General features: G+C 38.2%; 18 protein-coding genes, 3 long non-coding RNA genes, 1 other non-coding gene and 2 pseudogenes across 48 annotated transcripts in view; 13 read left to right on the forward strand and 11 right to left on the reverse strand.

The window, feature by feature from the left end:
• Positions 1 to 4,143: 4,143 nt before the first annotated feature.
• On the forward strand, positions 4,144 to 10,100 carry LOC112181883 (common plant regulatory factor 1). 7 transcript variants are annotated; one of them, XM_040517067.1, is made up of 15 exons: positions 4,147 to 4,498; positions 5,133 to 5,219; positions 5,791 to 5,940; positions 6,135 to 6,197; positions 6,294 to 6,389; positions 6,507 to 6,587; positions 7,023 to 7,058; positions 7,147 to 7,307; positions 7,528 to 7,570; positions 7,698 to 7,767; positions 8,734 to 8,978; positions 9,074 to 9,151; positions 9,228 to 9,353; positions 9,447 to 9,688; positions 9,777 to 10,100. In XM_040517067.1, the coding sequence occupies exons 2-14, from the start codon at positions 5,145 to 5,147 to the stop codon at positions 9,675 to 9,677; spliced, it is 1,455 nt and encodes a 484-aa protein (XP_040373001.1). In that variant the 5' UTR covers positions 4,147 to 4,498; positions 5,133 to 5,144; the 3' UTR covers positions 9,678 to 9,688; positions 9,777 to 10,100. The 7 variants fall into 7 exon arrangements, with proteins under 7 accessions (XP_024176053.1, XP_040373001.1, XP_024176052.1 ...); XM_024320283.2 differs by having other exon boundaries at positions 4,155 to 4,498; positions 7,698 to 7,746; positions 9,447 to 10,100; XM_024320282.2 differs by having other exon boundaries at positions 4,174 to 4,498; positions 7,698 to 7,746; positions 8,722 to 8,978; positions 9,447 to 10,100.
• A 310-nt stretch (positions 10,101 to 10,410) lies between these two features.
• Positions 10,411 to 13,969, forward strand: LOC112181886. Of its 7 annotated transcripts, none has more exons than XR_005808738.1 (8): positions 10,413 to 11,237; positions 11,864 to 11,988; positions 12,075 to 12,156; positions 12,259 to 12,373; positions 12,610 to 12,732; positions 13,000 to 13,129; positions 13,404 to 13,515; positions 13,688 to 13,969. It is a non-coding gene; the product is annotated as an uncharacterized LOC112181886 (long non-coding RNA). The 7 variants fall into 7 exon arrangements; XR_002929173.2 differs by having other exon boundaries at positions 10,421 to 11,237; positions 12,996 to 13,129; XR_005808735.1 differs by having other exon boundaries at positions 10,411 to 11,237; positions 12,996 to 13,515.
• Positions 13,970 to 14,088: 119 nt separating this feature from the next.
• On the reverse strand, positions 14,089 to 15,504 carry LOC112181885 (coumaroyl-CoA:anthocyanidin 3-O-glucoside-6''-O-coumaroyltransferase 1). Its single transcript, XM_024320288.2, has one exon. It carries the CDS (start codon positions 15,502 to 15,504, stop codon positions 14,089 to 14,091), a length of 1,416 nt encoding a protein of 471 aa, XP_024176056.1.
• Positions 15,505 to 16,236: 732 nt separating this feature from the next.
• LOC112181882 (protein DETOXIFICATION 35) lies at positions 16,237 to 19,239 on the reverse strand. Its single transcript, XM_024320279.2, has 7 exons — positions 18,581 to 19,239; positions 17,406 to 18,031; positions 17,256 to 17,312; positions 16,949 to 17,187; positions 16,714 to 16,832; positions 16,496 to 16,582; positions 16,237 to 16,409 (listed from the first exon to the last, which is right to left on the reverse strand). The coding sequence occupies exons 1-7, from the start codon at positions 19,040 to 19,042 to the stop codon at positions 16,344 to 16,346; spliced, it is 1,656 nt and encodes a 551-aa protein (XP_024176047.1). The 5' UTR covers positions 19,043 to 19,239; the 3' UTR covers positions 16,237 to 16,343.
• A 543-nt stretch (positions 19,240 to 19,782) lies between these two features.
• TRNAM-CAU lies at positions 19,783 to 19,854 on the forward strand. The gene has a single exon. It is a non-coding gene; the product is annotated as a tRNA-Met (tRNA).
• A 196-nt stretch (positions 19,855 to 20,050) lies between these two features.
• Positions 20,051 to 24,459, reverse strand: LOC112182858 (putative glucose-6-phosphate 1-epimerase). 4 transcript variants are annotated; one of them, XM_024321442.2, is made up of 10 exons: positions 23,985 to 24,459; positions 23,780 to 23,881; positions 23,336 to 23,506; positions 23,087 to 23,161; positions 22,362 to 22,418; positions 22,110 to 22,273; positions 21,433 to 21,567; positions 21,229 to 21,331; positions 20,790 to 20,889; positions 20,051 to 20,499 (listed from the first exon to the last, which is right to left on the reverse strand). In XM_024321442.2, exons 3-10 carry the CDS (start codon positions 23,444 to 23,446, stop codon positions 20,291 to 20,293), a joined length of 954 nt encoding a protein of 317 aa, XP_024177210.1. In that variant the 5' UTR covers positions 23,447 to 23,506; positions 23,780 to 23,881; positions 23,985 to 24,459; the 3' UTR covers positions 20,051 to 20,290. The 4 variants fall into 4 exon arrangements, with proteins under 4 accessions (XP_024177210.1, XP_024177194.1, XP_024177202.1 ...); XM_024321426.2 differs by having other exon boundaries at positions 23,780 to 24,459; XM_024321434.2 differs by lacking the exon at positions 23,780 to 23,881 and having other exon boundaries at positions 23,985 to 24,458.
• A 6,542-nt stretch (positions 24,460 to 31,001) lies between these two features.
• Positions 31,002 to 33,731, forward strand: LOC112181887 (NDR1/HIN1-like protein 2). The gene is made up of 2 exons (XM_024320289.2): positions 31,002 to 32,117; positions 32,900 to 33,731. The coding sequence occupies exons 1-2, from the start codon at positions 31,372 to 31,374 to the stop codon at positions 32,913 to 32,915; spliced, it is 762 nt and encodes a 253-aa protein (XP_024176057.1). The 5' UTR covers positions 31,002 to 31,371; the 3' UTR covers positions 32,916 to 33,731.
• Positions 33,732 to 40,813: 7,082 nt separating this feature from the next.
• Positions 40,814 to 44,410, forward strand: LOC112181888 (ubiquitin-conjugating enzyme E2-17 kDa). Its single transcript, XM_024320291.2, has 4 exons — positions 40,814 to 40,997; positions 41,853 to 41,980; positions 43,508 to 43,612; positions 43,967 to 44,410. The coding sequence occupies exons 1-4, from the start codon at positions 40,928 to 40,930 to the stop codon at positions 44,108 to 44,110; spliced, it is 447 nt and encodes a 148-aa protein (XP_024176059.1). The 5' UTR covers positions 40,814 to 40,927; the 3' UTR covers positions 44,111 to 44,410.
• Positions 44,411 to 46,987: 2,577 nt separating this feature from the next.
• Positions 46,988 to 48,367, forward strand: LOC112182070 (ethylene-responsive transcription factor CRF5). The gene has a single exon (XM_024320500.2). It carries the CDS (start codon positions 47,232 to 47,234, stop codon positions 48,135 to 48,137), a length of 906 nt encoding a protein of 301 aa, XP_024176268.1. The 5' UTR covers positions 46,988 to 47,231; the 3' UTR covers positions 48,138 to 48,367.
• Positions 48,368 to 51,724: 3,357 nt separating this feature from the next.
• Positions 51,725 to 53,172, forward strand: LOC112182059. The gene is made up of 2 exons (XM_024320490.2): positions 51,725 to 52,175; positions 52,577 to 53,172. The coding sequence occupies exons 1-2, from the start codon at positions 51,978 to 51,980 to the stop codon at positions 53,039 to 53,041; spliced, it is 663 nt and encodes a 220-aa protein (XP_024176258.1). The 5' UTR covers positions 51,725 to 51,977; the 3' UTR covers positions 53,042 to 53,172.
• A 4,755-nt stretch (positions 53,173 to 57,927) lies between these two features.
• On the forward strand, positions 57,928 to 61,878 carry LOC112182179 (mitochondrial carrier protein MTM1). 2 transcript variants are annotated; one of them, XM_024320628.2, is made up of 10 exons: positions 57,928 to 58,404; positions 58,746 to 58,820; positions 58,996 to 59,121; positions 59,744 to 59,803; positions 59,950 to 60,120; positions 60,473 to 60,572; positions 60,771 to 60,862; positions 60,960 to 61,109; positions 61,228 to 61,350; positions 61,485 to 61,626. In XM_024320628.2, exons 1-9 carry the CDS (start codon positions 58,174 to 58,176, stop codon positions 61,339 to 61,341), a joined length of 1,119 nt encoding a protein of 372 aa, XP_024176396.1. In that variant the 5' UTR covers positions 57,928 to 58,173; the 3' UTR covers positions 61,342 to 61,350; positions 61,485 to 61,626. The 2 variants fall into 2 exon arrangements, with proteins under 2 accessions (XP_024176396.1, XP_024176394.1); XM_024320626.2 differs by having other exon boundaries at positions 57,931 to 58,404; positions 61,292 to 61,350; positions 61,485 to 61,878.
• A 6,735-nt stretch (positions 61,879 to 68,613) lies between these two features.
• LOC112181891 (thaumatin-like protein 1b) lies at positions 68,614 to 69,976 on the forward strand. Its single transcript, XM_024320294.1, has 2 exons — positions 68,614 to 68,742; positions 69,125 to 69,976. The coding sequence occupies exons 1-2, from the start codon at positions 68,688 to 68,690 to the stop codon at positions 69,802 to 69,804; spliced, it is 735 nt and encodes a 244-aa protein (XP_024176062.1). The 5' UTR covers positions 68,614 to 68,687; the 3' UTR covers positions 69,805 to 69,976.
• Positions 69,977 to 71,715: 1,739 nt separating this feature from the next.
• Positions 71,716 to 72,972, forward strand: LOC112169171. The gene has a single exon (XM_024306159.1). The coding sequence runs from the start codon at positions 71,716 to 71,718 to the stop codon at positions 72,970 to 72,972; it is 1,257 nt and encodes a 418-aa protein (XP_024161927.1).
• Positions 72,973 to 78,191: 5,219 nt separating this feature from the next.
• Positions 78,192 to 79,723, reverse strand: LOC112181893. The gene is made up of 4 exons (XM_024320298.2): positions 79,610 to 79,723; positions 79,459 to 79,522; positions 78,807 to 79,009; positions 78,192 to 78,529 (listed from the first exon to the last, which is right to left on the reverse strand). The coding sequence occupies exons 1-3, from the start codon at positions 79,699 to 79,701 to the stop codon at positions 78,836 to 78,838; spliced, it is 330 nt and encodes a 109-aa protein (XP_024176066.1). The 5' UTR covers positions 79,702 to 79,723; the 3' UTR covers positions 78,192 to 78,529; positions 78,807 to 78,835.
• A 2,861-nt stretch (positions 79,724 to 82,584) lies between these two features.
• LOC121049586 lies at positions 82,585 to 83,261 on the forward strand (annotated as a pseudogene).
• A 650-nt stretch (positions 83,262 to 83,911) lies between these two features.
• LOC112181892 (putative transcription elongation factor SPT5 homolog 1) lies at positions 83,912 to 86,673 on the reverse strand. 2 transcript variants are annotated; one of them, XM_024320296.2, is made up of 2 exons: positions 86,375 to 86,673; positions 83,912 to 86,243 (listed from the first exon to the last, which is right to left on the reverse strand). In XM_024320296.2, exon 2 carries the CDS (start codon positions 86,239 to 86,241, stop codon positions 84,133 to 84,135), a length of 2,109 nt encoding a protein of 702 aa, XP_024176064.1. In that variant the 5' UTR covers positions 86,242 to 86,243; positions 86,375 to 86,673; the 3' UTR covers positions 83,912 to 84,132. The 2 variants fall into 2 exon arrangements, with proteins under 2 accessions (XP_024176064.1, XP_024176063.1); XM_024320295.2 differs by having other exon boundaries at positions 83,912 to 86,246.
• A 5,105-nt stretch (positions 86,674 to 91,778) lies between these two features.
• Positions 91,779 to 92,512, reverse strand: LOC112179615 (arabinogalactan protein 20). Its single transcript, XM_024318076.2, has 2 exons — positions 92,218 to 92,512; positions 91,779 to 92,111 (listed from the first exon to the last, which is right to left on the reverse strand). Exons 1-2 carry the CDS (start codon positions 92,363 to 92,365, stop codon positions 92,008 to 92,010), a joined length of 252 nt encoding a protein of 83 aa, XP_024173844.1. The 5' UTR covers positions 92,366 to 92,512; the 3' UTR covers positions 91,779 to 92,007.
• Positions 92,513 to 93,606: 1,094 nt separating this feature from the next.
• On the reverse strand, positions 93,607 to 98,381 carry LOC112165152 (tubulin gamma-1 chain). The gene is made up of 12 exons (XM_024301614.2): positions 98,164 to 98,381; positions 97,300 to 97,500; positions 97,040 to 97,151; positions 96,289 to 96,689; positions 96,027 to 96,080; positions 95,849 to 95,953; positions 95,434 to 95,508; positions 95,289 to 95,333; positions 94,907 to 95,035; positions 94,358 to 94,462; positions 94,168 to 94,245; positions 93,607 to 93,996 (listed from the first exon to the last, which is right to left on the reverse strand). Exons 1-11 carry the CDS (start codon positions 98,290 to 98,292, stop codon positions 94,177 to 94,179), a joined length of 1,425 nt encoding a protein of 474 aa, XP_024157382.1. The 5' UTR covers positions 98,293 to 98,381; the 3' UTR covers positions 93,607 to 93,996; positions 94,168 to 94,176.
• A 2,495-nt stretch (positions 98,382 to 100,876) lies between these two features.
• On the forward strand, positions 100,877 to 103,693 carry LOC112178482. Of its 2 annotated transcripts, none has more exons than XR_002927450.2 (6): positions 100,877 to 101,111; positions 101,343 to 101,399; positions 101,505 to 101,613; positions 101,714 to 101,835; positions 101,960 to 102,107; positions 103,203 to 103,693. It is a non-coding gene; the product is annotated as an uncharacterized LOC112178482 (long non-coding RNA). The 2 variants fall into 2 exon arrangements; XR_002927449.2 differs by having other exon boundaries at positions 100,880 to 101,111; positions 101,949 to 102,107; positions 103,203 to 103,691.
• A 638-nt stretch (positions 103,694 to 104,331) lies between these two features.
• On the reverse strand, positions 104,332 to 105,067 carry LOC112169181 (annotated as a pseudogene).
• A 22,328-nt stretch (positions 105,068 to 127,395) lies between these two features.
• LOC121051736 lies at positions 127,396 to 129,648 on the reverse strand. Of its 9 annotated transcripts, none has more exons than XR_005806748.1 (3): positions 129,385 to 129,648; positions 128,918 to 129,293; positions 127,396 to 128,268 (listed from the first exon to the last, which is right to left on the reverse strand). It is a non-coding gene; the product is annotated as an uncharacterized LOC121051736 (long non-coding RNA). The 9 variants fall into 9 exon arrangements; XR_005806757.1 differs by having other exon boundaries at positions 127,396 to 128,050; positions 128,174 to 128,260; positions 128,918 to 129,648; XR_005806754.1 differs by having other exon boundaries at positions 127,396 to 128,072; positions 128,174 to 128,260; positions 128,918 to 129,648.
• Positions 129,649 to 130,399: 751 nt separating this feature from the next.
• On the forward strand, positions 130,400 to 133,469 carry LOC112169191 (mitogen-activated protein kinase kinase kinase 7). The gene is made up of 2 exons (XM_040517094.1): positions 130,400 to 133,064; positions 133,234 to 133,469. The coding sequence occupies exons 1-2, from the start codon at positions 131,174 to 131,176 to the stop codon at positions 133,428 to 133,430; spliced, it is 2,088 nt and encodes a 695-aa protein (XP_040373028.1). The 5' UTR covers positions 130,400 to 131,173; the 3' UTR covers positions 133,431 to 133,469.
• A 63-nt stretch (positions 133,470 to 133,532) lies between these two features.
• Positions 133,533 to 134,447, reverse strand: LOC112181902. The gene is made up of 3 exons (XM_024320305.2): positions 134,317 to 134,447; positions 133,890 to 133,957; positions 133,533 to 133,796 (listed from the first exon to the last, which is right to left on the reverse strand). The coding sequence occupies exons 1-3, from the start codon at positions 134,341 to 134,343 to the stop codon at positions 133,568 to 133,570; spliced, it is 324 nt and encodes a 107-aa protein (XP_024176073.1). The 5' UTR covers positions 134,344 to 134,447; the 3' UTR covers positions 133,533 to 133,567.
• Positions 134,448 to 134,453: 6 nt separating this feature from the next.
• LOC112181900 (protein SUPPRESSOR OF PHYA-105 1) overlaps positions 134,454 to 137,936 on the reverse strand; it is a 6,157-nt gene continuing 2,674 nt past the window's right edge. The window contains exons 3-8 of the mRNA XM_024320304.2: positions 137,700 to 137,857; positions 136,574 to 137,417; positions 136,239 to 136,385; positions 135,742 to 136,059; positions 135,585 to 135,644; positions 134,454 to 135,171 (exon numbers count right to left, since the gene is read on the reverse strand). Coding sequence (XP_024176072.1) covers positions 134,983 to 135,171; positions 135,585 to 135,644; positions 135,742 to 136,059; positions 136,239 to 136,385; positions 136,574 to 137,417; positions 137,700 to 137,857 — 1,716 coding nt within the window. The 3' untranslated portion in view covers positions 134,454 to 134,982. The remainder of the gene's footprint in view (positions 135,172 to 135,584; positions 135,645 to 135,741; positions 136,060 to 136,238; positions 136,386 to 136,573; positions 137,418 to 137,699; positions 137,858 to 137,936) is intronic.

Raw genomic sequence — 137,936 nt, forward strand, 5'->3', positions numbered from 1 at the left:
GGCCGTCAGATCAGACCAATCAGAGCCGCAAGTCTGTCTCTTCTTTACGTGGGACCCGGGGGAGATTCGAGTAAGATATGGTGTATTTTTAAGGTGGCGAGTGGTGAGGCGTGGGGGGTACACGTGTGCGATGATGAGCTTTTCAGGTGAGGTGTGCGGCATAAAGTGTTACGAGACGTCGATTGCTGATTGGACGAGATTAGAGTCAAAGCTATGTTGTCATGTAGACAATGAGTGCCTTCCGCGTCGGATTGACTAAACAGAGTATTTCAACTTTCACCGCCATCTCAAATTGCAATATCGGAACTAAATTACATAAATAGCCCTATAAAGATTGATAGATTATGTTGAGACACATATGTGGCTAATGGCAAATCGGGTAGTTTGCTCTTTTGTGCTTTCGTTGAACCCAAAAAAAACAGCAATCCATATTTGTGGCGGATGCTTTAGCGAATCTAGAAGACTAGAACGTGTATCTGATATTGATTTTCAGTGGACCAATTGCATTCCTACCGTTGCTTCGGGAGTTCTTATCTTTGATGCCGTAAACAATGATGGCCCTAGAGCAAAAATTAACCACACTCCCATTTGTTCTTTTGTCCATTAAATTTTTCAAATTACCCCTACTATCTTCATATATTTTCCTTGCCACTTATTGCGCTTGTGAAACAACTAGATCAAAGCTCCTCTATTTTTAATCATTTTCTCTTTCTTTCCGGGAAAACCGACCGGTCGAAACCGACTGGTAAATATAGTTTGATTAAGGTTTTTTAGCATTAAAATATGAAAATCGGTTCAATACCAAACCAAACCGTTTATGAATTGGCTTGGTTTGGTTTTTCTTTTACTTAAACCACGAAATCCGAACTGACAAGTATGTATTAAATATAATAGGAAAAAAATTTAAATTTATATACATAATATATATATATATATATATCTGTGGGTAGTCTTTTATAAGTAAGTTATAAATCTCTAATTATAATTTGATTCTCAAAATGATATACTACTATATTGAATCCTAGACCCAAAAGGTTTAAAACCCAAATAAGTGAATCATTTTGAAACTATTTTGGATTTTGTTCTTTAAATATTAGTTTTGGATTTTGATTATTAAATTTTTATTATTGAGATTGAGTTTTAGTATTTTTATTATGAATTTTTCGTAAACAAAACGTCAATGCTGTATAAGTTAAAACCGCCTTACCGACCGAACTAAACCATCTTTAAATGGAATGGATTGGATCAAATTAAGCTTATTTTTTTCGATGACCGGTTGTCTAAAATGTCTAAACCGCTTACTTTGGCATAGAGACGGTTTGGAGTCAAAACTGATCCAATCCAATCTGCGTGCAGCCCTATCTTCAATCCTTTATAATTACCAAACTCTTAACAGATCTAAATCCATGAAGTAATCGCTTATAATTACCAAACTCTCAACAGATTCAAATCCATGAAGCAAACCAATTAACTAAATACCAGCTTGATTTCTTATTTAAAATCTTTATGGGTTTAACACTATGTCAAATGAGTGAGTACATAATTTAAGCAAATTGTTTCTCAATATGGAGACTTGATATAGAATCTTCTAATATCAAGGCTTCGTCGGGAGGCCTGGGCGCAATGAAATTGGGGACCGAATCGTTTGGGTTTGAGCAATAGATCGAGATTGTGAGGGAGATGAAGCTGTGATTGATGTGGCGGTTGTGATCGAGGGAAGTGAGAAAGAGTTGGAGGTGATAGCGTTGTTTGGGCCCAGAATCAGCTTAAACAAAAAGGAACAAAAGAAAGAGTACTCGAGTACATTGATGAGCTATGGAGAGCTGCTCAGTCAATCCAATGGAGAGTCGATTATTAATTGCAATAGCATTTTTCAAGCATGTCGAACATTACCTTCATCATCGGAGATAAGCCTTTTGTTCTTACTCTACACCAGTGTGTTCTGAAAACTGGCCAAGGCTCTCTGCATCAGTGGGTTTACAGCTTTGGATATACCCCCTCCAACATGTCCTCTCTACTCTCTAGATTAAATGAGGGGCATATTTGGAATATCAAATAAAGGGTGTGTGGTTTACAAAAAGGAGAGTGTAAATTTCACTCCCCTTAATCCATAGTATTTTTTTTTTTTAAAACATATAAAAAAGTAATCCACATGGAAGACTGAAGAAAGAAAAATTACCCCGACCTGTTAAATCGATGAAGACTTCACCAAGGCCCAAAGAATGCTACAGACAACAAAAAGATTATAAAAAAAAATTATTTCACAAAAACAACTTCGGCAAAAATAATTTATTGTCTTTAAGTTAAACGGACATACTTAATAGCCAACTGATCGTTTATAAGTTAAACTTAAATTACCTAACAAACAACCAATCATTTTTAGTAAGTCTGCATTAGGTGACGTCAACTCCTTCCTTGTATCATCGATTTTGGAAGAGGGTCCAAAAACCAGCTTTACTCTTTGAAATTTAGGGTTTCGAAGGGTTTGAGTTTCAACGATGGCGGCGCCATTTCCGATTTGCTCCCGTCGAGCCGAATGGAGCTTGACGTTGGGCTTCCTCTCGTCTTGTTTTGAGGTGAGTTTTTCTTGCTAATCAGTGGAATCTTTTTGGTTTCGGGTTGGGAGGCAATCGCCGTTCAGAGGAGAGTTTTTCCGGTCGAGGTAATGAGGCAGGTGAGAGGCCCGATTCGTTTGTCCAGTTGAATGCCAGGATTTGCGTGGATTGTGGTCAAAGAGACATCAAGGTGAACAAGCAGATCAGAGGAACCAGATCCGTCTGGTGCTGGTGTTTTGCTGATTGACAAATAGATGGTGTGGTGGAAAGGTCGACCGTCGGAGCTGACGCCACTGGCGGTGATGGCCAGACAAAGGATTTGGGCTTCTAGTTCTATAACTTGGGTTTGGGCTTGGGCCTGGGCTCAATTCGAGTCAGCAGATTTCAAAGAAAAGCATGAAGACCAACCTGTTGCCGAGGTTATTAGCTGTTCGATTTTAAGTTCGGCTACTAGACAATTGGATGCAAGTCTTATTTAGGTAGGGTGTAAACTCTATAAGCTTTTTCTAAGATGTTTCTAGTTGTCATTTGTACCACAATTGCGTCCCAGCAAATTAGACTAGATGAATGATTTTTCCTTAGGGGATTTAGGGTGGGTTTGGAGGCTTAGTCCCCAGTGGGAATGGGGATGGGAAATCCCTAATATATTTTTATTAGGGACTGGTGCAGGGATGGGGGTGGAGAATGACTCCGGGGATGGGGATAGTATTGTGATCCCCATCCCTATTTAAGACCACCTCACTTGATGATTCTAGGCAAAAATGTTAAATTAAATTATAAAAAGCTCTTCTTTTTTGGGGTCCAATGTAAGAGACTATCTTGTCACCTAATTAACCGCCACCCAATCAAATAGGTCCTTAAATCTTCATGATTGATCTTCGCAACACTAAAAATACTTTATATATTTAACGAAAAGTGAAATTCACACATAGCACATAGAATTTCATTCTCCTATTTAAAAACATATTCACTTTACCCTATAAATTATTATTAAACGATTCAACTATTCTAATTTTCCTCTCACACTTGACACGTAACATAAATCTTCACGTTATAGTATTTTTTGTAGAGGGGACTATGAATGGATTGAAATCTACGCTATATATTTCCTTTTATAATATCTTAACATTACATGTTTGCAATTTACATTACAAAACGATACTCTAAAATTTAAGATACTAAAACAGAAAATTGAGCAAGCGAAAATATAATTATAATCAGATTATTAGACTTTATGTTTTTTTTTTTTTCTAGATAAGGACTTTACGTCTTTATGATTTAAATAATAATATACTATAAATATCCCAACATGTTCATGCGTGGCTCAATGCCCCCATCTGGGCCATCAATTAATGGCCCGTCGTGGATTCCTAAGGTCCCTATGTCAAACAAAAATTAATTAAATCCAGACAGAAAGGACCACGTCAGCCACATGACGGGTGAGATAGGTTGGAACCCGAACCTGGGGGACGCGTAGATCATGTAAACTTCCAACACGTGTACGGCCAATGTGACAGCGGAATAAATAAAATAGGCCAGCGTGATTTTCGACGGGCCAGCTCAACAACCACCACAGCACCCTCTCGTCTTTTCTCTCCCCTCACGTATTTTATACGGTGTGCCGTGTACAACCTCCTCATTCTACGACACGTGTTTGGTGACGTGGACGTTTGCCTTGGCGCTCTTCTTCTTCCTCCTTCTCCTTCCTCTTCTCCTCCTCCTCCACCATCCTCACCTCTCTCTCTCTCTCTCTCTCTCTCTCTCCTCTTCTTCTTCTCTGGTTTCTTTTTCACCGACGGATAATGTACAAGTGTGAAGCTCCGGTTTGCGGCCATTGAAGACGTGTTTGTTCGCAGCTAATTCGAATCGGATTTGGTCAGTTAGTTTTGATTTTGGTTTCGGAATTTGGAACGTGAGGGAGATTTGGATTGTTCGAGTTCAAGGTACGTTGAATTTGAAGCTCCTACTCGTTTTTCTTTTCGAATTATACCTCCTTAGGCTCTGTTTGGCTTCTGAGAAAAATGTAAGGGGAAGGGGGGGGGGAAAGGAAATTGAATTCAGGAGCTGTTGAAGCAAACTCTACAGTGTTCAAAGTTTGTAATTTATTGGTTTCTCTCGGCAACCAAACAGATTAGAGTGGAAGATTTATTAGTGTTGAAGGAACTTGATCTTGATGATTTTTTATTTGTTTATAATTAAATGTAAGATTTGATTGATTGAATTGCTTGTGTCAATTTAATTGGTCTAGTTCTGCAACTCAATTAAAGAAAGAAGATTTTTTTTTTTTTTTAAATTTTTTTCAAAGAAAGTAATTATTGTAAGATTAGAGGTAATCAAAACCAATTAGAGGAGAATTTATAGCTATTTAGTTGGAAAAATATGGGTTGAGGTTGGTTTAGGGGTACTTGTGTGATTTAGAGATCTGTAGAATTATGAGTTGGAAACTTGGAATAGATTTGGTGAATCCATCCAATCATCCCATCATTATCTTCTGATCACGTGTGTTTGTGGAAATACGTTCTTACCCTTTTAATTTCAGACTTTTTAGTTTAACTAGATCCCCTTTGATTTTTGAAGGTTTGGTTGGTGATGAAAGAGATCTGTGAACATATGTATCATTCATACCCGAAGAATATCAAGAGAAAGAAAGCTATTGATGTAGTTGTAGGTTAAACTGTTCTTTTCCTTAATTATGATTTATTTTCAAGAAGAAATTGATTAACATTCAACTGTGAAATTGTAGAGCGCACCTCAATTAATCTCATAGTTCTACCAAAAGAAAAATAAATCTGGGTAGGATTTTACCATTTCAATTGTTCCCGGTACTTGTGTTGTTTCAAATCTCGGTAAAGTTTTAATCTTTTTGGAAAGAGGATCTTAGTTCCTGCTCCTGTATTAAGTGTCCCCAATGCTTTTACATGAGAATTAAAAAGTTAAAACAGATGCATATGCTAATTATTTACTAATATATTTTGTCAAAGCAGCAGATGCTCAACTCTTTTTATAGACTGGTTCTCTATCAACTGATTTACATCATTCTTTGTTTCGAACATCTACCACAGTTATTGGTAACCTGTTACTGTTGGCTCTACGTTATCTGTTGGGAACGACTTTGTGATGTATAATATCAGTGGTTGGACGGATAATCTCTTCCTCTTTTTTTGTTCTGTTCTTTATCAGCCTCGCAACGTTTCTTGTTGTCATTTACCGCCTGACAAGACTACTGTTGATGCAGACTGGAGTTTGGATAGCCAATGTTACAGAACAAAGGACTGATTCTGTAATCAAGGAAGCTCAAAACATTAGTGTGTACTGTTTACTCATGGGTAACAATGATGAAGTGAAATCTGTGAAGACTGAAAAATCATCTCCACCTCTGACTGCGGTAAGCTCAATTTATTGTTTTTTTTTTTTTTTGGATGTCTGATGTTACATGAACAACTATATTTTTCATATTAATTTCTTGATACTTTGAGAAGTACCGCTGCCAAAAGTCTGTAGATATGTCGGTTTTGTCATTCTTGGTGATTCACTATAGGAGTTTGTGTCTAAATGTTCCATGATCTTTTGCATTGGCAGGATCCCAAAAACCATACCAATCAGACGAATATTCATGTTTATCCTGATTGGGCAGCCATGCAGGTTACCAATATGTTTTTCTGGTTTTTCTCAAATTTTAGTGGATTTACATTGTTGCTTTTCACATAATCTGATTCATGTTAATATCTGTACTTTCAGGCATATTATGGTCCCAGACTTCCTATGCCCCCATATTACAACGCACCAGCTGCTTCTGGCCATGCTCCCCATCCATATATGTGGGGCCCACCACAGGTATTGCCTCGTGCTTGATACAGTTAAAAGCATCCAAATTATTTGCAATTTACTCATGCATTCTGGAATAGTTTTAGTATACTGTCTGATAACTTGTTGAACTATTAATTCTTTCAGACTATGATGTCACCCTATGGGGCACCTTATGCAGCAATATACTCTCATGGAAGTGTCTATGCACATCCAGCAGTTCCTCTTGTAAGTTCAAATTCTTATAATATTCTGTGAAGATCCTATCATTTAAATCAGCAATACTGATTTCTTTGCCATGGAGGTTAATAATTTGATATTCCGGAGTGCGAGTGTCGTCAGTTTGAGTTGATAGGCTAATAAACTTTGAAACTAGAGTCAAGTGTATATTTGCATCACCCTCTTTTAGTGGTGTTAATGTAAATGTAATTTTACATGTACTGGCTGACCGTCTGTGATCATTACCCTATGCTTAGCAAGTGGAACAAATCAGCTTTCTTATTTCTTATGCCCAACTATAGTCTTAATCAATTATTCATATCCGTCCTTATTTTTCACTCTGTATCTTCCTACCCCCTCCACTGCAATTTTTTGTCCCCTGTGATGAACTCAGACAGTTACAAAACTCAAATTTTTCTGACATACTGGTTTTGGCTGTTATAGAGTTCAAATGGTCAAGGGGTTCCACTATCACCTGCTGTAAGTTCCAGCTCATGGTTTCAACATTATTCTAGTTGTATGCTCATCCCATCATATAATGTGAGTTTATTATGATGCAATAATGCAGGCTGCAAATCCTTCAAGTATGGAAACACCTACAAAGTCATCTGGTAATAATGATCGAGGGTTAGTGAAAAAGCCAAAAGGATTTGATGCACTTGAAATGTCAATAGGCAATGGTAATGCTGAGAATGCTGAAGGTGGAGCTGATCAGTCTCTCTCCAAGAGGTTTGTAAATGAAGTTTTCCTCTTTCTTTCTCCTTTTCCCTGACTTCTTTTAGATGGGCTATACCTCCTAAACTCCTAGTCAATCAATCTGGTAGTCTCTGTTTGACTATAATTCGCCTTTTGCTTGTATATCTCCCCATAATCGCCCACTATAGTGGGTTCTGTCTAGTAGTATTCTGTCTGTCGGCTAATTTTTGGAATTCCATGACCACTTCAACAGTTCCGCAACTGAAGGTTCTAGTAGTGATGGGAATACTTCTGGGGTGAGTACTTCATCACGATTATTTTTTGGCCATGATGATTTGAATAATAGTGAATCTTTGTACATATATATAAGGATGATTAATAATATTGAAGCTAAATTGCAATATCTTCAAATTTTATGTGCAGGCAAATCAAACCAGAAGAAAAAGAACTCGTGAGGGAACACCCACCACTGGTATGACTATTTTCACCAAGTGTTAGATTTTGCTGAACTGTATATCTGGGCTGCAATCACTCTTCTACTTTGTGTTGGCCGCTGTCACTTTTGATTTTAACAGCTATTTCTCATTCCACTGTATACTTGGCTTTGGCCAATGTATAGATGGTTCCCACACACACCACTTGTTGGTCAAATTCAATAAATCTTGCTAGAATTAGAGACCTAAATGTTTTACCTCTTACATATATTGCTAGTTTCTCAACGTCTAAAAACACAACCGTTGAGCTTCTCAGAACATGTAAATTGGAAATGACAAACTGTTCAAAGTCTGCCACATTTGGACAAAAAACAATTATAGTTGTCATTGTTGAATTTTCTATCTACAAGTAACGTTTATATATGTATGTTGCATATTTGAGGCTATTTTCTGTCAACCCTCCTACATTCTGCAAGGTAGACAATGGTTAAGAGACAAACCTTTGAGTTGCTCAAAACAGGTTGATTTGGGAATAACAAACTGTTTTAAGTTCAAACTTTCTACTATGAAAAGATCTAAGGCATCCTCTTGTAGTTTATTATTTGTCTTCAGGCTTAAATGGTCAGAAAACTGACAAATATATATGTTCAGTGGTCAGAAAACTTACAAATATGTTCAGTCCTGTTGGTTGGTTGATACCTTCACCTATCACTGCTAATGTTATTCTCTTAACAATTTCCCTAGAAAATTGTATTCCATGTGTTTGAATGAAATTGGTAATTTTGTTGTTTTACCATCATTTACAAGACCTTAAACTCGTATGACATGAGCCAACTATTGTTCTATAATCGAACATCCCAATGCACATTCTTCACCATTAAAGAGTCCAGCAAGTGAAATTAAAGCTGTAGGGACTTGTGTTGAGGATCTTCTGGTTTGAAGCCTTTAAGTACTTTCCATAAACTTGAGTTGTTTGACTAAACTCTCGTTTCTATGTGTATGTTGCTCAATAGTTGAGGCAATAGCTGGAGATCAGAAACCGGAAATGCAGGCCAGTCTGGCTTCTGCAAAGGATGTAAACCCGGCTTCTTATAAGGCATTGGGTACAACTATTGCTACTGTTGGTGTCCCAGGAAAATTGGTCAGACCAGCAGTTTCTCCTGGCGTGACCAATGTGTTGGAGCTCAAGAATTCATCCAACTTGAACTTGACTAGCGCTACTAGTGTTGAACAACCCAGTGCAGTTTTGCCTCCAGAGACCTGGTTACAGGTATGGTCAAACATATGTATGTGGTTTTTAGTTGGGCCTTTGTTTCTTAATTATTTTGTCAGCAATTTGCTTCATGGAATGTAATCATGTAACAGAATGAAAGGGAGCTCAAACGGGAGAGGAGGAAACAATCTAATCGGGAATCTGCTAGAAGATCCAGGTTGAGGAAGCAGGTATGAAAGTTGTGGGCGTTGTAGAAATGTTCACTAGTTTAGATATGAAGCTAATGCTTTAAATTCTTCTGTCCAGGCTGAGACTGATGAACTTGCACGAAAAGTAGAGGCCTTAAATGCTGATAATGTGTCTCTTAAGTCTGAAATAAATCGATTGACAGAAAGTTCTGATAGACTGAGGGTTGAAAATGCTTCACTAATGGTAATTCACAAGTTATACTGGACTAGCTTTTTCCTTGGCATATTGTTGAAATTTTCATGTCTTGTGCTAATCTAATTGCTGTTGCTACATCAGGAGAAACTGAAAAAAGCACGAGTAGGACGGATGGAAGAGATTATCATGAAAATTGATGATAACAGGGTCGAAGCTATTAGTACAGAAAACCTGCTGTCAAGAGTCAATAACTCCGGTGCATTAGCTAGAGATGTTGAGGAAGAGGGTAGCATGTATGAGAAAAACGCTGGGGCGAAGCTGCATCAGCTCCTTGATGCGAGTCCAAGGACCGATGCCATTGTTGCTAGCTAGTTAATGGACCGGTAGTTGTGCAGTCCTCTTGATCTTCTATGTAGTTTTGGCATATTAAAAGCCCAAAATTACTGCTAACAGTGTGTGTCAGCTGAACAGGATTGGTATCAGGGTGCAAGCCGGAAGCCAAGGCTCTAATTGTTACTTTGTTGTTAGTAATCTCATGAGTCATGACTGATGCCTAATGGCGTGTATTTCTAAACAGGACAATATACAATTCAGAGGTGCCGGGATGGCCGCTGAATGTGATGTACATTGAAGAGTGCTAAAGACTTGTTAAGAGTAGAAAAACCCTTATTGTATGAGTGTCTGGGTGTTTGTGTAAACTCTAGACCCTTCTATACTGATGTGGTGACTCTGGAATCTGTTGTATTTGGTTAGTTACTTTGGCTCTTGTGTTGCTAACATATAGTTTTCGGGAATTAAACTATAGCATGGGTCGTTCTGTAGCTAAGTAACACAAGTAGAAATCTTTCTAGTTTTACCACCATCTGGTGAAAAACAAAGTCACTGCAGGGAACATATGAGGAATTATCTATAATCTAAAGGGCGTGGACTGTTCATTCACGTGGCTACTGTTCATTCGAGCCCGAAGTAAATGACTATTTTGCCCTTATTTTTTTAACAGAATTACAATTAAACCGTGTTTCCAGATTCTATCTGGGTCTTTGTCTTCTTTATCAAGTTCTAGATCGATCTGAACTCTACCTCAATTTTCAGTTCTGCCATTTTCCCTTTCTGGAAGCATCTCTCTGCACCGACATATCTACACCGACATCAACTCTTGCAGACTATAAATTGAAATCAGCAGAGGCGAAATATATACTAATTTCGTTCACTTGATTACCACATCATTCAGCTTACTTGATTTCAGTTTAAGTTAACTATCATCATTCTGTTTATTAGGCTATTGAGCTTTTATTGAATTCAAATCAGTAAACATGTTTTCTTATTTTTCTGTTTTCTTAATCGAATAAATTCAATTCAATTGCTTCCTGGTTGAATTCTATACTGTATGATAATCTTTATTTTTCTTTTCCAACAGCTCCGAAACTCGGTTTTGGGAGAAATGTCAGAAAAGAAGGTTGTACTCGAGCGAAATGGAGCAGCTTTGATATTTAACAAAATTGTCTTTTTGATATTGTTGTTTCAATTTTTTTTTTACTGTCATTCTCATTTGATTAGCTGTTGTTTTCAGTTTTGAAATCATATTTGTTTTTATGTTGTTGAGACTCTGTTTTTTCTTCGCGAGACCTTTGTTGGGTACTTGAATCACTATGGTTAATTGGTTTTCTGGTCTGAAGTCATGTTGCCATAAATATGAAATTTGTGTTGAATTACAGAATTTGGACAAGTGCGTACAATACATGTTGATAATGGCTTGGGTCCTGCAATGGCAGACGTGTCAAAGTGATGACGTTGATGGAGTCGGGTCATTCTTATTCAAAGCATGCACAATAGATGGTTGGTATATTTGCGTGCAGCCTATGATTGGTTCAAAGTGAATGGCACAAAGATGATCGAGGGCGTTCAGATTTGAGGTTGAATAATATGACAAAGGTAATTTTGTTGAACAGACTACTGTGATTGTCTTTGTCGTGGAAATGTTCCAAGTGCATCCTAGCTATGGTAATTGAGTTAAATGCTTCAAGTTGATGAAGCCTGAAAAAAAAAAAAAAAAAAAAGTTGGAAAGTTGCGATGTTGAATCATAATTCATGAATATGATCATTCATTCGAATATGTCTGTTAATTTGAAATTGCTTTGGAATTTAATTCAGCTGCATTTCAAATAAGATATGGAACTTGATTACTATGTATGATTAATTATAGTGATATTCAGTTCGTATTGCTACTGCATTAGTTTTGAGTGGATTTGAATTTGGCATATGTTAGTTTCCAGTACACTTGGATTATTATTAATTATGGTCCTGAATACAAATCATAAGTATATGTGTCTATTTATTCTATAAATAAGTATTTGTATAAATCTGATTCAGTATAAGACTTTTGTGCCGTAGTATAGAAACACCAAACTTCAATACCACTTTATATATACAAGTATAACATAAACTTTGAACTACATCCCTGGATAATGAGTGAAGAGAAAGAGGGGTTAATATAGCAACACCAACCTGGGTTATTTCTCTCAGCTTTGTGACTTGATGTGTTTTCGATGCATTTGCAGGAAGGAAGATGTAAGGATCGCTCTTTAGGAAGACGCTGCACGCATCTTTGAAGCCCAACACATTAGCCATCTGCCACCTCCATTTTGAGTTGTATTCACAAGTTTAACAGTCAAAGAATTCCAACGTAAACTATATCTTCCATCTAAATACCTCTATATGTCCACTACCCTTGCAGTTCAAATCTAATCTCTTCACTCATTTTTTGAACAGGCAAACCAGTCTTAAATAGAACCATGAGTACATGCATCTTCATCAATCCAAACATTCCCGACAGAGCGGAGTACAAACAAAGGTACACAGTCTCAACTTTAAGAATAGGAACCCATCTGATTACACGAGTATATAACTGAAACTTAATCTTACAATACTTCATGCCTGTTTTATATCATTGCAGTTTTTCTGAACTATTTCTTGCTCCAACAAAACAAATAATAGGAGCTGATGGACTGGAGGATGTAGAAAAAAAGACAGTCAAAGAACTCAACCTACTAGATCCAGAAACAGACAAGGTAATGTATCAATCAGCAAACTGATTGGGTAGATTTCTGCAAATCAAAGTGCACTGTGTGGTTTGTTTTTCCAATTGGTCTCAATTTCTGAACAATTTGAACTAATTCCTCACCCATTTTAGCTTGGTCTTTCCCTTCCTATGTCATTGTTTGGTTTAGTTGTGCAATTGATTTGATATGTATATTGGGAGAAAATGATGAATTAATTTCATTATTTTCATCGTTTACATTTGCAGGAATCCATTCACGTGCAATTGTCATGACTGAAACAGAAAGAAGAAGACTTTAAGCAATTCAAAAATGAGGCGTACCTATGCATATTGCAGATTAAAGTTTGAGTCCCGCAATTGAAAAATCAGGTGCGTCTTATCTAGCATAAGGTCAATAAGAAACTCAGCATTAACTTCCAACAACTACTACAGCAATCTATGCATCTTTTCATATTTTTCATTATAACTGCATCATGGGTGTGTATTGAATTTGTACAAAAAACGTTTGAACTGAAGTCCATAGTAGTGTGTCTTCCATTTCCCTATTGAAAAACTTAGTATAGATTCAATGTGTAGATGCACTAATCCAATCTAACACAATTGTTCCTCAAAATTTTTTATCTTTAATTAAGGTAGATATATGGCACCTGTCAGAGCGATAAACAGAATTATACACCTCAGGATGTTTGCCAAGATTTTGCACCATTGGCAAGGAATGATGGAAACAACAGCTTTCAAATTAAGACATTTGTAAATCCCATAGCAGGTAATAGCCTTTGTCTACTGCTTAACAAATAGCAAAAAATACATTGCTGCAAATGCCTTTACTCTTCAAGGTTCAAAAGAATCGAAGTTTTTTTCACCACAATTCTTGCTAGATTGTTCGTGTTCTTTTGTTTCATGTACTTTCTGAAAAATAGAAAGAAAGTTTTTATTTACATGTGATTAGGAAATTGATTATATTATTTACAGATGATCCACTTGCATATATAACATGTACATTGCATTCATAGCTTTTCAATTTTACTTCCAACTCTTAGGAGGTCAAGGTGCTCAAATGATTCTATTGCAATTCTGTGGCATTATACCAATATACCCCCCAATTTGGGACAATGATCGGAAGAATCAAACTTTTTTTTTTTAAGGAATCAGGTATTTCATTGTTCAATTAAGCTAGATGTTCTGCAAATATTGGAACATTTCATAGCCAAAAAAAATGGGTCCCTTTTTTTTTTAATTTACAATGATGAACTTTCAGCTTTTAAATTTGATTAATCTGATTCTAAAAGTTGTGATTTTTTGTTGATCTTGGTTTTATTTGCAGCACCTGTCTACCTAATTGCAGCAAAAATTGCTCATGTATGTATCTGGTTAACATACCAGATTTTGAAATCTATAAAAAAAAAAACTCTGATTATTGATATAATGTTTCAAACATTTGTTTTTGTTGTAATTAAACATATAACAAACCAGCAGCATCACGCGAGGTTGATCTCTATCGTTGTTTACGCAAGCAATTACTCTCCTAAACAACAGTAATGTTATGAAATCAGGAATACCATATAATGTTATGTAATAATTTATTTCTTCCATTGCATACTTCTAATTCATTGGCAACAGAAACTCCCGCAGCAAAGCGCGGGCATAGTTTCTAGTATATAACTAAAAGAGTTGAATAGATGGTAAAAAGTTCAATCCAATTCCTACAACGGTCGTGTAATTGCTTTATAAATGCGATTCCGGGAGCTTCAAAGCTTGTTCAAAGATGGAAGTGAAGGACTTCATTTTTGCCTTTTCTAATGCCAGGACAATCTCAAACCCACCTTCCTCTTCTCTACTATTACTGAGGTAAATAAACTTCGGAAAATCAAAATCAACGTTTATAACCTCACTCTTTTTGGGTCTCCCCCACCCAAAATCAATGTCATTATAAAAATCAAGTCTTGGTGAGCCAGCAAGCAAGGTTAAATGCATTGGAGGACTATTAGTACCCTCGTCCCAATCTGAAGTCCACTCCTTAGCTCCTCTCAAAACCCCACTCTCCAAATCTTTCACATTTTTTCCAATAGCATCCACTGCCATAATGAGACCATTTTCCTTAACTAGCACACTCTTCTTCACTTGAGTAGAACGTATTGATAAACAGTTCCCAAAATATGAACTAGGTAATGGATACTCAAGCCGGTTTCGGCTGTCAGCCGAGTAATTGAAGTAGCATTGCATTTCATCATCATTGATCTCCTCTGCTTTGACTAAACAAACCCATGTCAAAGCGCATATAACTACAAATGATGACATATGGGGTGGCTTAGAACCATGAACAGCACTGAATAAGCTAGACACCCACTGTTTAAGTCTGTCGATTTTTGGTCTACTCAACACGAATGTGGTTCGGACGTTTTCAGTTAGGGAGGGATGGAATGGGTTCATGTGAAGCTCCCATGGGATAGGCGTCCAACTTCTCCATGCAGCTAAGAACTTGTTCTCAAGGCCGCATGGGTCTTTAATCAAACCTCTATTATGGGATGGGGGAGTACTAGTCAAAGCCTTGACTCCTTGTGATAAACAAACAGATGCCCATGACTTCATGAAATGATGCAAAGAACTCCCATCAGTCAATGCATGAAGAAAATTAATGCCAATGCAGATCCCGGAGTTGGGGAACACAGTGAGTTGCAATGCTACAGGAGTGACCACACGCGTGCCATCCTCCAACACGCGTGCTGGTGGCAATGGTGGAACAAGGAAGTGGGATTGTGCAACATTGTTTACACGGTGGGATGTGAGGCGGTTGAAGTTGCTTGAGGACTCGGCAATGGTCAATAGGAGTGAGGTTCGGTCAGTCTCGGAGTAATGTAGAAAGGGTTTGGAGGGTGGTGGAGGGCAGATGAGATTTGAGGCCAAGGGAAAGAAGTGCTGGAGAGTTAGGGAAAGAGAGTGTCTGAGCTTGGGGAGGATGGTTTGGGTGATGTGGTGAAGAGGGTGAGGGAACTCATAAAAGTATACAAATTCAACCGGACCGCAGAAGAGGAAAACAATGTCGAAGAAAGTGAGAGGGAGAGAGGTGGTAGGAACTGAGCCTGGTGGTGGAGAAACCTTGCATTGCCCAACAACCCTAGCCGGGTTGCAAGAACCCTCCATCTCTCTTACTATCAAACTTGATCTATTTTTCTTTCTATAAACACAAGAGTACTAATGCAACACCTGTTACTAACATATTAATGGATTGTAAGTTTTGTAACTGTTTCTCTGCTGTTTTTTTCAGCTTTAAAGCTGAAAAAAAAAACACCTTCATATTAATGTTATCCAACTTTAAAGCTGAGGTGAAATTTAGTTGACAGTTTCAAATCACCCTGCATATCTTGAAAACCGATGCAATGCCATCTTCAAGGGTACCCCTAAATGAACAGTTTTTCTACAGTACAAAATATTTTCCCAAATCCAGTTGGGTCCTTTCAGCCCTTCTTCTCCATATATATGTCAAGAACCAACGTTGCCTCATCCATGCATTTCCAGCACCGTAACCCTCCATTGACAGTGATTGTCACGAGCCGGTGACTAGTTAACTGCCTTCAGAACATCTTTGATTGTGGCTACTGGAGGAACTTTCCATGTTCATTTGTTTTTTTCTCTACTCATTCCTCGTTTCGACAAGCTAATCTGACTTGGATCCTCAACAAGCTAAGCAATGGGTTGATTGCCACCGGTTTGTGGTTATTAGTTATAACTATAACGTACTTCAATAGCTTTTTATTACTGCCCTACTGCGCTGAGGAGTTATACCAATTTGCTCTCTTTGTATGTTCCTCTGCTTGGCAAAGAATTTGACAATTTTTCAAGACAGGCTTCATGCAATTAACATCCTACCATCAATGTTAAAGAATGTAATGTTTCATTCTGTAAAATGCAAATAGAATAATTGTTCTTCTTATTGGTACAAGAAAGAGTGCAACATCATTTGATTCTCAACCAGATACTTTCTACTGATGCATTACTACTAGTTCTTCTCCAGTCCATTTTTCCATTCTTATTGAGGCTTGCTCTACCTGCAATTTCAATTTCAATCATTTGCTACAATTGACCACAAACAAGGATTCTGGAATCTTAAGAACTGTAGAATCGATGTATTTACCTCCTTGTTCCAGTTGGTTTTATAAACAATGCAGGAGAGGATCAGTGTCTGCAAGAATGTCCCAAATATCATACCAAGCCAAATTCCCTACAACCAAACGTTGAGGCGTCATATAAGTATTAGTCGATCATATTAGCTAATTCCTTGTTCATGTTTGCAAGGTTGCTTCAGTAGTTAGTGAAGACTAGAGTAATGAGAATTGAGAAATGATAGTTTACCTCCACTCTCAAACCTGTTCGATAACCAAGAAGAAACCCAAGAGGTAGCCCCACAACATAATAACAAAACAAGTTTATGTAAGCCACCAAAGCTTGCCACCCTCCTCCAACAGCAACACCTGCAAAAAAGAAGAAGAAAAGGATGTGTTGTTATTCCTGGATCTTCTAGGAGTGATCTGTACATGTTATGTTACCGCCTTAGCAGAGAGTAATCACATTAGCTTAAAAAATTTACCTGATATAACCGGCTGGACACTATTAAGCACCATTGTCACACTAAGAAGGATTGCTAAACGAGATACCGCGTGTTGCAGCTCTTTGCTGCTGGTAAAGATGATGGAAAAATGGTCCTTAGCAGCCAGGATAATCCCCCCGAAAATAATCCCAATGATGAGAGACTCAACTATGGTGACAATGACAGAGTATTTTGCAGCTCTTGGACGTGCTGATCCAAGCTCATTGGAGACTCGAACGCTGCAAATGAAGTAAGTTGTAGAGTTGATGATATATACAAAATAGGTTTGGTAGCAACATTTCCTTACCTTATAGCTGCATTGACCCCAATGAAAAATACACCTTCCCATCCATTCACATTCATGCTGGAAGCCAAAAACACAATAACAGCCTCATTAGGTAGGCAATTAAGCCTGAATAGGCTAAGGATCCCAGAAAGTGCTTAGATATGACCTTACCATATTGAAAGGGAGCCAACAGCAATAACAGGATTCTCAAGGTGTCCAGTGAGAACAATTATGGTCATGAAATACCAAATCTCTAGGCAAAGCATTACAGCTGAAGCAATAGAGAGTTTCAAAAAGGCCCATAACTCCTTGAAAGCTAACAATGACAATCCCTTCCACCCATCTCTGCACCAACCAACTACATATACCACCTGAGCCAGTGTCATACCCCAGGCTGAGACATTATAGGCTGCAGCTGCACCGGTAGTTCCCCACCCCAAAACCTTGATGAAGACACTTAGGAGTCCTATGTGTACTAGGAGTGTTGCAATGCCAATGCATGCTAGTACTCGTACCTTGCTCTGAGCCTGCAAGAACTTCTGTGTTGGGAAATTAATGGCAAGTGAAAACAGCTGAGGGATAGTTTGGATTGAGAACTTCCCGGCAAGGTCTGCAACGTCGTCTTCTTGCCCTAGGAGTTTCAAGGCCGGCCCTGAGTATATGTACAGTGGTAGTAAACAGAAGCAAGTGACAATCAGAATTATCCATGAGCGTTGCAAGTAAACTCCTAGCATGCCTACTTGCCCGGCACCAAATGCCTGACCACATAGTGTTTCAAGTGCACTTGCCATACCAAGCTGCAATTTTCATATAGCATTAATTTTTTCATCAGTATAACTGTATAAGGCTTGGTACTTAATATGATGCAATTATTTATAAAATTGTTCACTCTACAACAATATTTATGGAATTATAGAACAACAGGCAACTGTGCTCGTATGAAACCAAATAGATACTCCTACTAATAGAAGAATTAACTTGGATTCTCAATATTTCGTGGAATCGCAACTCACTGTTTCTTTATTGGTCATAATACACTAATACAGTTATAAATCCTTAAGCCAGAGGTAGATATATAGTCCTGGAAGTGCACGCAAAAATATGTTGCAAAAGTTGTCTGTGACCATATTGACCATATGCTAGTGTCACTAAATAGTATTTTTTTTTCTAATAAGTCAAAAAACTATCTAGTTTATTCATTAAGAGTCACAGACTTGTTGAGACAAGTTTAACAAACTAAAAATACTAAATCTTGTCATAAATTATACTAAGATTTTCTTATAATCTGAAATTTCAATAGCATAGAGAAACATATGAGTGGATTACTTGTAGAAGCTATTACTTACCAGGAAGCCAAAAGAGAAATTTCCAATGACAGACAGAGATATTGCAATAGCAGAGAGCTCAACATTGCCAATATGCCCAGCAAAGATGTTTGTGAATGAGTTAATACCATAGTTGCACAACATGTTAAAGATAATTGGCCCTGCAATCATCCAAAGCTTTTTGCTCTCCACAAAGCATATGTTCTTGGCATCTTCAAAGCTTCTTATTGGCTCATAATCTCCTCCGGAGCTGGTTATTGCAGTAGGGGCATGGACATCAGCTGGTGCAGTTTCCATGGCTGAAAATGCATCATTAGTCATTTGGTTTTTTATTTCTTGGTCTGGTAAACGTCCAGGAGAGGATGGGCTACTGATCTTAATGTCTGAAACTCCATCATTGTTCATTGGGTTTTGGCTTTGTTGGTTAGGTGAAAGTTCAGAAGGGGATGAGTTACTCATTTTCAGGGCTGAATTATTATTCATTGGAATTTGGCTTTGTTGGTTAGGTGACGATCCAGAAGAGCATAAGGATTATATAGGAGCAAGAATAATCTTCATTGATTTACTACTTATAAAAAGAGCTGTAATAAATGCAAATATGAGGTACTAATATTCTTCATGGCTGAAACTCTGTGTACGTGATAGTTAGTACTTCTGATTCTGAGGAGTATTTGCTGGCATATTGCAGCATCAAGTTCAGAACCTACTTAGTCGAGTCTTGCTTCGAAGGAGAGCAACAAAATTAAGACTACGTTTAGTTGTAGACTTGTAGTTGTTAGTAGCAATCTCTAGATTGTTTTGGTGACAAGTAACCATCTCAAAGCAAGCCAGCAAGGTGAGCTATTTCTTCATTTATCTTTCCCTTCATTACAGTTCCTTCAAATTTTCTTATTGTTAATGAATGAAGATGATGCCATGTTCCTTTCCTATATTAATTGTGATTGATGTTGCTAATTCTCCCTCATGCAATCTAGGAGTGACATTAGCTCTCTATTTGGAACATCTGCCTCATTTGAGGGTAGCCTATTACTATTTTAAACATTACTGCAGCTTTGGTTCATAGAATTTGATCCATTTGCCTAAAACGAAATCATACATATAGAATTTGCAACATCTGCTTAGCGTTTTCACTTTCTTTAAGACGAATATGAAAGTGTTGACCAAATTGGTTATATATCTATTCTGTCGTTTAAATATGTATAAGATTCATCATACTCACAACAATCAGAGTGGCGCAGCGGAAGCGTGGTGGGCCCATAACCCACAGGTCCCAGGATCGAAACCTGGCTCTGATAAAGAGTGGCTTCCGAATTCTTTTTTTTTTCTTTCTCATTTACTCAATTAATAATTTTTTGATAACTTCTGTTATATTTATTTTTACGTATTGAGTCAATATTTTTAGTAAAACTCCAATAAATTTAGCTAACTTTTATTTCCTGCTCTAAAAATTCATGATCTGAACAGCACTACTCAACATAATAAACAGTTTAATTTCAGCTCTGATCAACACAAACACCATGGATGATATTATTACAGTAACATGGTAATTGTTTATCGACCTCCCATTCTTTCACAAAGAACTAAAAAGATAGAAGCAGTGTTTCATTACAAGGTTTCCTATCCTAATTAAATCTAAAGAACTAGCAAGCTACAACAGGACATTTCTAAAATTTCACCTAGTAGCTAACATTAACAAAAGCACTTTTTACCCTAGAAGCTCTGTACCATTCTTCAAAAACCCCCCTTCTCAAGATCCAGGTTCTCACTACAGAAACTCGAAGGCACAACCGAGAGCTGCAACCTCCCTGTCCATTCCTCTCCTGGCTTCAGGGTGATGGGTTTCTCAATTGCCGCAGCATCCACACAAAGCATCTGCTTATATTCCTCGTCACCAAAATCAACCATGGATTTTGATTTCTTCTCCCACGGATTCCAAACAACTGAAAATGGGGTAATCAAATTGCTTAATAAAGCAAAATATACTATCAAACATCATATATCTTGGAGTGCATTTAAGCAGACTTATGCATCTAGTAATCATTATGATATATATATAACTCCTTTTAGCCCAAGGTTATCCCTTTTGCACAATAGTAATAAACAAAATGTAAGTAAAGCTCAATAGCCAATGTATTTAACTGTTACTAGTTGGCAAAACAACCATCAAAACTTCACTTTCATAAATTTAACCCACTCAAAACAAAATCAGAAGGTTAATATGCCAGCTTACCAACATCTGGTAGTCCTTCCTTTCTGATTACATATGTCTGTTTTTTTTCATGATCAAGAACTGCAATTACTTTGCGTGAACTCAGATAAAGTCGATCAACCTGCCAGGAGAACAAATGTATATAAACAATCACATATAATCTAATCCTTTTCTTTTCTTTCTTCAAATATAATGCGGTTCTGGAGGGAGTGGAATACTAATTGATCTTCACTACCACTTTTAATTAGTGCCAGACAGTGTTAAGAAATGACTGTACTTTGTGTAAGACAATGAATGGAGTATAAATAAGTGATAAGTTATTCAGTAACTCAAAAATTTTAGAATTCAACATCTGTATATTCAGCACACGTTTTCATTCTCTATACTGTAACCCAAATCTTGGGTTTACTTCCTATATAACTAAAAACCATTTCATATAAGTAAACAAAACAAAACTCACCTCTGATTCAAAAGTTAAGGCATCTCCTTGTTCTGTGAAACGTTCTCTGTGACAAAGGTTGTCTAAGTAGTCACATGTCTCCAGCCCTTCGATCCTCACCTCACTACGGAAGTCATATTCATTAAATTAAATTTCTATAATTGGATGGACTTGCACAATTAAAAAGGTATAACAATCGCTAATTCAACCAAGAGTGCTCCATACCTTATGTCAGAAACCAAAAAGTAAGTGTGGTAGGCAAAAGAGAAACTAAACATCTTGCCATTCACATTCCTGACTCGTGATATCAGGGTCAGATCTCCATTCATTGCAAGAGACACCCTTAGGCGAAACTCAAAACTGAAAATAAAGGAAAATTAAAAATATTATGAAGGTTTATAGCAGAATACCACTTGAAACATACATACGTATATGAGGAAATTCTATAGTGCAGTAATGCATTGATACTTCGATTGGCTCCATGCAATGGTAGACCAGTCTACTACTACATAAATTTGGTCTACAGTTATGCAGAGTTGCTCTACATTAATGTATTGATGCACTGATGCACCATAGGGACCCATATATATGTAGATGACAACATAAGAATAAAGCAGCCCAGCAGACCATCCATCCAGCCGTCCTCAGCATATCTTACTAAGGGAGCAGAGACACTAGGATCTCTTCAGAATACAAATGATCCGATGATTAACAATGTATTATAATTTCAGGATTGGGTGAATACAATAATAGAAACAATGACAATTTACCTCTAATATCGCTAAATTGTCATTGACAGTTACTATAAGAATACAATAATAGAAACAATGAGTTAAGTGCCCATTCTCTAATGAGGGAGCATACATGCAGTTTTATTAAGGAATCAGCATCCAAGCTCATACCTATGGGGCCAGAACTTCAGGTCCTCTTCAGATGGTTTAAGAAGTAGATCAACAAATGATTTTCCTTGGGAATCATTTGGGCGAAGCACTGGAGGATTATCATCAATTGCCCAGAGCTTGTTTCTTGCAAAACCATGTAGTTCTAAAGATCCACAATTCCCAAACTTCAAAAGCATAAAGTAAATATTATCAGAAAATTGGATGTTTTGAGTAAAAAAAAAAAAAAAAAGATTTGAGAATAACTAACCATACCTGTGGGAAACAAATGGGAATTCCTCCTCGCATTGCTTTTGGAGGCTTGAAGATTGCCTAAGATTAATCAAACACATTAAAATGAATTATTATCTATTTCTGTAAGAGGTAATATATGTTTTCAACTATCATTGTAACTATGATCACATTCTGCCAAAGATAACCCTCTAAAGCTACTGTCTCAGTGGCCAGAAAATAAAATTCTCTTGTCAGGGTATGGTTTAGCATAAGACAGTAGATGCAATTGAAAATCTGGACCAGCAAAAACTAGCCCATATTGGAAACTTCCACAACAGATTTTAAATCAAGTCAACCAGGTTTTAAGGCTTGATCAGACAACCACATAACCTATATGTTCTTGACCAGTCAACCAAGTCATATGAAGTCACACATAGTGCACCCCAACTGGAAAACTGAAAATCCAAGTTTGCCTGGAAAAGTCTATAGCACCTGAAAGCTGCTACTAGACATTTTTAGAGAAGCAAAAGTTTTGTCCGACAATGTCCATAACAATAAAACTCTTAAACATAGAGGTAGAGTCATGTCAAATACTCAAATTCTTTTATTAAAGGAATATTGATACAAGCTCAAAGAAGATATTTTCCTTTTTTTGATTTATGACAGCCACAAAACAAAAAAACAAAAATATGACGGCCACAAAACTTAAAACAAAACAAAAAAAACAAAAACAAAAACAAAAAATGAATAAAATCTATAGTTTATACCTTACTACTAGTGAATAGGAGTTCTTCTCCATGCTCATTCCTCCATGATGTGACCTGTCCTCCATGCAAGCTAACCTATATTATCCCGAAGAAATATTATTAAATCCAGGCAATTAAATACTCCTATTATACAGAAGTACAGAACCAATCAACCCACTAGGATTTTAACAATTTAAGGATATTCTGTAATCTGTCTTCAATGGTTCAAAAAGAACCAATATTCAAAAGGGAAAAGAAAGAGATTCTCGCCTGCGCTGAAGCCCCTTGTGGGTTTCGAAGAACAACTTGTCCGACCCCATTCAAGTCCTTTGTTTTCTCAATTGCTGCCTTACAGTCCCAGACTGCTGATGAATGCCCCATTTTGGAAACTCACACACAACTACCTTCTTCAAGACTCTAACTTTACTACCTCAAACCTCCCTAAAACAAAATCAGTAATGGGTTCAAAAGGAGTAGAAGTCACACTGAGACAGTGAGATCTGAGATTAACCAAATAAGTGATCAAGCCGCAGTCTTTTGAATCAAAAGAGAAAAAAAAACCCAGAAGCAATATAAGCTTCCTAATCTCTCAGATCTGGAAATCCCCAATTCCTAGATGAACCCAAAATGCTGATGCATTTTGAAAATGCCTTGAAAACCAGAAAACCCAAAAGCTGAAATTTGGCAGCTGAACAGGAAAAACCCAACACCAACCTTAAATTCAAAATAAGTCCTCAGCTGTTATTGTCATGCACTTCTCGACTCCTAATGGAACTTTAGTCCAAGTTATCAAAAAGAATAGAACCAAGTTCTCAACTGTAACATTTTCAAAAACCCATCAAAGGACATTCTCAAAAAAGAAAAACCCATCAAAGGAAAGAAGAAAGAAATAGTTCAATTTTACCACCAAGAACTGTACCTGTAATTTCTCTAATTACCGTAGAAGTCTTTAAGTACTAATAAAACCCACCACGAAGATGACCATTAAAGCTAGAAACTTCGGGGCATAGCATCTCTAAGTACATCTCAAATGAACCAAAGGACTCGAACTCACAAGCTAAACAATGCCCCATTGAAGACCTTGGAAGAGCACCAAAACAGAGTATGTGGTCAAGTTTTCAAGAAACGGAAGCATTCAGTGTTATTAAGCTTGTTAATGCTTGAAGGAACCCAAAAGGAGAGAGAGACTGGGAGAGAGGAAATATAAAAGGAAAGGTGAAAGGTCTAGAGGGGGCAAAGACCGTGGAAGCATGAGAAGAGATGCATAAATTTAGGAAATGTACATGTGTGATGATGATAAGGAGGAAAGGACTGACGGTCTTTGTACTTGTGTTATATGATGGGGCTTGCAGAGATCTAGGACGTCGAGATACCGACGAGTAGTAGTACATGGAGGAATTTCGAGAGTTGAGACCGTTCTTTTTTTCAATTGCACATTGATGACTCTCAGAGCCATTTCACGTGGACACCAACCATTAATATTTTTGTTTTAAATAGAGAGAAAAACGAACGGCTTGAACTAAACCGAAAAATAATTAAAAAATTAAATTGAACTAAAACTCAAACTTAGTTAGTTGAAATACTTTGTTTTTTTGTTTTTTTTGAAAGGGTATTGATTGCATTAGATTCAATAGCAGTTAGCAAAGAGCTAGAGTGTACCATGTACTTGATAGGAAACCGACAAATCCCGAACTCTATCAAGTAAGTGTCAACTCATTACAAAGTCTGCTTTAAGCTCGCTATAGCAGCGAGCTTATAGTACAAAAAACTACTCTGTGTCTCTTAGGGCAAAATCATAAACTAGTCTCCCATTAACCAAGAACGCAATTGTGGTACTAACAGAATAGCTACTTCCCAGCAAACAAATATGAACAACTCCTTACCCATAAGCCGCTTGATAGCCAATCTTATTCTAAATAATTACCAAACTCCACTAGAAGTCATGATCTGAAAACGATTGGTTTTGGACCATAATCGACCTCGAGCCCAAGAAAGTCCACCTCTTAGGCCAGGCTCACCCTCACCACTAAGTGATAAACCTACTAGCCCATAGTATAGAGCCCATTAGCCCAGGGTTGAGTCCAGGTCTGAAGACCCAAGCCCAAACCCGAGTAAAAGGAGCAGCAGCCTCAACGCTCAGCCGCCAATCTGCCTCCACCTCAGATCAGTCCTCCGGTGGCATCCTTTCCAACACCCCATCATGCTCCAATCACCGCCTAGAGCAAATGAAACCGGCCTCTGAGCAACCTCAAACAGTAGCTAAAACCGCCTCCAAACCACCTTACACAACTTGAAAATATTTAAATCAAACTAAATTAAAAATTTTGGTTATGGTTCCACTTATTATCAATATCATGCTTAATCGTGTATGGTCCTACGAGAATATAAAAGGTTATAGTTCATGCCTTTTTTGTTTTCTTTATTTAAACCGAAGGACTCATGGTACTAATATTGCTCTAACAGTCTAACCAAAAGTTAGAATATTAGAAAATCAATTTTTAAACAATTTGAGCTCAGAGCAATCTATACCTAAGCAAATACACTTCGCCTTCAAAGGCATTCCATATTACTTACTAGCCCATGTGAGCACGCAATTGTGATACGAAAATAGGAAAAAGTTCTACAAAGACTCTTAAAAGAGTTCTCTCTAGCATAGACTAAAAAATGGGTAAAAATTAAGCAAACGCCAAAGCTGACATAGACCCCAGTAAAGGACCCAAAAACCCAAAGTTGAGACGAGACAATCAATTCGAGGGGCAATCACCACCACCCAAGTCAGCAACATCACAGTAGTTAAACGTGAAAACCAAAACAACAGAAGTTATCGTCATTAGTTTTGAGGGACGACCACTCTATCTCCCCATGTTTCATGACCAAACAACAAGGTCAACCAAACTCAATTACCACATAGATGGCTTGCTTGGTGATGATCAAGCCTCACTGATCTCTAAGTAAGAACCATCATCGCCTTTGCAGCACCTGCCTTCCATGTCGTAGGCAACACTCACTAGCAACCTGAAGATTATTGCTAGATAGTTCGGAGCCCCTTACCCTCGATCGATAGATATTTGTCTTTGAAATCATAGCAAAAATCACCTAAATCACCTAATTTTTTGCTTTGCATGTTGTCAAAAACCAACACCTAGAAGACGAGATCATGACTAAGCCCGCTGCAACCTGCTATAGTCGGCATGTCAACTAGGCAAGAACAAGGCCCTCAGAACTTGACGGATCGGAGAAAATAGTCGCTGCCGCTAGGAACTAGAAGAAACCTTCAGTAGATTATGAGCTACTGAAAGAAATAGTTCATTTTTGTAAAAGATAAATTCACTGAGTTAGTTAACGATTACAATCGTTTCGAATGTCATCTCTTATAATCTCGGGAGCTGTTACAAACCATGTGTGGCTATCACTATTTTCTAAAGCATGAGAGGCAAATAAGTGAGCTACTTGATTTGCTTCTCTCTGAACATGTGTAGCACAAAAACCAGGCTACTCTTTTGACAAGTTCTTAATCTCCTCAAGCATCAAATTTAAAGTAGAAATATTAGGAGTATTCTGTTGTAGAGCTTGAACCAAAATAGAACAATCACTTTCAAAGCAAACATAATTATAGCGCAAGGTCCTTGCCAATAGGATCCCCTCCTTGAGTGCAATCAAGTCAGCATGGAAAGGTGAAGTAAGCAAGGCATAGGGCCAAGCTAAACCTGCTAGGAATTCAACATCACCATTGCAGGCAATACATTCAACACCACCATGTCTACTAACAGCCAAAAAAACCCCATCACAGTTCATTTTCACCGCATTTGCTTCAAGCTTTCTCCACCGCTCCTATTGTCGCTTTGGGCGTTGTTGAGGAACATTTTGCTTCCTGAAATCCCCGTATCATCCAAGTGTCATTAGAATGATTCCAGAGGCATGTTTACATTTGTCAATTCAATTACAAAGTCAGTAGTTAATTGTTATTGTTGATCACAAAACCATCAAAATCGGCCTTGGCATAATGCTGTTTTTCCACTCGATAGAGCTTGAAATTGTTAACTGGCTGGTTTAAATAATATTTGTGACATCCTTGCTACTCTGGGGCTCGGCTATGGCTGAAATGAGGGAGGACAATGAATCCTTTAGTCTGATCCATGTCAAGGGAAAGCTTCTACACCCATTTATGATACATCGCCCTAAAGGGTCGAGGTGACCTGTTCGGCTGCACCAATAAAGTGCCTACGAGGTCAAGTGCCAGCACTGACACGAAGGGCCAGCAGACGAGAGAAATGGTTAGGTTTAGGTCTTTTACTCTCTCCAGATCTATGACTACTTTTGCGATTAGGTAATATTAACCATATCTGGTTAACCTCAACCTCAGGCCCTCAACTTATGTTAAAAGTTGGAAAATTGTCAGTTTAGTACCCTGAGGTTTGGGGGTAACATCATGTCAGTCTTTGCTGTTTCAATTTGATCAGTAACACCCCTGTGCTTTCAATTTCAATCATCCGTATCCAAATTTTACTGTTCCGTCCAATTTGAAAGTTAACTTTGACGAAGGGGCCCACTTAAAGGGCTAAATTTGTCATTTCACACAAATTTTCTTCTTTTCTCCTCCTCCTCTCTCATCTTCGATGGTTTTTCTTTCTTTCTCTTTTTCTCTCCTCCCTCTCTCTCTGGGCTACACGACCCTCTCTCTCTCTCTCTCACCCACGCACTGCCACTGTCGGAAATCATGGCGTCCAACCACTGATTCTTAACACTGCCACCACTACTCGAACCACAGCACAAATCCGACCCAAACCCAAAGAGAATCGATGATTGGCACTATCCCAGCCACCAGTCCTTGCCATCTTGCTTCCTCCAATTCCGGCAACTCCTCCATCTCCACCCACCTCCTCTCCAGTTACCCTCATATCAACCCAATACTCAATCCCAACCCATCTCCTATTCGGTCATCAAAAGAAACTCATCTCCGATTCCACTCTCTCCAACCTCCAAACCCTCTTCTTCTCCAAACTTAGCAAGCTCATCAAATCTGGCGAGTCCCGATGTCAAAACGAACCGAGGACCAAGCTAGGAGCCTCGACATCCCTCTCTCGATCCTCGACGACCACCCGAAAATCGATTTGGCCATCGACGATGCCGATGAGGTCAACCCCAATCTAGATTTGGTCAAGGGCCGAGGCGGCGGGTTGTTAAAGGAGAAGATGGTGGAGGCCGCGACGGAGAAGTTTGTGGTGGTCACCGACGAGACAAAACTGGTGACGGGGCAGGGAGGAAGCGGGCTGGCAATGGGTTGTTCTTGAATATGGCGACCACAGTGATCATTGCAGGGAAGGATGGAGTGAATGTGCAAACCAAGTGATTGGCTTTTTTTGGGATTTTGGTGGTGGTGGTGGTGTGGAGGTGAGCGCTGGAACCTCTAATTTGTACTTGTTATGTGTTGTGCAAAATGTTTATTGGTGTATTGTCAGAATGGTGAAATTGATAATTGATAGAGGTTTGGAGGTCGAAGAGAGTGGAATCGGAGATGGGAGGTGGGTGGAGATGGAGGAATAAGGTCCTCCGATTAGAATTTTTTTTTTTTTAAGGAAAATTGTGTGAAATGACAAATTTAGCCCTTTAAGTGAGCCCCTTCGTCAAAGTTAATGTTCAAATTGGACGGAACAGTAAAATTTGGACACGGCTGATTGAAATTGAAAGCACAGGGGTGTTGCTGATCAAATTGAAACAGCAGGGTGACATGATGTTACCCCCAAACCTCAGGGTACTAAACTGAAATTTTTCCTTAAAAGTTAGAAGATGCATTTAAAGGACCGTAATCGTGACTAGGTTAATATTCAAATTTTAGTGGACATATGCAACTACTAACATTAAGTGTAATATATATATATATATATATATATATATATATATATATATTATTAATACTTGGAGCCATAAACCCTATATCCCAATTATTTCCTAGTTATGACCAATTTTGTTTTTTTTTTTTTTGAATCAAACCTAAATCAGGTGTCAATTGTATTCATCACATGCCAGAATGACCAGTACATACCCTTATGTTGCCTTCAACTAGACAGATCAAGAAGGTGTGGTAGTATCCACAGTGGTACATACTACATAGAAATATGACCACTCATTTTACATCAAATCCATAGAGACTAGCGTAAATCCTCCTTCAGTACTTCTCCAGAGGTACTAGAGACATAAAAAGTGCATAGATCCCTAAAAACTTAGGGAATTATTGAAAGTAAAAAATTACTAACATAGAATCCCTAAAACAAAGAGAAATTATATGAGCCCAGGGCAAAACCCTACCAACCCAAAATGTCAAGTCCAAGGCAGCACAAGGGAGAGGTCCACACAAGGTTCAGCAAGCCCAGAATGGCTTGGGCCCAGTTTCCATTTGCCTCCCACCGCTGCACAATAGCTTTGGGCTAGCGCGGCCTCAACCTGCGCCGCCACGCACCGCTCCGAACTACCACCACGAAACCTGCACAGCATCGACCCGCATCCGTACTACCCGTGCCGCTGTTGCAACAGAATCAAGAAACCCACGATGCCATGCCACCGGTCCGGGACGCCATCGACTAAGCACAGCTCAACGACCGCGTTTAGAGACTTCCACGGGACTAGACGCCGAAACCAAACCTGCAAAAGCCTTAATTTGAACATCCAAAGAGCTTCCTTGAGCAATAGCATCAATACTCGTCCGGTAGAAAACCATAACGTCGGTGAGGCCGTAGGCCAACCCAGTAGCCAAGCCGCCACCAAACGAGAGAGATCTCTTAGTTAGAAGGCCCGCCACTACTGGCTTTAGGGTTTCTCTCCAAACCCAAAGAGAGAAAAATCGTTTTAATGTCTCTTATCATAGATTGATATTGTGAGACCGCTTAGTCACTTTAATAACTACTCATGTAGAGACTATGAGTTCAAGCTTCTCCATATATAGTGAAGAAAGAAGTTTAGTGTTTTTTTTTTTTTTATCTTTTCCGTTTTCATGAAAGAAGAATAACAAATCCAGGTCACTCTCCTAATTTGATTTTCATTTTAATTTTTTTCACAATGCAACGTTTAGATGTCAACAACAATGCACGGTTTTATTGTGCGAGTAACTGAAGCTTTGATTGATGATATCTTTGGAATTTCAAAGCAGCGTAGAGTAGTTACTAGCCTCTCTTGCTAGTTTTCTTATAGTTTTCTGTTGGGCTTTTGCCTCCATTGTACTAAAAAATACAACAACAATGCACCGTTTAGATGAGATGAATAGTGTGTCTTGTCGTGATTTCGGTTTCAATATTAACTAATTAAAAACAACTAAAGAAATGATGGGGTTCTAATGCGGACTATTATAATGAGAATTTTCTAATTAACGATTGTCAGACTCATTTTTCTATCACATTTCGACAAATAATCAATCGTTAATTGTTTAGATATTCATAAGTAGATCATTTCAACAAAATTGAAAATGGTTAAGTAATTCATAACCGTGATATATCATTTATGAATATGAAATATTGAAGTTTGTTAGATTTGGTTTGTCAATTGATTTGGTGTAGTTTGGTACCTTAACAATTTTCAGTTTGGTCGAAAATTTATAGAATTAAATTACTCATGATTGAATATCTAAACATCTAACGATTGATTCACCAAAATGTAATGAAAAATTGAGTCTCACAATTTTTAATTATAAAGTCTTTTAATAAGTCTCTCCCACCAAGAAAATTCACAATAGTATCTTTATGCCTAGGCTTTTGATGTATTCTTTATGCCTAACACTATATAATTTCATTTTGCTCAAGGATTAAAATTCTTGAACCTCTTCAACCAAACTCCTAATGAGAATTGTTAGAGAAGTTTGCCAAAACGACGCGCGTGAATCTCGCGCTTAAATTGCTGCTACCCATGGCCCCAAGCCAAAGCCAAAGCCAAAACCAGCTTACTGTTTACCCCTAACCTCTCTCTCATTATAATCTCTTTCATAAATAGAACCACCTTCTCCTCCCTGATCCGATTTCCAATTTTCCGTTCCTTTCTTCTCCAATCCCATTCCTTTCCCACAGTAATCTGTTTCCTTTCAAACCCTGAATCCACATTTTCTTTTCCCTTTCCTCTCCTATCAGATTTCATCTCAAACATTCAATATCGTTCTGCCCAAATGTGCTAGCACTATTGTTTATATCCCCCGAATCAATCCATATTGTATCCAAAATGGTCGAAACACGAGCCATCATTCCACCAGATTGGTGATCAATTGGCCTAATTCTGTCTCTGTTTTGTGCAAACCTAGACAAGGAAGGTTCGGTCTGAGGGCCTAAATGGCCCAGCCACCACCAGTAAAACCGGTGCTGCAGAAGCCGCCGGGGTACAGAGACCCGAACCAACCTCCTAGACCGGTTCCAGGGCAGGTTCCCAGACAACCTGTCCCTCTCCCTCCCTCATTTCATCCACAGCCGAAGTCCAGGCGCAGCAGCTGCTGCCGTGTCTTTTGCTGGGTGTGTTGCATTTTGATCCTTGTGATTATTGTCGTCGTCGCGCTGGCAGCCGGAATATTCTTCCTCTTATACGATCCGAGGCTCCCGTTGGTTTACTTGCGGTCGTTTCAGATACCGCTCTTCAACACCACGGTGAAACCCGGCGGGACTTACCTCGACGCATGGACAGTTCCGGGGATGGAGGTGAAAAACCCCAACGGTAAGTTGGACATATTCTACTCAGGGGTGCAGGCCTACGTCAGCGTCGGGGACCCGAACGACGTAGGGTTGGTGTTGGGGATGAAAGACCTGACAGGGTTTACGCAGAAGTCGAGTAACACGACGAGTGTTAAGTTCGATTATGTGGTGAAGAACCGGCAGCTGAACGACGAGGTGGCGAAGAAGCTGAAGAGTCAGTATGCGAGCAAAGTGATGAGGGTTGGGGTGGAGGTGGAGGCCAAGTTGGGTTATGTTGTGAAGGGGTGGAGGCTAGGGACGATGAATATTGATGTGTTGTGTGGGGGTGTCACGATGAAGGAGATTCATGCTGGTAATACCATGCCCAAGTGTACAATCTCTGCCTACAAATGGTAAGTGTTCTATTTGCATCTACAGTTAAGTTGTTGCTTCTTCTTGATCAAGAATCAAGATACTACTAGCTAGAGCATAAGAATCAAATTTATTCACCAAACGATATTATTTAATTCAATAATTTAATTAAGGTTAACCTCATTAAATTAGTAAACTAGGATCGGAAATACTTAACAAATTTAGCAACTCTAGTATTGTTTTTACTTTCATTGCTAGTAGTTCTTGTGTTCATTAGTTTTTGCATAGACGCGTGAACTTTTAATCAGTGAATGGTCTTTGGTTTGTAACGAGCGAGGGAGAAACTATATATAGTAAATGTAGATATTCATTCGAGGTATGTTTAACGTTATTTTAAAATTTATTTGCACCTTGCAATTTGTATTTTTTTGAAAGGCCTTGCAATTTGTATTAGCGGTGTGAGAAGTTCTATTACTTCTATATATGAGAATGCGGACAGCATACATTGAATAACTGAGGTTGATAGGTAACAGGTTCAAGTTTTTACTTTTTGCAAGTAATACCACTTTGATTGGAGAAGAGAAGCAACAGAAAGGCACAAAGTTAAATTCATTACATTATGGATGGAGTTTATTTTTTTTTATAGATGGAGTTGTTATTTGTTACTTGTTAGATTGAATCACCAAATGAGAGATATGTCCATTATTCATTCTGAGAAAACAACTATGTGCCCTTTTCTATTCTTATCTTGAGATTTTTATGCGTCAAATTGAGTATTGAATATCAATGAGCTTAATTTCTGAGCTTATTTATGTTATTGCAGGATCCAAATCCACTGATATGGTCACTCAAATGTGAATGACCAGAGAGTATGGTCAGTTGGATGCTGCCATTCTGAAGCAGACATTTGTACCCAAAAGAGTAAAAACTGGATTTCCTGCTAATCTATACTCAAAGTATTTATAATGAACCTTTACAGTATACATATATTTTCTGCTTACAGAAAAGAATTGAAAGGGAGTTATGACATGTCTCTAAGCATTGGATGCTCCTGATGCATCATGGGACTATCAGTTTTAAATGGGGGTTGAAGGTTTGCTTTTTATTTATTTATGGTGATCGATTGGACTTGGATAAATTACTTTTCATTTTCATTTCTTCTTTCATAATAAATCAATATTGTTTAATGGTTAATGATGATGATGATGATGATGATGATGGACGATGATGGGTTGGGGTTACGTGGTGTCTTTGTATTCCTGGAAACTTGCTGTTCGTACATGTTGTAAAGAAGTCAACTATATAGGTGACTTATAAGGTGTAGCATTATTTTTCTTTATGCCTTTTGTAAAAATAAGGTGGGCGTGCTATCTTCTTAATCATCTTGTAAAAGTGGAGACAACTGATAGGTGATTACAAAAGGCGGGCTGCCTGGTAAAGGAAAACAAGCAAAGTAGACAGTGATATCATAGCTGCATCGTGTATCAGTGATGCTTTGCGGTGTAAATATCTCCTTGTACTAGCTAGCTGCTGTTCTCTCTGAAGTTCTAAAGTGTCGGCCGAGCATAGTTAAATTCATTTTATCTTTTTAAAATCATCTGTGTCCTCAATTTTGTAATCTAATCACATATACCCTTATACGATTCAATATGATCAATCATAACCATTAGTAAACTAATTCATTAATTTTTTGATAAATTGGTGATGATGCGAGTTCACTCGAGGTCAATTTTTAGTCTTGGCAATGTAAATGGTGTATTTCTTACATAATTGAAGGCCAAAAAAGAGTTTGAGTGGGCAACATTAAATGAAGAAATTAATGAATTAGTTAAGGATTGACTATAATCGATCAAATTGGAGAATACAAGGGCATATGTGATTAAATTAGAAGCGGACCTAGTTCGAAGAACTTAGAGGCCTAGTGCGAAACATGTTCATTGCATAATGACTTAAAAAAAACACGAATTGATAGAATAAAACAAATTTTACGACAAAATCATTCAACAATCTAAAAGTTATATTTGAATAACTTACCAAGATAACTAAAAAGTTTCAAATAATGTTGAACACAAGACTATAACTCCTAATACATTCATAACGATAAGTCAATAATGAACTCCACAGTCTTTATTCAATAGAGAAATTAATTTCAAGAATCACGTGCCCATAAATAAAAAAATCATAAGTTTATTCGAATGAGGGACAAGGAAGAAAAGGCCTGAAAGCCTTTACCAAGCAAACTACATAAACACCTTTGCTTATGTGCTTGTGCAAAAAACATATATTAACTACGTGTGTCTATATATATATAAAAGATGATGATTATGGCATATGAGAGCTTCTATAAAAAATGGTGTTGTATGAATTTAACGTGCAATGTCGACATGGCACGAGTGTTCTCATGGCACCTCCACCGTGCCAAATCATGTCAATATATGCCTTTATTTCTTGAAAATTTCTCTTGGCATAATCTCATTATTAATAAAACACGACTTTAGGAGAGGTTCCAAGTAAATAATTAAATTAAAAAATACTAAATGTTATTTTTTTTGTTCCGAGACTTGAAATAGCTCATAAAAATCATGTTTTACTAATGATGAAATTATGGAATGAGATAATTTCAACAAAAAATAGAGTGAACAAGGTTTACACCTTTGCTGACAAAAGATTTGGCCATAAACAGTCTTCTATAAGAACATAAAATAAAATATAACGCATCTTTGTCGACGAATTAACCATTGACAAAAGCATCCCATAAAGGGACGCCCATTTGCTCCTCCCATAAGAGCATTTCCACCGGTCTTGTTTTGACCGGCCTCTAGCAGGGATAAATGATGTGGTGACTGGCCACAAGGAAAAATATCCCTCCACCGGCCTAATCTTGCCCAGCCAACTTTGGCTTTTCATGACCGAGTCCAAAAAAAAAGCCAAGGCCATGACTAAAATCTTGACCCAAACTAACCAGCTGCCAGTTTGCCCCAGTCCTCGAGAGGATGCCGTAAAACTTGAATTTCGGTCGAGTCATGTCGCACGGCTGTGGGAAGCCTTCGATCTCCTTCTGGGTTGCGTGGTGAGGTGAGGCACCACCGTGGGGAGGATGAGCGAGCCGAGGCAAGCCCGTATAGCCCGGGTCTGCAGCCGGAGGACGCACGATGGAGTAGGAAAACTCTGGTCGGGTCGGTCGGGACCCGGCGGGTCTGAGGAGACGCAGAGGAGAGAGAAGAGAGAAGAGAGAGTTTCAGGGGTGAAAGTGAAGAAAAGAGGAAAAAGTATGTCCTTATGAAAAAAGACCAAAAATTTGTGCAATTTATAGAAAATTTTCAAATTTTCAAAAATTCATAACTAATTCATATGAACTCCGATTTTTGCGTTCCATACATGTACGAACTCGTATCGACGATCTCTACAACTTTCATTAAGGAAGTTTTCCCAAATTATGTATGTATAAAAAGTCAATTTTCGAAAAAAAAGGTCAATTTTCGTGACCCCCCTAAATAATGTTCGTTTCGAAAATAAAATCGATTCGAAACCAGATTTCTCTTAAAACGACTTACGAAACAGTCTCAATATTCATAATTCAAATATCCGAATAATTATTGAATTACAAAATCGAATAAATGAAAATTCGGGTCTTCACATTATCCATAAATCTCCATTATTACCATTGACAGGACCCGCCCCGGATTTCACCCTGAAATCCGAAGTGGCCCTGCGGGGCCCACCTTAGAAGAAATTCTACCAAAAATTTGGCGGAACTTCCCCTAAAATGGGCTACCCAAAACCTATAGAAAGTATGTACACTTCTAAATCAAATCATCCTTATACTTATGGAGCCACACTGCTCCCCAACTCAACATCAATCTCCAATTCACAAAACACAAACCTCAACTTGAAAAACATAAATCCCATAGGTAATCAGAGCAATTCTAATAGAAAGGTAAATAAGGACAACCTAACTCAAAGGCAAACGCGGAAGCCATGCTGTTGACTATGCCTCAACTCCGTGTACGCCCGACCTCACTAATTCGCCTGCAAACTGGGCATTTGAAACCGAAGGGCCCAGGGGAAAATATTGAAAACACGTTAGTGTGAGTGGACAAAAATAAACAATTTTAAACAAAAGAGATTTTATACTTTCCCACATTTAATTTATTAAAAAATCTCCCGATGCATGCACTGATTTAGGAAAACGAAACAAAAGGAGTTCCGCTCAAGAAAACCGACTAGCCCCGCTAGTCCCAAACAATTGAAAGGAAGGATGGAAACTCCGATACTCAACAGAATAAGACCAGCCCCGCTGGTTAAACGGAAATCAGACTAGGCCCCGCTAGTCAAGTAATGATAGGATATGGGGAAGAAATATCACCATACGGGTAATGGAGCCTCCCAGGCTCTACCTACCCTCGACTGCCACTCACACATAGATTGTGTGAGGAGGAGAATATGACCTCGACTGCCACCCACGTGAGGAGGAGAATAAATCACCTCGACTGCCACTCACATACACAAAGTAAGTGAGGAGGAGAATAAGCTACCTCAACTGCCACTCACAAACACAAAGTCTGTGAGGAGGAGACCAAATCACATGACCCGCTTATGGTGAGGAAAAATCATCGAAAACCAGTAAATCCATGTAGCCTCCCCACATTTCTCACGAGATAGAAACCATGTATTCAACGACGTGACCCCGCACGCCAAGATTACTCTCAATCTCAAAATAAATAAGTGAGAAATAGAAATAAATCGACGGCGTGTCCCACACGCCCAAAATATTCTCAAATCCTTAAAGGAAACCGGAAATTAGTATAAGCAAATCCCATTTCCAAAAATCTCTCAAAATCTCCAAGAAACCAACCAAATCCAAAATCCTTAATTAAGCATTCCCGATGCCAAAACCGAAAGTCAATAAATAAATGAGAAAATCCAACTCCATCGAAACTCATCTCGAGAATCTTCCAGGAACTTAAATCGGCAATTAGAAATATACTTAATTCCGGAAAATTACCTCGGAAATAAGCAATTTATCAAATAATATTATAAATCATAATCAACCTTTGAAACTCATTATCGAGAGCCAATCCACGAGATAAACCGAGATCGAATTTCCGAAAATCAAATCATTTGCTCAATAAGTAATATGATTAAAACTAGAGCATTATTTAAGAAAATAAATGCATGCATCAATATTTAAAAATAAAAGTCCACTCACAGTACTATTCCGACGATCACGCATTCGTGTTCCGTCATCAAGCAATAGCTCGGTACGTCGTCCTGTACACAATTATATTCTGTGAATAATTCTTCAATAATTTAATACGATTCCTAAAATCAATTCCTCATAATTACATCTCCCATTCTCCTCGGATTTAGCCCAAATTATACCACTAATACCAATTCGTTAATTTAAAGGTTTCAAGGCAGAACCGAGAGATATCCGACGGTCGGATTCTCGTAATTCGATAATCGAAACCCTAAACTTCAAAATTCATACTTAATTCCAAGTTTCTCCAAAAATTACCAAACTTCACAAACACAGAATCATCTCAACATTCTAAGCATTTTTCATAACTGTGACCAGGTGAGAAAATACCTTGAAGTGCTCCAATTTTGCAGATGAACACAAACCCGGAAATCTCCAAACCCACCAATTTGGAAATCCTTCAAATTCACCTTCCAAACGTGGAAATTTCAGCTAGAAGTCTTGAGGGGAGATGATCAGTGACTCAAGGCGCTCATAATAGAGCCAATTTCACCGCCGAAGATAGCCGGGAACTGGAGAATTTCGCCGGAGAAGTCAACTGCTACAATAACAATGCTTGCATAAATTCGGGGTTTTCCGGCCAAATCGCCGATACCCACTGGTACCATCGTGTAGAGGAGGAAGAGACGGTCAAAGGACAACTGAAATCATGTCAATCGGACGTTGGACGGTGAAGAAATCGGAAAAAGAAGAAGGGAGGGCGACGCGGGGAAGAGGGAAGCAGAGAGAAATCTCGAGGGGGGGGGGGGGTAGGATTCCCGAAATGGAAACTTACCCTGGTAACTTTCTATATATACCATGAACAGTAACTTTAGTATGTAGGCTATAACTTTCACATACAAACTCCGATTTTTACGCACCATATATACACGCGCTCGGTTTAACGTTCTCTACAACTTTCATGAAGAACATTTTTTTCAAATTTTGACCCAAACAAAAAGTCAACTTTTAGGGCCACTAAAAGTATCGAAACAAAGTAAAAAGTGAAAGTAATTATCGTTTACCGTCCAAATGACTAGTAAACTGGTAAATTGAGGTACAGGACGTTACAACCATCTATTTACATCAAATCTATTTCAATTTTCTAGTGTCTTTCCCTTTCCGAAAAGCCATAACAATCACAATTATGACATTAATTATCCATAAATCTACATTATTACCATCTTTTTACATCAATTCTATTTCAATTTTCCAATAATAAAATAAAAATAAAAATCAATGAACAGTAAAACTGACGGGTCAAGAAACAGAACGGGTGGAAACCCATGTCCAGTGGCAGTGAACAGTTTCTTGACTGGTCGACGCCTTGACTTTTCGATCTTGATATTTCTTGACAACGGGTGGACTTTCTCTAAGAGCAAGTGCAGCAGTAGTTGTCTTGACCGGTCACTAGCTCTGATTGCTGAGGTGTTGACCATGGAAAGCAAAAATCTCCTTCCACCGGCCCGTTTTTGACCAGCCAAAATATGGCTTTTCTTGATCCAGTCGAAGTAATAGGGCAAGGCCTTGACTGACCCAGGTGAAGAAGGCTGCCAGCTTGGCCCATCCACGATCGTGGCTGACGTAAGCAGAAAGGGTGGAGAGCCTGACGTGATGAAGGATGCGTGTGATGCTCATTTTTTTGTTGGGTAGTGCCAAATAGTGTAAAACGAGTGCTGCATCGCTATTTTGTCGCGTAGCGACAGTGAATGGGATAGAGGAGGTGACGTGGTAGAGAGCTGTTGGCTAGTTTGAATTTTTGAAACCAACGGTTAATTAATATGGGCCGTTGGTTGTAGTTGATTATGCAGATTTGACCGTAAATAATTAATATGTATGATTATATAGGTAATGGTAACAAAAAAAATTTGAAAAAAAATCTAAAAATTTCTCTATAAATACCTACCATTTATTTTACATTTCACACCTAAAAAATTATATTTCATAGTTACACAAAGTTGTTCTTCCTCCTCTTCCTATAGCTCTCATCTTCCAAATTTTTTTATATCCAATATGGCCGAACAAAGGGGAAACACACGTCCAGTGGCCGGACAAGGGGGAGATCAAAGTGAAGATGAAAATGCCGAATTCGGGAGGAGATGGATGAATGAGGAAGATGTTCAATTGTGTAAGTCTTGGAAATATGTAAGCCAAAATCCGGCTTTGAGTAAAGATCGAAAAAAAACCGAGCTATGGAGGGGCGTGAAGCAACACTTTGCCTCAAATTGGAGTGGAACGGGCCGATCTTCTTCCTCTTTGACCGGAAGGTGGAAAATTTTGAAGATAGAACTCTTTGAGTGGCATTGTGCATTAAGGCAAGCTCATAATTGGTACAAGTGTGGTTTGAATGCGGTTGATGAGGTATGCATTTGTTGATAAATCATTTAATTTGTTGATACATTATAGTTAAATATTACTTGATAAATAATATAGTAATTATAATATCAAACATGATCAGATGATAAGGACACGTGTCCACTCTTACTTGTATGTAATATGATCCAAAATCTTAGATAAGATTACATCGACAATAATCTTTAGATTGAATAGTATGCAAATGATCTGGTTTGTTCAAAGTTGTCGGTGGTTGCTTCACTTATTTCAAGAAAAATTGTCAATAACTATAGGTGGCTCATAATTTGTCCATCGAAAATATCATAAAAATAGTAAATTGTAGTTTTGAGGCCCAAAACGATCCTGAAAGCCTGAAAAACCCCACACGTCGTGGCAAAGCGACGAGTTCTCTTTCTAGCGTTGTTCCCTTTCCGAAAAGCTATAGCAATCACAATTTTGATACTGAATGAATTTGCAGCAAACCAAATGCCAAATATTCCTATTCTTCAATCTTTGTTGTCATCCGTTCTACATTAATTATCTATAAATCTCCATTATTACCATCTATTTACATCAAATATATTTCAATTTTACAATAAATTAATTAAATTTTTTTCCATGAACAGTAACTGACCGGTCAAAAAACAAAACGGGTGGAAATACATGTCTAGTGGCAGTGAACAGTTTTTTGGCCGGTCGATCCAGTGACCCAATGATCTTGACATTTTCCCTTAATAGGTGAACTTGCTCTAAGTAAAATAAAAGGAGACCCTCTCACAATTTCATTTTCACGATTTAGGCCTATCATAAATAAAATAGACGGATTGAAAAGCCTTGTTTCAACTCTAGTGGCCCTAGCTAGCTGAAGATGCTCACCACTCGACCCGATCACCCGATCCATCTCCATCCCACTGGGTCAAGTACTCAAGTGCTCAAAATACTCTCTGTATTGCAAACCCCCACTTGGGTCCTACACAATAACCAATTGTTTCATTGTTGCATCCAGAACCCAATCCCACCCGTCCAAACTCCACCACCAAACCCAAGTCATCCAAACCAACGGCTAGAAACCAAAGAATCAGATTCACATAAAGCCACAGAACCTCTTGGAATCTCTCTCTCTCTATCACATAGTGACAAATACGTATTATTATGCTTTCTCTTCCTTGGTCTCTTTCCTCATTTTCTCATCCTCTCAAATTATTGAGCACTTGGTCAAGTGCCACTTCTCTCTGAAACCTCTTCCTCCTTCTCTCAGATCCGCGACGATCTACGTCGATGGCGTCCAAGCGGATCTTGAAGGAGCTCAAGGATCTGCAGAAGGATCCTCCGACCTCATGCAGCGCCGGTATAGTCTTGTTTCTTTGTTCAGATTTGCATGCTCTTATTGATCTTAGCTTGTGCTTTCTCTTTTCATGGTTCTCAGTCTGTTTCGAAGCTTGATCTGTCGATTTCTGTTCGTCTGAGTAAATTTGTCTTGATTTTGTCATAGATTTACGGTTTTGTGGAATTTCTGTTATTGAGACGATGTGTGTTTATCAAGGAGTGAAGTTTAGTTGCGAAGATTAGGAGAGCTGTGAATGTGAAATGTAGGATTGTTGAGTTTACTGGTTTTGGAGGCATTTTGTATTTGTGTCTAATACTGCAACTTGTTTGAAAAAGAGACTTGGAACCTTGTGTGTTCATTGAAAGAAAGAAAAAAATTGAGAACTTGTGTAAATTCTTGGTGTATGTGCTGACTGAGATTGAACTAAGGGATGTGGATAGTTATAATTAGAGTCGGTTTGATTATATGAAGGAGAATTGTGTGTATAGGAAATTGCAGTCGACACTCTAATTTATCATGGCTGATCATATTTTACGGCAATAGCATTCTACATTATATACTTGGAGGGAGTTTAGTGAAGCTATGGGTGTATCTGATTTTCTAGCTGTTATGTTGTGCGGGAGCGCCTAAGCAAACTAAAACCAAAGAAAACAACTTTTGGAATTTTTTTTTTTAAATTTTCTAAAATAAACTAAACTGAGAAAGTACTTCCAAAGAAAACCATTTTCCTTATAGTCCTTTAAGATCAAAACGTTAGAGCTGTTTTGAAAGCATACATTTACTTGTAGTTCTTATAGTTGGTCTTAGATTATAGTCAGAAGCAATAATTGTATAATGTGAAACTATTTTGAGGTTTATTACTTTCCTTGATGACAGGTCCGGTTGCTGAAGACATGTTTCATTGGCAAGCGACGATAATGGGCCCTCCTGACAGTCCTTATGCAGGGGGTGTCTTTCTAGTTACCATTCATTTCCCTCCTGATTATCCGTTTAAACCACCTAAGGTACAGCATCAAGTTTAACCCTTTTTTTTTTTGTAGAAGTTGTTAATTTAGCTTCATACCAACTGCATTTGGCTCTCTTGTTTTTTTTTTGGGCCCGGGGGGGCGGGGCGGGGGGCGTGTTTCATTTTTAGACCCAATCAATGTTGTGAATTAAAAATTGATGGTTTCAGAGAAATATTGGTGATTTTTCCAGGAAAGAGGATAACTTGCGTCTTTTTGTGAACTTTTCAGAAAAAAACTGGCATTTGTTTTTTTCAAAGTCATAATTAAATTGGTTGACCTTTACTGTTCTTTTGGAAATGGTATTATCTTATGTTTAGACCCAATCAATGTTGTGACTTGAAAATTGATGGTTTCAGAGATATTGCTGATATTTTTATTTTTCTAGGAAAGAGGATAACTTGTGTCTTTCTGTGAACTTTTCAGAAAAAAACTAGCATTTTTTTTTTCAAAGTCGTAATTAAATTGGTTGACCTTTACTGTTCTTCTGGAAATAGTATTATCTGTGTTTAGACCCAATCAATGTTGTGACTTAATAATTGATGGTTTCAGAGAAATATTGCTGATATATATATATATTTTTTTTCCAGGAAAGAGGATAACTTGTGTCTTTCTTTGAACTTTTCAGAAAAAACTAGCATTTTTTTTTTCAAAGTCATAATTAAATTGGTTGACCTTTACTGTTCTTATGGAAATAGTAGTATCTTATGTTTATAAAAATTGTGTCCAATCTTGGAGTGAATCCCGAATCACAAGTTCACAACTTACCTCTTTGAAACTTTACATAGGAAGGAATATATCAACTAAGTAGTATTAACAACAATAATATGTAAGGCTGAATACCTATTGAGACCATAGCTGCTGGATAGGAGAGGTTTAGATAGATTATGGCAGAGGTCAATACATAGGTACACCGACCATTGGTACAAGTACAACCAATGGATCAGGTGGTGATCGGGACTGTAGGAGTCTTTGCTTGCACATGGTTTCTAATATAATCAAAGAGGCAAAGGACTTCGTTATATTTGATCTAGAGGATCTCATTTTTGTACAAAAGAGGTCAGTAAAAGAGTAAAATGTTACTCATTGTTTTGTGTCATACCACTAAATTTAATGATGTATGATCTTTTGACTGAAAAACATTTTTTCTCTGGCTGCACGGGCAAGTTTATGCTTTATAAATATACGAGGCCAAGACATAGGCAGAGCCTCAAGTGAGGCATATTGGCTCTAGTCTTGGACTAAGTCAGAAACTTTTGGTATAGACCTACCCACCACCTAATGTAGTGTTAATTTGAACTCTGTACAACTTTAGGCTTGGCTGACATTAAGTTTGATTTTGGTTGGCCTTTAAGGTCTTGGACCAATTTCTCAGTCCTTTAAAAATCTTAAGAGAATTCTAAATCAAATTGCCTTTTTCTATTGAAATTACAATGGTATATCATGTGTCAATTAAAAATGCTTTGGCTTAATAGTCTAGAAGCTACTAAAATGACATTCATTAATCGTCACCAAATTATATTGCAGGTTGCGTTTAGGACCAAGGTCTTTCATCCAAATATCAACAGCAATGGAAGTATCTGCCTTGACATTTTGAAAGAGCAGTGGAGCCCTGCTCTGACCATATCCAAGGTTCTGATCTCTTAGTGATTGTTATGATTTAATATGGACTAGGTTTCCAATTTCCTTAGTCCAAGATAAACATGGACAGGAGATTGTGATTACTATGAAGTTCCCACAACTGCATATTTTCCATGCTGAAGTCCAGATGTTAGTGTCTGATTCACAAACTTGTGAAGCATCATTTGGAAATTAGATTTGCGTTATTGAGAAAATTTTATAATTTGATCTTCATCTGGATTTCCAAGGATGTATGCCACTGGGGATGGCTGTCAATTGTTAATGCATAGTTGCTTTACACCCTTTCACTCATCTGTATCTGCCGGTTTTTAAGTGGGTGGGAAAGGTTCTTGTTTTCTATTTCAGGTGTTACTATCCATTTGTTCCCTGTTGACGGACCCCAACCCGGATGATCCCCTGGTGCCAGAAATTGCTCACATGTACAAGACAGACCGGTCAAAGTACGAGACAACTGCTAGGAGCTGGACCCAGAAGTATGCTATGGGTTAGTATGTTGTGCGCCAACGACATGTAAGACACCAACATCGTATTCCCTGTTTTGTATAAAAGAAGCCTGGTGTGTACTATTGTAATAGACATTGAGGAATAGATTTGCCTTTGCCCCGCTTAAATCATGACAATGTGCTAAGGGGAGCAACTATGAAGGATCAGAAGTTTTTAATGTTTGATGTATTGTCTATATGTGAAACTAGAAGTTTATTCACTCTTATGTGTTATAATGTACCCTACACTAGTGTACTTCGAGCATTTGCATTATAGAGGGTTTTGCACCTTGTTGAAGTTTAATCAGTCTTGGATTTTGCCTATTCTGATCCAGTAGTACCAAAAGATCTTCTTGTGATTTGTCCGCCACAAAGGAATTATTGTGATTTAAGAATTATGAGCCTTATCTTTCCTTTCCCAGTGTGATGAGAGCTTCATTTGCTTGGTGAAAAAGATTCCTTACTGTAAAATTCATCTTCTTCTATCTGTATCCACATATTTCCCGACTTTCTGCATCATCACCACTTAATTTGCTGGTGTAGTGATAGAGTACAACTCTGCTTGGGAATCCTTTGTGTCACTAACTGGCAGTAACAACTAAAAACAAGAGCTGTGCATGCTTGCTCTCCAAGTTTCACACGGTCCCTTCTGAACCATAAAGTATATTAAATTCTTATCTCCAAGGAGATTTGTTTTATTTTTTCGAAATGTTTTTATTTTATTTATTTATTTTGAAACTTGAAGCGGATGGGTTAGAGGCTACTTTTCCAATTCTTCATTCAGAAGACTTTCACATTTGGAGATGAGCCAAAGATTGGTTTGCCTGCAAGAAACAATCCCCTTTTTGGCCATTTCCTTGTCCATTTTCTGCCTTTCGTATAAGAGGAAAAAAAGAACCCACTATTTCATGGGCAGGTCTGGTTCCTTTAAATCTTACCAAGGAAAAACACCATTTTCAAATAAAGAAATTGATAGAGCAATAGTGACAGCCTCAAAAGGAAGTTAGTGACAGCAACTAATGAGAGAAAGAAGAGAAAGCCTACGCAGTTTCTTTGACACCAATTATGTTTTTTGTTTTTTTAGCCAATACTGAAAATTGACCCAATATCTTCATTCTTTAAACTTACTGATTTATTTTGTCAGCATTAAAGTTGGTCTCAGTGAAAATTAGGTTAGGATTACGCTTGATAATGGTGTTTCCCTCCAATGTACCAAAAAATTAAAAAACAAAGAGCTGGTCTTGGTTCCTACCATTAATATTTCTGAGAGTGGCTGAAAACAATTGAAATTTCATTTTTAATTACAGGTTTTTTATGAATTAATGTAATGTAATGGACGGCAGGGATTTTGTAATTTAACTAACGGGGTCGTTTCGGGAAACTGAAAATATCAATTGACTGAGCTACTTGGAGACCAAGCAACAACAAGAGCCCCTAATTATTCCACTATTCTATCCTATTTTCTTGTGGCGAATGAATCTATATTTGGTAGGTAATTCAAAATGTGAAAATGAAAAACATCCCTTGAGGTTGACTTGATTGCTACAACGTAACGATAGAGGAAGAGTTGAATACTTGGTTGCCAAGCAAGAGATAATTTATACATTTTCATTGAGTTGCTATATCGGTTTGGTTTTATTTTTATTACTTAAAAATTCCAATAAATGAAAATTGATAGTTTTATTCAAAAAGATCTTGATAGTTTAATATAAATTGCCAAAACAATCATTTGTATTGCCTCAAAACCAAAGTACTTTATGATTCTTTATTCTTAAAGTTTACATTCGAAACATAACATCCATAACCTACAACATTATAAGTACATGTTCCAGAACATTTTATATTATAAGTACATGTTCCAGAACATTTTATATTATAAGTACATGTTCCAGAACATTTTATTTAAGCTAAACCTGATGGGGTTGCAATTATAATATAACAACAAACATCTTATTAGAAAAGCATTTGAAATAATTTAAGGGTGTTTATATTCATACCTCCAAAATTGATATTTGGACCTCCATACTTTTTATACCTCCAACTTACTTTTTCAAAAAGTTAATATACTAAATACACCTCTCTAATTTTTCTAAAATGCCCTTACCCCATAAACAAAACCAAAGTTAGAGTTCTTCAACATTAGCATGTATAGGTAAAACGGCCACCATAAGTTCTTCTGTCTAACTTGTATCAATCAATAGAAGCTTGATTCATATACAAACAGAAAATATTTCAGTTTGTGAAGCATTGATTCATGTCTATAAGAGGTGGGTGATTTTTTTGGCTTTCCAACTTTCTTTTATTAATCAGGCATGCACGTCTGCAGTAGATAAAAAACCATCAAATCCATTTGTTGCCCAATCTCAAGAAGAATCATGAGAAACAAGGGCAATCGATCACTCTTTTACAAGTTGGACAATTAATGTATTTTTTTGTAATTCAAACTCCAACATCAACCAGCAAAGAAGAAAAAGGACATCAATAACATATAGGTCAGAATCTTTCAGCAATATCTTCCCAGACCAATATCATAAATCTGAGTTGCACAAAATCATATCCAAACATCTCTATTTGCTACTCTTCAATTTGTTGCCTTCTGCCATGATTCATGACTAATAGATATTACGAGTCATCATCATATGCTGGGTTTGTTGAATAGAGTAGAGATTTTTGTGTCCTGATTGGTAATTTTGTATGAGTTAATACAATAAATTATTAATTAAATAAAATAGGAGGCCTAAATACCAGTTTTGGAGGTATGAATAGAAGCTCTCATAATTTAAACCTCTATGTTTTTTGTCAAAAAAAAAAAAACGTGATTATCAGTTAAGAAAAGAAAAGGAAAAAACGAAAATGTTGGAGAAGGCTGCTGAGATCCTCCTATAAAACAGCGATTCTTCCCATTTTGACTCCTCTGCTCCCTCTCACTCTCCTCTCCTCTCTCTCTCTCTCTCTCTCTGTTCTTCCTCGTTCAAAATCTCCTCCTTTATTTATTCCTCCCTTTTACTTTTTCTTAATGCTTCGTCAGTTTCAGTCCTCCATGTAGTAGTAACAACAGCCATTTGTCTCCAAAAAGTTGCTTACCTCCTCCTTCAAATTCCTTAAACAATTTCCCATCTTTCTCCGCCATGGATTCAAACTACCCAACCAAGTACACGGAGAAGAGGACCCTCACCAAGAAGCTTGTCAAGCATTTCCCGAACGTTGCAGTCCCTAAGATTGTCCGGATTTCCGTCACCGACGAGGACGCGACCGACACGTCCAGCGACGAAGAAGAACAAGACCAACAACAACAACGACTGACGAAGAGGGTCATCAACGAAGTGAGAATCGAAGAGGAGTCCGAGGCTGTCAGGGTGTTGCTGGCCAAGAATCAGAAGCCAAAGCCGAAGCCTTTGCCGGAGGAGAAGAGGAAGTTCCGGGGCGTACGGCAGCGGCCGTGGGGCAAATGGGCCGCCGAGATTCGTGACCCGGTCCGCAAGTCCCGTGTCTGGCTCGGAACGTTCCAGACGGCGGAGGAGGCAGCGTTGGTGTACGACAGAGCTGCCATTCAGTTGAGGGGACATAACGCTCTCACGAATATCATCGCTCCTCCTTCCAAAATTCTCATTTCGGATCACGATTCTTCTTCGAATGAGTCCAGTTCGATCAACAATCTTTCTTGTTCGAATGCGTCCAGTTCGATCGACCATATTGTTGTGATAGATGAGTATGATTGCGGGAAAGAGTGCCAGAGCATTCGCTCCCCGACCTCTGTTCTCAGTGGTAGTGACAACGAGTGGAGACCTGGGTCGAAGGAGCAAGATGAAACCCATTTCGTTAAAGACTATGGTTACTTTGATGGTGTGATCAGTCCCACTGAAGCTATATTCTTCGGTGTTACGGAGCCGATTCTGTTGGAGGACATGAACTTGGTGCCGGAAACAATGTTGCGAGACGATTTGTCCGACATTTCGCTGGATTCCGTTGGGGATTTCAGGTCATGTAAATGGAATGTGGAGGATTTCTTTCAAGATCAATGTGGTGGTTTCTGAGTGAATAAATGCATCATAAGTGGAGTTTTGACATAGATGAATAGTCCATGTTAGTATTAATCCCTCTAAATTTTTGTTCTCAAGTGTGTAGGAATGAATGTGATTTGAATGTGTGATCCTAGTTTATTGGATATTGGACTCTTTCATGAAATTTGTTAGGTAGGTACACTAAATAATGTTATGTAATTTAACAATTTCATTTTAAGAAATTCAGGTTATGGTAAATTACAGTTAATGTTAATATGAATTACGTTAAAATTGTTTATTTGCTATTTTAATGTTTGAAATTGTACAGAGAAATAATTTGCAGTTGATCATAATTTCTTGCATATTACGAATGCGCTGCTATATTTTTATTAACGAGCAATACACATATTTAATCTAATTGACAATTGGATCATAAAATTCGAACCATCATATAGTCTAATAGTTTATGATAAATATGTAAAGCGATTCGCAAATTACATTAACAAGTTTGAATTAATTTGTATTCGTAAAACTTTAACTTTAAGACGTTTGAGTTTAAATTTCACCTTTAACAGTACCATAACATGATATTAAAAAATGTTCTCACACCATCCATGTGTGCTAAATTTTATTTACGGAACCCACTTCACAACATTAACATTTAGACCTTCCATTGTCATATCTGAAAGTGATTTTTGATTGATTTGAGAGGAACATTAGTACCACGTTAGCAATGTGTCATTGACCCATATTGGGGTCTCTGTAACAGTGATGTTAACCTTTGCCGTGCCACAAAAACCTAGAAACCATACACATAACACTCCTCCCTTTCTCCATACACCACCTTGGAAAGGGTGACATTGTAGGGTGGTCATACATCACTAGGCCTCTCTTTTTCCGGGCAATCCCATACGCATTGTTCTCTTTCCAGGTCAAATCCCGGCGATGCTTCTCGAATCTCCGGCCAGCAGTCAAATTTCACAGAAAAGGTTTGCCAATGCTTTTACTGTTAGTAAAAAGTGAATTGTTAAAGATCAAAGTACCAAAACCCAGTTGCAACTTGCAAAGCTTTCTGACTCAAAATCTGGAAAACGGGGGTCCTGTAAATTATATTTGGGTCCCTTTCCCTACTCGTTTTGTCCCAAGAAACAAAAATTGGTACTTTAATCAAATAACTAAAATTTGGGGACCAAGGTCTTTATTATGTATTTATTTTTAAGGAGTTCCTTGGACCTCAAGTCTGAGAAAGAATGATACAATTCATAATGGTTTTCAATGTACTTCATTAGTCTCTACCCAGAAAAAGGAAAATAACAAAACCAAATATTTCAAATTTATTAGAATGAGGGTCAAAGTCAAAGAGGAATAAGTGATGCATCGTCCAAAATCTTGAAGCTGTGTCTGGTTCTGGGCTGGTCCCTAGCTAGTGCTCTACTGCCATAAGTAGCAAAGGTGACAGAGTGTTCCAGTCTCTGCTTGCCCTAAAAAGCAAAGCAGTGAAGCAGAGCCATGGCAGATTATTTATGAGGAGCTTCAAGCTCTGTGAGATCAATGTCAAAGAGCTGGGTACAATGAAAAGATCAAATCATATCTTCTTCTTCATTATTTCCGGTACACAATGTGGTCCTTATTGTACCCAGTTGAATTTCTTGGCACTTTTCCTCTTGGAGTATAAGACCATACTGGTTGGTGTGGTTGGAACTTAAGAGTTTGAATTCAAAACCACCCACCAAGAGAACACAGCCTTGAATCATATGCTTTGTGATAGAGAACTATAAGAGATCATCTTCTATGGTTCAGGTCTTGTCAAGCTGGGAAACATGTGCTTAGTTTGTAGTCCTGATTTGTATGGATTATCTCTAGCATTTAAGCAAACCAAGATTGTCTTCTGTGATTCAAGTACATTTGAAGTTCATAAGCACCTTGTGGAAATTGTAGCAGTACTGTTTCGTAACCTAACCAATGTTGTCATGTCAAATAGTTTCAGTAAGTTGATCAAACAAAAAGTAGTTATGTTAACTAATGGATACATAACAAGTTACATTATTTGACACGAGAACACTTCATTATTTGTAGCATTAATGTTATTGTGTTTACTAGATTCTAAACCGATGATCACTGACCAAATATATTAATACATAACTTGCGTCAACATGCAAGATGAAGACTCTCAAGTCTCAAACAATCTCTTTGGTTAATATAGACCACATCGATAAGTATGTATCACTCGCAAAAGAAGAAACAACTAACTGAAAAAACAATTAGATTTGGTTGGTGATTAATTTGTCCGCACCACCAACCAAACACAAAAGACTCATTTTATGGATATTTCTCCCTCAGGAAGGCATAAAAGGAGTAATATTCCAATACCTTATATTCACATATCAATCGTATATACAAAGATTATGCTGAGCTTCAATCATTATGTGCGAGATAACAGTAGATTTAGGCATAGCTAAAAGTATACAAGCAAAGTTGGGTAGGGTGACATTTTTCATCAACAAAAGGAAAAGAAATTGAAAGGAGTTAAGTAGGACAAAATCCTCAAAATTTAATCAAAGTAAAGAAATCTTAAAAAAAAAAATTCAAAATAAAGAAAAGGAATCAAGAAAAACAAGATTTATATTCCAATTACCCTAAAAATACTAGGTATGCTAATCTCTTTTTGACCCCAAAAGTTCATGTGATTAACATTGGGAGAGAGCCCAGAGAGCCATGCGTTACAAGTGGGACACAAAATCTGAAGCATCTGCCATGATGCGTGCCCAGAAAAAAAAGGCACCATTTTTGCAGTGGTCATATGAAACGTTATCCAATTATCATTCAGCATTTTGAATATCACAGCATGTAGGGTCTAATTCTAATCTACAACAAGAACAAAGATTGAGATTTGCATGAGATCCTTGGGTGCTTGAAGCCATTGATGACCTTTTCTTATTTTTATAGTTCTTTTTCGCTTTCTGAAACTTTTTGGTCGAAAATATTGATCAAGGTTGAACCATGTCCAGTAGCTCATACACTAGTCCGGGATGTTCTAGTTTTCTAATATCAACATCATTTAAAAACTCAACATGATCCCCATGCATAATACTTCTTTGCTTTAACCTTAATCTATAGTCGCATCATTACGGGTCTAATACTATTTGTTGGTAGTTCATTGATTAAAAATCGCCCTCAAAAGCTTGGGATTTTTTTTTTTTTTTGCTTCCTTGTGAAACAGTCTAGAACGTTATGTCAGTGAAATCTGAACACAATCAACGTCTTTGTAACTTTAAACTCTAGCCATTGTTAATGGTGATGCAACAACAACTTGCATGATCAATGGTGTGCAACTAAGTTGACCAATTTCAAATGTAATTGACCTTGTGCTGTCGTTGACTTGGCTCCAAATCTCCAATTGCATACATAGTGCATCCATCTGCGGGGACCCTTCATGCTTTGAATGATGATTTACAAATGGAAGAAAATCCTACTGGGCAGTATTAGGTGAAGAGATAATGTTACCATTTTATTTTTTCTGGTGTGAGCTTTATGACTCCATGTGACGAGAGTGAGAGGGTGTGGGATCATGAACAGCAAAGCCACTGTATGTAAACAAATCTTCCTCTTAAAGAAAGAATAATGAACACACTGGAAAGAAGTAAAGGATTAAAGAAAAAGGGAGCAAAATGATTGTGTGGGAAGTGGAAACACCCAATTGCCAACTCTTATAAAGCACCTGGAGAGGCCTACCTTCATCATATTCCACATGGTTCCAAGCTCCCAACCACAAGCAAAGAGAAAAGAAAAGGCTGAGAAGATCTGAATAGGAGGGTGTAAAGGAAAATATAGCAAAAACACTGAAATCCCTAGAATCCTAGTGGGTTTTGATTGATGGGTTTTGCATATGGTAGGCTCATCAGCAATGAGATTGGAGACACAAACAGTAGCAGCAGGTTCTGTAATTTCTGTTCAGAACATGGTGGTGGCTACTGTGATATTGCTGCAGAGGCCCCATTTGAGGAGAGGAAGAGATTGGTGGCCATTAGAAATTCATTGAAGGAAGTTGAGAACATGGTCTTGTTCTTGGAGGTAAAGTTCTTCCTCTACATTATGTTGTCCTCCTTGTCTTTGCTTCGACTTTTTATGAATTGCCCAATTTGCCGCTGCTAGTAGTCTTGGATACTATGAACACTTAACATTTATATGGAACTGTTCATGAAACCAAAAGATATGGGATTGTCTAATATGGATTAGCAAGTAGTCTTTCTAAAAACCAAGGTTGATGATTTGATTTAGATACTTAGGACTGGATTTTACCAAAAGAAATATATAGGAATGCAAATTCTTATAGATGTATGCATTGGCTTTTTGAGTTATTTTGACACTGGGAACCCAGGTCATGGTAAAACATTGTGATGCAAAACCCATTAACAATTCATAAAGAAGTTGGAGAATTTCATATAGTCACACTTAAAGCTATCTATGTGCAGAGATTAGATTCTAGGCAGATGATGGATATGAATGCAGCATTCAACAGTTTGGAAGAAAGCAGACTAAATCTATTAGCAAATGTGACAGAATATAAAGGAAGGGCACTTGATGTTCTGACAGAACTGAATGCACGTTTCGGACTCCAAAATGGTGCGCCTTTTGATTGGGATTTGAGAGAGGGATTGAAGAAAAATGTTGAACCTTCTGGTGCTCATCACAGCAGAAGGTTCCTCATCACTAATTGCATGAGAAAGTTACTACTAATCCCATGGAAGTGGCAAAAGAAAGTTGGCATTGCAGTGAAACTAGCTATGTCTGCAATGGCAGCTTATCATATCAAGAAATTGATATGCACAAGCTCAAGAAAAAGGATTCCATTTGTCGTTTCAAGAGAAGGAGGGAAAAGTAGTAGTGTATTGACAATCTCAAAGAACCCACTAGATGTCTTCTGTGCTAGAGGCTGATTCTTATTGGAATTTTATTTTCACTTGCTGTTCTGGAAAATTGTTTGAATTCCTTTTACTTTCATACATACTAATTGTTCATGTAGCATGAACCATATGATATACAATATACAGAAAGTTCTGCTGTTTTACACTTCATCAGAATTTGGAAGTTGAACTTGCTACATTTTTATGCATATGCGCGGTGCATTCAAGTCAGAAATGGAGGCAATTAATTAGGCAAATACTAATTCATGACTTCTATAAGCGTATGACGGGCTGGTCAAGGTTTGTCGAGGTCACTATTTGTAACCCTTGACTGAATAAAGCTTCCTTTTTTTTTTTTTTTTGGAGAATAATAGAGCTCCTCCTTTTGACAAAATACCAAGTAAGAATAAAATTCAAATACCATTTTAACTTTGTTCTTATGGATAGTACAGTGGTGGATCCAAAAATCTTTCTCAAGTAAGGCAAGATTATTAATAAACTTCTTTTCAATTGGTTTTCAAAGAAAATTTTCTTATATTTTTATTGGAGTTATAAACTCTTAAATATGTAGCAATTACATACATGAAAATTGGAGCACAAATAGATATCACTTGCTAAAGCAAAATTATGAAAAACAAAAAGAAAAATTATCAAGAGGCGAATAGAGAATTATAGTTTGTAGTTTATAAAAGGATAAATATTATGTTATCTTCAAAAGAAACAAGTTTAAACAAAAAATATTTAAAAAAATACACAATTCTCTAAACCTAGTAGAGAATAGTGATGTTGATGCCACGAGTGCTATGCTATATCTTTGACAAGTATTATCTATACTATATTTAAGAGAAGAGGACTCGCTCACCATGACTGTAATTTTTTACTTTTATACCCCTAAAATATTAAATAACTTTATATATCTTTTTAATATATTGTCAAAGATAAAAAAAAGTCAAAACTTAAATAAATAATTAATAAGAAAATTGATTATTTTTATAAACTAACTACCCACTTCTAGACACCACTTCTCCACACCCATAGAGTGTGAACAGTTTCTAGTGTTATTTATATTTAATTGTATTTAAATTCTAGTAATGACTCTTAGCCTAATTAAAGATTTCAAATTACCAGGCGGCGTCTTTATTGGAGAGAAGAAACAAAAAGGACGTGCAGGGTATCGTCCCCAACCCTCTTGCCATCTCCTTCAGAAAAGAATTATGTAGAATCCTAAGACCAAAGAGACTCGATCCATAACTTATCTTAAGTTTCGAGGTCAGGCAGCTGCCTAGACTCGACCCCCCCTAAATTCGCCCCTGGTAGTACTATGTACTTTTAAACTTACATTTCAACATAGAAAGATTCTCTTGCTGATATAAATCTAAATCTTCTCCTAAACCTACACCAATTGTAGATCCTCACTTAAAAGTAGTCATTTTGCATAACCCAAGGTACAAGAAAAATTTTAGTAAAATTTGGTTTCACGATAGGTGTGTAGATTGCATTGAAAAACCATATTTGAATCTTCATAACTCTTTACTCAACCGTCCGCTTCGAGCCTATGATACACCGTCACAATGCTTGCAACCGGAAGAACTAGAGATAAAAACAATCTCGTCGCCATCAAGCTTGAATATCTCTCACTTTAGTTAAGATTGTTTGTTCCACTAAGAGCTTCAAGTATATCATGTGCCAAAAAATAACACTAGAGTCATAAGTTAATGAAGATTTAAGTTCTCACTAAATCGACAATCACATTAAAGGGGCATCGAAAAACTTTTAGGCCAAGTTTGGTTCGCGGAAAGTAAGCATCAATAAAGGAAACTTATTCATTTCTTGCGTTTGGTATACAAAAGAAAAGGAAAGGAAATACTTTCCTGAAAGAAGGGAAAATAATGGAGAAAATGGTTCATTCCAAACCCCAATTGAATAATTTTCTCCATTTTTCCTTGCATTTATTACTTACAACATATTATTTTATTTTATTAATGAGTTTTTGTCTATTCACCCCATTTCTAGAGATTCTTTTCGCACTTACCCCATTAAGTTTTTTTAATTCCCTGTTACCCAAAACACTCTAAGGAGCATTCTCAAAAAAAAAAAAACACTCTAAGGAGGTATTCCCTAATACCCTATTAAGATTTTTTATTTTTATTTTTTTTAATACCATTTTACCCTCACCCCTTTGTTACTTAGAGAGAGAGAGAGAGAAAACAAAAATTGAAGAGAGAGAAACCATAGGAGACTTCGCTGGAGCCCGACTGCCGGCCGCCAGAATCCGGTCACTGGATTTTTCAGAAAACCTCACCGGAAAGGTTTACTGCCCCTCAATAGACGTCCATTGCCTCCCAATAGACGTCTATCAACCATCTATTGCCCCCCCAATGGACGTCTATTATCCTCCAATAGAACTTTCGGTTGCCAGAATATGAATTAATCTCCCAAAATTACATAAATAAAACTTTGATTAAAGAAAAAAAGCGAGGAGATTACATCAATTCAAAACGTATATTGCCCCCCAATATAACTTTTTTTTTTCTTTCTTTTCATTTTTCTTTCTTTTTGAGCTTCTGTCTCCATTTACCAAAAAATAAAAATAAAAATAATAATTACATTTAAAACAGATTGGGAAAGGAAAGAACTTCAAAGTTGCAGAGATAACTGAAACGCCGCCGTTCTGGTGGTCTTGTGGTTCTCGTCTTCTGGGTTTGATTCACCACTCTCTTTTGCGGTGGACTGGCCATGCTTAATTTTTGTCTGCCTACTTTCTCCAAAGCCAAAGCAGATTCAATAGAATTCGAGATGATTAACCAAACAATGGAAATTCGAAAGAGAGAGAGCAAAATTCGGGTTGGTGCGGTCATTGCTCGACTCGAAAGAGACAGTAAAGTTAAACTCCCCTTCCTCACCAACCACGACAACGTCATCATCATCAAATTCATCGTCTTCCCCATCTTAGCATCTTACTGCACTTCCACTTCTAGTCTGCCTAATCGATCATAGTTGACCGATTTGGACCTCTGATTCCGGCGTCATTGACTGAGTTAACCAGCGTGAATGTCAAAGCTGAAGACGCTCTGGCTGACGGGGCCAATCCCGACGAGTTGACTTGGTTAGAGGTGGATAGTCTCGATCTTTACAAGAACAATTTCGAGGGGAGTTTGTCGGCGAGCATTGCCGACTCGTCGAACCTGTATGAAGCTCCGAGCTCGCTGCACAGAGGCTCCGAGCTCGCTATTCCGATGACATGACTGGGCTGCCTTCGATTCTGATGACATGAAGAACTGTTTCTGAGAGAGAGAGAGAGAGAGAGAGAGAGAGAGTTCATCTGAATGGAAAGTTCTTAGAAAATTTTATTTCCATTCTCATGGGAAAGACGAAGGAATTAATTTCCTTTCCTTTCTTTCTCGTTTGGTTCGCGGAAAAGAAGGTAATTCATTTGTCTTTCCCATGGCTTTGAAATGAAATTTCCGAAGAACTTTCCAGTCCGATATTTGCTAATGTAAGGAAACTTATCTGGAAAGTTATTAAAATGTATGTAATTAGTAGAATAAAATAATGTATTGTGAGTAATAAATGCAAAGAAATAATGGGGGAAGTGATTCCTTTGGAGTATGGAAAGAACCATTTTCCCCCTATTTTCCTTTGCTTTAGGAAAGTATTTCCTTTCCTTTTGCATCCCAAACATAGGAAATGAACAACTTTCCTTTCCTGATGCTTACTTTCCGCGAACCAAACGAGGCGTTAGTCTTCATGACTCTTTGCTTAGACATCCAGTTCAATCCTATTAAAGTTCTTAACTAAACCGGCGAACAAATGAGGTTTAACCTGAAAATTACCCGCCCCTACATGAGTATCGGAATCAATCAACCAAGTCAAGCCCAATAAACCCAAATTTCTCTTGTTGTTTTTATTGGTATGAAAACTCAAATTTCTACAACTTTAAGAGAAATTTTAAATACACACCCCAAACTACTTAATACACATCCCTATTATTTTATATTTCAAATCAAATTTTTTAGGTAGGTTAAATGACCAAAAATAGACATCTATGTATTAAAAGAAAAATAATAATAATAATCTTATGTTCCTTATATTATTCTATAATTATAAACACAATGAATTTCTATACATGGCATCCTCATTTAAAACAAGAATAAAGTTAGAAACCATCTAATTTAAATTTTCCTTAAATGAATTGTAATTAAATGGGGTGAGATACCATGTAATTTAGAATTTCGAAATCAATATCATTAAATGTTTTTAAAACATATCGCTTTACTCCTACTTTTTAGTTCATTTTTTTATTTATTTAAAAGTGATTATTAGACAATTTATTATCTAATATAAAACATCACAGGTATAAAACTTTGTAATTGTTAATGTGTTTGACCATCCAATGACAACTTCGTAGTTCCGCCATTGTGGAAAAACTATTGATACAATTTTGGTTGAATGTTCGACTCAAAATTTTATATTTGATCAAAAGGATGCTTAGTGAATAAGAAGTCAAATAATATAAAACCAACTAAGCATCTATTTGAACTTTGAAGGGAACAATAATGAATCCTTATAGATTTCCCAATAACTAACACAAGTAATTAATATGGTCAATTATATATACTAATCAAATGTTAAATAATAGTGTATTTCATGGTTTTTAAGTTTAAGGATATTTTAGGTAATTTGGGTTGTGTATTTGGTAAAATGTTAGAATGAGAAATTAAATGATAGGTGTATTGAGTAAGGAATGTGTATTAAGTAATTAGGGGTGTGTATTTAAAACTTCTCCAACATTAAAGGCAAAAAGAATAAACATAAATAAACGTTTGCCTAACCAAAAGAGTCTATGATTATTTATCAAAAAAAAAAAAAGAAGAGAGTTTATGATGGATTTGTAGTCATCCACATCCACAGCTGAGAGCAGCTCCAATTGTTTGGCGCCCTCATTTCCACGCCACGAATCCTCGTGAGTTCCACAAACGCAATGACGCACACTTTCTCGTCTTCCCCAAGAAATAATATTCAATTTTAGAAACCCAACTAATGAGGACCGACCTTCTCTCTTCGTCTCCTTCCATACCATAACCAGCTCATGTTTCCTTCTCAAACTCTTAAACCCCCACAACCCAAAGTCTCATGCTTTTTACGCAAAACTTTGAAGAAAACCAATGGTGGCTTCAAGGCCGGTCTCGCCTTCGTGGATGAGCACAGCAGCGAGCAGAGTTGATGCCAATTTCAGAGAAAGCAAAGAACAACAACAACAAAAACAGAGGCGGCAGCAGCAGAACCAATCTGTTCCCATTCCTGATGCCAATTTGAGTTTCGGAGAGAGGGCTTTGTCTGCTGCTGGTGCTGCTTTTGTTTCCGCGATTCTCGTGAACCCTCTCGAGGTTGCCAAGGTGGGTTTTTTCCAAATTCTGTTCCTTTTTGGGTTCTTGTTGCCATTTTGTGTTTTAGAGACTATATGGGTGGTGCCCATTTGTTCTTTTCTTTCATGTTTTGGACTGCATTTCCCATTTTGTTTATGCTGTGATTGAGTTCTGCATTTTTTTGAAGACACCCATTAGGAAGATTATATATGTGAATTGATAAAAGGGTCTTCTTGTTACTTTGGAAGTTACCCTTTTGAAACTGATTGTTGCCTGCTTGAAAAGTTAGTGTCTTTTTTAGACTTGCAAGTTTATAAAGCTCTTTGATTTTGAGGTTTGTGTTTATGCATTATTTGTTGCATTGTCTTCAGACAAGGTTGCAAGCGCAGGCTGCCGGAGTACCTTACCAGGGCCTATGTGCTACGCCTTGCATTGAAACAAACACGGTATGTAAACAGCTGTTTTTCGGTACTTGAGTGCTTTACTTTCCGTTTGCAAGAAAATGGATTGATATTTACTTTGGAATTGAATGTTTTTACAGGAATCATGATTAGCTGCTTTCATGTTTTATACTGCGTTGTACTAATGCAGCTTGGTTTTTGGCTTTGGTATTGTCTCTAGATGCTTCCAGATTTAAGATCATCTGCGCTACGCACACCTTCGCTAATTGGATCCAAGACTGTCTGCCCACCAGAATGTAACCAGTATAAAGGAACACTGGATGTGCTGTTGAAAGTCATACGTCAGGTGGGTGGACCTATACTTAATTACATGTAGTAATTCTTATCCCAGGAAGAAGTCCCGTTATGTGTTAGATGGCCTCTTCCTCGTGTTTATAATTCAAGTATCTATCCTTAAAACAGAAATCTTTGCAATCCAAGAGAGTGGTCATGTTATATTCTATAGTAAAGCTTTCAGCCTTATGATCCATTTGTCATAGTTTAGAGCAGACCTAGGTTTCATTAACACTTTATACTAAGGACAATATATGCAGATCTTTTTATTTCTCTCTCTCACTAATTTGACAACAGTCTGTAACTGTTGTTTGTATGAAGCCTTAGATAGTATGTTGCATATGCCTGATGGTGGACATTACCTCTGACTGGTTATTAAGCGACTATTGCATAATCTCACTACAGAATGGCACAAGGAAATTTGTGATTCCTTGATTGTTGATACTCATGCAACTATTTTTTAGACAACTATGCATGACACTCACGCAACTATTTTTTAGACACTCCTCAATGCCTTGTCCGTGTGCTGGGTTGCATTCCAATATGGGTGTACTAGTTTATATAGGTCATTACCTTTGAGTTTGTAGGCAAGTATTTTAATAGTAGATGGGTTTCACAGGACTGAATTGGTGCAGGAAGGATTTTGGAGACTCTGGAGAGGAACCAATGCAAGCTTAACATTGGCCATACCAACTGTAAGTCTCTCTAGTACCAAGGATTTCCTCTTTCACCTCAATGATTACGTGCTGCATTTGATTTTTTGTTTTGCAGTGATGCAAATGCTATGCACTTTGTTGTGGAATATGGTGCTGGTACTTATTGGTTTTTATTGTTCAATCAGGTGGGGATCTACATGCCTTGTTATGACATTTTCCGCAATTTGATGGAAGAGTTCACAACTCAGAATGCACCAAATCTAACACCATATGTCCCATTAGTTGCTGGGTCATTAGCACGATCATTGGCTTGTGTCTCTTGTTACCCTATTGAACTGGCAAGGACACGCATGCAGGTATCTGAAGTTGTGAATTGATGTCCTACTTTATTCTAAATTTTTCCGTCATACCATCTTGCAATGTACTTGTGAACTTGGGTTGCTTTCATAGGATTCTGTTAAATTGTTCAATTTATGTGATTACTAGGTTGTACAGGACTCTCCTCATCTGTTGCATCTTAGTTCTTGGCTTGGTCAATTTATGATATTAGCTGTTCTGAGGACAATTTCTGTTAGCTTTATATTTTAGGTAAACTATATCTGTTTTCCAAATCTTGGATGAATTGCCCTTCATGTATTGGATTTTCTAAGTGGAAGATACACTCTTTCTTCATTGAAGTTTTCACACTGTTCACTTCTTGAAATGTAGGCCTTCAAGCAAACCCAAGCTGGTGTTAAGCTTCCAGGAGTTTGGGGAACGCTGACTGGGGCCGTCAACCCTGTCAAGAGTACAAACCCCCTTCATAACTGTAAGAAACGCTTAACTTGATTCTTATAGTTTGACTCGGTTCTCTACTTTCTCATTTCTTAAACAATTGGATTTGGTTCTGGTTTTGTACTATTGATGTGACACAGTTTAATGGATACCTATCTTTATTTTGCCAGATATAAGGTTGCCTTTCATTTAATATATTTTGCTCATGACATTTTCTTATCTTTTGTGACAGTACAAAACTATCGCATCTTGTGGACTGGCCTTGGAGCTCAACTTGCTCGTGATGTTCCTTTTTCTGCAATCTGTTGGTCAACTCTTGAGCCAGTAATTTACGATGTGCTAACTTGTGGTTTCCTTTTATGCCTGTCATCAGCTGGTGTATATAACTTCATGTTGCTTCTGCTTTTGCCCCTTTTTGCAGATAAGGCGCAGAATTCTTGGTCTGGTAGGTGATGAACCTAGTGCAGCCACTATCCTTGGGGCAAATTTCTCTGCTGGATTTGTTGCAGGAAGTCTTGCAGCTGCTGCTACATGTCCGCTAGATGTGGCAAAAACCCGACGACAGATAGAGGTTATTTCTCAAAAATAAGCTTCGCCCTGAATTTATTTCTCCTCTATAGTCACTGTACCAAAACAAATAGTGCAAGTATCCTAAAGACTAGATCTTACAAATTTACCCCATTCCACAGAGCACCAAAGAAGAGAAAAGTAAGAACTTCACCTGTTTGTTCTTTGACACTTTTCTTTTTGCAGAAGGATCCTACAAGGGCATTGAAGATGACAACAAGACAAACTTTGCTTGAGATTTGGAGGTACGTGAGACTATGACTGAAAGTCTGAAACATAGGGCATACATCACATCATATCAATTCACTCATTTGTTAATTATATTCGAGTGTTGTATGTTTACAACCAATCATGGCCTTAAACCTATTGTTTGGAACAGGGATGGACGAATGAAGGGATTGTTTATGGGAATTGGTCCACGTGTTGGTCGAGCTGGCCCTTCAGTTGGGATTGTTGTCTCCTTTTATGAAGTTGTCAAGCATGCTATTCATTATAGACAGCTGACTGAGTGACTAAACATGATACTCACATTCGTTGATACTCACCCTTTTGGTGGATTTTGGGATTCTTGTTTCACTACACAAAGTTATCTTGTCATACATCTGACATGCTAGAAAAGGTGAAGAAATCACTAATCATGTGATTTCCTTCCTCTCCGTAGGCCGCAAAAGCAACAGAATATAGCAATTTTTGGAGAATAAAAGATATGCTTGAAAAAGGAAACTATCATGTCTGATATTGCAATGCTGTAATACAATCGTTTTCTGTTGCAAGAGAAGTTCTTGCTGGAAATACATGTCTTTTTAAATTTTACTTCCTTTTAAGGTTTGAGTTTAAATCACGTTTGAATGTAGATTTGCACAACAGGGTCGCGTACTCTGTTTCTTATAGTTTTGTTGCACAATTATTCTCATGTCATTCACTATGGAGCTATTAGTAATGAACTAGTTAGTATAAACATCTGTGGTAGTTGCAAACTGCTTTGCTCAATCAATGCTCTTTTTTTTTTGGCTGTTTTGACTGCCACTGGGCATATTACCTCTGTATTTCCCTAAAGATTAGTCGGTTATGAAACTTGGACTTTTCGAATGTTCTCCACTTTGAGGTTTTAGTTATCATAATCAATTGGTGTTACGACATATTTCTTATCAGGATGTTTTTTTGATAAGCGCGCAGCTGTTTGTTTGAACTTCAGTGCATTACTTTAATTGGTTCACAACAAAAAGGATCAATAATTTAGTTGCATCAACGATGAATGCCTCTACAAGCTTGAGTCATTTCTTATGGTAATCTATTGGTGTTACGAATTTCTTATTGCATTTCTTATCAGGAATTATGTACGCGTGCAGCTGGTTTTTTTTATACTTAGCATTACTTTAATTGCTTTGCAAAAAGGGATCATCAATTAATTCACATCAACCATGAATGTATTCTAAGCTTGAATCATAGTTAGCTGCTTCCATACCTGGATATTTCCTTGAAGCACCTTTTGTTTTTGGCTTCCAAACTTGTGACCTTCAGTACTTGGATCCAAACTTCCTCCAGAGTGTTACCAGTACTGTATTGTTGAAAGTCATACGCCAGGTTGTTGGATACATAAACTTATCTATTCACTGTAATCTTCTCCCAGGAAGTAGCAACTTATGTTCCATTATGTGTTAAATGGCTTCTTCCTTATGTTAAGTATCTATTATTAAACAGTCACTTTTGCGATAGAATTTATGTCATCTTCTTTGATTAGTTTCAACATTAGCTATCTTCTTTTATGAGATGGGGCAAAATGCCCAGGAAAGAAAAAAAAACGCTTTAGCCACCACAAACAGCTCACATTGGCAATGCTGCAATGGGCGTTTCTGAAATAAATAGAGCCCAGGTCCAAACTTGGACTGAATTTAGCAACAGAATCCGTCATGCACTCTTGTTTCTATAGACATGGTTAAGCTCCATGCCAGCAAAGGTATTCAGGAGGAGCCTGCAACTGCCAATGAGAGCTCCAGGAGGGTGAAGATAAATGTTCTAGTCTTTCAACAATCAACATATTAGTCAAAATCACTGAGTTTAACTGTATTAGCAGCAAACCCATTGATCCAATCTCAATTGCTACAATAAATGACACCACCATCCCTAATCTTTCCGTTCTTCCTATTTTGATTTGTAATGAAAAAAGATATTCTTTTTTTCTTTCTTTCTTAACATGTCTTTATTAATTGTGCAACAGCTTAGGAGAGTTATGCAAGTCATAGAGTAACTACGTAAAATATGTCTCGTGGTAGATATTACCAGTGATTATGCGTGACTAATGTCTAATTTTCTTGTTTTAAAATCACTCTTCAATGCCTTGTTTGAATGCAAGTTGCATGTTATGTGACCATCTGTCTGGTGGTAATCACAGGAATGAATTGGCGCTGGAAGATTTTGGAGCATCTGGACAGTCACTACTACAAGTCTAACATTCGCCATAACAGGTGTGAGTCTGTCTCTTGCCAAGGATTACTTGTTTTACCTGAATGGTTGCTGTCTTTGATTCCATGCAGGGAAAAAGAATATTTCCGAGTTAGGGCGTGATTTTTTTTTTGGAGGAATGAAAAACTTGATTGTATTACAGATTATATGGGGCCTCCACGTTTCCTCCAGTAAAGAAATCCAACACAAACTGGTCTAACTTGGCTTAAGGGCCAGAATATAAGGAAAAAAAACTTTATTGTAAAACAATTAAGAAGACTTCAAACCTTCATAAATTCGTTATTTAATAACGGTTCAAACAACATTCTAGTATCTTTCTAGAAAGAAATAAAATTTTTCATAAAAATTTAAGACAAAGAAAGGTTACAATATAAGGAAAAGAAAATAAAGTGTAAAACAATTAAGAAGACTTCAAACCTTCATAAATTCATTATTTAGTAACGGTTCAAACAATCTTCCAGTATCTTTCTAGAAAGAAATAAATCTTCCATAGAAATTTAAGAAAAAGAAAGGTTACAAACATCTATAAACAACTCTTGTTGAACACAAAATAATAATTGCATGGCTCTTACAAAGTAAATATCATTATTACAAAGAAAATTGAAAAGGGAGAAAAGTCTAGCACCTCCTGAAAATTACAATTCCTACAAACAAAAAAGAAAAATCATAAGTTTCTTTAGCTCAAGCCCATCGCCCCAGAAAACTCAACGAGGGGTAAATTTACCTGCAAAAATAATAGTAACATAGGGGTGAGCTACCACTGCTTAGTAGGGGAAAATCATCCTCACATACTCATGTCTCAATAACTTCTTAGGTGAAGCAAGAAACACACACAAGCCACAAGCAACACTCATAGTTTAAACTCCAGTTCTTCATAACGAACATTTACCCATTAACCCTTGTTCATCCCAACCGTCACCCATTTTGCTAGCCATCTTGTCCTCCCCTCGATCTCTAGGTCCAAATTATTCAATTCGGAATCACCAACTATGCCCCGTCGATATCCCATCCCGGAATCACTGACTGCCAACATCCCATCTCAGAATCATCGACTACCGACATCCCATCTCGGAATCACTATTAGAGGTATAATCGATATCCCATTCTTTGTGCACACTGACTTGACTAAACCCTGGTGATCCCTATGAGGTTTGGACTCAACTACGCAAAACATTTTTCCCAACACTCATCCCCTACCTCGATCTCGTACAAATATTAAGCGTCGTCAATAATACTTACAACTCTAGTAGTACAGACATAAAAACATTTTACGCTCATGACAAATACAATTGCATAATTTTCATTACCATCAACAAAGTCAAGCTCAAATAACAACACGTAGGCAATAAACCATGCATTACAAAAACATTCACACGATAGCAAACGCACAAAGATTCACACAAGAATTTAGAAAGACATTAAATATATATCTATCAATGAAATCAAAACCCCTAAATTGGATGGTGACTGTAACAAATTGGATGGTGACTTGTGATTTCACACTTCAGTTTCATGCAACACCATCCACAATTGGCATAACAAAATAGAAATTTGAAAGCTGAAATGTTTTCTTTTTTGGTCTGAAACACTTAATTTGATAGGTGAAATGAAAGAGCATCTTTAGCAGATTCTCTAGTCTATTGTGGCTCCTTAGCTATTTTGGAGAGCATGTTAAGCTTTTTATCTATTTTGGTAGCTGCACCAGACTCCTAAGTGGCTATCTATTATAACTTTTAGCTATTTCGCTCCTAAATATAGAGAGCGGGATGAGACTCTCTATAATTTAAAACATTCATTTTAAGTTATTTTATGTAATTTATAAATACATTTAAACTATTTAATATTCATTTAAAAATAATATAAATTCAAAACTAGCTAAAATAGAGAGCATTGATGCAGACGTAATTCTAAAGTGGCTAGCTAAAATGACTTTTTAGTTACTTTAGCTAAAATTTGACTCAAAAATAGCTAGCATTGCTAAAGATGCTCTGAGAATTTAGTTTAGAACTTGAGCAATGATGACATTCAGGGCTGGAACTAACATGGCTTAATTTAGGGATCATCATTTGACCCGCGGGCTTGGGCACCCGCAAAAGCCTGCCCGACCTATCAAAGAAAACCCCGGCCCAGCCCGAAGAAAAGCCTATTTCGGCCCTGCCCTAGTGGGCATAAGGCAGGGCTAGGGAGGAGGGTTCAAAGTCCAGGCCCTCCCGTACCGACCCTTAAAAACCCAGCCTGAAAAGCCGAGTGATAATATATATATATATATATATATATATATATATTCAAAGTTAGAGAGCATGTATTTCAACCATTAGTTAATGCCTAACATCTTTAACCACAATTGTGGAAAAACATACCTTAATACATGTATTTCAACCATTAATTAAAAGCCTTAATTGGATATGGAATAATCAATAATTGAAACAATGTGTATTATTACTAACTAGAGAAAGTAATAACAAGCTAACCAATAATTCTTTGATAGAATGTATTAATTTGTATTTATAACAATTAAGAAAGGATTTTGTATAAGGACTTGTAGAACACAATACAGAAAGTTTTGAATTTTTTAAACTTGTTTTCAAATTTTAACAGTGTGATTGTGTATAATCATCTTTTATTTCTCGACGCCCTCATGTTTTAAATTCTGGTTCCGCCACTGATGACATTTGTATGCTTAAGTATCAGTCATGGTCTCTTAGGTGGCGAACCTAGTCCTTGGGGCAAATTTCTCTGCCGGATTTGTTGCAAAATTCATTAGCATATCTCCTTCACGGCAGATATTTACATAGAGGGCCAGTCACGGCAGATATTTACATAAACAATATATCGCGGTGTTGGCTTGACTTGCCTTTCTCCATCCACTGTTTGACAAATTTACACCTTCACTTTATACTATTCAATCTTTAACATAATCTGCTGCCATTTTTTTCCACGTAATTGGCGAAGTCGAGTCTCATCATTAATTTAAGAGTTGTTAAACAGCTAACTTGGAGATAAAGAAAGAAACCTTCCTTAGTTAGATCATATTTCCCTATTTTTATAATTACTGATAATATATTTATAAGTATATAGAATTTCAATTTTTTGTTTTTTTTTTGTGTGCTGCTAGATGGATTAGGTCTCTAGCTAATCCGGCCATGACAATTTTATGAGCCATTTTAAACCAATCCATCTCCTTGCGTATTTCAACTAGACCCTCCTACAATGTTATCTCAAACTTTCCATTTTATTCTTAGAATTCACGTGGATTGTTTGGGAATAGTTATTCAACATTCTCCATACGCACGCACGCACTATTCAACGTTCTTATTGTAGTCTGGTACTTGCCTATTGATCGATCAATCTTTTAAGAGGTTTCCAGAAAGTATGGGTCATAAACTCATGGGTAACTACCGAACATTATGATAGTTTTTGGCTAAGGCTAGGGACCATATATACTATCTATCAAACTATAACAACCAGATAATCTCAAAATGGATCTGGTAAACCAAATAAATTTTAGACATTCTTTGGCCTACTCATGCAAATAAATCAGCGCCTATATTAGGTTCGTAAAAGTTTTTAAAGAGATTATTCGAAGGCAAGAACTGAGATGGTGAAAATCATTCACAATGGTAAATGAGCAAGAGCTTACAGTTTGATATAGGTTTTAATCTTTTAGCCCACATCAAACCCCTGCGCAACCCACACCTTCAACTTGCAAAATAGAGGTTTTTTTTTTTTTTTTTTTTTTTTGAATAAAGGGCTTGTGCGGCTGCCCTCAAGCCTTGATTAATGAAACTGCAAAAGGGTAATGTTATGGGGCCCCAATAAGGCCTAAGATTTGTGGCCTCAAATCCTAGGTTTCATGCCATGCATGTAAGTAAATAAAAATTTATTTTCAATTCCATATAATATATCTTGCCACATCATACTACTTCAACACCAACTTTACCCTTTTACATTTCCTTTTAGATGTTAGGGGGTGAATCAATTACATTAATGAATTTAATTATGTGACAAAAAAAAATATCAGCTATTAATTATATATTAATTTAAGAAATATGTCTACAGATTCTTTGATCAATATTTTTCTTCATTTAATTAAATTCTTTCCTTTAATTTTTCTTCCCAAATGGCATTAATATATTGAATTACGTGTCAAGAAATAGACGTTAATTTTTTTTTTCAAATATTGATTAATTTCATCCAAAAAAAATATAGCATTAGTAAATTGAATTTGGGAAATACTTATGTCTAAATTACGAGGTAAAAAAAAATTACATGTTAACAGCCATTAATTAACATCTCTCGCAATCTAAATATAAGGGGAAAGACAAACAAAAAATAATAAATTCAGATCTAACGTTTAAACTCATAAAGAGAAAACAACGAACAAAAGATTATACAATCATATGAATATGTATTTTTCACATTATATTTTCAAAATTTGCAGGAACCCAACAAAGGTTGAATTCATATACATGTATTATACAAATCTATTAATCAAATGTACGTGCAAATCTATTGACTGATTTACATAATTTTTGTTTTACTTTTGATTGAAGAAAAAAAAATTGTTGTTTAAATCTAAGCATGAGTGTAATGAAGAAAAAAAAAATGTAAGAAAGCCAATTTTTTTTTTTTAGAAGAAAACCAAAATAATTTAGAGTCATTAGAGTTTGGAAGGATAAAATTGTCTTTTTCTTAATAGTTACATGGCGTAATTTGACAAATAGGTGATGTATGTAGATAACATGACATGACACCTAACATTGAGGCCACAAACCTTAGGCCTCATTGAGGCCACAAATCATTTTCCAACTGCAAAATAAAGGTTTATGTTGCCTCAAATTTTCTAGTTAAATTAAACTTTCAGTGCCAATGGGAATGTTGTTAATTAAATTCAATAGCTAGCTAGCTAGATCAGTCAAGGGACGACCAAATCTATCAAGTTGACATTTCTGAAGTGACTTGGTTGTCATCGTTTCTTCTGCAACTTGGACCCGCAAGTATGCATATGGAAAAGAACAAAAAGTTAGGCCTCCAGTGAGCCTATATAAACCCCTTGGTCCCTAACTTCATCAAATTGAAAAGCTATAACTTGCAGCAAACCAATTAAGAGCATTTCAATATGAAGATGAACACCCAAGTACTCCTCAGCCTCACCTTGGCCATATTCTTCGCAGGTATCGTTTTTGCTTTCTATTGTTTTCAGTTCTCATAATATATTCATTCCAGATATATGCATGGATGCATGCATTGATACCCAACCTCCATTTTATTTGATTTTTATGGGGTTCTATCTGGTACATGCATTTTCTCTACTAAAGAAGAAAATCTAGCTAGTATGTTTTGATCATGGAGAGCATACCGATGATTCTAACATGTGGAGATATTGTTCTACAATGTTATAGCACATCAATGTTTGATGATTAAGAACCGTCCGAACGATTTTTTGGTTTAGTTTGTCTTTGGTTGGTTACTATAACATCTGAAAAACATAGTAGAATTTTCTCATAATGTTGCTAGAACTTGATACTAATTATTTTGATTTTGGTTTCCAAGCAGGTGCACATGCAGCTACAATCACCTTCACCAACAACTGCCCCTACACCGTATGGCCAGGATCCCTCACCTCCGACCAACAACCCCAACTATCCACCACCGGCTTCGAGCTAGCACAGGGAGCCAAAAACGAGGTCACCACTCCCGTTCCATGGAAAGGACGCTTCTGGGCCCGAACCGGATGCTCCACCGCTGCCGACGGAAAGTTCTCCTGCGCCACAGCTGACTGCGCCTCCGGCCAGGTCACATGCAACGGCAACGGCGCAGTCCCACCGGCAACTCTAGTTGAAATCAACATCGTAGCTGACGGCGGTCAGGACTTCTACGACGTCAGCCTGGTCGACGGCTTCAACGTGCCCATGTCCGTGGCCCCTCAGGGTGGAACCGGCGACTGCCAGACCTCTACATGCCCGGCCGACGTGAACGCAGCCTGTCCGGCAGAGCTGCAACTGAAGGCCGCCGACGGGAGCGTGATCGCCTGCAAGAGCGCGTGTACGGCGTTCAACGAGCCACAGTACTGTTGCACACCTCCCAATGACACTCCCGAAACCTGTCCTCCCACAAACTACTCTCAGATCTTTGAGAACCAGTGCCCTCAGGCTTATAGCTACGCTTACGATGACAAGAACAGCTTGTTTACATGCTTCGGTGGACCTAACTACGCCATTACATTCTGTCCATGAGCAATATAGAGATGAAATCATAGATAGAGGAAGTTAATAATGAAATCCCTTTTCATTAATTACAGTAGTGGGGATAAGAATAAGATTATGAATCTTGACACCTTGATATTGTCAAGAACTTAGTATTCATAATTAATTTCAATGGAATAAAGACATAAATATCTTTCAAGAATATGCAATCCCTAACAAATATACATGTATGGGGTTTGCACCATTTGGTTACAATTTACACCTCTCCTTCCTCCAACACGCGAATACCTGAAAATTTTTATATTCATTTAAAGACTTTCGATGTTTATTTAAAAAAAAAAAAAGACTTTTGATGTTTCATTTTAGTACCTGTGGGATGCGGTATGCTAACATGGTAAAAACTATGACACAAACATCACACCCAAACACCATTTAATTAGCAATATGTGGAGAGGCTCAAACTCTTATATAGATTGTTACTAATGAAACAGTCATCCCTCTAATTCAGTCCACTTGATCAACTCATCAAACTGCTTCCATGATGTTTACTTTGAGGATTAAATAACAAACCAAGGGCAAAAGAACATGTTTTTGGTTTTTTTTTTCTTTGAAACTTGATTTCATTGAATCAGATAACGATTACATCGTTTCGAATGACATCTCTTATAAATTCGGAAGCTGTTACAAACCAAAGCTAGCTATCACTATTTCTAAGAGCATGAGAAGCCAACAAGTGATTAACTGTGTTGGCTTCTCGTTTTACATGGGTAATACTAAAACCAGGGTGGTTCCTTACAAGATATATAACTTCTTCAATCAACACATTCATAGTAGATAAATCATGTGAGACCGACTGTATAGCCTGAATCAAAAGTGCACAATCACTTTCAAATATTACCTCTGTATGCTGCAAAGATTGAGCTAGAACAATGCCGTCCCTGAGCGCTACAAGTTCAGCATGAAAGGGTGATGTTAGTAAATATATATAGTTGAACTTGGCCAGCTAGAAAGAGACCGTTATTATCTCGAAGCACACAACCCACACCACCCCGCCTTGAGGAGAGCACCATCACAATTCATTTTCAGAACCCGCTCTATAGGTGGTTGCCAGTGTATGGACTGCCTGCTTTGTTGTTGAGGCCGGCCTTCATTACTTTTCTTGAAGTCCTCATACCACCCCACTGTAAGCAAATAAGTCTCAGAGGCATGTTTGCCTTTTTGCTCCCAAACCTGCGCATTCCTGTTCTTCCAAATGCCCACAAAAGCATCAACACCTTATTCATTGCCTACTTGAGGGGCGATAGCCAAGAACCACTCTTGAATAGATGTAGCTGCAATGCCTTGCCAATTCATGCCAGCTCTACTCCAAACTTCTTGGGCATATGGGCAATTCACGAACAAGTGCAGACTATCTTCATGCATATGATCACAGAGTACAAACCCAAACTACCAATATATCAATCCCTTAGTACTTAGGCTTACCCGTGTCGGCACAATTTTACTGACAATTCTCCAAGCATTGAGCGCTACTTTGCCAGGCACTTGTGCATTCCAGATAGCCTTCCATACTCTTTTGAGAGGATCAATAGGTGGTTTAGGAGCTAAGATCAATCCGAGCGCCAAATCTTTTGCAACAAAATAAGCACAGTTGGTAGTGAACACTCCCTTCTTACATCTTTATGATAACAATTTTTTAGTAAACAAATACAAATCCTTCTAGCGTTACCGGGAACTACAAAGGTTGCCAAATCAAATCCAATCCTTCTACCATTGGGAAAGTCGCACAGATCCTAATCAAATTCTAGAATAGAAGGCATATTTCGTGACACACACATTCGTTGATACTCACCCTTTTGGTGGATTTTGGGATTCTTGTTTCCCTGTATAAATTTATCTTGTCATACATCTGACATCCTAGAAAAGGTGAAGAAGTCACTAATTATGTGGTTTCCTTCCTCTCGAGGTCCATCATCTCCTCCTTCTCAAGATGCGCCTAAATTGGTCATGGAGCTGATTGATCCTTTTACGTGGACCTGGGATATAAATGTTCTACAAAGGTATTTCACACCAGCTGATATTGATTTAATTTTGACCATACCTTTGAGTCGTAGTGCAACTTCGAATCAACAAATTTGGCACTTTAATAAGAGGGGTTTCTTTACTACAAACAGTGCATATTATGTGGCCAAGGATTTAGCTCTTGGTTTGGTTTTGGCTCCAAAACCGCCTGTCGACCCGCTTCGAGTGGTCTGGAAAAAAGTTTGGAGTGCCAAAGTCCCTGGAAAAGTAGCGTTGCATGCTTGGAGAATTATGGGAAATATTCTACCAACTCGGATCGGCCTTAGTACTAAGGGATATAATGGCGAATTGGGGTGTGTTTTCTGCAATCATCCTCATGAAGATAGCCTACACTTATTTGTGAATTGTCCGTATGCTAAAGAAGTATGGAATAGGGCTGGGATACCAATGTTGGGGGCTGCAAGTACTACCATTCAAGAGTGGTTTACAGGGGTTGTCAACAGATTCACCAAGGAGGAACTGTGTAAGATCCTTATGTTGATTTGGGGAATTTGGAAAAGTAGGAATTCACAAGTCTGGGAACAACAAGGAAGGCATGCCTCTGAGACATGTTTTCTAACGCTTGGCTGGTATGAAGAATTTAAAAAACATACTGCCTCGTCGTTGGTTCGACAGGCGAGGTCAATAAGATGGAAGGCACCAAATCCGGGAAAGGTAAAGATCAATGTTGATGGTGCATATCAGGTGGCCTCTCGACGAGGAGGAGTGGGATGTGTAATCCGTGCTAGTGATGGCAGCTTTGTAGCTGGACAGGCTCGGCCATATACCCTTCTCACCTCTCCATTTCATGCTGAATTACTAGCTTTGCGCGATGGACTCTTTCTAGCTCAAACACTGCAGCAAAATGAGGTAATTTTTGAGATTGACTGTGCACTTTTGGTACAAGCTATTCAGTCACCAACTTATGACCTTTCTACTATGCATATATTGATTGGGGAAGTCAGAACTCTGTTACAGACCCATCCTGGGTTCAGTCTTACTCATGTAAACAGAGAAGCAAATGTAGTTGCACATTTGCTTGCTTCTCATGCGTTGAGAACTAGTGATAGTCAAATGTGGCTTGTAACAGCTCCCGAAATTATAAGGGATGCCATTCGAAATGATGTAATCGTTATCTGATTCAATGAAATCTATTTTCAAAAAAAAAAAAATAGGCCGCAAAAGCAACATAATTTCACAGCAATTTTGGAGAATAAAAGATTTGATTGAAAGGAAACTGTCATGTCTGATATTGCAATGCTATATTCTGTTGCAAGAGAAATTGTTACTGGATATACATGTCTTTTCTTTTTTAACTTTACTTCCTTTTAAGGTTAAGATTCAAATCACTATCTGTAGTGTGGATGAAGACTAGGACAACAGGGTTGCAGTACACGTTTCTTACTTTTGTTGCACTATTATTCTCATGTCATTCCCTATGGAGCTATTAGTAACCAACTATTTATACAATCTGTGGTAATTGCAAACTCTTTGCTCAAACAATGCTCCTTCTCTAGCTGCTTTGCTTCTCCATCCAGCCAGTACAATTCTCATCTAACCCTAGCAATGTCCATCACCTAAAAACCCATCGATCATAAGAATTCATCTGCTGTGGCATACAGTTCTCTTTTAACATGTTGGATGTGGAAGCAGTCTGGTAGTCCCTATCATGTGATTCATGATGTTGGAAAAAGTTGTTTTCAAATTGGCGAAAAAATTTGTTGGTAAAAGTTGTTTTCTAATTTAATTTTAATTAAAACTAACAAAACGGAGAAGGTTTTGAAGAATTCAGAGTTAGGTGATCATATAATTTCGAAAGACATTTTTATTTTTCTGGATGTGTTTTTGTGGTTTACCTTTTTAAACCAACTAATATCTTACATGTTACAATTCTTGTGCCTCGATCACACTGATCATTGTTAATTTTGTTACATATGGCTATATGTTACTGCAATTGAAGAATATAACAAGGCATTAGAACAATACTTTGAGGGTGGTATTAAATATTGATGGAGTTGTAGATTCTTCAAAAGCTATTGTAGACTTGTAGTTCTAATCTTCTATACCAATATGAAATATACGTCATAAAAACTAAAACGACTAAGAGCAACTCCAACAGATTCCCTATATTTTGATTTATTTTTCTCTATTTCAGGAAAAAAAATGAGCCTCTTTTGCTCCAACAAATTCCTTATAAATATCCCCATTTTAGGGATAGTGAGAAAGAGAAAACATAATTCTCCAAATTTACGGCCAATTAACTAGTCCTCAATGAGGAGTCTCTCTTCTTCTAGGATTAGGAAATGCTAGCATCTAATTCCTTACCAAGCGCGGATTGAAAAAATAAAGTAATTATCTCTTTTGATTTTGAAATAGCCCTAGTTCAATGAGGACAAAGTGAAACCTCGTCTTCTACAAGGATTAAAGCTTTTAGCATGAAAATAGCTCAAAATTGTTGATTCATCTAACCAATAATTTTGAAATAACATAGCTCTCCTTCCACAATTGATTCAGCTAACATAGCTCTTAGATGGTTCAATCGGTCTCGTGGATACTGGGGCGGAGGTAGAGCATGGAGTTTTGAAGAGGAAGGTTGGGAGGCCTCTGGGCAGCAAGAACAAGAGTCCTCGTGCTTCAAAGAAACAAGGTGCTATCCCTTTGCATCCTACCTATTCTTCTGCTACTGTTGATGTGGTTAGCCCTAGTTTAAGGGCAAAGGAAAAATCTAAAATCTTTAGTTAGATTTGCCTTGCAATTGGATTTTGATCTCTATCTTCTTAACTTTTATCTTCTCTAATGGTACATCAATTGAGGTCTCTAGGCGACTAGTTTTATTATTAAGGGGAGTTAGGTTGTTAGGTTTGAGTCCTTTTGTGTTAGGCTTAAATAAGTGAGTTCATTTGTTTGTAATGACGGAACCTGTCAATTTGTTTGGCGACTTGTGCTATTTATGATTTTGGTCTAAGACAACAATTGATGTACGTATTTTTTGGCCATGTATGAGTAATGAAATTATCTATTCTCTTTTTAAAAAAAATATTGAATGTAAGATACAATTAAAAAAGAAGAGTATGCAGAGCATGCATTCACTCATCGTTGCCTCATAGACACAATTAATGATACAACGAGCAATAGGAAATTATTAAGTATTTGCAATTTGTTCACGTGCTTACGTGTCAACATTTTACAGCTAAATAAGAAAAACACAAATTTCAACAAGCTATACATACATAGACATACAAAAAGATTGTACCCTTTAATAAACCCTGACCTCATGGACATTAAATGCAAACAATCTTTTTGATAGAAGAAACATGTCTTTGATAGAGTAGTAGGATTGAGAAGCAAACATTTTTTTTTTTTTCTTTTTTTTTTAAAAGGAAGGTTGTCAATACATTAATATATATATATATATATATATATAAATATAAATATAAATATATATATATATATATATATATAAATATAGGTAACAACATATCACGATCCACCCTCTGTGAGGTATGTCAAAATTGAGCCATATGTTAGGCTACCCTAAAGCAACGATTACCCTGGAATGTAGCTCTAGTAACCAAAGTAACTAAGAGAATGTTATGGTTATGAACCAAAGTAGCCCCTAACTTATTCATAAGAACTCCAGACCACCCTACACAGATGGGGCTACCCCTAGATCCCAAGCACGGGTCCAATAATGAATGGGCCGAAGAACCTTAGCCAACGAAGAACATAGGCCCAAACAAGGACCCAAGCCAAATAAAATATACTCTGGGCACTCAAGCATAACTCAACCTTCGAAGTTCTCCGGTTAAAGAACACCCAGCTTTACTGTCGCCCATATCGAGTAGCCTCGATACACATCCGTCTAGCCGTTCCACACGCAGCCCAATAGACGCAACCTAGTCTAACTATTGAATCGAAATTTGAATCCACGGCTTCGCCTGCAATTGTAATAACCCGAAAATTAGTGTCAACTATAGAACACTATATTATTAACTATATTTGAAAAATCTTTGTTATTGAGCTCATCTATGTTATTTTTGTGATGCATGTCATTTTAGTACTAATTATTGTAATTTTTTTTTTACTAAAGTTCTTTACTTATTAATTGGGTAAATGTGCATATGGACCCTAGCATGTGGTTTCCCGTGCTTTGGTATTATGGACCCTAGCGCGTGGATTTATGATTTGTTACCAGTCAACCTGGTTTTCCCGTGTTTTGGTATTATGGACCCTAACACGTGGATCTGTGATTTGTTACCAGTTAATCTGAAAATTCACTAAAAAGAGAATTGTACTTACGTTATTTTGATCAAATATCTATCCATGATATATTTTGAATATGTGAAGGTGTTATGTGAAATTGATCAAATATCTATCCATGATATATTTTGAATATGTGAAGGTGTTGGTAAAAACAAAATCAAGCATGTATTGCTTTAAGGTTATTTCACATATTAATACTACAATATTTGTTGGTTTGATAAGAAGATGTGACTTTGTGATTTATTACCAAACCATTCACATGAATGAATATATTTGTATATATGTGTGTGTGTATTGCGTGTATATATATACATATTTAAGAATTCGTATGAACATATAAATGGTTCTTGGTACATTTTACTTGGTTGTTTAGTTTTGATTTCTTATAAGACACATTAATATAAGAATGTAAGTTGTGTACTTACTGGGCTTGTGTTGCTCATGATGCTACACCTTCTTGTTTTCAGGTATTGAGTAGATGCTTGGGGAAACGGGATGAACCTACTAGATAAAATAATATTTTTCTACTACTATTTCTAGTGAATACCTGTACTGATTCGAATTTTGCTTAACTTTGGTTTTGTAAATATATTACCGATATTTGTTTTCTAATAAAAGTACTATTCAAACATGTTTATAATTTCTTTTACTTCCTGTTGATTTATTCAAGAAGAAAATTGTATTTGTTTTGACTCACGTCACAAATTCACGAGCCATATTTCAGTACAATATTGGCCTTGGATTTGGGGGCGTGACAGCAATAGGGCGCTCCGGCGCTACAAGTGACTGAAGAACGAGGCTTCATCTCCTTCGTGTGGCTGCGGAGGTGGTTTGGCTGGAGGAGAAAACTGCAGGTTCAGGTTGCTGAGGATTGGTTCTGGGGCTGCTTTTAGGGTCGACGAGGAGGAGGCAGCGACAGGCTTTCGGGGTCTAGAGGAGGAGCGCGGTCGGAGATATCCTTCAGGCGAAGAGGAGACGTCCACTAAGGCTTTTGGTTTGTGTTTTGCCGGCCAGACAATTTGCAGCGGGCAGATTTGGTAGGTGGTGAGATGGGTGCTATGGCCCCTTACTTGGGGAGGCCACCGAATTGACGAGGGGGTGGTGGACGACTTCTTGGGGGTTCCAGATCCGGTTGGCGGTTTGGGAGCGTAGGGTTTGGGCAGTGGGTCTTGGGCCTCTGCCTTTAAATTGGGCCTAATTGTTCAATTCCCCTATGTTCTCACTCTCAGTCGGGTTTGAGCTTCTTGGGGGTGGTCTGTCCTGCACCTGTCCCTAGCATGTTGCCGTGGGTGTGTTGAATGTTGCGACGTACTCCAAAAGGGTCTTAGGCGTCAAGATGTTCAGGACATTGGTTCCATTTTAGGGCAGTGTAGGATTAGAGGGTTTTTTTTTAATTCTGCATTTTTTTTCAGCAGTTCCTTTAGGATTTTAGTCTTTTGGACTTTTGTTTTTATTTTTATTTCTTTTGGATTCAGTACTCTTCATGAGCTTGCGTTGTAATATGAGGGGTGTTCTGTACACTTCATGCTTGACCGAGTGAGGTCATATGATTTACCATCAATGGATTAGTCTTCCGTTGCCCTCACAAGAAAAAAAATATATATAAAAAAAAAAAAAAGGTCACAAGGGTAAGCTTGTATCGAAATATATGTAGACAAAAATGAATTTATATGGTTCTTAATAAGATGCGTGAAATAGTAGAGGCCTACATCGGATTGACGGTAAAGAATGTCGTTATAACTGTCCCAGCATACTTTAATGACTTACAACGTCAGACCACTAAGGAAGCCGGTGTAATTGCAGGAATGAATGTTAATGAATGTTATTCGTATTATTAACGAGCCAACAACTACTGCCATTGCCTACGGTCTTGATAGAAAAGGAACCAATATTGCAGGAAAGAATGTTCTTATTTTTTATCTTGGTGGCGGTACTTTCGATGTTTCCCTTCTTAAAATTGAAGAACGTATTTACAGCTGGTGATGCTCATCTTGGGGGTGAAGATTTTGATAATAGAATAGTGAATTATTTTGTACAAGAGTTCCGACAGAAGTACGAAAAGGACGTCAGTAATACCCCAAAGCACCAAGGAGATTGAGAACATCTTGTGAGAGAGCAAAGAGAACTCTTTCTTCCACTACGCAAATCACCATTGAGATTGATTCTTAGGTATTGACTTTCAGTCGACAATTACAAGAGTAAAATTGGAAGAGACCTACTTGGATCTATTTACCATGAAACTCACTATTGACAAACAGAGTTTGAGATAGACCAATATTTCACCTATTGTAATTGCATACACATCTTGATTAAAACTCCACCAAATCATGCATCTGGATCAACAAAATTAGAGTGGAACTCCTCCCAAAGATCATGACTCTCTTGGGATTCCAAGTAATCAAATCTACCATTATTTTTTGTATTGATTTGGCAGGAGAAGCAAGATAATTTCATAGAGAAGATATTGACTAACCCCATTCCTCCTAGCACGAACACTTTTGATAGACCTAGCTGTCTAGCTGAGTATGGCAGACCTGTTTTGGGTGGTGCCCTGCCGGTATTTGACCGGAGCACCACCCAAAACAGGTCTGCCATACTCAGCTAGACAGCTAGGTCTATCAAAAGTGTTCGTGCTAGGAGGAATGGGGGTAGTCAATATCTTCTCTATGAAATTATCTTGCTTCTCCTGCCAAATCAATACAAAAAATAATGAGAAAAGAAAAGAGACAAAAAAAACAGATCACAAGCTCATCTTTTCTGACAAGTGTTCTTCCTCTGCAAATAGCAGCTTATAGTAACCAAACAATGATGATTCATCATCTGAACCGAAAACCTCATGCTCATGACAGCCCTCCTCACTCGGGGTAAAATCCCTCTTGCGCAAATGCTTCTTACGCATACCTTTTCTCTTCCCCTGACCAAATTAAATACAACACATGACCTGTTGTCAGATTCAAAGACCACTCGAATCCATAGAACCTAAATAAGGACCAATTCAAAGACCACTAGAATCCATAGAACCTGATTCTTTTGTTAGTGATTACTCTAGGGATTTATAATGCATGACTCGAGGATAACATAAACCAAATTATTAGGACAGGAAAGGGTTCCCATTACTTTCCTATTTACATTTTCACTTCCGAAATTCAATTATACCATGACTAGAAAACAAATGACGGTTAATAGCTATCCTGTCATGCACAGCAAAGATAACCTAAATGCACAGAAACAATAAACACAATATCATAAACACCATGGACATCTCACCAGTTGTGATTCACACACCAAGAAAGAACATAACACTATAATCCAGATAAAAAAGAAAAAAAATTGAAAAGAAAACAAATGGCGGAGGAATCTAACCACAGGATCAGCAATGAAGGATTCCCCCAATTCCTCAAAACCCAACGACTCAGCACCTCCAATCCTGAAATTAAATATACCTCAGTAATCACTATTTGTGCAAAGAACACCTCTCTTTCTGATCAATGAATTTAAATTCTAAATACAGTACCTCGATGCTTTAGGTTGGCCAGAAGATCCATCTCCAGAGATAGAGACCAACTCAGATGGTCCAGCTAATGACCCAGAAGCAGCGGCAGTCATAGGCTGTACAAAAGACAGTCCATTAGTACCAGATACGAAATTAAAACGCAAGACAACATACAAAACAGCGGAAATGAAATCAAAGTAATTCATGAGAATACAAACCTTTTGGAATCCAGAAGATGCAGCTGATCCAGGAACACAAGTCAATCCAGAGGATTCATAGTTCGCAAGCTAAAAAAAGGCCAGAGTTAGAAACCCTACGATTATGAAAGAAATTGAGAAGAAAGATTTGCAAGACTCCTAAAGAAGTCAATGCAACCTTAATATACATGCTGATCTTCAGAACAAATTCTAGAACCACAAGAAAATATAACAGTGCAAGAAGTTCTAGATCTAGGATGAAGAAATGGAAAAAGAGGAAATTTGAATTTAAAGAATTAGAAGCTCTATGTTCTTTCTTTTCTTTTTTTTCTTTTTTTGTGTGAGTGAGTTTATATAGGTGCTCAAGCTTCCAGAGCAGGCCACTTTCCAAAGAAATGTACAAAATCTGTACAATGTAAAGAGAAAATGCACAGTACAAGTTGCGAAAAGAATAACATGTTTTTAAGAATGGAAGAAACCGTGTGACAAGCCAGAAGAAGACTCAGGTTCAAAGACCACTCAAAACCAAAATATTGCAATTACATTACTGGAATGTGGAATAAATAACAAGTCTACTTCACTAAAATCCAAAGAAGTTGAGATAATGAAGAAGCCCCATAATAAGGATCAAATCAGATTCAAAGACCACTCGAATCCATAAAACCTGATTCTTTTGTCAGTGATTACTCTTAGGGATTATGAATGACTCGAGGATTACACAGACCAAATCATTAGGGAAGAAAAGGGTTCCCATTACATATTTACATTGTCACTTCCAAAAATCAATTATACCATGACTACAAAACAAATAACGGTTAATAGTATCCTGTCATGCAGAGAAAAAATAACCTAAAAGCGCAGTTCATGCACAGAAGCGATAAACACAATGGATATCTCACCAGTCATGATTCATACAACCAAGAAAGAAAATTACACTATAATAAAAATAAAAAAAAAATTGAAAAAGTCAGAGAATCATACAATTAGGTCGGACAGAAGGTCTAGCTGCAGTGCTAGAGACCAACTCAGATGTTCCAGCTAATGATCCAGAAGCAGCAGGAATCATAGGCTGTACAAAAGACAGTTCATTAGTGCCGGATATGAAATTGTACAGTAAAGACAGTTCATTCAAAATCTGTACAATGTATAGAGATAATGTACAGTACAAGTTGCAAACAGGACAACGTGTTTTTGAGAACGGAAGAAATCCCATGACAAGCCAACAGAAGACTCAGCTTCAAAGACCACACAAAACCACAAAACGTGGGATTATTATCAATACATGGCTTCAGGAATAACAAACTATTAGAGAGTAGAAAGGGCCCCCCATTACTTGTTTACATCGTGACTTGTAAAAATCAGTTCATAACATAACAAAGAAACAAATGTGGCCATAGGTATCCAATTGTGCAGAGCAAAAAGATAACCTAAAAGCATGGTTCATGCACAGACATACAGAAATCATGGATAAACAATCCAAATTCATAAACAATACCCAATAAAAGAACAAGACACCGATTTGTGACTAAAACACGGCAAGAAATAAAATTACACTATAAAGATCCAAATAAAATGAAAGAACATGAACAAATGGTTGAGGAATCTAACCACAGAATTGGCAGTGGAGGACTCCCCAAATTCCTCAGAACCCAAACGCTCATCTCCTCCAATCCTGAAATCAAATAACACCTCAATCATCTACAGTAGCTCGATCAAAAAGAACACAAGTCTTTTTTCAAGAAAAGAATGAAGTGAGAAAAAACTAGTAGAAATAGCTACAGAGCTATTGAGCATCTCAGATGATCCAGGAAAACGAGACAATTCATCGGATCCACAAACAGACTTGGCACGCTACAAAGAAAACAATTACAACCCTAGATCATAGAATTGAGGGGGGCGAAGAGTTGCAGAAACCTAAAGAAACCACTGCAAAAACCCTAGGCGGACCCTAAGCACTGTAATGGCGAAGCGAAGCGAAGCTCACCTTGTCCATGACGATCGAGAGCGCTGTAGAGACGAGAGACGACTCGTGGAACTAGGGCTCAGAAATGTGAGTAGGGAAATGTGAAATCACAATAATTTGGGTCTCTATTTTTCCCAGGCGAGCGCGAGTTTGAGTTTATATAAGCGCTCAAGCCTCCAGCGCGGCCCAGTTTTAAGAGATATGTGTGGAATCGGTACAACGCAAAGGAAAGGGGGAAAAAATGGGTTGCGAATTGCATAATATGTGTTTGCCAAGGGAAGAGAAGATGTGAAGGCCCAAAATTGGTGAGTGCAATTCGAGACATCTTGTCTCTGGGTGTGTGTGTGTGTAGCCAGATGATAGAAATTTTTTTCCCTAACTCCTCCTCCTCCATACATGAGATCAATAGAGTCGGGCATCCTTCCTGATGAAAATATGACATCATCATTTTTCTCAATTGAATCTCATGTGTAGGATGGGAAGATCCTACAACTACATAACAAAACCACAAATTGAATGACATGAGTTTTTTCTTCTTTTTTGAAAAGATGTGGAGAGACTAGAGCTTAGAGAAGGAGAATGAAGGAGAGATCAGACGGGGTTGGAGAAGGCTCTGCAGGTGTGCATTATATATATAGCTTTTGAAAATCAATTAAATTACCAAATTACCCTCACTTTTGTTATTATTATTATTATTATTTTTATTTTATTTTTTTTTAAAGTAATTTTTTAATCCGATCCGATCCGATCAAAAGAGGATGCACTAATTCAAAGAACAAAAACCCGCATATTCGCCCGGTCCGACCTTACCTGATCTTTCCTAAATACCAAATACAAGAATTCCCAAGGTACAACAGCTATTGCAAGACTTATTTGATGGCAAGGAGCTTTGCAAAAGTATAAATCCTGATGAAGCAGTTGCATATGGTGCCTCTATACAAGCTGTAATTTTGAACCGTGAAGAAAATATCGAGAAGGTTCAGGACTAGCTCTTGTTGGATGTCACTCCCTTTTCCCTTGGTGCAGACTAAAGAGCGTTTTAATGGAGAAATGAAGGTTGTTGTCCCAAGAAACACTACCATCCCCACTAAGAAAGAAAGAGTTGTGACAAATGTCGAAATTGGACAAGTGTGTATGTAAGTTTAAAGTGTACGGGGGTGAAAGCGCAGTAGCTAAAGATAACAGATTGTTGGGTACATTTAAGCTCAAAGGCCTCCGTCATGCTCAAAGGGAAACATCTCAGGCCACCCTTTGCTTTGAGATTGATGCCAACGGGACTACGGTTGTCTCTGCCTAGGAAAACTCAACGGAGAATAAGAGCAAGATTACATCACCAATAACAACAAAGGCAGGTTATCTGAGAAAGAAATTGAGAAGATGGTCAAGGAAGCAGAGAGGTATAAGTTAGAGGCCGAGGAAAATAAGAAAAAAAAAAATGGAGGCTAAGTTTGCATTGAAAGATTATGCATCCAACATGATGGACACAGTTTCCAACATCCCAAATCTAACTTAAGCAAATAAGACAAAAATTGTAGATACAGCTGAAACGGTCATGCGATGGCTTGATGATAATGAGAGCCAAGAAAAATTGAAAACCTCTGCAATTCCATGTGGCCTAAGAAGAACTAGGGTGGTGGCCATACTAGAATTCGCTAAGAAAGGAGCTGTTTATTTTTTGATGAGTAGATCTCAATCATTACTTATCTATTTAGTCTTGCTCGAATGCCTAATTGTAGAGTTTAGTTATGATTTTTTTCTTCGATCTGAGTGACATGAATGAATTTGGTCTCAAAATATTTTCGAATCAAACATACTTAATTGTATGAGATGGAATTATAGGGGAGAGAGAGAGAGAGAAGGTCAATGAGTCAAATTGATTCTCTGTTCGGCAAATGCCCTATGGCCAGTTTGCACATATGGAGACTTCCTAGACAACGCAACCAGCACAAACAAGCAGAAAGTACAACATCGATCAAACATCCAAATATTGCCAAATGAAGTAAATGAACTCATTTATACACACAAAATCTAGAGTGCAGAAGAACCTGAATGCTTGCAGGGGCCCACTCAATAACATGGAACTAACTTTGTTCTTTCTACGGCCCTGCTCCCCTGCTGTTTCTACCAATCATATTTTCACAGAAATCTTCATTATTACATATGAATGAATATAAGAATATATATTGAGTACTTGCAGTACACATTAGCAATCCACACAAAAACAAAATAGAAAGCTACTTTGTTATGAACTCCATCGTGTTGTGAAATAACAAGATCGAGACTAATAGTACCATACAACTGAATGAAAACAGAGACTAAAGAAACAAAAGAAACTTTGTTCACCAGACAACCATCATTTGATAAAACAAAAGTTGAATCAAGCTCTAATATATAGGAGGGGTCCTCATGCCACCATGTATCGGTGTTGCTCGGGGATCTCTCATGGGAGTCATAGATGGAGTTCTCATGCCACCATGTATTGGTGTTGCTCGGGGGTAATCTCTTCTGGGAGTCATCATGTAGGGAGTCGTCATATAACGCATTGGGGATGCTCCAGGATCTCTCATGGGAGTTGTCATGTAAGGCATTGACGTTGCTCCAGGATCTCTCATAGGAGTCCTCATGTAAGGCATTGGGGTCTCACAACCAGAGCGATATGGTGTTGTAACTGCAGCAGCAACATTACCTGATTCTGAAATACAATGTAGACGATCAACAACAACAGTTTTCATCTGGGACTCTAGTTCAACCCTTACATTTGATCCTTTAACCTCCACAACACGCCCCCTGCAGCCTTTATAGGGACCTAGACGGAACTTTACTCGGCTCCCTTTACCAAAACCATCCTGCCCATCATGCCTTCTTGCACCTCCAGAAAACCTCGGACTTTGACTAGGGATTTTGTGATACCTTAAGCAGTGGGAGTCGCCCATTGTATCACCATTATTCACTTCAGGACTCTCCACAGCATGATCAGAGAACATGCAGATAGCTTCATTGGTTGCATCAGATAAAATGGTGATCAACTGCTTCTGCTGATCAACCTTAACAACCATGCCAGTTGCTCCTTGTTGACTACCGCTAACAACCTTCACATGCTGCCCTTCTTTAAAGCATTTCTGAAGTGCTGTTTGATTGATGGCAACGGTTTCCGGGAGGCCATCCATTTCCGCTTTGATATGAACAGTCCCTAACTCAACTTTCTCAACCCGTCCCACCAAGTTTCTCAGATCTCCCTCCGTAACAATAACTGCATCGCCCTTCATAAAGCTTTCGCCTTTCTTTCTATTTGGAATTGTATGATCTCCATCACCATCAAGTTCCTGGAATTCTTCAAGTTCTTGCAAGGAGGGTTTTGCCTCTTTTATACTTTTATCAGAAACAACTTTAAGATGGAAACCATCTTTAAAGATCATCCCAGATAAGCCATCAATCTTCTCAATATAACCACGTGCCAATGGATCTCGCATGGACTGTACTCGTACACCCAGCTGTCTAACTAGGTTCATGTTCCTAAGAAGTGCAGGAACACGATCAGGACGTGCACCAGATTCCTTCTTCTTCGATGATTCTGCACCTTTTGCAAGAGCTTGTAAATCAACCCTTGGAATTAACTTTACTCTAACTTGCTGTCTCCCCGGGACATGCCCCACAACCTTGGCAAGGTCCCCTTTATATACTCCCGTCTTAATCCTAACCCATTTATCATTTACAACGCTCTTGCTTTCACATGATAGCACATCAATCATCTCTTTAATAGGAACAAGCATTATTTTCTGCAGAATTACATACCTCAGACCTTTGCAAGCTTCCCTCACATGGGCTTCTTTGTAAGCTTCAACATATATGAAGCTTTTCAAGTGATCCAAAGCAATGGCAGACATGATCTGCAATTCTCCAGGACTATCAATACACTTCTGCATTAGACAAGCCGCTACCTCTCTCTCTTTACCAATGGCACACTTCACCAACCACAATTTCGGGTCCTTCACACCGGGTATGAGAGCTTGCTGTCCAACCTCCGTATCATCCTCATATTCTTCCACATGAACATCCCTAAATCTGTCTTGAACCCTTCTTTCAAACTCATCAATATCTTCCTCCTCTTCTTCCTCCGGCAAGACAAACCCCATCCTTCCCCCACCGCCACCATCATGTTCAACTTCATCAGGTTCGTTATCAAACTCCGGTTCATTAACAATAAACCCATCCAATTCACCATCATCGTCTTCCTCCTCCTCCTCATCTTCATCCTCTATAGCCTCATCATCCACAAACACCGACTTAAAAGGCCTTCCACCACCGCCTTCTTCTTCTTCCTCCTCCTCCGCAACCGTTTTCAATTTCCTCTTTTTCGAATTCGACCCTCGCCCTCTCCGCTTCTGGATCTCAATCTCATCAGAATTCAATCTCCCCCGCTTCGAATTGGCCCTTCGCTCCTCCCGCATCTCGCTCTCCTCTTCTTCTTCATAATCGTCTCTCCGATTTGGCATGGCTGCTACAGAAAAAAGAAAACCCTAACTTTGCTCTCAATTTCGCAATCCCTCTATAACCTCTATGGGTTCATGCTATGAGGCAAAGGCCCCTATTTATACAGATAGTAGATAAAAAAGGTTCCAAAGTTACCTAGGGTTACCAAGCATCACGCCGCCAAGCCCAATCCAAGGATAAGAATGAGAAAAACCACGAGAAGAAGGAGATTGAGGAGGACCACGATTACGAATCGGTTCGAGCCAAGCGGAACCGGTTCGCATTCGTAGAGCTCTTCGTCCTCTTCTTCTGGCTGCGTCGCGTCGTCGAGGATCGTAGGGGTCCGAGTGTTGATGAGGCTCCATATGGTTCGTTGTCTCTGTAGAACCGAATTGGGGGATTTTAGTTTTCTAGGGTTTTGGGTGTGGGAGATGAGGAGAGGCCGAGAATATGGAGGACGTGGTTGTGGGGGATGTGGTTATTATTAATAGGAAAAATAGAAGCGGGCTTGGGCCTGAAGCTAGTTTTGGAACGTGTTGTGCTTTCCTCCCTTGGAGGGTTTGCTGCCTTTGTTGGATTATGACGGGCTGTTATTCTTTCTAAAAGTGTTTATCTTGTTCTAAAAAGTCCTGTATTTCTGTTTGTAAAGTTTTGCATATTCAATAAAGATTATCCTTCCACCGCCAAAAAAAGAAAGAAATAGAAAACGTATATTTATTGGAGTTAAAAACATTCCACATTTAATATGGATCTTTTCAATAATACTTATTTAAAAATTATTAAATCAAGATTTTATTTCGAATAAAACTGGAGATAACAACTTTTTATAGAGATATGATGGTCCTGAAATTAGGTAATTAATGCAATGGATCTGGCGGTGAGGAAAAAAAAATGATGAAAATTTGGGCCATATTGGTATAAAGAAGATCCTGGAAATCAAGTTTGGGTTTGAATGGATTTGTCTTTGAAAGGAAAGAAGAAGTATGAGAGAGCAGAAGAGATATTATTCCTCCAAAGTTCAAACATAGTGAAGGGTGATGGGTTTGTTGCATAGGTTTAGAGAAAGAAGAAGATTGAAAATACTGGGATAGACAAGAAAGAGGAAGAGGTATAAGGGGGTTGGGTTTGTTGCCGAGGTTGTTATTTTTATTATTATTTTTTTTTGAGAATATGTTGCCGAGGTTTAGAGAATGAAGAAGAGAAGAAAAATTAATGAGGATAGATAAGGAAGAGGAAGAGGTAGGAAGTAAATCAGCTATGTCCCTCCAATAAACATTAGCCACCTGTCTCCTCGACTAACAGAGATTTAACTGTTAAATAGAACTTATATTATTTTAGCTAAAGATAAAAACAACCAAATAATCGTACACACTTGGTGGGGTGCGCCTAGAACTGTAAATGGACCGGATTTGGATCGGATCAACCTAAATCCAAACCCGTTTACTTCAAAAAAAATTCGATCCAAACACGCTCCGTTAACCTGGCAAATTATTGATAGCTCGATCCAAATCCGTATCCGTCGGATTAATGGATACCCGATCCGCTAATCCGACCCGATTATAATTTCAAATATTTTAAAATTTTAAATAGTAATATTAAATTTATATCATGATAACTCATAAGATATTAATAAAATATTAAAACAACATGAAAACTATCATCAAAATAGAATTACATTATCAAAATTCTTAATGCTTCTTGGAATCTTGGGTGATGAATTGTTCCTTAGATTTCTGTAAAAAAATTGTATTAGAAATTCTTCATATTTTATATTTTATATATAAATTTTTTAAAATAATAATATATTAATAAAAAATAATATTTTATTATTACGAAAACTGGCCGGTTCATTAACGGATCAGATCGACCTAAATCCGTATTTGATCCGTTAAATAAACGGGTTAACGGATTCGGATCATAACGGATCAACTGATCAAAATTTTCGATCCAAACCCGTCCAATAGCCACGGATTTAGAGCGGGTCCGGATCAAAATCCAGTTCATTTACAGGTCTAGGTGCGCCCTGTGAAGGCTTCAAATCCAAACCGGTTTCATCTTCTATTTTCTTTTCCATCAAACCCAGCTAGATACCAACTAAAACAATTGTACCAATCTCTAGGTCCAAATTCAGCAATTTGCAATTTCCAACTATAAATCTACTGATCTAATTGTAATCCACAAATCAATCTCTAATTGTGATAGAACAATTGAATGTAAAAAATTGCAGGAAAATGGGACAAGTGTAACTTGGATTCATGACGATGGATTAGCAAACCAGGCAAAGAAGAAGATGAGTCCTTAGAGCAACTCCATCTGTTGCTTCTTGACTGGTCACTAGCTAGGAAAAGTTGATGTGTTGACCATGGAGAAGAAAAACAAGCTTCCAGTGGTGGGCTTATGACCGGGCAAGAATCACACCTTCTTGACCGAAGCCAAGAAAAAATGCAAGGGGCTGACATTTTTCTTGACCCAGCCAAAGCATTTGCCAGCTCGCCCCACACCCAAACGTGGGTGACGCCTGCGGAGAGAGAAGAGAAGGCGACGCGCTAATGAAGAGACTGAAGGAGAAGACGCTGACGCGTGGCGCCGCAGCAAGCAGAAACGACTGAAGCCCAATCGCTTGTCCCGTAGCGACAGAGAGGGGGCCGGCCTTTGCCACGTGGAAGAGAGTCGTTGGTTCACTTTGAATTCTGAATGCAACGGTCAATTAATCCCAGCCCTTTATTTCAATTAAATGGGCGACCCTACGGCAAACAATTAACATGCATTATATATATGTGTGTGTGTGTGTGTGTAACGTTTACATGCATTATATATATAATTTTAAAATAAAAAATTAACATGCATTATATATATAATTTTAAAATTTAAAAAAAAAATATTCAATGAACAGTGAAAAAAAAATCAATGAATAGTCTTGACTGGTCAAGAAAAAAAACTGGTGGAAACCCATGTCCAGTGGTAGTGAATAGTTACTTGACTTTTCGACCTTTACATTTCTTGACTACGGATGGACTTGCTCTTAAAGAGCCAAATTACGACCTAAATTTACTGAACAGTTCAAGAAAACTTTACGGGAGTAGAAGAAAGTGTGTTTCTGGGTACATCAAGATGGAAAACAAATTTCTCAAAAGTGAAAAGCCAAATTCCTCAAAGTGAAAAGCCAAATCAAAGAGCCCAGATTGAAGCAAACCTTAATTTCCGACGAATCCAATCACTGCATCGAAGATTGCTTTCTGGGTTTACAAGATCACAGAGAGCCCAGATTGAAGGAAACCCCAAAATCTTATTCGAATTTTCTTATTCCCTTGATTTCCAGACCAACCTCTATATCTCTTTTCATAAATAACAATCTAACAAAATGTCCATTTTATGTAAGCAATCAAGATTGTCGGGCTGGTGAGGTTGAAAATCTTGGACTTGACGGAATCGTGCATAGACAGCTTATCTTCTTCAACCTCAGGGTTAAAGGTATCAACCTTCTTAGCCTGTTTGTCGTCTTTAGAAGATGATGAAGACGACGAGCGGTGGTGGGCGTAGATCTTCTCCATGACGTATCACTTCTGGCACTGGGCGGAAAAGAAGAGGAAGAAGAAGCGGTGGAGTTTATTTTTAGTTTAATTTTTGTTTTTTCTCTAAGATAGCTTAACGGAGTTAGGAAACTGTTAAGTTATGGATAGCTGTCAAAATATTAAGCAAGCGACAGGTTTGGTATAGGCTTTTACGGGACAGGTGATTTCATCCCGTAGAGGTGAACACATAATCTGATTAGGTTGTTCTTCAATAATCAAAAACCTTTATTTCATTAAAAAAATAAAATTGATTAATATTTAACATAATGATGTTAACCTGATTAAATTGATAGACAGATAAGAATCGAGAATCGAATTTGGATGACCACAATTATAGCTAAACCAAATTACCAATCCACCGACCCCTTAGTTTCCTTTTATCTATAAGCTAAAACGAATAATGAAATTAATGTGTGTGTGTGTGTGTATATATATATAGACACTTTCTACCGTGGTGATAAATTTTAGTAATTAAATTTCCTTAGTGCAAGCATCTAAACCATGGTAAATCCTTCTTTTTCATATGAGAGTCTATGAGAATAATGTCTCGTTTCTAGACCTGTAAATGGACCGGATTTTGATCCAGACCCGCTCCAAATCCGTGGCTATTGGACGGATTTGGATCGAAAATTTTGATCCGTTGATCTGAATCCATTAACCCGTTTATTTAACGGATCAAATACGGATTTAGGTCGATCCGATCCGTTAATGATCCGGCCCGTTTTCGTAATAATAAAATATTATTTTTATTAATATATTATTATTTTTTAAAAATATAAAATATAAAATATGAAGATTTTCTAATACAATTTTTTTGCAGAAATCTAATGGACAGTCCATCACCCAAGATTCTAAGAAGCATTAAGAATTTTGATAATGTAATTCTACTTTTGATGATACTTTTCATGTTGTTTTAATATTTTATTAATATTTTATGAGGTATCATGATATAAATTTAATATTACTATTTAAAATTTTAAAATATTTGAAATTATAAACGGGTCGGATTAGCGGATCGGGTATCCGTTAATCCGGCGGATACGGATTTGGATCGAGCTATCAATGATCCGCCGGGTTAACGGAGCGGGTTTGGATCGAATTTTTTTTTAAGTAAACGGGTTTGGATTTAGGTCGATCTGATCCAAATCCGATCCATTTACAGGTCTACTCGTTTCATTCTTCACACAGAACCTCCTTCACTCTTCTTGTATTAGAAGTGGAACGAAATGACTCGACTAGGCTCAGTTATTGTAACACATTGTAGCAAAGTCTTTACGTTTTACATGATGATGTTACCGAGCCTCATTCAAGTGTTCAACGAATGATTAGATTTTGGTTTAGGGCGTTTCATTCTTCACACAGAACCCTGTCAGTCTTCTTGTATTAGAAGTGGAACCAAATGACTTGACTAGGCTCAGTTATAGTAACACATTGTAGCAAAGTCTTTTTGTTTACATGATGATGTTACTAGGCCTCGTTTTAACTGTTGAACGACTGGTTAAGTTTTTGGTTTAGGGCTTCTAACCCTCTAGTTTTATTATAACAATGGATAAGGTACTTTTGCTCTGCGAAAAATGCTAGTTCCATAGTTCAAAGTGTCCCATTTAGAATACAACTTATTGAGAAACAGTGCTGGTTGTGATTAGATCATAAGAAAAACTGAAAAAAATAAAAAAAGTTTAAGTTGGTTATCATTTCATCTCTGATGTAGGACCCTTTTCCTGGGACCGAAAATGTTACCAACTTACCTTCCATCTTTTTATCATCGCACACTGTTTTTCCTTTGAAGTTCACATTCTTGGATTTTGAAGACATAAATTTGGAGTTCATATATTGATTACGAGCAACTTTTAGAGTCTTAAGTCCATCAAAACTGCAATGATGCTGAGAAATGTAAACCCCAGAATGCAGTTGAAACATGTCCATCACACCACTAGAAATCCAAAAGTGGAATCAAAGAATTCAAAAACGAAAGTGAAAGCAAAGAATAATTTAACAAACGATAATAGCATAAACTAAAACTCATCCCTTAAATACTGCCATTCATGAATTCCTCTAAGCCATATATCCACAACCATAATTCTCGAATAACTCATAAATAAAGGAACCAAAAGAATAAAAACCCATCACCAATTTTTTTTTTTTTTTTTCCATTTCCCCCCTTCTCCTACAAATCCCCATTTCTAAACCTAAAAAAAGAAAAGAAAAGAATCAAACTCAAAAGAAGTTGTAGGATGATGCATCCAAAGGATGAATGAGATATGTGAGCACCAAAGCCACCAGCATCAGCACATACGCAATCCCCTGATCTATTGAAGTCCCTGCAAAATCCAACCCACACAGAAAACCAATCAAAACCCAAATCCCCAATCAAAACCCAAAATGCCATTAAAAACAAAATGGGGTTTCAGATCTAGACTCCATTACCATCACCGGTGAGAACAGGAGCAGGAGCAGGAGCAGCTAGCGGGGAAGCAGCAGGAGCCCTTGAGGCAGAGGCAGAAGCCAAGAAGAGGAGTGCCAGCACTGCCAGAAGTCGGAAAATGGCCTTGGAAAAAGCAAAGCAAGCTGCCATTTCGGAGCAAAGAAAAAAATATGGAACAGGAGTGAAGAAGAGAGGAGAATGGAGAAGACCCAAAATGAGAGAGAGATAATGTGTTGTGGGAGAGGAGAGAGTTTTGGTGTTATATAAGGAAGAGGGTTTGGTTTGGTGGTGAGTAGTGACTGGTGACGAGGAGCCAGAGGAAAGAGAGGAATAAGGCAGGCCTCCCTGTACAGGGAATTAATATTACTTTTTCCCCTTTTTCATTTTTTTTCTCTTTTTTCTTTTTCTCCTTTTTGGCTGACGTGGTCCATGTGGGTGACAGTCTGTCCTTCACAGCCCCATTTGTGTTTCAAAGAATTTTCTCTCTCTCGGATTCTACAATCCGAGGCCGGCCCCACCTTCGCTCCGTTACAACGAAATTAACGGCTATTTAACGGATACTCTTCAATCAATCTCTGCTCCGTTTTCAAATTCAAAATTCGGATATTGACTATCCGAAAATAACCAGCAGGTCTTAACTCACCGAAAATCTTTCGTTTGATTAATTACAATTGAGAGTTGATGTCTCTAAACAATCTTGGCTAGGGTGTGAAGCAAAGTAGGGAATTTCGTTGTCATGGGTGGAGTGTGGAAAATTCTTCTAATGGCTTGAGATTCTGGCATTGACAATTGTCAATGACAAACGATACGTATTATTGAGGAAGCAAGGGGTGATTGGTTGGAGAACAAAGGAATGTACAGGGACAGTTGTATAGGATAATCAGGATATGATTAGCAAGTGTGCACGAATTTAAAGTAAACAATTGGTTTTAGGGATTATTGAATTCGTCTTAAGCTGGCGATCGGCGTTTTTGACAACAATGCAGCTTTGTGGATTTGTTGGACCAAAACAAAAAGATTGTAATTTTGTTGTTTCCGGCATTGGCGAACTGTTGTCTCAAGTCTTGACAGTTTCCCAAAACCGAAATGACCCCAAGAGTCCTACTATTCAACCGAGTATGACATATTCCGGGTTTTTGTACCGATAGATCTGTTCTTTTACCCAATCTCTACAGTACCCAAAAAAAAAAAAAACCACGCATGCCATACTCGGTGTAAAGTAGGTACCCTTGGGATCACATCACTGTTCTTGTCCACAAATTAGCAAAAAAGCTTGACATTTGAGATGAACAAATGGGGACAGACGAAACCCTAAAGCTGGTGCCAAAGTTATCTTCATCATTCAAATTTCAAAAACAAAAACCAGTCACAATCAGTGAAGAACAAACTTATGAAACCAAAGATGGGCATGACACCATTGAACATGCCATGCCAAACACCAAAAGCTGTGATGAAAACAAGCATACCAGCCTCCAATGGACCCAACAGACCAAAAACAAACAGGTCTACCACATGGGGAGTAGGTCTATCACATGGGGAGAGGGTAGTACAATGGTAGCATCATCATCATCATACAGTGAGATTCTGTATTCTCGAGGGATTGAAAATTGGACACCCTAACCCAAAGCAATAACCAAAATGAAACAACCAGAAAATAATATTACATTAATTATTCCGTTAGGAAATACTTAAAATGAAGAATTGCAATAAATACTGTACAATGCTCCCTCCAAATGTACTTTTGGCACCAGCACTTAGATAGATCGCTGTGTTTTCCAATCCTGGCAAATCACCAAACAAGGAGGGCATTAAAGATTCAGCATTTAGTTGGTCTCGAGTCTTGACAGAAAGTGAAAGGTGTAAATAGGGCAGATCTGATATAAAACTATTCCAAAACACAATAATCAGAACAACTACAGAAGGAAATGCAGTACAGTTTACATCTAGCTTACCTAAATTGTTCATACTGCCAATTTTGGGTCCACTGTTCCTGCTGCACTGCCTTCTCCTGTAAGAACGTGGTCTGGATCCTGGAAAGTACACTAACCCGGTTAAATAAAATTTAAGATAAAGATACACCGAAAGACAGAGAAAAGAAAAAAAAAACTAAAGAGAGATAATTATTGGCAAGTATGGCAGTACCTCCATTCCCCATTTGATGTAATCTGGGGACTCACAGGCCTTATATTCATCAACCAAGCTCTCAAGTATTTCTCTTGATTCATCAAATTCTGATAGGTCATTCTCCTGTCACATTATGGCATATTGTTATGAAAAGCCCCACATGCATTTCATAAATTGCCACACATGAAAATGTTTTTCTCTTCAATCATCAACTCATCAAGATTAACTGCACCAACTATATGGAATGGAATATAAATATGGCATATCTACTGAAATAGATTAATTTCTACTCATTGAGTCAACTTTTCATCAAGCATTGTACTGTTAAAAGTTAAAAACAATCATAATGCAACAAAGTTCAACTGTACTAATTGTATGAGATATACATATGGCATATCTACTGAAGCAAATTAATTTCTAATATTTAAGTCAAAAACTTCTCAACCAAGCATTCTACAGTTACAAGTTAGAAACAAAAATGAACATATAAGAATCATAGTTGCACCATCAAGAAATTGATCAATCGAGTCTGAAATAATACTGACAGTTGTGCAGGCAACAACTTACAGCAAACATAGGGAACTTCCGGTAGTTGTCAAGAAAAGCTTGCTTCTTTCTTAACAATGAATACTGGCTCAAACACTTGCTGAAAAGATGGCGAATACTAGTATGGCTGGCTAGCATAAGACCACTGACCTACCAAGGATAAAGCAGATAGATATTTCATTATAATTACTCATCTATCTTATTAAACCATAGGACACTACAAATGAAAAACATAAAATTCCGAAATCCAAAATTGTAACTCAAATTAACTTTGAACTTTGAAGGGTAGATGGAAGTTTTTTTAACAGCAAAAGAATTTGCATTTGAGGACTTTCCAGACTTGATTATCAACACAGAATTTAAAAACAAGGAAGAAAATCTAAGATAAGAGTTATAGCCTTACCCTATGGGCAGTTTGTACATATGGAGACTTCCTAGACAAAGCAACCTGCACAAACAAGCAGAAAGTACAAGATCAAACATCCAAATATTGCCAAATGATGTAAATGAACTCATTTATACACACAATATTTAGAGCGCAAAAGAACCTGAATGCTTGCAGGGCCCCACTCAATAAAGTTAACAAGCTTTCTTTCGCGTATCCTCTGCAAACTTTCATGAACCTGATTACAGAATACAAACAGTAAATACACCGTCCAGAGGAAATACAAAACAGTAGAAGAGAAACAAAGTGCTTAACATTCTAAGGTAAGCAAGAAACTCTACTTCATATTTCCGCAAACAATTCTAAAACTTGCTACCATGTTCAGAGAATCTGCATAGACTGGCAGTCATCTACTACAATTGACTTTCCTTTCCCAACAAATTCATTTCAAATTTTGATTGGAAAAGATGATCATGAATGAGTAATGAATATTTTTGTACCAAACAGAAATTTTGGTTGTTTGCAGAACTGCAGGATTACCATGCAAATTCAACTAGTACTATTGTTATTATTACAACCTGAGTAGGGTCTACTTCTCCTTGAATGATGTTTAATATCGATATATACTTTGCTTGACTGGCTTCTTTTGTTCGAGCATACGAGGAAACCATGATATTTTTTGTCTGCAAAAGGAAACCAATGTCAGAATTGCTTCATTCTGCTCTGTGGAAAAGAAAGGCAAGCAACACTTCTTACCTGCAGAAGTCTTCTCATAACATCAAGTACAGTGGTTTTACGAATCACATTAGCCTGCCAATAGGAAATATATTTGCATCAGACAGCTAATTGTTTCTTTAAAAGCACAAAATGGACATTGAAATTTTGAAATTATATGAGATCACACATTTCTCTCAACCTCTTTCCCTCTAATTCGCCACATGCTAGGTCACACACATGGATACATATGAGTAATTGGATGGTATAAGATCAAAGACATTCATGCATGACTGAGTCTTACCTGGCGCTCGACTGTGAGGGGTGTATATCCTGTCATTAGAAAATGGCATCTTGGTGTTGGAATCAAAGATGCAAGAAGACCAACCAAGTCGTTGTTCATGTACCCTGGATATCTCAGAGTGGTTGTGCTGGCAGACATTACAGTAGAAACCAAAGAATTTGTTTGAGCAAAGGTGGGATTTGTGAGATGGAGGCGCTCGACAGCGATTCTATTCAATGCAGTGTTATCAAGGACGACAACACAATCAGCATTCAGAGTTAGTCGCTTAAGTGTCAAAAGTGAGTTATAGGGCTGGACCACCACATCACTTGTTTCCATCTGGTTAGGAAATACACTGTATGTCTGAACCAGTTTTTTGCTGTATCGATCATTCAAAGTCTCCAACAGATAGGAACCCATTCCTGCATTTTACATTGTGATCTGTGAGTACACTCAAAAGAGCTATGAAGTAAGCAGTCATTAAGAAGTCCATTTGTCTTTACTAGAAATTACACCACAGTCATGAAAGCAAAATCTTGTGGCAAGTAACACATCCCATATACGATTCATTTGAAAAATGAAAAAAATAAATAAAAATGTTGTTTTGTATAGGCCAGGCCTAAATTATATCTAGTTTGAAACAGGTACAGTAATGAAATGATATATCTAATCAAATGACCCATCCTTGTAAATAGGAAGTACATTGAGCAAATGTTTATTAGGTCATGAAAGGTGGGAGAAAAAGGTAAAACTGAAGAGAAGCAAAGAAAACCTGAGCCTGTTCCACCAGCAATTGAATGGCAAAGAACAAATCCTTCAAGACTATCACTCCCATCTGCTTCTCTATCAATCATGTCCATTATGGCCTCTTCAACACCTTTTCCCTGATCATAATTTACAATAATTTCAGGTCCACTTACATGGCAGCTAAGAAAAGAGCTTTGACATCATAAAATTAGTATGACAGAAACTAGTATCTATCTAAAGTAATCGACTCAAAACACCTGACTGCAGTAGAACAAAGAAACAAACCTGATCATATCCACTGGCCCAATTATTTCCTGCACCACCTCCATGATCTGCAACATAGATGTTCTCATGATTGTAGAGGTTTCGATAGTCACTGTTCTGAATACCATTTATCACTCTGGGCTCCAAATCAATCAGCAAAGCTCGTGGTATGTAGTGCTGATCATCAGCTTGGTAAAAAAACACATCTTTTCTGTCCCCTCCCTGCAGCATTTCAGTTTGATAAGTATTACAGACATCTATTTCAACAGACACACTTCTTAAAGTCGCCATAATCACTACTTCCTGATGAGCCATACAGCAACAATTCACGTACGCAACTCCTCATTTTTCTGCTCAACACTTCCCACCACTCTCCCCGTAGTCCAAAACAAATACAGACAATCAATATCTTAAGCATCCTTAATCTATGTTTGACTCAGGTTACTCTAGGCCTGACTAGTATTTCAAGCTCAATCAAGTTAAACTCAAATACTACATAACCAATTCAAGAACCGAAATTTTTGAATTAACATCTGGTTTATTGAGATAGAAACAATAAAATCTCAATTACACTTGCAACTTCTAACAGTAAAGTTTGAAGTTTCACTATATGATACCAGAAAACAAATTTACCCAGCGATCGAGCCTCAGCCAAAAACTCAACCAAGTTCCAAACAACCGAAAATTCGATTTCCAGCGCAAATTTACGAACTTTTGGATTCATGAATTTCATCATTCTTAACAACCGAAGCAGCAAAAAGACAATTCAATTCACACACTTCAACTAAGCCGAGCACGAGTGCTCAGGCTCCGTTCCCTCACCTTTGAAATATCATTTCCGAGCAATTAAGCAAAAAGGCAGACAAGTAAAGAAGGTGAGGGAACCTGAGTGGCAAAGTCTTCGAGAATGCCTTCTTTGCTGATACCGTGCTCGAGGCAGAGCTGCTTCCAGAACTCCATTCCGATCTGGTTGCCGCATTGTCCCACCTGCAATGTGATGATCTCCCGAGGCATTTTCTTCTTTCCCGCACTTTCTCTCACCTAGGGTTTTTCTTTCTTTCTTTCACACTCACTCACTCTCTGTCAGAGTTTTGAGACTTGAAATACTCATTTGCCGGTTCGCACCCAATTTAACTCCCATTTCTGGGTAATTCGTAATTCAACGGAGCCGAAAGAAAGTCGTCGTGGTAAAATAATATTTTAACTATTAAGATTATTTTTACAATTTTTTTTTAATGGGAACGAGAAATTACGAGCATGAGAGCGTAATGCAGAGATAAGGAAACAACACATGCGGTGACACGTAATATTATATTACTCTAGTTAAAGTTAAACCATATAAAATGATCTACCCGGGAACTAGTCCTTCACATAAAATGATTATTAAGAGTTGAGACTCACATCCACAATCTAGAAGAGAGAACAAAAGATCCAATTTGATAGCCGGATTCCAAATTTGGATGAGCCCATTTGGATATTACACTCAAGTCTAAGTCTGAACCTGACCCGACTTGTGAACGCGATTTCAAGCTCCCTCGCACTAGCGCAATCCCACCCACCAACTGGAAGATCTCCATTAATGATTGTTGTAGACAACCCCTTAAGATGCAACAAAGTTGTTGTTGGTGACGAAAAATTCCGAAGAGAATTTTGATTCACCAAAATGATCAAGAAGCTTCATTTGCTTGTTGACTAATGTTTGACTACGACTCGAAAAGGAGGGGGTACCTGCAAAAAACCATTTCGATGCCTAAGTTAGTAAACTACCTAAGTTGAGTGTGGTAGAAAGAATCGGAATGAGATGCATTAACTGAATATCGAGCCTCATTTATATTGTACTTGGGCGACAAGTCGTCATCAACACTGCTTGATCCTCCTTTACCCAATCATTACACTTTTTTTTTAGAAGAAAAAAATGAAAAACTACGATAGGCTAGCATCCTGCTTGATCCTCCTTTACCCAATCATTACACTTTGACGGGGCTATAGATGCAGAGGGTAAAGCTTCAACAGGGTTTGTTGTTACAGATCAAAATGGAATTGCAATTTTCATTGGTTCGATTCTGATTGGCTTTGCATCAGTACTTCAAGCAGAGGCTATTGGGTTAAAGACAAGATTACTTTGGGCTAATCGACTTCGGATTCAAAATATTCAAGTAGAAGGCGACTATTGTATTGCTAATCAAGATCATCAAACATACTTATAAGTTGCCTTGGCGAGTCGCGACCATTATAGCAGACCATTTTGCTAATCAAGACCATCTTTCTTCTCATTCTTCAATATTTCTCACTCATGTTTTTCAAGAGACAAATATGTTGCTGACCATTTTGCTAGTCTAGGTTCGAGATTATCTCAAAATAGTATTTGATTTAATCAGTTTTCTTTTTCTGTCCTTAAGTTGCTATATTTTGATCAATGTATGCATATAATCCCAAGGGAATTTGTTGTTATTTTTTTTTGAAAGGAGAGAATTTGTTGTTTAATGTGTTTGATTTTGCAAAAAGAAATGGGCCAGTTTGAAGTTAGAACCCCATAAGTGCGATTAAGGCACCCAACTTAAACAACTTTTTGTGATAGCTAGTGATAGTTGTTTAACACGACTAAAATGAACAAAGCTTCTGTCAAAGTAGAAAAGCACAAAGGAGAAATTAACAAACCTTGAAGTTAACACTTTTTTTTTGTGTGCTTATTTTGAGTTTAATTAACCTCTTTTCTCATAACCACCTAGGACAATATGATATTATGATGTATGTTTCTTACATACACCAGCATTCTGATTTTCATTATCTTAACGGACTCGAAACATTATACATACCATTGGAATGTAGTTCAGTAATTAAACTCTCACGAATTTCTTTCATTCCGGGTAATTAAAACGGCTCTGAAGCATCAACAGATCAACTAATCAAAGAGGATTGACGAGTGCGAGGTGTACGTCTGTGCATCTTTTTTTAACTATACTAATAAGAAAGCTAGCTTTTGATGCTAACAATCGCTACAAAGTCGGTGTACCTCTTCAAAACGAACTCGTTTATAGACTGGCTTTTAATGCTAAAAGTGGCTCCATTTGATTTCATCTTTTACTTTTGATGAGTGTTAGACTGTTAATTAGTATTACTCAGAAAAAAGAAAAAAATAAAGAAAAAAAGAGAGACTTCTTTACAACCAGAAATGGATCAAAAGAAAAGGATGATCGAAATCAAACTGAAGACCATCACTGCAATTATTAAAGACGATCGTGATATGACTGAATCAATGAACATATATAACAACCATCCACTAATGAAGTTCAAAAAGCAATACCGAGATGACAGAAAATGAGAAAGCATTACGCAACAGTGACAAGATTAATAACCATACATGCATACCAGGTAAAAACTACCATAATGTGCAATATATACTACAAGAAAAGTGATCTTTTATGACAGCTTATTTACGGCGTGCAGATAATGCAGATAAATTATCTGCACGTCGTAATTGATGATCATTCACGACGGGCAATGAACCACACGCCATAAATCATACTCTTTTTACGGCGTGCACAACATGTAGGCCATAAACGATAAAATTTGTTCGTTGTTTACGGCGTATTTAACCTGCCCCGAAACATTTGGCTAAAAATTGAGGGAACAAAGGAGAGATAGAAAGACTCGGACCTCAATCTCAGTCCTCCTCTCTCTCTCAAAATCTCCAAGGACCGGTGCCGAAAGATTCTGGTCGATCTGCCGAAAGCCCAAGCATATATTCAAAAGTCCGATGCCGACACAAGGACCGTGGTGCTTCTGGTCGATGACGGCGGCGAGAAGCGTAGCGATGTGAGCTCGTCGGTGTCGTAAGCCCTCTTTCCATTAATCTCAAAACCCTAACTCCAACCAATCAAACCATTTTTTTTGGATTTCACGAGGTTGAAGCTGCGTGAACTTGACTGTTTTTCTTTGTGCCTTATGAATTTGAGCTTTTCTGGAATTGTTTTAGTTGCATTGGATTGAGACTGAATGACTGATTGCGATTCTAATAACTTGATTAAGTTGTGAACTGATTGGATGATTTGTGGTTGCTGTAGGTGAATTGTTGAATGAGTGATTGTTCTGGTGATTTCAAAGAGCAGCAAGAACCAACGGTATGCTTTTTACTTACTCTCTAAATTTCATTTTCTCAGTAACCAGTTCACTTCAGGGTTTGGGGTTCCCAAATTTCTATCTTTTTTTTTTTCCATCACAATTAGGTTTCGTAATGGCAAGCAAGTTCATCACATGGACATTGATAAGGAACTCCTTGCCGCCCCAATCAAATCTGCCAAGGACAAATTCACACTCATTCCCGAGTTTCTAAAGGTTCGAATCCAATTCCATTTATATGTTCTTTTGCTAGTTATTGCTCTTGTTGTTGTTGTTGTTGTTGTTGTATATAGGAAATGAAATTTTATTTGTATAGGTGAGAGGGTTGGTAAAGCAGCATTAGGACTTGTTTAATTACTTTGTGAACACTGGAATCAAGAAAATTGTGCGTGCCAATGATCGCATAGTATCCGGCGTCGATCCAAGCATTTGGCTCAGGTTCACTACTGTTGTTACTTGTTACTTTATTTCTCTTTTCTGGTTCACATTTGCAAGATATTGGTTCGGTTGCGATTGAGCTTGGTAACAATTACAGTTGCAATTAATTTCAGTATCATTTCAGCTAGAGAATACTCAGTATCATTTCATATTGAACATGAAAAGCTGTTGGGGGATTGTAAGGAGACTTGGGAGCTCTCGGTTGATGGGTATGGAGAAGACGGGAAGCGGATATATGATCCGGTTAAGGGTGAAACTTGCCACCAATGCAGGTAGCTCATATGGATTTCTTGCCTTGCTTTTCGTCGAATTAGTGCTGTGTTAACTTGTGTTGGTTGTGTTTCCATAATGTGTGGACTGTGGATATAATGTTGAGTTAGTATAGGTAGAGTGATTAGCCCAACCAACTTAACTTATTGGCTAGTGTTAGTTTTCTGAACATTCCGAGATTTTTAGTTAAAATTCTCGTGCTAGTTGTGTAGGCTAACTATGGAACACATTGCAACGATTCTAGTGAAAGATTACTTTATGCTGCATAGCGTAAAATTCTCATTGTTTGAATCAAAATGAGTCCTGCAAGATTTCATTGTGATTCACACAAGAATTGTAAACTTCTGTGTTCGCTACTTTAAGTTTAAGCATGAAAATCTTAAGCACTACATTGAATTGTATTTAACGTCTAATGTGTTATGCTATTCTTGAATTTTGTTTGTTAAATTGATGCTATACTCGGGGCTTTTCCGAATCGGTTTGAAAGCTTCATAAACTTATCTATATTTTCCAATTCTGTCCTCTTTTCACTACACAGTTATCCAAGAATTATTTCTATTTTGTTACTGTGTTGCAATTATTTCTTTTGTTCCGTAAAGACAATGGTTAGGAGTGAGGAGTCCTTTCCAATGTGTGGTTTTCTGTGTAAAATTTTTCCTTCTATTTTTAGCTTGGTAAAACTAACAAATGACCATGGACTGGACAAATGGGACTACTTCTTATCTCATTAGGTATTAGCAGTATTTTCTAAAGAATGTGGTTTTGCCTTGTAATTTTTTGTCTAACCCTACTCATTATATAGTCTGTGATGTACACCTTGAGGGCTTGAGCTTTTTGTGAGGTGTGATGGAAATGTATGGTTGGTTAACTTGGTTTCTTGTCTACTTTGATTTACATCAACAGTTTCTGATTATGGAATAAAAGTGAAATATTTTGATTAGATAATTTGCTTAATTGTGTTTTTCTATTTTGATGTGCAATATTTATGCATGTTATTGGAAAATAGTATTCTGCATTATTATTTTCACTTTTTCCAAAAATGTAGTAGCTCAATTGGAAATGGTTCAGTACTCTAAAATAGGTTGAAATGTTTGCAGACTCATGGTGTGCGGTTTGGGCGAGCAAGTGTAAGAAGGCTATTGGTTTTGCTGAGGTATGTTATGGTGTGTATCAAAATGTACTTTCCCAGGCTATGAAGCTTTCATCACTATTTGTGTGTCTTCTCTTTGGCTTTCTTTCTTCTTGAAAGTTCTTGATGCATGTTCAGCTAGCTCCAGGAAACAAAACTGTCCACCTAGCAGCTCTAATGGGAGGTGAAGGATTAGAAAAAGGTCCTTAATTTTTTATCTAATCTTCTGTAATGTGATATAACCATTCGCTAACTTATGGGAGGTAATGTGATATATTGTGATACCATGTGGAATATTGTGATAGATATGATTCGCTAACTAATCAATTTTATTAGTCAAAGGATAAAATGATGTAATGAGGTTTAGTATATCATTATTACACTTTTTGTAATATGATTATTGTGGTTGGTTAAGATAATTTTGATGAAGAGTTTCTTTTACATTGGGTTGTTGTACTTCTATTTTGTTTCAATAAGTGCCTGAGCATGATATGGCTAATAGCTACAATGTTGGGGTGATCCTGGAACAATTGAAAATAAATTGATTTTTTATTTTATTTTGCAAAAGACATTTACGGCATGCAATGCGCGTCGTAAATGAAAATTTAAGGCGTGCTTATGAGCACATTTACGGCATTCTTGAGTACATTTGCACGCCGTAAAAGTGAAAATTTGAATTCAATTTTAAGACGCTCTTATAGACAGTGTCTCTTCACGGGCGTTTTTTGCACGCCGTAGATGACCTATTTTCCTGTAGTGAATTTTAGACCAACTCAATGCAATGGTAAATTGGTGAATCATTGGTTTAGTATGCAATTGATCTACTTTATTATGTTGATGTGTTACTGTACTATAGAATTTCTCATGATAATGATATGAGTTTGGTTTTTGCTGTGATGATAACGATACTCTTTGTGGTGACTAAAATAAGAAAAATCTATATATGAGGCATCATGAACATAGCATTCTCAGATCGATTTACTTGTTACCATTTTGTAAGTATCTCATACTATCGATTTTCATCTACTTTGAATTTTCGTGAAACGTGCTTTAAAAAAAGCAAACCATATACTGGGGTATCGAGGTGTTTGTGCATCAAAAAGTTATTCATGTTAACAAATTAATACCGACTACAAGCTAAGGTATCTAAACAATAAGATAACATATCATGGAGTAAATATATCGTGATCGAGCTTCTAGACATCTTCACTATCATCATCAGTATCACTATATGAAACAAGAGCAGTCTTAGCAACAACACTGAAATGATCAGTATTATCATCATTGGGAGTCTTCACTACCTCCAAACTATGATCTTTACCATCAACATGAGGAGTTTTCACTGTGTTAGCGTCTTCAATTTTAGGTTTCTTTGCTTGTGGCTCCTTCACTTTGATAATCATACCCAATAAACCAGGAGTAGGATTCTTCTTCTTTTCAGCTGCAGATAACCGTCCCTGGACTCCTAGAGGAAGACAACTATGTGCTTCCTTGAGCTCATGCACGACGCTGACCTTGGCTGCGAGGGCTTCCTAGCTTGAAACTCAGAAGCTGTTGTGCTTCCTCATCCTCTAGTCGCCGTTCGTATTCCTTTCTTGCCTTCTGCATTCTATCAAGAAAGTCAGTCTCCTCATCGTCCAAAGCTTTAGGTGGTCTGTGCTTGAAACGTTCGTTGAACTCTGCATCCTTCCTCTCCTTGTTTTCTTTCAGAACCTCGTAAAGTGGTCTATCCCTGTGGGCAGTTCCATCATCTACTCGTTCACCCCTTTTTTTCTTGGCTTCTTCCAACTGTTTCTCCGAAACGAAGTTCATAAGATGGGTTGAGCGTTCCATTGTTTATTTAGGGTTATTTAACTCTCTTTAAAAATGTAGACTAAATTTTGTTCGAGGTATTTGTAGAGTGTGAAATCCTGGTTGAAAAAGGAATACTCTGCTCAGCTTTGCCCAAGTTGTAAAATACATGAACATAGTTACCAATTTGGATTAGTAATAGTGAAAGTTGCAGAACCAGAAGGTATTGAACTTTTAGTTGCTTTTATTTTTCAGGAAAGGTATTGACCTAAGGTTTTCTTTCTTCTTTTTCAATTTTTTTTTTTTTAACGGGAGACTTGGTATTAAAAATGTTTACAAGTCAAAAGAAAAAGTATCATTAATTGGTCACACAACTATTAACTAAGCAGAGGTCTTAAAACTTACCATCAACAAATCGAAGCGAAGATTTTCCAGGTCTACAAGAAGTTTTCAATATAATCATGTTGTGAGTACCGCAATGAATCTAGTTTTGATTGCTAGATTTGTCAATCCTTTTTATGCATGGATTGCAAATTCTAACGGTGGGTCTACAAATGTCAAAGTCACGACAATAATTACTGTTGGTAATTATCTTAAGGAGGATGAGGATTTGACTTTAGTTTTTGCTAGTTAACAACTGGTTGGTGTAGTACATCTTCTGGTTTGTTCTAGGGCCAAGCTGTTTTTGGCCTTTGTATGCTCCTCATTGAGATGGCCTCTTGAGCGATTTCAATTGCTAATTCAATGAACCTTTTTGTTTTTAAATTGAAGCCAAGATCTAGAAGAAACAATTTTAATACATCACCAAACATAACAATAATATTAGATATTAGAATTGATACACATTGATTAACTAACTATACCTCATGAACAAGACTAGTTAACTATAAGCTAGAGGTAAATGCTACCAAACTTCTCATACTTGCAGAACAATATCCACAACCTACTTAGACCACAAGAAGTGTCCGATGGCAGACTTCCTAACTCCTTCAACATCTCCAATGATTGGTAGCCCATACGAATTAAGTAAACAATATTCTAGCTTCCACTCCGGCGGGCATGGTGTCATATCCCATTTTTTGTACCTTGGATAGTGCAGAGGCATCTGGAAATACTCACGTCGCTCTATCTTGTGTTGTCCATTCACTTCTTGTGTCATGGAGGCCATGGATATCGATTCCATGCTGCGTCCACACATATCTTTGATCGTTGATTCAAAGGCTTAACCAACTTCTTATTAGCGTTCACTTGGAGTGATGAAATGTGTTTTGAGGAGGTATTATAAGGTTTGTGATGGTCGTATAAAGGATGTAATAGACTGCTGAGCTTTGTCCAGGTTGTATTTTAATACAATAGGAATCAGAAAAGAAACCAATTTTCAATTAGGAATTAGTGAAATTGCAAGCAAAAGCTATAAAGGAATATATTTTTATTAATTGTTAATATTTTTAAGAAAGCCTTGACTGATGAAGACTGTGCTGAGCTTTCTACAGGTTGTCAAATTTAATTATGCAAACTTACCAATAATTAACCATAATGAACTCAAAGCTTTATGCAAGAACAAAGGAACAGGGAATTCTCAAAAATGAAAAGAAAATAGGAACAGGGAAAGTCCCACAGATATCGGTTTTCCTTTTGTTGCAACTTGCAAGCAGTGATTTTTAAGACACTTTGTGTTTTCTGGTTTCCTTGCAAAGTTTTGCTTCTCCAGCTGGAAGTTCTGGTTACATTATAGTATATTGTAGAGATACACACCAAGATACCCATTTCATTTCAAAAGTATCGTCATACTTTGATTTTGTTCACTATTCTTTCTTTTCTCTTTCAATATTTCTGTCATCAGTTTTGCTTATATCAAGAGTCAAGACAGAGTTCTTTTTTAAAAACATAAAAATTAGCACCAAATTGAAGCCAGGAAGAAGAAGAAATGAGTTTTGTACATCACCAAACATAATAATACAAGATCATCATAAAACCCATATATGCACATTGATTCACTAACTAGACCATGCATGCATGGCAAGTAAAAACGACTAAACCAGCATAATAAACAGGATCGTTACATAGAACACGATTTAAACAAGGCCTAGCTAGTTAGGCCAAAGAAATTTCCCACGGCTGACTTCCTCTTCTTTTAAGATCTCCAGTGAATACTAGAAGAAGGTACACGCGAAAAACAAAGCCTAGTTATACCACAGAAAGTTTCCCATGGCTGACTTCCTCCTCTCTTCAACATCTCCAGTAATCGGTAGCCCATAAGATCTAAGCAAACAGTCAAGCTTCCACTCCGGCATGGTCTCATAGTCGGATTTCTTGTACCTTGGATAGTGCAGGGGCATCTGAAAATACTCGCATCGCTCTCTCTTGTGCTGTCCATTTGGTTCTTGTGACCAAGACGACATCGCTCCCATTCCACTCAGATCTTTGGCGGTAGTCTTAGCTAGGCTTTGGTTCTCTCTACGTCTGCTTCTTATTAGGGTTAACTCTAAAAGTAATAAAATTTGGTTTGTGGAGGTGACCTACTTATAGGGATTTTGAAGGCCAGGTAGTAGAGGAAGGAATAGTGTGCTGAGCTTTGTCCAGGTTGTAAAATTTATAGTTTATTGTTATTGCGAAAACTAACTTAATTACCAATTTCAAATAGGAAGAATGAAAGGTAAACCGTAAACGGTAATTTCTCATTAAAAAACAGACAGAGGATCAAAATAAGCCAAATGATTTTTTAGTTAATCTTAACATTAGACCATAGTACTATAAACTGTTTATTTTGTTAATTTTTAAGTTTCTTATGAAGTTTACTTTCTGGTATTAGTATGAGTGTTTTGTCTTTGGGTGGACTACTAGAATTTGCATTTGAATGTTTATCATATTGAGGACTCGAGCTTATCAAATGGAACTTGCTTCGAAGAATTGGATAATTGGATGGGTAGGAATATGATCTCGTGCATGGCAGGCTTTTTCCAAGTCCTACACTACACGTTTATGAGCAGGCTCTGTCATTATGTTAGGGTTTTTCAAGGCTAATTTGCTCGTCTCAAAGTCCCAACCAAAATGGTCTGTTGGCTTATTGTGAAGGTTTGGTCAAGATCAATGTGCACGTTAGGGAAATTCGATTCAGGTGGTCAAATTTGGTCCCTTGTGCGGCATTGCCACTCCTAGACGTGTAGAGATTCTGGTGATCTCTCATGGGGGCAGCATTTAGTTCTAGGGCTATATTTCTTTCTATTATTTTCTTCAGTCAGATGCTCAAGTTATATTATTCAGAGCTTGCAAGATGACGAAGAAAACTTGGTCTTGTCTTCTTCTTTTTTTGGAGAAGGAAACAAAAAACAAAGTTAGTCTTGGGCGAGCATCTAACTGAGGAACTTAAAAGGTTACTTCAACATGCAATTAATTTGATGTGCAACACATCGATATGATCCTAGAATGAGCAACATGTGGCAGCTCATTTTGTGGCTCAACAAAGTGTAAGTGCGCCATCACTAACTTGTGAGGCGTTTTGTTAACTTCGCACAAAGTATTGATATGGTCCAAGGGATGCTTGCAACTTAGTAAGAACGAGAGCTACTCTTTTCTTAGTTTAAAATTCTGTTCCAACGAGTCCTTTTAAAACAAAGTTTTAATGAACTCGCGATTGAGAAATCAGAGTACATAACTGTAAGTAATTGACAAAATTGCAAGCAAATTGAGAATTAGTGAAGTAGCTGTTTTTTTTTTAAGGGCAATGGAAGACTAATCCATTGATGATAAATCATACGACCGCACTCAGTCAAGCATGCATGAAGGATACAAACACCCCTCATATTATAATGCATGCTCTCGAAGAGTACTAAATTCAAAAGAAATCCAAAAAAACCTAAAGTCCAGAAAAAAAAAAAAACAATAAAGCAAAAAATGCACTAAAATAAAAAATATGCTAGTCCTACGTCTCCTAAGATGAAAAACCTCCTTGAACATTTTGACGCCTAAGACCCTCATGGTGTACGTCGCCATGAACAAGAAGGACACGCCTCGCCCAAAGAGATGTGATGATGCTTCTCCTAGCCAGACTGGGAAATGGACTCCAACCGCTTGCATGCCCAGCATGCAGACTTGCAGACCCACCCTCAGTGGAAGCTAACACCATCGACTTAGAGCCTCCGCAAACAGGCACCGCCGACAAGCTTTTGGGATTGTTCCTCTTGCCATGGGGCCGTCATTTCCTCTTGTAAACCTTAGGAGCCAAGGTCACAGTCACATCCACCAGGCCCTCTGAAGAGAACTCCAAATAGAAATTTTCCAGCTGCAGATTGACCGAATGAGGGCCAAGCTGTGTTTGGTACGCTTTCCATCTTCTTGAGTCTCCTCCTCTCTTGGGCGCCGCACACCCACAACCAGAGGTTGAGTAAAGGTCCCCTTAGTACCCGAAGCAGGCACTATCTCTGGCAGCTGCCAGATTTGCACCGATCTTTTCTTTAACAGGTTTGGAACCCTGAAAGCAGACAGCAAAGAAGGAGATATTGTAGGTTGGACATTCGCCCTGAAGATTAGGGTAGGAATGATCAGGCCCGCTGCCGGCTATGCCCCTATCTCCGCTTTGAACTCCGTCTCTAGCTCTGCCTCCCTCGGACAACGCTGCCCACCATGATTGAGCATGGTACAGTACCGATAGTGGCCCAACATACGCTCGTATAGGAAGTGAAGTGTTAGGACATCAACTGGAGAAACCCTAACCCTTCGATCCAATCGCACTGGCTCGTTGATGGGTACCACAAGCCGGACTCAATCCTCTCCCCACCGCAACCCAATACGGTCCACCTCTAGCATTTCTCCAATCGTCCCGGCCACCAACCTAATTGTAGGCTCAGTTAACAAACCCGGCTGAATTCCCTGCAGCATAACCCAGATCCAAACAAAATCCAATTTTACCTCAGAAATATTCGAGAAGCCCTTGTAGTCATTCAAGAGAATCATGGCTTGCTGAAATCCCCAAGGACCGCCCTTCTTCACACGAGCGGTATCACGTTCATGGGTGAACGTAAAAGAGAAAACGATCACTTCTTGGTTGGACCTCCACAGTCCTAGCCAGACGCCACATCAAACGCACAACACTCCAAAAGGAATCAAGCACCACCGCCCTGAAAGTATTCAGTCGACCCACCAGATAGAAGTTGAAGCCAAAAACTCTTTTCCCAAAACCCTAAGATTTCCTAGATCCACGGGTTCTTCCCTTTCCTTGAGCGACAGTTTGGTCGCAAGTTTGGCAGTCATGGAGGCAATAGCAGCAGCCATGAGAATGGGACGCCGCACAACTCAAAACTCAAAACTCTAACCCTAGCAGAGCGAGAGAGAGAGAGAGGGGAGTAAAAGTCGCGGTATGAATCATCGTGAAGTAGCTACTTTGTTGTAAGCAAATTGGCAAAATCATACATGATTATTTTGTGTAAATCCTTTGTACCTATAGCATGTGGCTCAGCCCTTTGTTACATATAAACCAAATAATGTTGTTATCACATTCTAGAGTATTCATCACCTCTAAAATTTTGTTATTCATTCGGGAGTAGTATGCATGTCATTTCAAGGATGGTCCTCAAAACTCAAAGGCTTATTGCGAAAATTTGACCTAGACCTTATATTCATTGCATAATGACTTTAAAAAGATTATGACAAGATCATTCAACAATGTAAAAATTATCCTAAAACAACTAACTAAACTGACTAACAAAGTTTCAAATAATGTTGAACACGAGACTATAACTCCTAATACATTCATGAAGATAACGAACTAATGTTTATATTCAATAAAGAAATCAATTTCAACAATCACATGCCCAAAAAATAAATAATAAAGAACAATTAATTGTAGATTAAACAAGAATTATAATTACAAATAAACACAGTGGAACAATACGAAATACCTTCTGAAATTTAAAGAAGAGTAGGAATAAAGAAATTTATTTATTTTTTATCAGAAGGAAAGATTCATTCATTATCATGAAAAGATTACATCAAGGAGTATATTGTGATGCCCCGGAAATTCACAATTATTTTCCGAGGATTTTCCGGAATTAGTTTTATAACTATTGGATGGTTTCGTGGCTCGTGGATGGAGCGGAAGTGTTTCGGGCGAATAATTAATTGAAGAATATGGTTTTAGGGGGGTTGCCAAAGGTTGACTTTTTATTCGTTGGGATTCTTCGAAAACTTCCTTCACGAAAGTTGTAGAGCGCGTCGATACGAGTTCGTGGACATGTGGAATGCGAGAATCGGAGTTCGTATGAGGAAGTTATGGCTATGGAAAGAAGTTTCCATTTTAGTATATATAGGAAAAATCAGAAAAATATATTCATTTTCCACTTTCCTTTTCCGGAAACCATACACTCTCTCTCTCTTCTCTCTCGTCCGCACCCTCAGAGTCGAAGATTTTCGACTGACCCGACCCGACCCGGCTTTTCCGGCCGACTGCGGTGGTCTCTGGCCGTGAAACTTGGTCAGCAGGTTCGCCTCCTCCGTCTGGTCGTCCCTGTGGTGCCCTCTATCGCCGATTCTCTTCCACGGCGGCGCTGCAAGGTGGTGCAGCCTAGTGTTTTCGGACCCGGCCGGAAAACTCAACTCCGGCGACTTCATGGCTTCAGGCTTCCTTAGTTGAGTTCAGAGCAAGCTCACTGATCGATCCATGGTGTTTGTTTGGATCGATTCACGTGAAACTTCGATCAACTCAGTTGGGATCACTGTTCACGGCTTGTGAGGTAGTTTTCGATCCCTTAGGCTTGTTTTCTGACTTCGATCCAGTTATGAAAGTTCACAAGCATGCTTAGATGAAGCTTTTTGATGTTGGGAGTTTTGTGAAATAATGTGTTTTTGGCCGGCGGCGGTGCACCACCGTCTGTGGTGGCGTTCCGGCGGTGTTCCGGCCACTTAAGGAATTGGTTTTGGTATTATATATGTTCTACTCGTTGATACGAGCGTTTCGATATATAATATGCAAGTTTTGGAGTTCGTTTGGAATTGTTATGATTTTTGTAGTTTCATACCGACCAATTTATGCTATCCGTGAGGATTTGAGCGTCCGATCGACTTGTGGTTTGGTCACATCGATCGTGGACGTATTCTGGAGACTTTGGGAGGTCTCGGATGTGGTTTCGCCTCATTTGGCGTCACCTTGGGAATTTTGGTTCGATTTAGGGTTTCGAACGTTATTCCTTGTGATTCGTTGACTGAATGAGAGCTGTAATTCCTTAGGTACGTGACGTAGTACTCCTTGGACGGCTATTTTGTGGATTGGCTGCCTTGTCCTGAATTGAAGACGCAGCGGGAGTTTCGAGGTGAGTAATCTCACGAAGTTCATTTCACGAACGGGAATACCCTTATTGTTTTGAGAGTTATTTAGTTAACTACAAACTATAGATGGTATTAGTGGCACTTTAGAGTAGATGATTACGTGTGTGTATATCTATATTATGGGATGTATATATATACATACGTATTCATGTATTAGTAGATATATGTTTACGTGAAATATATATGTTTTGGTGGTTTGTGGATTGATGAAAACAATATGCATGAAATGATGCTTTTTATTGTTTTGGGGTGTGGCTTTTGGAAAACAAATGATTTGTGGAAATGATTGATTTCGATTTGTTTTGAAAAGCGTTGAGATTTGAGAAAAGTGTTGAGATTTGGGTATGAAAACAATAGGCATGAATTGATGCTTTTTATTGTTTTGTGTTATGGCTTTTTCGGAAAACAATAATTATGGAAATGTTGATTTCGATTGTTTTCAAAAGCGTTGTGATTTGTGTAACATTTTGGGTCCAATGCGACTCCTTTAATGTTTTGCTCCAAGGGACATTGCGGCCCGAGGATCGAAGGTCTGAGACCTTGGGCAGAATATCAGGTGACCACGTCTTTGGCCGGACGAGTGGTTACGTTTTCAGTTAGAGCTCTAATCTGTCTGCCATATAGGTAATTCATGGGGTAACGGGAATTGGTTATTTACAACTCATGACATTACGTATTTTTAGGGAACAAGGTGTGAGTTACTTCCTTATTAATGGTTTTTAAGGGGACAAGGTGTGAGTTGTTTTCCTTATTAACGCTTTGATAGAAATGAAGGTGTGAGTTGCTTTCTATGGTACGCTTATGGTACAACTGATAGAATTCAAGGTGTGAGTTGTTTTCTATGTTTTACTGATAGAATTCAAGGTGTGAGTTGCTTTCTATGGTACGCTTATGGTACAACTGATAGAATTCAAGGTGTGAGTTGTTTTCTATGTTTTATTGATAGAATTCAAGTGTGGGTTGTTTTCTATGTTTCGTTTTAAAAGGAAACAAGGTGTGAGTTGCTTTCTTTTATTTCGATTTGAAAGGAAATTAAAGTGTGAGTTATTCTCCTTATTTCGTGTTTTAAGGAATCAAAGCGTGAGTTGTTTTCCTTATTTTTGGCGTGAGTTGTGTGTGGTTTGAGTTACTCATACGGGCTTGCAAAAGCTTACCGGGTTTGTTGTGTGGCAACCCGGTACACTATTCAAACGGTGTAGGGGTTAATCCTGCAGGTTAGGATAATCGGGGTTGAAGCTGAGGTAGCGCCTTTGCAGCTTTACGGTAGGAAGCCCTTTTTATAACTTTACCGTCGATAAGGACTTCCGTTGTATAGTTAACTCTGAGCTGTATTTACGTTTTATTTTGTTGTTGACAATTTAATTCGTATGCTTGTGTAATATAACTCTATGGACGAGTGTATATTAACTTTGAGGGTTCAGGGCATCAATATCTGTGTAAGTTAAAGGGGAAAAAGATTCCAGGTATTTTGTATTGATGACTGGACGTTCACGCATATATAATTATGGGGTTATATATATCGATTTTCATGTGTGTAAAATCAGGGGCGTGACAGTTTGGTATCAGAGCGTAAGGTGCATATTTGGTGACAATCATTACTCCTCGAGTGATGGCCCGTCTGCAGCGGATCCCCATCTGATGCTCTTCGGTATTGATATAGTCATTGGGTATGCAATGAGTGTTGGAATGTGAGTCTTCAGGCTAGTGTTGGCTCAGTGAATAAGTTGTAGGAGCTTAAGGTAGCTTCTAGGAGTTATAGTCTTTTGAGGAACGAGGACCTTTAGATTTAACTCTTGTTTACGTAGGGGATAGAATTGTATCTTCTAACGTAGTAAGGTGGTTGATGTAGTCTTGTAGTTGACTTATACTTGTGATTGGGAGAGTACCTTATGGTTACGCTATGTTCTTTAGGTAATAGATCTTCAGGGAGACAGTGCTAAGGGTAGAGGCAGATTTTTCCCTCTGAAGGAGTCTTACCGGAAAGATGAAGTGCAAGCACCGCTTTTGATGCAGCCTGTTCTGCCTGTTTTTGAGGGCATTAATACTACTCGCCTATCATGGTTGACTGGGGAAGTCACTAGATTGGGAGCAGTCGCATTTCATGGTGGTTCAGACTACATGTTAGCTGAATGCTGGATCGAGAACATGGAGACCTATTTTAAGATGATTATCTGTACTAACATTGAGAGGTGGATAGTAGCTACATTTCTCCTCCAGGATGAGGCAAAGCAGTGGTGGGATTTTGTACTGAAGACAAAGGATGTGGCCACCTTGACCTGGAGATGTTTTGTTGGACTCTTTCGAGATAAGTATTTTCCGGCTTCTGCTAGAGAGCAATTGGGGATCGACTTTATCTCACTAGTTCAAGGAACTATGAGTGTCAGAGACTATGAGGCTCGATTTTCACAACTGTATCGGTTTGTCTGGCCGATGGATGCAGAAAAGTTGGCTCGTAGGTTCGAACAAGGACTGAACTATGAGATCAGGGAGAGGATGATTATCCTTCGACTGCCTACTGTGGCAATGATATTGGATAGGGCTATAGCAATCGAGCGGGAACTCCAGGCTTCTCGTGGGGAGTCATCAATCGTAGGAGATTTCCGAGGAAAGGGAAAGGCAATTGCGGAGGGCAGTAATGCACCAGGTACTCAGGATGGGTCTCGGAAAAGACAGAAGACTTGTCAGCAGGCTCCTGTTGGTGTAGCCGCTAAACCTACTTGGATTGCACCTGTTGGGCAAGCTGTGCCTTTGAGATGTTTTAACTGCAACGAGTTGGGGCATGTGGCTAGGAGTTGTGTGAAGCCGAAGTGCAGGAAATGTTACAAGTGTGGGCAGAAGGGACATGTTGTTCGGGAATGTACCCAACCTAAAGTTATGAGAGAGAGGACTCATCAACAGGCGCCAGCTAGGGCTGCAGCTGCAGCTGCACCTGTTAGGGTTGCACCTGTGGGGCAGGTGGCAAACCATAAGTGTTTCAATTGCAATGAGATGGGCCATGTTGCTCGAGTTTGCACGAAACCGAAGAATTTGGCATGTTTCACATGTGGCCAGACAGGGCATTTCTCAAGGGATTGTACCCAGCAGCAGGGTAGGGGACAAGGGAACCAGCAGAGGCAACTGCCTCAGGGGCAGACTAGGGTGTTTGCTATTGATCAACAGAATACCGAGGAAGAAGGTACTTTATCTATTTCTACTTGGGTTGTTAGAATGTTGTGTGATAGTTGCGCACTTCTTTCCGTATGTTGTATTGTGATAGGTTTTACTTGTTGATTATAGTTTGACCTATGAGTGTGGCATGTTGTGATGCATAGGCCTTGGTCGAATTGAATCGAATTGACGGTTTCATTTTCAATTCTTGTAACGTAAGGGTTACATCATCGTTGAGTGGTGCAGATACTGTTGTGATAACAGGATTCTGGACTTTTGTGTGATCTGTGTGTAGTGTTGCGGTCACAAGAGTTTTAGTGGGTAGGGTACGAGGACGGGAATTCATGAAATTATTGGGTTACCACCAAGTGGTGTGGTAAAGATTCCTATTGTTGTGATACTAGGTGAGGTACCTGTATCCACTATTGATCGAGGAAGTTGTACTTTGAAATGAAGGAATTCTTGCTGAGAATGAAAATTGGATTTGAGCTTGGTTTATGCGTACTTGTGGGATTGGTGCGTGTAAATTTCGGGACGAAATTTCTTTAAGGGGGGTAGAATGTGATGCCCCGGAAATTCACAATTATTTTCCGAGGATTTTCCGGAATTAGTTTTATAACTGTTGGATGGTTTCGTGGCTCGTGGATGGAGCGGAAGTGTTTCGGGCGAATAATTAATTGAAGAATATGGTTTTAGGGGGGTTGCCAAAGGTTGACTTTTTATTCGTTGGGATTCTCCGAAAACTTCCTTCACGAAAGTTGTAGAGCGCGTCGATACGAGTTCGTGGACATGTAGAACGCGAGAATCAGAGTTCGTATGAGGAAGTTATGTCTATGGAAAGAAGTTTCCATTTTAGTATATATAGGAAAAATCAGAAAAATATATTCATTTTCCACTTTCCTTTTCCGGAAACCATACACTCTCTCTCTCTTCTCTCTCGTCCGCGCCCTCAGAGTCGAAGATTTTCGACTGACCAGACCCGAACCCGGCCGACCCGACCCGGCTTTTCCGGCCGACTGCGGTGGTCTCTGGCCGTGAAACTTGGTCAGCAGGTTCGCCTCCTCCGTCTGGTCGTCCCTGTGGTGCCCTCTATCGCCGATTCTCTTCCACGGCGGCGCTGCAAGGTGGTGCAGCCTAGTGTTTTCGGACCCGGCCGGAAAACTCAACTCCGGCGACTTCATGGCTTCAGGCTTCCTTAGTTGAGTTCAGAGCAAGCTCGCTGATCGATCCATGGTGTTTGTTTGGATCGATTCACGTGAAACTTCGATCAACTCAGTTGGGATCACTGTTCACGGCTTGTGAGGTAGTTTTCGATCCCTTAGGCTTGTTTTCTGACTTCGATCCAGTTATGAAAGTTCACAAGCATGCTTAGATGAAGCTTTTTGATGTTGGGAGTTTTGTGAAATAATGTGTTTTTGGCCGGCGGCGGTGCACCACCGTCTGTGGTGGCGTTCCGGCGGTGTTCCGGCCACTTAAGGAATTGGTTTTGGTATTATATATGTTCTACTCGTTGATACGAGCGTTTCGATATATAATATGCAAGTTTTGGAGTTCGTTTGGAATTGTTATGATTTTTGTAGTTTCATACCGACCAATTTATGCTATCCGTGAGGATTTGAGCGTCCGATCGACTTGTGGTTTGGTCACATCGATCGTGGACGTATTCTGGAGACTTTGGGAGGTCTCGGATGTGGTTTCGCCTCATTTGGCGTCACCTTGGGAATTTTGGTTCGATTTAGGGTTTCGAACGTTATTCCTTGTGATTCGTTGACTGAATGAGAGCTGTAATTCCTTAGGTACGTGACGTAGTACTCCTTGGACGGCTATTTTGTGGATTGGCTGCCTTGTCCTGAATTGAAGACGCAGCGGGAGTTTCGAGGTGAGTAATCTCACGAAGTTCATTTCACGAACGGGAATACCCTTATTGTTTTGAGAGTTATTTAGTTAACTACAAACTATAGATGGTATTAGTGGCACTTTAGAGTAGATGATTACGTGTGTGTATATATATATTATGGGATGTATATATATACATACGTATTCATGTATTAGTAAATATATGTTTACGTGAAATATATATGTTTTGGTGGTTTGTGGATTGATGAAAACAATATGCATGAAATGATGCTTTTTATTGTTTTGGGGTGTGGCTTTTGGAAAACAAATGATTTGTGGAAATGATTGATTTCGATTTGTTTTGAAAAGCGTTGAGATTTGAGAAAAGTGTTGAGATTTGGGTATGAAAACAATAGGCATGAATTGATGCTTTTTATTGTTTTGTGTTATGGCTTTTTCGGAAAACAATAATTATGGAAATGTTGATTTCGATTGTTTTCAAAAGCGTTGTGATTTGTGTAACATTTTGGGTCCAATGCGACTCCTTTAATGTTTTGCTCCAAGGGACATTGCGGCCCGAGGATCGAAGGTCTGAGACCTTGGGCAGAATATCAGGTGACCACGTCTTTGGCCGGACAAGTGGTTACGTTTTCAGTTAGAGCTCTAATCTGTCTGCCATATAGGTAATTCATGGGGTAACGGGAATTGGTTATTTACAACTCATGACATTACGTATTTTTAGGGAACAAGGTGTGAGTTACTTCCTTATTAATGGTTTTTAAGGGGACAAGGTGTGAGTTGTTTTCCTTATTAACGTTTTGATAGAAATCAAGGTGTGAGTTGCTTTCTATGGTACGCTTATGGTACAACTGATAGAATTCAAGGTGTGAGTTGTTTTCTATGTTTTACTGATAGAATTCAAGGTGTGAGTTGCTTTCTATGGTACGCTTATGGTACAACTGATAGAATTCAAGGTGTGAGTTGTTTTCTATGTTTTATTGATAGAATTCAAGTGTGGGTTGTTTTCTATGTTTCGTTTTAAAAGGAAACAAGGTGTGAGTTGCTTTCTTTTATTTCGATTTGAAAGGAAATTAAAGTGTGAGTTATTCTCCTTATTTCGTGTTTTAAGGAATCAAAGCGTGAGTTGTTTTCCTTATTTTTGGCGTGAGTTGTGTGTGGTTTGAGTTACTCATACGGGCTTGCAAAAGCTTACCGGGTTTGTTGTGTGGCAACCCGGTACACTATTCAAACGGTGTAGGGGTTAATCCTGCAGGTTAGGATAATCGGGGTTGAAGCTGAGGTAGCGCCTTTGCAGCTTTACGGTAGGAAGCCCTTTTTATAACTTTACCGTCTATAAGGACTTCCGTTGTATAGTTAACTCTGAGCTGTATTTACGTTTTATTTTGTTGTTGACAATTTAATTCGTATGCTTGTGTAATATAACTCTATGGACGAGTGTATATTAACTTTGAGGGTTCAGGGCATCAATATCTGTGTAAGTTAAAGGGGAAAAAGATTCCAGGTATTTTGTATTGATGACTGGACGTTCACGCATATATAATTATGGGGTTATATATATCGATTTTCATGTGTGTAAAATCAGGGGCGTGACATATATAGTGGTCTTATTAATCTCCCCCCGCTTGGAAAATGGACTCCAACCGCTTGCATGTGCAGCATGCAGACTTGCAGACCCACCCTCAGTGGAAGCTGACACCATCGACTTAGAGCCTCCGCAAATAGGCACCACTGGCAAGCTTTTGCGATTGTTCCTCTTGCCACGGGGCCTTCATTTCCTCTTGTAAAACTTAGGAGCTGAGGTCACAGTCACATCCACCAGGCCCTCTGAAGAGAACTTCAAACCGAGATTTTCCGGCTACAGATTGACTGAATGAGGGCCAAACTGTGTTTGAATTCCGTTCATCAACAGCTTGAATTCTGTTCAGATCCAGTTCCCTCAAGGCTTCTCTCCCGCTGCTCCAGCTTGCCTATGCCTCCTCCATCCACCTGGATTTTCTCTTCAAATTCAACAAGGATATGCCACAGTTCCAAAATTGCCCGATTCCGTCACGCCTCTGACGGTTCCTGATTCTCTTGTGAACTGGAACTGGCCACCTCTTCTTCTATTGGTTAGTCATATACACAAATCCATCTATTCTTACTTCCCAGAGATAAGTCATAATTTTTGGAAAAAAGCTTGAGATAAATGATCATGTTTAGCTTCCCTTGGTTAGGTTTGTTGCTATCTGCAAGTGTTGTTTTTTTTAATGGGAGGGATTTTTTTTTGCCTCAAATACTAAATTGGTGAATTCAGGTAAAAGAAATGAAGGAAATGCTGATATTGAGAACATGTCAATTTTTAGGTAACATAAAATTGGTTCTGTTTTGGGACGTAGGTGGGGGCTTTGAAATGTGCATTGTGGCTTGCTGCTTTGGTACAAATCTGGAATAATGAAGGTATTACTGATGATAAAGGGTATGTCTCTCAACTTGTGCAAAGATCTATTAACTTGATTAAGAGCCTAAAGAGGCATTCAAGTTGTTCTTCAATAATGAAGGTGTTACTGATGTTTTTGTCTTATGACACATGAAGTGCAATGCAACATCCACCTTCTCAAGCTCATTCGTTTATGTGACTTCTTCACCTTTACAGGCTACTTTTCTGGGCTACACCAGCTTTGAAGCTAATGATCAAGTGCTTGACTTTGATTTGAAATCTGAACCAGCTATAAAGGAAAACAAGGATTCAAACATGGCAGAGGTGCCTGCATCTAACTCTTTCAACATCTTCACAAAGGCTGGAGTCTCATGAGTTTTGTCTGTGCTCGTTCTTTCTCTGAGCTTTGAGGCTTTATTGATTGCCTTCTTGACATCCTTCCTACAGGTATGGTATTTTGGAACCTCACTCATGAAGCTCATGTCAACTCCCCGTCTTCTACGCATAATCAATCGAAGTTCATGTGTGCATTCCTTTTACGGCCTGTTGGTTCAGCAGCAAAAGAAGAAACTTAATAGTAACAAAGGGGTGTGATGTTGATGGCAAGCTGTTTGAGCAAGCATGGTTATGTGATCCTGGGTTTAAAGGAAAGGCAACCATTTTCTTTTATTGGAAAAGTGAAGTCCTTGTACTTACTGATTGTTCAATACAGTGAAGTAGTTTGCCTTGTTCGATTCCCATTTTCCATTGCTGAATATATATGACACAGTTTGAGAGTCAAGAGCACTTATGACTCAATGAGTGGCAACATGATTTTGGCCCTCTATTTTCCCAGTGTTTTCCTTCATGAAAACATATATATATATATATATATATATATATATATATATAGCTAATACCAGTTACCTTTTGTATAGCTCAACTAAAATTCTATGTGTTACTTGGAGAATTATAGTTTGTATAAATTCTGAGGTTTATCTTGCACTCTTGCAATTTTATAAAAAAAAATCTATCGGCTAATATTCGGTTCACCTTCAATTGTTATTATGTGCTCTTTCTAATCAAACAAGTTTTATTATTATTTTTTTCATATGAGACTGCGGTTTCCCATTTGTATTCCTGCAAGCTTCATTAATGAAACTCCTCTCCTTAAAAAAAGAAAAAGACGCTAGTTTATAAAAGCAAAATATATGAAAAATGTTTCAATTTGAGTTCATTACTAATATTAGAAGCATTTTATGGCATGTTTACTTACTTGGAATTGGAGGGAATGACGACGGAGTAAAAGTATTCCTGCGTTTACTAACACATAAAGGAATCAAAATGATTTCGGATAAAAGTATTCATGCGTTTACTAACACATGAAGGAATCAGAATAAATTTAGGTCCCACCTCTTTATAAGGAATGAATTCCTGAATACTCAAGAATTTGATTACGAAGGGGGGAGATGAGTTTAGGAATCAACTCCTCTGGAATCAATACCAATTGCTTTCTTCTCTCATTCCAGTCGTCTCCGATTCATGATTAGTTTCCATTCCAAGTAAGTAAACGTGTCATTAGTATTCATGTCTTTTTTGGTAATTATTTACAACCACAACTTTTTGCGTTAAGTTTACCAAACATCTTCAAACTGCTTTTTATTCTCACAGCACTTTTAAAAAATAGTTTACCAAACACTCACTGCTTTCTCTCACAGCAAAACCAAAAGCACTTCTGACCACAGCAAAACTAAAAAGTACTTTTGACCACAACACATTAATCCCAAACTAAGCCCAAGTCTTTAAAATGATATGCCTGTTATTCTGAGTTGGTCTTTGCCACCATGTCCCCCCGTGCTACTCAAAAGTAATTGAATAATATAGATAGGTTCGAAACCACCCTTCAAAAGAAAACAGAAGGATTGATCTCACCAATTTGTCCTCGATTGCTGGTCATCAGGTGCTGCAACTGCTACTTGCCAGTTGCCACTTGAAAATTAGATGAATCATCAAAATTGACGCCTTGATAGTAACTAGTACATTGGCTATGTCATTATAATTTAGAAAGCAAATCAATTATTAAAAAAGAATTTGAGTTAATCAACGCGCTCCCTGATTTAATACACAGGTGCTCGATCGTTAAATTTATCTCGTTCTTATACCTCTTTTCATGGAGCCTTTTGTTCTTCGCAATTCGATTTCTTTGTTAATTTTGCAGAAATAAACAAGATGATGTTACAAAATCAGAACAGTTTTATACATTCATACTCCAGCAAACATATATAGGTCACAAAACCAAGCATCAAGAACCATGAATACAACATATAAACTAACATATATAATTAGCATCATATATCTCTCATGGCTAGAAAGAACTAACGATTAAGAAATAAGTCTAGTACGACCACAAGAAGGCTCCCATGGCAAACTTCCTCTTCTGCTCAACGTCTCCGGAGATCGGCAGCCCATACTCTTTAAGCAAACACTCGAGCCTCCACTCCGGCATGGTCTCGTAGTCCGATTTGGTGTACCTTGGATAGTGCAGAGGCATCTGAAAATACCCACATAGCTTGCTGCTGTGATGGCCATTCTGTTGATGCCTAGACGTCGACACCGATTCCATGCCGCCTCCACTCATAGTTTTCTCCTGCCTCTCTCTCTCTCTCTCTCTCTCTCTCTGTGGTTATATGAAATGGGGGGAGGTATTTATAGAGGTTGCATGTGGAAGCCTGCACCAGAGGTTAGGAAGGATTAGGAATTAAATACCGTGTGCTGTGCTTTGTCCAGGTTGTAAAAATATCAGGTTTATTGAGAAAACAAAGTTTCCGAATTGAGCTAGGCATTCTACAAATCTTGGACAGCAAGCTAGCTTTTGACACTTCGATAAAGTAATTGTTTTGTGGTATAATAACTTTCCCAACTGAACCGCCCAAAGATTTTTATGGTGGTATTATGATTTCTCACTTCTTCTACCAAACAAACCTAAATAATTCCTCTCCCCAACCACTTTTCTCTCATTTTCTCCTTGAGGTAGGCCCTTGAGATCCATCATTGTGTACCAAATCAAATGACCACATCCAATTAATGAAAGAAAGTCAGTAGGGACGTTCGATAAGAGGAGTGATCGAAGAACCAGAAGATTGAGAGGACGACTTAAAAGTCAAGAATTGGTATCGAAATAGCCGCGGGGTGAGGAAAATTGATTCCTAAAAAATTAAAATCAAATTTTACATGGTCTAATCATTCTCGTTCTTACAAATATGAAATGTTTATTTACTTAAACTTAATAAAAACAAAATAAGACAAATGTATGACCTCATTTGCTTCTATTACTTATGAACAAATGGAAGAATTCGACATCAAATTAAAGAAGAAACTCCCTCGTTGATAACACCAAATTCAATATCCAAAGTCTTATTGAAGTTGATGGCTATGACTCATCACCAGTATACTAAATGCAACCATTAACTTGGCGTTTTCATTAGACACTGTCCACACAATTATTAATTAGCCCATTCCCACAATCAAGTACGCGTATCAGCATATATATTGCTCATAATGAGCCATTCAGGAAGTAGAAGATGCTAGAAGCAAGAAATAGAGGCCACGGATGGTGGCTTAGCTTGACCCTCACACCATTCATTGGCGGTAGGTGGAAGCTGGTAAGATTAGCGGTCTAGCTGGATGAGACTCACGCCCTAAGTCCAGTCACCACAAGGCTAGCGCAACATTAATATATGGGTTTCAAATCATGGGTAATACAATTTGAACTTTGCATCTTGTATGTGTTCAGTGAACTTGACTAATCTAGCATCTTTTAAGAATCATTGATATTTGTAAAACAAAACTTAAAAAACTCTCTCTTTGACCTAGACGCTTTTTGGTCAGTTCCCGTCAAGGTTCATGCCCTGTCCGACGACACGCACTCGTGGCAACGTCGTCGGACGAGCCAAAGTGGACTTAGTGTCTGGTGGTGGAGGATGTAGGATTAAACCCAGTCGGTGTAAAGGATGCGCGGTGGTGGTTTTGATGTCCAGATCGCGAGGAGGCTTCGTCGGGGATGAGCAGTGCCGATTAGGTGCTGGCTGGTAGGGCTGGTGTCCATCTCACCAAGATCGGAGGCCGGACAGCATGAGGGAAGGTCGCCTAAAGGTGACGAGTAGGTGGCGACGAGGATGGGTTCTAGTTTGGGTGTGCTCAGATCCGATCAGAGGGATCCAATTTGGTTTGGGTGTGCTCCGATTCGGTTTAGAGCTGTTGTATATAGAGGGGTGATTGAGAGGGTGGTGGTGCTTGCCGGCGTTATGGGGATGATTGATGGATGCATGGTGGGATGGCTAGCCCTTGCTCGGAGCGGAGGGTTCGCCGCCGGTGGTGGGACGGCGAGGCTAGTGGTGCGATGATCACAGTAATCTGCACTTTTGGCTTGGGTTTGGTGTTTCTTGGGCCGGAGACTGTGCTCATACTAGTGCTTGGGCTCTGGACCCAAATTATCTTTCCTTTATGTGTTATTTTTTTTTAATTTTAGTAAAATGCGGCTTTATGTTGGCAATAAGTCTTTACCACTTTATGGTAGCGCGATGTGGGCTTGGTCTCGAACTGCTGACTCAGTGCGCCTTGTCTGGCCTCCTAGTGGAGACAAGGTGCACTGAGTGAGCAGTTCGAGATCAAATGGACGCAACCTCCTAGTGGTAGGATGAAATGGAGTGCCGCCTGATTTGTTTCAATGCAGCAATATAATGGGAAAGCTATGCTATTTGTAATGATGCTTCTTTGTTATAGAGTTATCTTTCCATTATGTAAACGCTTTGTTAAAGCAAATGGAGTAGCCAGTAGTACATTCTTTGTTAATTGATGCATGTTAGAATACATAAATTTTGTGGAGACTCCTGATATTATTTTAGGATGTTTTCTCGATGCTTATTATAATATGGGGTTCAGGCTTTATGTCTCCCTCTTGTATTTTGCAATGAAAATTTGTCTATTTACCCTAATTCTAGGGTCATTTATCCCACTTATCCCATTAAGTTTTTTTAAGGGGCCGTGACCACTTACCCAATTTCAGCTTAAAAATTACCCACTTACTCCACTAAGAGTTTTTTAACCTCATTTACCCAATCTAACATCTATTGACAGTTTTTCCTCTAATAATTAAATTGAAACTCATCTCTCTCTCTCTCTCTCTCTCTCTCTCTCTCTCTCTCTCTCTCTCTCTCTCTCTCTCTTTGAGGTCATTGCAGGAACTTCGTCAACACCTTCCGATTACGTCCTCTGCAACCTCCAAGTCCGATTACTTCCTCTTCTTTATCTTTCTCTGTTGTCCCTCTGCCCTCAATATCTGATCGGCGGTGTGCTGGATCAGTTACCGTCGCAGTCGACCTTAATTGCATCTCCGATCCCGAGCACCACCGCCACGCGAAGAAGACGTAAGAAGAAGAGGATCATCGCAATTGCAGCCTCTGCAGGCCCTGGAGTTCAGGTCTGGGTTTTGTTCCAGGTCAGGGCTCGCACCGGCGTCGTCTACCAAAGCTCATGGAGGCCACTCTAGTCTCGATCAGGCCAGTCCTTCAATCTCGTCGCCCAAAAGTCATTCTTTCCGACCTCGCTTCCTGATTTCGGTTGCCGACCAATTCAACGTCTGCATATTTTGTTTATTTGGTCTGAGATCGATGACGTCTACACCATTCCTTTTTCTTTTCTTTTTTTGGGCAGACCACATGCCACAAGTTGTCTAGTATGAGAAAATATGCAGAAAAAAATGTTTTAATTCCAGTTATGTGCTAGAATAGCATCTGTTTGGTAGATTTTGTAGATTTGTGACTGCCTGTACTAATATTTAACTATTGTAATCGTCTTGTTGCAAGTTTATTGGGGGGCAATAATAAGATTACTGGGGGGCAATAATAAGATTATTTATTTGGATAAACCTACTAAAACTTTCAAAATTAAAAACATCTTCATTTTTCACTAATTGTTGATCCCCAATAAACTTGTAATTGGGGACAATAATATGATTACTGGGTATTATTGGGGGGTAATAAAATCAGACGCCGGAATCCAGTCACTAATCCAGTAGGCGGATTCTGGATTTCGGTGACCGGTTGCCGGATTCCGGTCACCAGTCGGCAGTCGTCGAATTCTGATCACCAGTCGCCGGAGTCCGATCACTGGTCACCAGAGTCCGGCAAGGTCTCCGATGACTTCTCTCTCTAAGTGACAAAGAAGGAGAGGGCAAAATTGTCCCAAAAATAAATAAAAAGGAATAAAAAAAAAACTTAATTGGGTATTAGGGAAATGATCTCTTAAGAGTGTTTGGGTAAGTGGGGTTAATTAACCCCAAAATTGGGTAAATGATCATTTCCCATTTGTTTAATTCCCCCTTACCCATGAAGACTTTAATAAGGTATTCCTTAATACATAATTATATTTTTTTAAATATTTTTTTAGACTATTTTACCCTCAACCATTTGTTACATAGAGAGAGAGAGAATGGAAGAGAGAGAAGCTATAAGATACTTCACTGGAGTCCAGTCACTGGCCGCCGGATTAAGGCCAACGATCGCTGGAATCCGGTCACCTGTCGCGACCCACCGGACTTCTCTAAAAACCTCGCAGGAGGTCCCCAAAGAGATTGTTAGAGATCTCATAAGTAGCCGAAAAAGTTTATTGCCCCTAAATAGACCTCTATTGCCCCCCAATAAAGGTTTATTGGGGGCAATAGAGGTTTATTAAACCTCGCCGGAAGTCCCCAAAGAGGTTCCGCCTCAACCTGCTCTTCTCGTGGTCGTCGATCTTGATAGATATCGACGTGTACTCCCTAACGATGCCAGCGACCCAACTGACCCAAGGAGACAAACTCTTGAAGCCACATGACCCGTACCGAAATCATCCGAGAAGCTCCTGCACTCAATGTCGACGAGCTAGACCTGAAACCAGCACGAAAGGAGGAAGGAAGGCTTCGATGCCGGCGAGGCTGGATGTGGAGGACGTGCAGCGTGAGGTGGCGATAATGAAGCACCTGCCCAAGAATTCGAGAATTACCTGCCATGTTGCAGGGAAACTTTTTCCGGCGAAGGGGGGGGGGGGAGAGAGAGAGAGAGAGAGAGAGAGAGAGAGAGAGAGAGAGAGAGAGAGAGAGAGAGAGAGAGAGAGAGAGAGAAACTTTTTCCTGCGAAGGGGGAGGGGAGAGAGAGAGAGAGAGAGAAGAGAGAGTGGATTAATGATGTAATTTATTAATTAGATTGAGGGAAAAATAGTCAATTTATTTTAAATTGGGTTAATAAGAATAAAAGTTTGTTGCTGGGATAAATGGATCATTTTAGCTCATTTTGGTGCTTTGGGTTAAGGATCCTAAAAAAAAAAAACAAGAAATCATTGATAAAAATGTTTATGAATGTAGCCTTTGGTATATGTAATATTTTGGTCTGGTCTCGTTGGATCAATTGTAACGCCCCGATTTGCACATCTTCAAACCGAGTACATTATAGTGCTGCGTGCCCTTAGAACCTAAGCTAAGATACTTAACTCAAGTCCTAAGAACCCGCAAGGCAACACAAGGAAGTTAAAAATGCTTTAGTAAATACATTAGGAAAACTTGAGCACGAAAGCAGTTGTTGAAGTGAGGTGAAAACTATAAAGCCATCGGCAATCCTTTAAAGAAAACAAATACAAGTCATTTCAAATCAATTATCGAAAGTTCATCCAGTTCAAGGCCAAAGTCCGAAAAATATACAAAAGAGGTATTTTACAAATAATCACAACCTCGGTAAACAAGTTACACGAGAGTAAAGGTAATAAGAGAACCTGTCACGCGGATCTAACTCCGTCGATGACCATTTAAAGTACAAGGTAACTAAGCCACAATTAGCATCATCCAACTGCCCCGTCTTCGTACACAGTACTTGCATCCACAAACTGTTGTAGGGGGTGAGCTTTCGTCCTCGCTGCTCAATAAGACTCTACCCCAGCTAGGTGCAAAAATAATTTAAAATATAGATGCCGACAAAGTAAGTGAGAAACAATGCATATAGATAAAGATGTTTGAAACCACAAACCGTAGTTCGTTTATAAAAATATAGTAGGGCCCAAAAGAATGAAACAGACTTGATGACCGATCGCTATGCCAACTAAAACCTTACCACGATTAATACCGTTTACACCTGCAATGTGTAGCTAGAGTGTTCTCTTACACCGTATCACCTAGAAGCAGTGCCACACCTCAACGGATGTCAGACACTTTTCAGTCCATACAGCCCCTCTGGAGGTTTAGGGGATCGAAGCCCAAGGAAGTCACTATGCTCCTCTCACTCTCAGGTCATCAAACAATAACTTATAGGAAATGCAATAAAAACCAAATTCTTTTTCATGCATCTTTAATTTCCTTAAAATATATGCATAAAAGTTACTGAGGCGAGTCTAGAATCCCCTACCTGGAATATTGCAACTTTGACTTCATTTGCTTTTCTAGGCCAACACCACCATAGCTTGTTTTCCGAGTAAACTCGCATTCCGGGTAACTGGAATCCTAGTCCGACAATGATAGTATTCGAGTGTTAATATAAAATTCTATTCTCTTACACTCAACATTTACTCCCAAATCTATTTGTTTAATTTATTCCAAAAATGATTTCATTTTCTTGTTGGTTGTAAATCTTCCAATTTACTATGGACACCCAAATATTGACTATTTTCAAGATAACATCCTCTTGATCAATAACAAGATATAACAATGTATCTCCATATATAGCACCCGTACTCTTGACTACTTTGGACACCATTTTCTTAATAACCAAAAGCAACTTTTGCCCAGCAAACCTTTTACTTAAATTTGTCCTTTCTCTTTGTTTCTCTTTACCTAGCACCTTCCTTGTAGGTTGAGAACCATAACTGGAATGAATCCACTTTCAAGACATAACTTAGTACTAGATATTAAAGTCATGAATTCCACACAGTGAAATGATCGCAGACCAAACACAAAATTTGCTTATACTTTGAGTTGATTTCCAATCGTACAATTAACATTAGATCAAATTCACAACTCCAAGCTAAATGATTATGCATCCAAATCAATCTCTTGTCCACTTAACTCTTCACTATTTACTACAATTGCAGACCAAACCCTTCGATAACTAATAATCACATGCAAAGTATGTGTTCAAGCATAACAATTATACCTTTGATCATAGTTCATAGGAATCATTCATGAACCAAGCTTCTCAAACTCAACACGGTACAGAGCCACTGCTATGCCCTTTACTCGATCAGCTCATTCACAAGCTCCAAACACCCAGAGTAAGCCAACATGACAGATTCACAGAGAGACATCAACATCACAGTACCAAGCCAATTTCAATTCTCTAACTATTCAAGATTCGAATTATACCTTCAAAGTTCCACTGCTATCAACTCAGTTTCTCCAAAATCTTGATCGAACTCGCAGACTAGGTACGCCAGCGTGTAGAGTACGAATAGTGAATCATCTGTCGCACACCACCTAAGCTAGAAGCGCTGGAGACGTTGCTGGACTCGAAGGACACGGCGGAGCCGTGGCTACCCAAAACGCAAATCAGTCAAAATCGATCGAATGGAAGAACTAATTACACAGACTTGAAGAGCATGAAGGGGAGAGGAGGTTTCATACCCCAGGTGGCCCAAACGGTGGCCGGAGTCGCCGGAAGTTGCAGAAACTCGCCGTTGATTCTCAGTTCACGATCGTTGCATGTATGATCCGAGGACACAGGAACGTAGGCGACGAAAAGACGAAGGGAATGGCACCTGGGCGCCGTCTTGGGGTGGCCGGAACGTGGCGCAATGGCCGGGTCACGTTGTCGGGTCGCGCTGCGTCTCGGGTCAGGGAGCTCCCAGCTCTCTCTCTCTCTCTCTCTCTCTCTCTCTCTCTCTCGACGCTTCTGGTTCTTCTCACTGATCGAAGACTGATATAGAGTTGTCCCATTCAACAATGCACGGCTAGGATCAAGCGATGGAAAAAGGAATGGCTAGGATCGCTCCACCTGTTTCTTATTTCTTAAATTAATTTCTATAATCCCATAACTTCGGAAAATCGATATAAATAGCTCGGGTATCTGAAAACTTCTCCGAAAATTTCCACCAACTCGTCGTGTCGTGTACTTTACCATCCAACTCCTAAATTGAAGATTTCACTTCGTGAAATTTTTTGAAAACCTTCTCGAGCTTCTCCACGTTTATCGAGATCGTTGAATAATTTCTCGTACGATCTCCATCAAGCGCGATATATTTTTCCCGGGCTCACATCAATTAATACAATTCATCCCATTAAAAAAGAATTCGAATGATTTGTATTTTTTTTTTTGGGTCAAAAAATGATTTGTATTGAATGTTGGATTATACAAACAAGTGAATGATGACCATGGGACAAGCTCTCCCATTTACATAAAAAGAATCATGTCACTATTCAAGTAATTATGGGCAAATAAAAATTTAGTCAAATGGAACTTCGATCGATTAAAGACGAGTAAATCATAAAAGTTTTTGAAAATGTTATTTTTTTTTATTACATAACAATTAAGAATACACAACAATTAATCCGTAAGTCAAATTAGAATTTAGTACCTCTCACTTACGAAAAAAAAAAAACTAATATCGATCATTAGACCGAATGATATTGGGCTGAAAAGGTTCGTAGAACATTTGTGTTTTATTTTTCTTTTTTAAATTTTATTTTAGTCGCCGAAAAGGAGAAATTTATTCATGCGCACTGAATCACCAAAACGACGTAGCACTGTTCGAAAAAAGGCGCGAAACCAGCATCAAAATTCTGTTAAAACGGTTGGCCCAGTCCTTTCTAAATTGAGAAGGGAGAGACATCGAAGCTGGCGGGAACACTTGTACGGAGAACCGCCCACACATACAAAGTAGAGTGTCATCAACCAACACATGTTGGCTTCCCTAGTTTTGGGTCATGCATTCCCAACATCTCAAAATTTTCTAACCAAAAACTAACAACATCACCAAGAAAAATAAAATTTTAACCGAAAATGGGATCGTTTTCTTACTGGTGATCTGCGGCTCTGGTTTTCTGCTTCGATCAGAGTACTGTTTTTTTTTCCCCTTTTCAGTGACACCTGAATTGCTAGGTACTCTAAATACCCTCTTTCAGATTTTTGCATACCTTGCTTGGTTGCTCAGAGAGTCGAGATCTGTGTATATCCAATTCTTTGTTTTCACCGCCGGATTGCAAAGAGTTCGAGAGACCTCAACTTTTCCTCCTCCTGGGAGGTCTTTATTCACATTTCTGTTCCGAAAGAAGCTCGCTTTTAGGGTCATATAGCGCCTTTTTTTGTCATTGCTTTGTTTTCCTGCAGTAATTTATTCTGCTGCAGGACTTCTTATGGTAGTTACAATTCACTTTCGGCATCCCATTTTCAGATCATTCAATTTGAGCCCTGAAAATGGAGCCTTTCCGAAGGCTTGGGGAGGCTTTAGGAAGTATTAAGTCCTTGATGGTGTTCCGAGACAATATCCGCATCAATCAGCGGCAGTGCCTTTTGCTGCTCGACATCTTTGGCTCAGCATATGACTTAATAGCCGAGGAGATGAAACACAACCTGAGATTTGAAGAGAAGCACACTAAATGGAGGGTTCTTGAGAAACCATTAAAGGAACTGCACAGGATCTTCAAAGAAGGAGAGTTCTACATTAGACACTGCTTGGACAACAAGGAATGGTGGGCGAAAGCCATCTCGCTCTATCAGAACACCGATTGCGTTGAGCTTCACATCCACAACTTGCTTTCTTGCATCCCAATTGTCATTGAAGCGATTGAAATTTCAGGAGAAGTGTCAGGGTCGGATTTGAGTGAGATGCAAAGGAGGAAAATTGTGTATGCAGAAAAGTACAAAGAAGCATATAGAGATTGGAAGCTTTTCCAATGGAGATTCGGGAAGCAGTACCTGATTACTCAAGATTTCTGCAATAGATTTGACACAGTATGGAAGGAAGATAGATGGACTCTTCTGAATCAAATCAGAGAAAAAAAACTGATCTCAGGTTCAACAAAGTATGATCGACGCCTCACAGATCTCCTTCTTAAAAGCTTAGAAGGGCCAGAGCCTTGGAATGGGAAGCTCTTGCCTAGCTCAATCCTGGTGGGATCTAAGGAATACCAAGTGAGGCGAAGACTAGGCAGTGGAAGTCAGTACAAAGAGATCTTATGGTTAGGTGAAAGCTTTGCCTCAAGGCAGTTCTATGGGGAAATTGAACCCTTGCTGCCAGAGATCTCTTCATTGTTATCGCTTTCCCACCCGAACGTTGTTCACTGCCTTTGCGGGTTTACAGATGAGGAAAAGAAAGAGTGTTTTCTCATTATGGAGCTGATGAGTAAAGACCTTGGCAGCTACATCAAGGAGATCTGTGGCCCAAGGAAGCGAATTCCATTTTCTCTTCCTGTTGCTATTGATTTGATGCTTCAAATTGCAAGAGGAATGGAATACCTCCACTCCAAGAAAATCTACCATGGAGAATTGAATCCTTGTAACATACTGGTCAAAGCAAGAGGAGTGTCCACAGATGGTTACTTGCTGGCAAAGGTTTCAGGTTTCGGCCTAACTTCTGTTAAAAACTCCACCCAGAAAAACCCTACAAATCAGAATGGAAGCCCACCTGTTATATGGTATTCTCCAGAAGTTCTGGAAGAGCAAGAACACAGTGAAAGTAGTGAGAAAAAGTATACAGAAAAGTCCGATGTGTATAGCTTTGCGATGGTTTGCTTTGAGCTTCTTACAGGTAAAGTGCCTTTTGAGGATAGTCATCTTCAAGGGGACAAAATGAGCCGAAATATTAGGGCAGGCGAGAGGCCATTGTTCCCCTTCTATTCTCTGAGATATGCCACCAACCTCACAAAGAGATGTTGGCATGCGGATCCAAATCAAAGGCCAAGCTTCTCATCCATCTGTAGGATTCTTCGCTATGTTAAAAGGTTCCTTGCCATGAATCCTGACTATGACAGCCAGCTAGACCAACCAGTGCATATGGTAGATTACTGTGACATCGAGTTGGGGGTTCTGAAAAAGTTCCCTTCTTGGGGGAGCTCTGATCAATTACCATTATGGCAAATCCCATTTCAGATGTTTGTTTATAGGATAGCGGAGAAAGTCAGAAACTCAGGCCTGAAAGATACTTCAGAATCAGGAAGCGACGCTTCGATATGTGGGGATGGAATTGTGACTCCACCAGATGATCCATTCCCAGCAATACCCGAAAGGAAGTGTTCACCTGATAGTACGAACAAGAAACTTCCCTTGTTGAGGAGATCTTCAGATGTGAAAGCCAACAGAGTACTAGGTATGCCTTTATAAGTATACTATCTTTTCTCTAAGAAACAATCATAATAACTTCCATCAAAGATGTTAATGCCTAAAATAGAAGAACCTAGACTCAAGTCCACAACTAAACAAATAGGAACTTGGTGAATGCACCTATGCACTAACATCTTCTGATTTTGGTTACACAGGAACACCAAGAGGACGGTCTGCCAGACCTCCACAGGTAACAACCCCTTATCGTAGTATTAGCATGAAAATGAGTTCAGAAAGCCAGCAAAAGATGACTCAAAGAATACGGAGGACATCAACGAGTTCAGAAATGGTGATGAGTTCAAGAATACAGAGAACCAAATCCGGTCATGCCTCAGACTCTGAGCTCTCCTAGACCTTTATATGTCATATCAAAAGACAATCTGGATCCATTCTAAATTCAAAGTTCAAACAATCTGTGGACTGCAATCAAAGATTAAGAGGAAGCACAGTTAAAGGGAAAGCTGAACCTGAAAGGTAGCATTGGTCTTTTTATGAAGGTAAATAAGGGTAGGTAAAGTGTAGCTTGCTCTGACCGAGTCTAGCATCTTTATCAATAGTAAATTGTGTTTGAAAACCACAGTTAAATGTTTGAAGCATAGAATCCTTGTCAACAGAAACATCAAAGTAAAGGGCAATACCAGGAGAAAAAGATGGAGGAGCAAGAAGATGTTTTTTCAAGGTCCAAAAGGGAAGAGCAATAATCGCAAGACCATATGATCTGCCGAAACTCAGAGCAGACTTCAAAGAGTCTGATACAGAATTACAAAGTGGCGTCATAAAGAGTTAAAGATTTGTACATACTTTAGGATACCTTGAAAGAGAAACAGTCATGGGAGCCTCTGTTGAGCTTAATGCAGACAGAACTTTAACGGAAGATCTCTGACAAGAAATAACAACAAACTTGAAGGCAACACAAGACAATCTCAGTTATTCAGCAAAGGGAAAAAAGAAGACTACATATATATGAGGATAATATACTATTATGGGAGCAATGATCAAGGGATCCCATCAGTTTTGTAATACTGACATGATCAGAAAATGCAAAGCATTCAGAAATGGAAAAAAATTATTCGAATCATCAGAAGATGAACCAGATATTTACATCTTGTGGTTTTCTCTATAAGTTTTCAGCAGCACATTGAAAAGTTACAAAGTAAATTTGGAATTTAGTTGTTGTAAAGCATAAACAATCCCAGCAGTATCACAACATCCACTCTGGTAAAACCGTAAAACATTACCTCACTCAAGAAATTAGATGACTGCATGCCTGAGACAGATTTACAGTTCCAAGAAGGAATCCAGATGCAGCCATAGCTTCTCTTGAATCACTAGAACCCTGAATATCTCAGCCACAGATGTACTCATGTACAGTTCCAAGGAGCAATCAATCATAGTAGTGTCATAAATTACTAGTATCAACAAAATATTGCTTGTACAGGATCTATATGCCTTGTCCAGACAAAGCTCTGCAAACAAATCACAGGAATCTTTAGTGAATATACACCGATCTTTAGCCACCCAAACCCTCCAATCTACAATCTATCTGAATTCCACTACCATTCAGCTCTACTCTATTATATTTTCAGAAAAGAAGAAAAAAAAAGGTCCCAATTTTGGAACTAATATAGAACCAATGATGCATATTTTTCATCTATCAGCTTCAGCAGGTAACTAGATTCCAGCATGACGTTTAACCCACAATTGAAGGTAAATTAATTTCTCTGTGCATCCCCTCTCTGCACCCAGCACACAGGGCTGGCTCTGTTAAACTTCTGTTGACAATGTAGTCTTCAACATGACAATTTCATGCTTCCCATTCATACTTGCATGCGAAGAAGACAGGACAGGCAAAGCTTCGGCAGACAACAGATTCATTTAATGATCTAGAGAAGGCAAGCTTTTACTCACGCTATCTGTAATAATTTCATAGTTCCACTTGAGTTGGCAGCAACAAGTGTGTTAGACTTTCTTTGCCAACAGACACTTGAGACATACGGTCCACTATCACCAATCTCACTTCTAGGGACAGGATCAATAGGTCCAAATTTGTGAGAAGTGATTGGAATGGGTAGACTTCTGTGATAACTATAAACCTGAAAAGGGAAGAAAAACATCCACAAAGATACAAAGCTAGTCAATAAATGTATGGTCCGTAATCACGTATTGGTTTATATTGCAATATAAAGAAATGCTTGGAAGGATGAGATTGAGCAAAGCTTTTGAAATTTGAAAAGTAAACCCCACATAAACAGACACTGCACCCACTCATGCTCATTCTACTATAACATGGCACAGTTATAGGTTCCAACAACCAAAACCATCCCATTGTGGAAAAGACAATAACAATAACGAAAGTAAAACCTAATAATAAACAAAATTTCAATAGTTTTTTTAGCAGAAGGAAATTTCATTGAAATGAAAAGAAAAATTTAAGAAGAAAACAATTAGGACTGTAGGAAGGGGGAACATGAAAGCCAAAGCCCCTCTAACAAAAACAGATGTGCACCTCATTAGTTTCTGAACCGCATGCTATGTATCCATCAAAAACAGATAAACCTACAAAATTCTGAGCAAGCAGGAACACAGAGTTAGAATATCAATTGCTTAAATTATTGAAACAATACAAATGATGAAAGGTGGTAACAAAGAGTAAAGCAGGCAACCTTCTCATTAGTATGACCGCTAAAAGTTAAGCTGCAGGCATTGGAAGACAACCCAGTTGAACTAGATTTGTTAAGATCCCAAAGCTTCAGAGTGTTGTCCGTGGAAGCGGAAACAAGAGTTTCTTTATCTACAAATCTGACATAGCTAACAGCTTTTTCATGACCAGGTAAAGTGCACCAAGGCATTCTAGTATGCCGAAGATCATAGCCGTAGATCTTGTAATCAGCACATCCAAGAATCAAGAGATGAGAAGAGTACGCAGAGAACTGAACATAACAGACATTAGCAGGGTTCCAGATCGTGTTTATTGAATTTTCCTGCACATTATAGATTCAATATTACTTCTCATGATCTTGTAGATATTACTTTTATAAAGATGAGTCCTGAACTATCATACTATGACCCGACAAAATAACACCCTGAGATCATAACTCGAGTTTATGAATATATGAATATCATGATAAGGCGTTTTTTTAAATCATACAACAGACTTTACCTCTTTAACATCCCACAGTCTCACAGAAAAGTCATCACTTCCACTAGCAAACTTTGTTGGGTCAGCTTGAGAAAAGTCGACAGACCAAGCCCTCCTTTCATGCTCTTTATGTTGACAAACTCTTTGACCCGTGTTTGCATCCCATATCTGAACTCCAGACATGATATAATAATATCATTGGTAAAGAAATAGATTGACCAAGGGCATTATTTTTCCTCAAATGAAATCACCAACTTAAAGCTGATACAGCCATACACATTTATGCATGTATATCTGAATCTTTGTACTTTTATACATGCTATAGGGTAAAACTATTTTAATTGCAAGAAACACACCTGTACCACTCCATCATAATCTGATGATGCCAGATAGCTCTTAAAGTAGTTGTTCCAGCAAACAGAGCTCAGCTTAGAATTGTTTGACATCTCAACTGAAGGATAATGGATATCTAAAGAGTTGTCTACAAGGGCACCAAAATCAAAGATTTTGATTTTCTTTGATACTCCGGCTGTAGCAATATAGTCCTCATCACGGTCAAAACTTAAAGCGCAGATTGCACTGGAAGAGTTGAGAAGATCTGCATTCCTTAGTGTCCCACATTCTTTAAACTTTTTGTGGCAAGCAAACTTGGTCAGACCATCAAAAAAGGCCCCAAGGGGATCACCTGATTTCTTATTGACGCTTAAATCTTGAGTACAATTTCGCACATGACTATCTAGCTTGTTTAACATATCCTTATTAGAACCTGCTGCAGAAGCCGTTTCCATAACCAGCATTTGGGATCTTGCGGAGAAGTAGGCATTGTCTAGCTGACTGATGCTTTTCATCATTTGTGTCTCATCCATGTCAGATGCTGAGAATAATCTAGAACAAACACCTGAGCGTACAGGCTCTTCCAGACAGAATCCCTGTTCTCTTTCACCGGAAAGCTCATTCTGTGCCCTGAAATAATCTAAGGATTCCCTAGATAAGTGCCTTGTCGTAAACTTGCTTATATCTTCTTCTAAGCATCTTATATCTTCGATTAACTTAGAGGCACGCCCATGCTTCCTGTCTTTTAATGAGAGGAGAAAACTACGTAACTCTGATTCTGCATCAAGATCATCATCAAAATTTGAGAAATCATCACACTGATACACTTCTTTGTGTCCACCTATGAGTTCAGACTGCAAGATTTCTCTGTTGCACACCAGAAAACCAAAACTTCAAAATGTGCCCATTTAAGTTTAATCGTTTGGAGAAAAAAAGAAGAAGAGCTCATTTAAGATATTCATTGGCTAAGAAATGCATTTATTTGAAGTGGATTTGGATAGGGTATGTAGATAAAGGGGTAGCTAGGAACGGTAAATGCTTCAAATATGACTACATTTCCCAAATTTCGAATGCCTTGATTTTTCATACTTGAATATAGTACAATGCAGTACATAAAAGAAGTGATAAAAATAATGCAGATAGTAAGACCTAGTTGTTGGACGAGACAAAGGTTCAGGATGGAGAAGCCAAAAGCAAAAGCCAGCTTCCTTTGGACTTCGTGAAAGAAAATTTGGTGGTAGGATTCGATGGTGCAAATCTGACATCACTGCAGAATGCACCTTCCATGATTCACAGCAGCACAACAACTGACAAAAACAGGCCATACAAGTCAAAAGGACGGACATAAACAAAAGGATTATATTCTAGAATACCCTTGAATAGGGT

This window comes from Rosa chinensis, chromosome 1 (assembly GCF_002994745.2).
Source record: "Rosa chinensis cultivar Old Blush chromosome 1, RchiOBHm-V2, whole genome shotgun sequence".
Classification (NCBI taxonomy): domain Eukaryota; kingdom Viridiplantae; phylum Streptophyta; class Magnoliopsida; order Rosales; family Rosaceae; genus Rosa; species Rosa chinensis.

Excerpts from the sequence above, each read along its gene's own strand:
- LOC112182179 (XM_024320626.2), top strand. The coding sequence starts at position 58,174 with ATGGTGGCTTCAAGGCCGGTCTCGCCTTCGTGGATGAGCACAGCAGCG. Across the intron at positions 59,122-59,743 it reads TGTTGAAAGTCATACGTCAG|GAAGGATTTTGGAGACTCTG; the intron begins GTGGGTGGACCT and ends GAATTGGTGCAG. Across the intron at positions 61,351-61,484 it reads ACTTTGCTTGAGATTTGGAG|GGATGGACGAATGAAGGGAT; the intron begins GTACGTGAGACT and ends TGTTTGGAACAG.
- LOC112182059 (XM_024320490.2), top strand. The coding sequence starts at position 51,978 with ATGGGTTTTGCATATGGTAGGCTCATCAGCAATGAGATTGGAGACACA. Across the intron at positions 52,176-52,576 it reads ACATGGTCTTGTTCTTGGAG|AGATTAGATTCTAGGCAGAT; the intron begins GTAAAGTTCTTC and ends ATCTATGTGCAG.
- LOC112179615 (XM_024318076.2), bottom strand. The coding sequence starts at position 92,365 with ATGGCAGCTTGCTTTGCTTTTTCCAAGGCCATTTTCCGACTTCTGGCA. Across the intron at positions 92,112-92,217 it reads TCCTGTTCTCACCGGTGATG|GGACTTCAATAGATCAGGGG; the intron begins GTAATGGAGTCT and ends TGGATTTTGCAG.
- LOC112181902 (XM_024320305.2), bottom strand. The coding sequence starts at position 134,343 with ATGCAGTCATCTAATTTCTTGAGTGAG. Across the intron at positions 133,958-134,316 it reads CATCTAATTTCTTGAGTGAG|AGATCTTCCGTTAAAGTTCT; the intron begins GTAATGTTTTAC and ends ATTTCTTGTCAG. Across the intron at positions 133,797-133,889 it reads ATGACTGTTTCTCTTTCAAG|ATCATATGGTCTTGCGATTA; the intron begins GTATCCTAAAGT and ends GAGTTTCGGCAG.
- LOC112165152 (XM_024301614.2), bottom strand. The coding sequence starts at position 98,292 with ATGCCTCGGGAGATCATCACATTGCAGGTGGGACAATGCGGCAACCAG. Across the intron at positions 97,501-98,163 it reads TCGAAGACTTTGCCACTCAG|GGAGGGGACAGAAAAGATGT; the intron begins GTTCCCTCACCT and ends GAAATGCTGCAG. Across the intron at positions 95,334-95,433 it reads GGGGCCCTGCAAGCATTCAG|GTTGCTTTGTCTAGGAAGTC; the intron begins GTTCTTTTGCGC and ends TTGTTTGTGCAG.
- LOC112181892 (XM_024320296.2), bottom strand. The coding sequence starts at position 86,241 with ATGCCAAATCGGAGAGACGATTATGAAGAAGAAGAGGAGAGCGAGATG.
- LOC112169191 (XM_040517094.1), top strand. The coding sequence starts at position 131,174 with ATGGAGCCTTTCCGAAGGCTTGGGGAGGCTTTAGGAAGTATTAAGTCC. Across the intron at positions 133,065-133,233 it reads GAAAGCCAACAGAGTACTAG|GAACACCAAGAGGACGGTCT; the intron begins GTATGCCTTTAT and ends TTGGTTACACAG.
- LOC112182858 (XM_024321442.2), bottom strand. The coding sequence starts at position 23,446 with ATGGGGCATTCATCAGCAGTCTGGGACTGTAAGGCAGCAATTGAGAAA. Across the intron at positions 23,162-23,335 it reads CACAAGGGGCTTCAGCGCAG|GTTAGCTTGCATGGAGGACA; the intron begins GCGAGAATCTCT and ends GGGATAATATAG. Across the intron at positions 21,568-22,109 it reads CTGAAGTTCTGGCCCCATAG|TTTTGAGTTTCGCCTAAGGG; the intron begins GTATGAGCTTGG and ends CTTTATTTTCAG.
- LOC112181887 (XM_024320289.2), top strand. The coding sequence starts at position 31,372 with ATGGCCCAGCCACCACCAGTAAAACCGGTGCTGCAGAAGCCGCCGGGG.
- LOC112181891 (XM_024320294.1), top strand. The coding sequence starts at position 68,688 with ATGAAGATGAACACCCAAGTACTCCTCAGCCTCACCTTGGCCATATTC. Across the intron at positions 68,743-69,124 it reads CTTGGCCATATTCTTCGCAG|GTGCACATGCAGCTACAATC; the intron begins GTATCGTTTTTG and ends GTTTCCAAGCAG.
- LOC112182070 (XM_024320500.2), top strand. The coding sequence starts at position 47,232 with ATGGATTCAAACTACCCAACCAAGTACACGGAGAAGAGGACCCTCACC.
- LOC112181885 (XM_024320288.2), bottom strand. The coding sequence starts at position 15,504 with ATGGAGGGTTCTTGCAACCCGGCTAGGGTTGTTGGGCAATGCAAGGTT.
- LOC112181888 (XM_024320291.2), top strand. The coding sequence starts at position 40,928 with ATGGCGTCCAAGCGGATCTTGAAGGAGCTCAAGGATCTGCAGAAGGAT. Across the intron at positions 40,998-41,852 it reads TCCGACCTCATGCAGCGCCG|GTCCGGTTGCTGAAGACATG; the intron begins GTATAGTCTTGT and ends CCTTGATGACAG. Across the intron at positions 43,613-43,966 it reads CTGCTCTGACCATATCCAAG|GTGTTACTATCCATTTGTTC; the intron begins GTTCTGATCTCT and ends TTTCTATTTCAG.
- LOC112181893 (XM_024320298.2), bottom strand. The coding sequence starts at position 79,701 with ATGACTGCCGCTGCTTCTGGGTCATTAGCTGGACCATCTGAGTTGGTC. Across the intron at positions 79,523-79,609 it reads GGCCAACCTAAAGCATCGAG|GATTGGAGGTGCTGAGTCGT; the intron begins GTACTGTATTTA and ends ATTTAATTTCAG. Across the intron at positions 79,010-79,458 it reads CCTTCATTGCTGATCCTGTG|GGGAAGAGAAAAGGTATGCG; the intron begins GTTAGATTCCTC and ends TAATTTGGTCAG.
- LOC112169171 (XM_024306159.1), top strand. The coding sequence starts at position 71,716 with ATGTGGTTTCCTTCCTCTCGAGGTCCATCATCTCCTCCTTCTCAAGAT.
- LOC112181882 (XM_024320279.2), bottom strand. The coding sequence starts at position 19,042 with ATGAATAATAATTCAGCCCTGAAAATGAGTAACTCATCCCCTTCTGAA. Across the intron at positions 17,313-17,405 it reads GTTGGCTCCCTTTCAATATG|CATGAATGTGAATGGATGGG; the intron begins GTAAGGTCATAT and ends TTTGGCTTCCAG. Across the intron at positions 16,833-16,948 it reads TGTCCAGCCGGTTATATCAG|GTGTTGCTGTTGGAGGAGGG; the intron begins GTAAATTTTTTA and ends TCTTTTTTGCAG.
- LOC112181883 (XM_040517067.1), top strand. The coding sequence starts at position 5,145 with ATGAAAGAGATCTGTGAACATATGTATCATTCATACCCGAAGAATATC. Across the intron at positions 6,198-6,293 it reads CTGATTGGGCAGCCATGCAG|GCATATTATGGTCCCAGACT; the intron begins GTTACCAATATG and ends CTGTACTTTCAG. Across the intron at positions 7,308-7,527 it reads GATCAGTCTCTCTCCAAGAG|TTCCGCAACTGAAGGTTCTA; the intron begins GTTTGTAAATGA and ends CCACTTCAACAG.